At 43.0% G+C, this 144179-nt stretch overlaps 1 protein-coding gene and 1 long non-coding RNA gene across 6 annotated transcripts in view; both read left to right on the top strand.

Annotated features, from left to right (window-relative positions):
* Positions 1-27424: 27424 nt before the first annotated feature.
* On the top strand, positions 27425-121922 carry LOC103557270 (uncharacterized). Of its 2 annotated transcripts, XR_011529135.1 has the most exons (5): positions 28767-28874; positions 30282-30505; positions 56976-57059; positions 63067-63207; positions 121441-121922. It is a non-coding gene; the product is annotated as an uncharacterized lncRNA (long non-coding RNA). The 2 variants fall into 2 exon arrangements; XR_546431.2 differs by lacking the exons at positions 28767-28874; positions 121441-121922 and adding an exon at positions 27425-27564.
* A 6889-nt stretch (positions 121923-128811) lies between these two features.
* Positions 128812-144179, top strand: part of BCL6 (BCL6 transcription repressor) — a 23931-nt gene continuing 8563 nt past the window's right edge. Inside the window, exons 1-5 of one of the 4 annotated variants that reach the window (XM_070582514.1) lie at positions 128812-129167; positions 139580-139618; positions 140456-140627; positions 142164-142385; positions 144067-144179. The exon at positions 144067-144179 is cut by the window's right edge and continues 859 nt beyond it. In XM_070582514.1, coding sequence (XP_070438615.1) covers positions 140467-140627; positions 142164-142385; positions 144067-144179 — 496 coding nt within the window. In that variant the 5' untranslated portion in view covers positions 128812-129167; positions 139580-139618; positions 140456-140466. Of the gene's footprint in view, positions 129168-136634; positions 136946-137035; positions 138423-139579; positions 139619-140455; positions 140628-142163; positions 142386-144066 lie in introns of those variants that run through there. The other 3 variants (XM_070582517.1, XM_070582516.1, XM_070582515.1) reach the window with 3 other exon arrangements.

Below are 144179 nucleotides of genomic sequence, written 5' to 3'. Positions count from 1 at the left end.
ACAGTAGTATAAACTCGTCTGCACCTTGAGTCTCCTGGGGAGCTTAAGAAACTATTGATGGCCGTATCCCATTCCCCTGGAGATTCGGATTTAATTCATTTGGGGTGTGTCCTGGGCTCTGGAAGTTTTAAAAGGTCCCCAGGTGATTCTAATGTGCAAACCACTTTGGAGACCACTGGCATAATCAAAGGACTAGGAGACACACACACAAAAAAAGACATTTTAAGAGAGAGCTTTCATGGAAGAGTTTGGTAGAAAATTTTATGGGAGATTCAGTTTAACAGTGAGGGTTAAATTGCTGGCTTTGAGGTAACGCAGACTGGAATGTGAACCTCAGCTCTGTCGCTTAGTGGCTGTGGGTGAGTTGTGTTCTCTGAGAAACAGCCATGAGCAAGAGCAACAGAATCTGGAGGAAGGTAGGGCATGTGAAGGAAGTGGTGGGAGGTAAGGGGGAAGATAGGGGGGTCATAGTTTCTCCTGCTGAGAGGAGGTGGGGATTTGTAAGAGGGCAGGCTCAGAGGAGACGGAAAGGAAGTGGGGGATGACGTAGATGTTAAAGACGATAGTCTTTTCCTAATGTCCAAGATATCTTTCCTCTCCATCCCACCCAAATCAAAGCCAGGTCAGTTAAGTTCCTGTTATGACTTAGGATACAAACCAAGAAGTTATGGCTGAAGAGCCAGATCAGAATCGTGTTCTAAGCAATTGATTCTCATGAGCAGAGTATATACACTAGCCTCTTCATCAGCTGCTTCCTATGCTCTTTGTTACTCAGGCCCTTAGCCATTCCAGAGGAAATTATGAAAGAGTTTCATATCAAATATATAATGAATTAGAAATTGATAATGAAGAGAAAGTTGAGAATAAAATACATTAATTCTGAATAAACCCGGATCTGCCTAAGTTAGCATTAATTTCTTTTAATGGTTCCATTGTAAGGTTTAAATAACAAGTAGTTATCACACTGAGTATGTTAGTTCCCTAAGTTCTGTCATGAGGCCCAAGAAGGATTGAAAGGAAATAAATACACATTTCTAAACGAAGAACTAGTTTTGTTAGAGTATACTGATGAATTTCAACGAGAATGTCACACGAATAGCAAATGCTTGGAGGAGGAAGCTGTAGACGTTTTGTAGAATAGAATCAAGTCATTAAATGTAGGGGCTAGAAAGGATTTTGGAGTTCATCTCATCCAAGCTTCATGTGCATAGATGAGGAGGTAGGGGCCCAGACTGGTAATGCGATTTGTACAGGGTCACACAGTGAACTAACTGCTGAAAAAAGAAGGAAATTAGGTCTTTTGTTGCCTAACGCTCATTTGCCATAAGAAAAAAATATCTTTTTGATTTTTCAATCAGGAAGAGCTGGGCTTTTCTTGAGTGACAGGTTACCTTACAACTGCTGAAACTTGTCACACACCTGTATCACGGCCACAGGATTCTGTGTGCATTTTGCAAATCAACCTGATTTCTTGAGTCCAACTCTATCACCATTACTTTCCTTTGCCTCGTTTTTCTTTTTCTTTTTTGCATTAATTTCACTTTGGTATATTAGAAGCATCAGTACAAATTGTCTTAATTCCTTTGTGGAACAAGGTAAGGTAAAAAGATAAGTAGCTTCATTCCACTCGAACCGTGCTTTCATTGTAGAAGAGAACTTGTATTTATTGATATCCACTCTGTGCTTATATACATTCTTTCTTTCTTTTTTAAAAAATATTTTATTTTGTCCTTTTTCTCCTCAAAGCCCCCCGATACATAGTTGTGTATTTTCAGTTGTGGGTCCTTCTAGTTGTAGCATGTGGGATGCTGCCTCAGCATGGCTTGATGAGCGGTGCCATATCCGCACCCAGGATCCGAACCAGCGAAACCCTGGGCCGCCGAAGTAGAGTGCGCGAACTTAACCACTAGGCCATGGGGCCGGCACCTACATTATTTCTCTTAATTCTCTCAACATCCCCATGTGGTATGTATTATCATTATCTTCATTTTACATGGGGAAATTGAGCCTCATGGAATTGAAGAAATTGCCTGAATCCCACAACTGACAAGTGGGAGGGATGAGGTTAAATCCAGGTTTGATTGACCCCAATGCTCGTGTTTCTTCCCCTACACTGGGTGACTCTCTGGAGATATTTATTGCCCTGGACCGGGAAAGCTGCCCAAGGTCTGCTGAATGGCCTGAGTGTGCTGTTCTCCCACAATGCTTTGCTGCTTGATTCTTTAGAAGTCCCTAATTATTTCACTCAGCAAGACCTCAAATCTTACTCCAAACAACTGGCTTCCAAAGAATTGGCTCTTTTCCCTGTTTTTAATGTGGGAGAAAGAAACCCAACCAGCTATTTTTCTTTTTTACTCCATTAACTTACCAGAACAAAAATAATCATATTAAGATGTCAAAAATAAATTTTAAAAGTGCAAATGTGGGAAGAAGACACCTCCTGTCTGGGAGAATCCAAAAAAAATTTAAATAGACTCATGTGTGTTCTTTATGTGAAATGCAGTGGCCATAAGAATGAGCTGGGGATAAACACAGGACTGGGAAATAAGTTCCCAAAGTCATTTAAGTGAGGAGCACACTATGTGATTGGGAATCTGTACTACGCTGTTCCTACAATCAGTGTGACCCCGCAGAGATAGGCTTCTTGCTACTGCTGCTTCTACCCAGTAGATCGGAATAGCTTCTCTGTGCCCAGCCCTGAGCCAGATCCTACAGGAGAACAAAGGCGCTAGTTTGTTCCCTCAAAGAGCTCCAGTATGGGTGATGATTTTGACTTCAGTTACAGTGAGCAAAGCTTATGCCCAAGAAACTATTAGAGCTCCTCTTACCAGGCAGGATAAGTTTCAGGGCTGAGTGAAGCGATGCTGCAAAGCTGGACTTCTGTAAACTCTTACAGTGATGGAGCTTGAGGGAACCTCAGAGATACCAGCCTAAACCTTTGTTTTATACAAGGAGTTTCCCAGGAGGCCCAGAGAGAGAAAGAGGCTGACTTAGAGCAATACAGTTAGCTAATGGTAATAATAATGACTATTTGTTAGGTTCCAGATGCTGTTCTCCACACTGGACATATTCAGCTTCTCATATAATCCATGACAATGCTATGAGGTAGTTATTATCCCCATTTGGAGACGAGAAAACTGAAGGCAACAAGTTGCGAGTTGCTCTCCTGTGATCACACAGCTAGTAAGTTGTAGAGGTGAGATTTGAACATACGTCTGACTGCAAAGTCCATCTTTTTTTTTAAGCATTAACAACAAAACTGGAACTGGCATCCAGATACAATTCACTATGATGTAATGCTCCTTTTCGCACAGAGAACCATGGAGTATGTTGACTGATGTATTTGAAGTGTATTTTACTAAGGGCCCACTATGAGCAGATCTTGGGCTCGACTCTGGGGATATAAAAATTAATATGTGCAGGTTCTTAAAGAATAATGGAGTGACTGACACTTGAAAAGGAAAATTACAGTACAGTGTGGTAAGTGTTATTTGGAGATATAAACAAGTGCTGTGGGAGATCAGGACAGAGCAAATAGTTTTGCCTGGAAAGAATAGGGTGACCTCACAGAGATGGTGAAATGTGAACAAGGTCATGAAATTTGACTGAGTCTTCCAATCAGAGAAGGGAAGAAGTACATTCCAGAAAAGGGGAACAGCATGTGCAAAAGCCCAAAATTGTGAAAGACATCGGTATGTTGGGGTAAGAAGTTCAGGGTGACTATGTGGGATGAGAAGCCAGGAGACAAAGCTTGGGATCAGATTGTGAAGGGTGTTATGCACTCCTGCCAAGGAATTTTGTCTAGATTTTGTAGGCTACGGGTCATCAAGAGGGATTCCTAAGCAAGAGTGTGTCTTGGTTAGATTTGCTTTTTAAGAAGATATCCCAAGGAGACCTGGAGGACAGAGAGCAAGTGTTGCAGTGGTCCAGCTGAAAACTAATGAGTATTTGAGCCAGGGCATCATAGATGGAGAGGTAGGATGCATGAGAGATGTTAGTTTCTGAAGTTAAGCTCCTAGGGTTTGGTGACTGGCATGTGGAGGGTGAGGGAAGGAAGTGTCTGAGGGTGACCTGGTGATTTCCAGCTTTGGAGGTAGAGTGGATGTGAATGCTAGTAACCAGGGCTGACCACAAAGGACGTGGAGCAGGTTTAGTAAAGCTGGAGGGAGAGCTGGGGGAAAGTGAATTCTCTTTTGAGCATGCTGTTTGAGGCTTCTGCAAAAATACTCCACTGGAGATGTGGGATGGAGATTTGGGAAGACAAATGTGGTAATTGGAAGAGAAGTAGGGGCTGGAGATAGAGATTCGGGAGACCTCAGGTATTGATGGTGCTTAAAAGTCTAGAACTAAGTGAGTGTCCCCAGGGATGTCTGCGGAGTAGGGACAGATGAAGACCCAAGGTGAAACCTGAGTATACTCTGCGGGCCCTTCTCACACCCAGAGTCCTTATGAGTCAAGGACTCCTTAAGGCAGATTCTCACTGAGATGACCCTGGCTTCTTTGAGTGAGACAAGGACAAATAGGTCATTCCATGCTTACCTCAAAGGCTCTACTAACTTATGACTTTTTTCAAATAATTTTCTAAAATTATTGACCTAATAACTATTTATTGACAGCGTAGTGTCTAGTGGGGAATAGAGCGATGAGTCAGACACGGTCTCTGTCTTCAAGGAGTTTCTGTCTAATATTAGGGAGAGCTGAACAGCAAATTAAACAGCAAGTGTGAAAGTGCTTAGCAGAGTGCCTGAATTAATAGTGGAGAAATTATTTTCATTTAAAAAATGATATACATGAGGATCTGCGAGAAGGGACAGAGATGATTCTGAGGAAGAGGAGATTCCTAGATTTAGCTAGAGGCGTGAGGGAAGGCTTCTTAGGAGAGGTGGGATATAGGCTTGAAGTGTGAGTAGGGTTTGAGCAGGCTGAGGTGCGAGTTGTTGGGGATGGGGGCGCGTTTCAGATAGAGAGACTTGTCTGATAAGCAACTGTGTTCACAGGGAGAATCAACTGTTAAGAGCGATGTTAAGCAGTTTCTGGCCTCTTGTCCCATAGCAGTGGAGGGCCAGAGCTAAAACTCATGCCAAATGCTGTATTCTCAGAGCTGGACGACCGTAAGCAGGACTAGTTCCCAAGAAGGGTCAGAAGGCTCTGGGCACCCCTCCCTGCTCCCCTCCTGACTCATTGTGGGACCAAACTGTTTTAGTGCTTCGTTTCCCTTGGTCAAACCAGGACGATTTGAATGCACCTGTCTCTCTTCCGTGCTGGGCCCCCCCGACACAGCTCCCCCAGCCTGGTGAGGGTGGCCGTTGTGAAGGGCAGGGAGCACTTCCTAATTGTGGTCCTGTGGCCCAAGCCCCACGTGAAGGCTCTTGGCGGTCTCACTCAAATGAGGTGGCGGTCGGCTGACTGCGCAGCCACACTGGGAGGATGCCTTGGTTATTCCTTCTCAGTGCTTCGGTCTGGTTTTGAAGTTGCAAATTTCAGAAGCTTGATGCTGCTCTTTAAAAAGGTGAGGGGAGGAGGGGGGTGAAGTGGAGTTTCACCTGCCAGGCCTCAGGTCTCGCCAGCAGCGCCCTGCATCTCACTCTCCCTCGCTACAAATTACCTCCCAACCCCCTCCTCCCCACCAAATTAGACACAGTTGAAAAGCAGAGTAAATGGCCTCGTAGCAAAAAGAACGAAGACAGGGGGAAAAAAAACAACAGTAAAAGCTATAATATATCACCATGTACCTGGAAGGGTCAGTGTCTTTTCACACAAAGTGAATTTTTCTGGGAACTGCTTCATAGAGCGAGGCGCCACTTTTTTTTTATCTGCAAGGGCACGGGAACTTGGTTTATCCATTCTGGGCTCGGCTCCCACCAGCCACACCTGCACAGTGGCCAAGAAACCGCAGAACCCTGAGATGTGTTATTATGACACTGTCCCCAGGGACTATCAGACAGTGGGGTCAGTGTTTTAAACACAGCAATTAGAGGTGTTGACCTGTTTGAGTTCTCTGTGTCTCCAGGGCAGTTGATGATAATGGTGATGATGATGATGGTGATGATGATGATGGTGGTGATGATAATGCCATCAATAACTTTCTGTGGTAGTGAGTCATACTGTTACAAAGCACTTTCACCTTTATTGGCTGATTTTCTCTCAAAAATACACTGGAGATCCCAGTCACCTTTATAGTATTCCCAAAAGATAAACTACCACTTCTAGTAAAGTGGACTTAAGCATAGATTCATTATTTAGAGCTGTGCATGGTAAAACTTTTGGGATTTGCATTGTGGTCTTGCCCTTACCAGCTGGGTGACCTCGGACAAATCACTTCACCCCTCCTAGCCTTAGCTCCTTCATATGTAAAATGTGTTAATAATAACTGTCTCAGAGGGTTATTGTAGAGATTTAAATGACTTCATGTAAATAAAAAAGGACATTATAAACTCTGAAGCATTATGCAAATATTAATTACCATCTATACAAGGGTGAGCTATTTGCAAAACTGAACGTAAATATAGTGTTGAGATGGCGGGTGTGATGTGCCTGAAAGAGCACGTTACTTGGAATCAGACGATATGGGTTCTATTTTGTCCCCTACACATCAGGTGGCAGCGAGGAGTGTGGCTTTCAGACACAAACATAGCCACGCAAGTGATGCATTTACCAGCAAAAAAACGGCTGCCACCATCCACCTGTTACCTTGTCACCTGTAGTAGGCTTAGTAATGGCCCCAGAGGTACCCACATCCTAATCCCAGCAACCTCTGAATGTGTTTCCTTTAATGGGAAAGGGGCTTTGTAGGTGTGATTACGTTAAGGATCTTGAGATGGGGAGATTATCCAGGATTATCCGGATGGGCCCAATGTAACCACAAAGGTCTTTCTAGGAGGGTTGTGAGAGAATCAGAGTCAGAGAGATGGCTGTGTGACGATGGAAGCAGAGATTGGAGGGATCCTCTGTGAAGACGGAGGAGGAACCACAAAGCAAAGAATACAAATAGCTTCTAGAAACTGAAAAGGCAAGGAAACGAATTCTCCTTTAGAGCCTCCAGAAGGAGCCCTCCCTGAGGACAGCTTGACCTCAAAAGCCCCCAAAAACGAATTCTGGACTTCTGGCTTCCAAAACTGTAAAAGAATAGCTTTGTTGTTTTAAACCATCCAGTTTGTGGTGATTGGTTACAGCAGCGATAGGAAACTCACACCCCTACCTTGCGCTCCCCAGTCCCCACACACTAAGGTTCCTGTTTTCTTCCTCCCAACCTGTACCAACTTCTGAGTAGTCTAGTGGGCTGTGCCCAGGTCTCCCTCCACTCGCTCTCCATCGTTGGGCCAGCGAAGAGCTCACGGATTGCTGGGATTCATGACTGATAAACTCATCGGCTCCGTGTCTCCAGGTGGCCGGAGGTCTTGCTGGGGCACTCAGCTCAGGAAACACAGCTTTACCTAGGGCAGGTCACTTAAACCCCGGACTCTCTATTTTCCCAACTGTCTTTTGGTGATAAAATTTCTTTCAGTATCTACTTCACAGCGTGGTTGAGAGACTTAAGAGAAATGAGAGCAATGAAAGCTCTTTGCCACCTGTAGAATACTCTAAAAGTGTGAACTCCTGTTATCCTCATCCTCGTTATTTTAGAAATATAGAATTTTCCAGCTTAATCTCTGTTTTCACTCAACATATACATTGTGGCAAGTGACCAATGCTCTGATTCTAGACAAGGGAAAAAAGCTTTTGTAAGGAGAATATCCAAGTGGGCACTGGATTTGGGAAATCTGGATTATCCGTGAACTTGCACTTTCAATATGGACCTAAAGGTATTTAAGAAAACAGGTGTTGTGAGGACATTAAGTAATTGCTCAGTGATATTGCCCATTTGGAGATGGTGAGGCAGGGCAAATTTCACTTGCCTTTCTCTTTGTGGAACTAAAAATAGAAATGACACTTTGCTAATCAGTAACAGGGTCATCTGAAAACGGGGGCTTTTAAAACATCTTTCGGCCACAAGACTGCCAAGAACAGAGGAGCTCTGCATTACTGCAAACCCATGCTCGCTGCTTTTTGCCACCGAAAAATGGAAACCCCCACTAGTTATGGGCTCTTTCTCAAACATTAAAACCACAATTTACCTAAAACTCACCCTCGCCCCTCAGAATGGTTTATGCACCACGACCTCACTAACCTTCTCTGACTCGATTAGGATCAGAAAAAAATCAAGCAACCATCTGGTAAATTTGGTCAGAAGAGCTGAGAATATTAGAATGCAAGAGGAAGGAGTTAGTGGAAGGGAAATAACATTTATCAACCATTTAGTTCAAGATGCAAGGTTACACTTTTTCAAACATACCATCTAATTTAATTCTTACAACAACCTCGATATGTAGCTATTATTCCTGTTCTACAGATGCAGAAGCTGAGGCTCAGAAGGATTAAGTAACTTTCTAGAACATCACAGTAGAGCATGGTAGAACTGGCTGTCCAGACTACTTCTAGTTCATCGCTTTTTTTTTTTTTTGCAAGGAAAGATTTGCTCTGAGCTAACATCTGTTGCCAATCTTCCTCTTTTTTCTTCCTTTTTTTTTTCCTCCCCAGAGCCCCAGTGCATGGTTGTATATCATAGTTGTAAGTCCTTCTAGTCCTTCTGTGTGAGCCAGCACCACAGCGTGGCTACTGACAGATGAGTGCTGTGGTTCTGCAACAGGGAACTGAACCTGGACCGCTGAAGTGGGGAGAGCGCTAAACTTTAACCACTAGGCAATCAGGCCTGGCTCTAGTTCATCCCTTTACGAAAGAAGGAAGGTGAGAGGAATTTATTGTCCCCACATCACATACTTACTTAGTGCCTCTGTAACTGCTAAAATTTAGGTTCACTAAATAATTGATCTTAACTCTTCCCTTTGAAATTGCCTTAAAGCTCTTTAAGTCCTTGCAAACCTAAGAGAACTAAATAACACTCCAGGGCCTTCTTCCTTGGACCCAAGATTTGGTACTTCCCAGGCGTATTACCTGGGTTTCTGCTTGTGTTGAGGCCCACGGCTTTCCCAGGGTGATCTGAAGTCCCTTCTTTGACTCTTTGTCACGTTCTACTTCATAATGACCAGCACCCACTGGAAGTGGAGAGCAGAGCTTTTATAAAATTTTTCCCTGTACCCAAGGCAAGGAGTAAAACAAGTATTGGCTTTAAAGCCACAATACTGGAGGTCAAGACTCACCTTGGCTTTTATCTCACTCAGCAATTGTGGGCTAACCAGGAGTGGAACTAGATAACCTTCCACGTCTGGACTTTTCACTTCCAGAAGATCAGTTTGGTGGGGTTGGTTGAAATTCCAAATTTAGGAGGTTAGTGAAGGGAAGCTCTAAATGGATTCTGGCGTTGACTCTCTGAAATCTAAATTCTTATTCATCCATGGAGAGTTCAAAACAATCAAGTGCCCCTTTCCAAGAGGGTGCACCTCATATTCCTTTGAGAGTGACAACCCAAGGGATTCAGCAGCAGGATGGAGAAAGGTGCATGTTCTAGTTGTTATTGCTGCATGCAAAGCAGTGCAAAATTTCATGATCTCCCAAGACTATCTCCCAAGTTGGGAGAACTAAAGATGCAGAGAGGGTGGGTTGGGGGCAGCAGGCAAAATGGAGCAGATTCTTGGGGAAGAAAAATAAGATATAAGTGGAGAGAAACTAAAGCAGATTAGGACTCCTGATATTTCACGGGATTCTGCAGACCTAGGCTGGTTTCCAGAAAGCAGAAGATCTAGACTCTTTTTCCAACTGGACCAGGAGCTCCTTGGATTTACCTAAGTCATTCAGCCTCTCTGGATATCATTTTCCTCAATTGGACAAGAGGAATAATGACATCTTCCCAGCTGCCTCACCAAGTTGGTGTAAAGATTAAAAGGAGACAGTGTACATGAACGTTCTCAGGAAATTATGGAGGGTTGTACAAGGTCGTAAAAATCGTTATCTGTAGAGCCCTCACAGATTGTCCTGTTGAGCAACAATTCTTATTCTCCTTTTCTTGTTGAGGGAAACCAGGTCTGAAATGTCGTGATCTTCCTGAGAGCATCCATGTGGTAGGTGACAAAGCCGGGGTGCACTGCTTTTACCAAAGAGCGGAAGAAAGAAGCATGGATGAGGATTTTCCCTGATGTTCCGGCATGTGTCTATGCTGTTGTAACAGATTCAGCAGCAGGATGGAGAAAGGAGCATGTTCTAGTTGTTATTGCTGCATGCAAAGCAGTGCAAAATTTCTTGATTTAAACTGTGGCTTAGGAGTTTGGGAGGGGCTAGGCTGGATATTTCTAGCTCGGGGGCTCTCATGTTGTTGCAGACAGTGGCTGGAACTGGATGAGTTGGGGAGGGGGTACTGGAGCAGCTGAGAGCAGCCTAGGCATCTCTCAGGGCCACTCCACATCGTATGGACAACTTTGAGCTTCCTTACAGCTTGGCAGCCTTGGGGAAGTTGGACTGCTAACTTGGCAGCTCAGGGCTCCCCAGGAACAAGGAGGAAACAGCATCATTGCCTTTTATGATGTAGCTTCAGAAGTCATACAGCATCACTTACACTGTATTGAAATTATTGCAAGTGAATCACAACCCCACCCAGATTCAAAAGGAGACTTAGACCCCATCTTTCCATGTGAGGAGCGGCAAGTTTCTAGAAGAGCACACGGTGTGGGGGAGATTGTTGCAATCATCTTCAAAAAAGAAGAAATACCAGCAACGTCTTATCATTTAACAAAGGAATGTGCTAAACTAGCAGTGGGATGGGGCATATTAGCAAATGTCCTGAAATTATATCTGTGCAGATCAATCAGTTTAGAGAAAAGCTAACAGAGAAGACGTTTATGGGAGCAAACAGGAAAGAGCTCTTCACAAAGTGCCAGATTATATCTTATAGACTCAACTTCTTGTTTGAAAAGCTTTACAAGCTCGGGTTTTCTATATGGCTTTGTTGTCTTGGAACATCCCTATCTTGCTCCTGGCTTAGCTGCAACTTGATAGATTCTGGATAGAAATCAAAAACCCTTCCTCACTCAATTATCCCTCAGTGAAGCTATTTTTTAGAGAAGAAATATTAATTTATCTATCAGATTGCTCTTTATATTTATTTATTTATTGACTTTTAACTGACATTTGCCTTGTGCAAAGTACTGTGATATCTCCTTGGGCAAACAAACACAAAGGAGCCAAGAGCCACCCATTCAACGGAAAGGAAGTGCGTGAGAGACAGGGCAGCCAAGGGTGGCCTGGGAATGGAGCCCTGGGCCCAGGTTTCCGGATTGTAGAGCTGAAGGTTCTGCGTGAGAGATCGTGTTTAAATCCTGCTGTGCATATGACTTGGTTTAAACTCTGCTCCAAGAATGTGATTATTGGTGAGAGTCCTTCTTGGGTCTTTGCAGGATTTAAAAGAAATGAGGTACGTGAAGCATTTGTCATGAGGTGGGCATTCAGAAAAGTGCACTATCATTGTTATTAGGTTGTGTTTTATTATAATTTAATACTGACATTAAAGTATGAATAATGACTTCCTGTTTACAAATCACTTTGATATTTTTCATCTCCTTTAATTAGCATAAAAATCCTGTAATTTAGGCAATAAAATTATGGTTCCCTGCCCCCCCCCCCCCCATTTTATGGATTAGAACATTGATATTCAGGGAGGTCAAGTGACTTACCTGGGGTCTCTTGGCTAATAAGTGTCAGAGCTGGGATTTGGAACCAGATTACCACCCAAAGCTACCCCTTTCCACCCTACTATATTGTTTCCTAAATTGCTAAGTGACCTTATGCAAGTATGTCATGTCCCATCCCCCAGTCTGGCCTTTGATTTCTACATCTGCAAAGTGAGAGGAATTAAATCATGCCTAAGGTCCCATCCAGGTCCCAGTGCCTCTGATTAAAAGCGTATGTTCAGGAATGATCCCTGCTTGCTGCTGAGCTCCGTGTGCATATTGGAGCCGGGGCTCAGAGGGGGCTGGAGCCTGGAGTTGTGCCCAAATCACAGGCCTGGCTTGGCGTTCATCCCTGTATCTGACTGCCAAAAGGACAGAATTCTCTAGAGGACCTGAGTCCAATTTGGCCAACTTCTGATGGCCTTAAGTTATCCTCTGACCTCGAACTTCTGATTATCTGAAGCTTATTTTTAAAAAGGCTTAGGAAGTACCATTATATCTCTCTGGAGACCTGCTTCCTTTCTTAATTTCATTGTGTTCCTCCAACAGCAGGGAATGGGAACTGGAAGATTGGCAATCTGCATGTAACTTTTGCTTCTGCTTCTGCCTTTCTTGTGACTCTGGGCAAGTCACATCAAAAACAGGAATGCCAATAAGAGTTCTCCCGGCTTGAGGGTTTGTGAAGCCATGTGGCTTCCTCTTGAGGAAGAAATCAAAGACTTAGGTTATATGTGCCTTTAAGATAAGAAACTGATCAACTTTTCTAGTAACAATGTCTGATATTCAGGGCTGGTCCACTTCAATTGCTCTTTTTAAAACAGTTTTTCTACTGTATTGCAAAGGAAATAGGTAAGGAAAATGCTTTCTGTATCTGGCCCTAAGATAAGTTGTAAATCTCAAAGTTAATGTTAGGTTTAAAGTATAATGCTTTTTCCTTCTGCATACCTCCTTCTCCACTTCTAGACGGGATATGAAGTGACTCAAAGTCACTCAGGAAGTAAGTCTTCGAACCATGCTGGATAGAAGCTTTCTGCATCTTGACCCAGTGCTACTTCTCCTGGGTCAAGTGCCTTGTTCTGGTTCTCACTCAGCATCTGGCTTCATTCTGCAGAGACTCAGGCAGGAGATCCACTTGCCCCCATGAGAAGAGCCTTCATACTCAGAGATGAGTGGTGCTGGGACTCTGCATAAGTGGAGGCTGAGGGGCACCTCTCCTCTAGCCTCTCTGCCTCCTTATAAGTTAAGGAGTGTGGTTTTGGTTTCATTTTACCAGAGAGAAGAAAGAAAGAGTTGATTTGATCCTTGCTCCATTTCCAGGGTAGACATTGCTCAGATCCCTCTCTGGCACCCTCTGCATGCTGTCAGCAGTCCCAAGGGATAGAGAAGAGGACAATTGCAATAGCCTTGGGACAGCAGTTGCACAATTCACCACAAGGCCACAGGGCAGCTTGGAAGGGATGATTCTAGCCATGTGGGGCAGTACACAAAATGCTGACCTGGGCTTTGGTCACTACTGTGCCAGCAATGCACCGTGTGACCTTAGGCAAGTTACTGAACCTTTGTAAGCCTTCTTTTCCTCATCTATCAAACTAGAAAATGGGATGCTTTGTAGAACAGAAAAGTATCAGATTCGAAAAGTACCTTTGGTATCATTTAACCCAACCTGTTTATTTTATACACTTGGAACCTGAGGACTAGAGATGGAGAGTAACTTGCCTAATGTTACAAGGCAGGTAAATAACAGGGTTGTTTCTAGAAGATAAGACCCCTACCTCACGTTGAGGGGCTGCTTTCTCTTCTAGATTATCTCCAAGGTTCTCTCCAGCTCCAGGAATTGATCACTCTAAACACATAGTCCCATATGAGCTCTGGCTGCTGTCTTTGGCCTTAGTATTTGTGTTGTTCACCATGTACTTCCTTTGGGACTCTTGGTGACACATTGTGTCCAGTTACGTCCCTCATTACAGAGTTCTTCAGTTTCATGGAAGGCTGGGCAAGTGATCTGCTCAAGAAAGCTTCTGGCAGTCCTCTTGTAATGCTTGTAATGGTCTAGACTCATTTCAGGCAGAATCTTAAAACAGGCTGTGGGGCAATGGCAGGGTCAGTTTGTCAACTTGACCTTGTATATAGACAGAGACATTGCAGTAACCAATGAGAGACCCATGTTCTAGGTCTATTTTGGTCCCTGAATCACTTTGTGACCTTGGATAAGCCCCATCCCCTTCCAAGCCTCAGTTTCCCCATATTTAAAACAAATTGACAGAACTAAATAATCCCTAAGGTACCGTCCAGCTCTGACATTCCATAGCAGACTATTGCTCAATTTTTTTATTCTTTAGGGGAATTTGCTTAGAAACTAGGAGGACAATCTTTGCCACAGGAAGTCTGGGAATGTTTGCAGGCCTTAGGATTGTAGAACAGATACTAGAAAAGAAACATAAGAATATTATGTTGCCCTGTGCTTTTGGCTTATATTTTCTAAGATCCACATCAGATGTTCACAGCATAACCATATTTTAATTTTCATACATAGAGAGGAAGAAGGGGAGATAGGAGTAACACTTGCTATGGAAGTTAACCGTGTTATATCAAAACATTATTGCATTTGATTATCTTTGGTGGGACGAGATTGGATCCTCAGCTTCATAGGCATAGAGCTCACATCTACCAGGGAGCTCAGATGTGGATACAAATAACTCAAATACAAAGTATGACATTTTAAAGCCAATAGAAAGGACTTTAGAGGGGAGAGAGATCACTTACTGTTGGGATAGGTACCAGGAAAGTCTTCGTGGAGGAGTTTGCATTTGAACTTGGTTTCGGGAAAGGAATGGTCCTGAGAAGCAAGAGGAGGCCAATCAGAGGAAATACTGTAAACAAACGTAAAGGCAAGGAAACCATGTGAAGTTCGGTGACTAGTGAATGGGTAGTTTGTTTGGCTAGAGCACAAGGCTGGGAAGTGAAGTAGTGGGAAAAAAGACTAATTGTATTTGTATGTCATATCTCTCTGGCTAATACATAAGTTCTTTTAGAGTAAAAGTCTTTGTTCAATTCATCTTTGTATCTCTATCAATGGTGACACATAATCATCTCTCAAAACTTGTTTAATGAATAAATAAATTATATTATGTGGCGCTTTTCCCCCGAAACCATCAATGCACTGTGTGGACATAATTATATCTTAGAATCTCAGAAGTCAAGTTGAACATGATACTTATCCTGTTGACTGTCATGGATGTGAAGTGCCATTCCTTAGTCCTGTAAATGTAGATAGGTTATTTCACCTGGGGAAGGAGGTTGTGTCATGCTCATTAACTTCTAACAGTTAAAATGTGATGTGTATAAGACATGAAGAAGATGCTGAATTCAGCAACCCTGATGCAGAAATAAGCCCATCAACCATAGTCCCTTGCAATGGCCTATGGTGTCAGTTCTAAGGACAATCGAAGAGAAGAGAGCCTAGAAAACACCTACGAGTTGTAACAAATGAAATCTCTTAAGAAAATGTGTTGATAAATACTCACTGAGTTTCTGTCACTTTGTATTACAGTATCCAGACTATTGCAGAAAGGATAAAAAGAAATCTGAATTTCTTTGTGTCTTGACTGTGGTAATGGATAGCAAGCATACACATGTGATAAAATTGTATAGAACTAAATACACACACACACACACACAAAATGGGAATTATGAATAATATGGATGGAATCAATGTCAGTATCTTGATTGTGATATTGCACTAAATTATTGAAAGATGTTATCATTGGGGGAAACTGGGTAAAGGGCACATGGGATCTTTCTGTATTATTTCTTATGCCTGCATGAGAATCTATAAATATCTCAGTAAAATTTTCATTTAAAAAAATGGGGCCCAGAGAGATTTAATGATGAATTCTACAAAATATTTAAGGAATAAGTTATACAAATTTTCTACAATCTCTTCCAGAAGATAGAAGCAGAGGGAATACTTCCTAACTCACTATCTGAGGCCAGCATTACCTTAATATCAAAACCAGACAAAGACAAATATAGATCAATATCTCTCATGAACAGAGTTGTAAAGATCCTCAACAAATATTAGCAAATTGAATACAACTATGTATAAAAAGAATTATATACTATGGCCAAGTGGAATTTGTTCCGGGTATGCAAGACTTATTCCATCTTTGAAAGTCAGTTAATGTAATCCATCATATCAATGGGCTAAAGAAGAAATATCACATGATCATATCAACAGATGCAGAAAAGCATCTGTTGGATTTAAAAAAAATCCAACACCCATTCATGATAAAAACTCTCAGCAATCTAGGAATAGAGGGGAACTTCCTCAACTCGATAAAGAACATCTGTAAAAATCCTACAGCTAACAAACATCGTACTTAATGAAGAGAAACACAAAGCTTTCCTGCAAAGATCAGGAACAAGGCAAAGATGAATTCTTTCACCACTGCTTTTCAACATCATACTGAAAGTCCTTGCTAATGCAATAAGGCATGAAAAGTTAATAAAAAGCATACAGATTGGGAAGAAAAAAATAAAACTGTCTTTATTCTCAGTTGGCTTTATTGTCTACATAGCAAATCTGAAAGAATCAACAAAAAAAAACCCCTCTTGGAACTAATAAGTGATTATAGCAAAGCTGCAGGATACAGATTAATATGAAGAGTTAATCACTTCCCTATATACCAGGAATGAACAAGTAGAATTTGAAATTAAAAACACTACCACTTACATTGCTATTCAAAAGAAGAGAAATACTTAGGTATAAATTTGTATAAGATCTTTATGAGGAAAACCACAAAACTCTGATGAAAGATATCAAAGAAGAACTAAACAAATGAAGAGATAGTCCAAGTTTGTGGATAGGAAGACTCCACGTTGTCAAGATGCCAGATCTTCCCAACTTGATCTATAGATTCAATGCAATCCCAATCAAAATTCCAGAAGGTTATTTTATGGATATTAACAAACTAATTCTAAAGTTTTCTGGAGAGGCAAAAGATCCAGAATAGCCAACTCATATTGAAGAAGATCAAAGTCAGGGGATTGATACTACCCAACTTCAAGACTTACTCTAAACCTAACGTAATCAAGACAGTGTGGTATTGGTAAAAGAATAGACAAATAGATCAATGGAACAGAATAGAGAGCTTAGAACTAGATCCTCATAAATATAGTCAGCTGATCTTTGACAAAGGTACAAAGGCAATACAATGGCACAAACATGGTCTTTTCAACAAATGGTACTGGAACAAATGGATATCCACATGCAAAAAAATTAATCTAGACACAGACTTTACACTCTTCACAAAAATTAACTCAAAATGGATCATAGATGTAAATGTAAAATGTAAAACTATGAAATTCCTAGGAAATAACATAGAAGAAAATCTAGATGACCTTAGGTATGGCAATGACTTTTCAGATACAATACCAAAGACATGATCAATGAAAGAAATAACTGATAAACTGGACTTCATTAAAATTAAAAACTTCTGCTTTATGAAAGACAATGTCAAGAAAATGAGAAGACAAATTACAGATTGGAAGAAAATATTTGCAAAAGACACATCTGATAAAAAACTGTTATCCAAAATATATAAAGAACTCCTAAAACTCAATAACAAAGAAATGAACTAATAGATTAAAAAATAGGCAAAAGACTTGAACAGACATCTTGCCAAAGAAGATATACAGACGGCAAGTGAGCATATGAAAAGATGCTCTATATCATATATCATTAGGGAGTTGAAAATTAATACAACAATGAGATACCACTAAGTACCTATTTGAATGGCCAAAATCTGGAACACTGACAGCACCAAATGCTGACCAGGATATAGAGCAATAGGAACTCTTATTTATCGTTGGCGGAAATGCAAAAGGGTGCTATCACTTTGGAAGACAGTTGGCAGTTTTTTGCAAAACTAAACGTACTCTTACCATAAGAGCCAATGATCCTACTCTTTGGTATTTACCCAAATGAATTGAAAACTTATGTCCACACAAAAACTTGCCCACGGATGTTTACAGCAGCCTTATTCATAATTCTAAAACTTGGAAGCAACCAAGATGTCCTTCAGTATGTGAATAGATAAATAAACTGTGGAACATAGAGACAATGGAATATTTTTCAGCACTAGTAAGAAATAAACTATCAAGCCATGCAAAATACATGGAGGAAACTTTAAATGCATATTTCTAAGCGAAACCAGCCAATCTGAAAAAACTACATACTAAATGATTCCAACTATATGACATTCTGGAAAAGGCAAAGTTATGGAGACAGTAAAAAGATGAGTGGTTGCAGGAGTTAGGGGGCAAGGAGGGACCAATAGGCACATCACAGAGAATTTTGAGGGCAACTATATTTTTAGGGAAACTACTCTCTTTGATACTACAATGGCAGATACCGCCATTATATATTTGTCCAAACCCATAGAATGTACAACACCAAGAGTAAAACCTACTGTAAACTATGGACTCTGGGTGATAACAATGTGTCACTTCACTTGTAACAAATATACCACTCTCCTGCGGGATGTTGATAATGGGGGAGGCTATGCATGTGTGGAAGCAGGGAGTATATGAGAAATCTCTCTACCTTCCACTCACCTCTCTGTGAACCTAAAACTGCTCTAAAACATCAAGTAAGAAAGAAAGAGAGTAAGCGAGAGTGAGAGCGAGAGACAGAGAAGAGAGAGAGAGACAGAGAGAGACAGATCGAAACAAAGACAGAAAGAGAGAAACAAAAGAAAGAAAGAAGCAGAATTAGCTGGGTCAAAGGAAGATATATAGCTGAAAAAATTCTAAGATATGGACTACCATGAGAGCCATGACAAGAAGTATTCTTCCTGGTTCCCATATCCAAGATAAATGAATATTCATAACTGAGCAGTTAGCAGAGTTAAGGGATTATCTTTGGATGTGAAAAAGATATAGCCACACCCCTTGGCTTTCTCCAAGGATGAGCTTTATAATTGCTGTGTACTGGAGAGCAATCAACTTTCCTCCTTCAATGTCAGGGTGACATTTACAAATTCCCACAGGCTCTAAGTCTTCCTTACAAATCCCTTTATATCTCTTCCAACTTGGCACTGAAAGGGTATTTTCCTTTGTAGCTAGCATTCTGGACAGCCTGAACAGGTCATGAAAGTAGGATATAGCTGCCATGTGCTCTAAATGGACTCTGAGGGTCTGATACTGAGGACATTGTCTTCAGCAGATAATGTTACGTTTTTTTTTTAAATTCATTTTCTGTGATGTTTATTCAAGGTTCTTTGATGAAAATATTTTCAAACTTTCTGAGTTTTGCTTAGCAGAAGACCCTTAGAAGGAGCCTGTGGGAAGGGGTGAATGGCTCCAAGTCCAATTTCCACAAAAAAGGACTTGGTGTGAAACAGCTGACCATATTTCCATCCACCAGCTGTAGATGTTCCGTGATCCTATAACCTGAGAGAGATTTACACTTTCCTAGTATTCTGCATATACAATCCTAGAATTTTAGAGCTGATTGGAGATTTGGGCCAACTTATCCATTTATATAGGTGAGGCAAATGAGGCCTGAAGAGAGGAAATCAATTCTCCCATGTCTCAGAGTCAGGCAGAGGCATGGTCTTCAAAAAGGGCCTGTTTGGGGGTACAACAAACAATCCAGTGGGATGCCAAAAAGGTATTAGAACCTCTGTTTATGTATCTTTTGACATAATTATAGATTCATAGGAAGTTTCAAAAACATAATTAAAGGAGATCATATTGTACTCTTCACCTAGATTTCCCCAGGCATAGCATTTTGCACAACTATAGTCCAATGTCAAAAGAAGAAAATCAACATTGGTACAGTCCACGGAGCTTGTTCACATTTCCCCAATTTTTACTTACACTTATTTCTGTGTATGTATACGTATGTATGTAGTTCTATGTAATTTTTTCACATGTGTAGATGCGTGTAATCACCAACTTCTATTTTTATATTTTAAGTCTAAAAAAAGAAAAATTTTACCAATGTCTAATAAGTGATGGGTGCTGCTACCCATTTTTTTGTCCATACATACATGAGATAATCGCACTCTCGTAACAGACCTGAGATGTCTTCAAGGGAGAACAGATGTTGAAGGGTGTGGCAATCACTTTCATTCTTTCTTAAGCTCTCAGTGTATTGTGACATTCTTCAGTTTATGTGAGCCCCAGGACGTGGATCTATGGATTATATTACCTAATTTCAACTAAACTAACGTTTTCAAAATGGACCTAAATGAGTTAAAATTATTTCTGCCCTAAAAGATTTTGACAAGCAGTGGATGGACAAAAATACCTACGTTGCAAGCATAACTAGACAAGGAAATGACAGAGGTGACCCTTCTACTTCTGGTAAAAACTCTCTGCCACACATTTCAGAGAAAATTCAGTAATCATCTAAACTGAGCTGATAGGAAGTCAACCAAAAAATCATTGAAATTATCAAGAAGAATTTTGAAAATGAATTTATATCCACAGTTGTCCACAACGTACATGTATATTGTGTCATGAGATGTATATTTTGTCAATGATGGGATGAGCCATCATGATTTGTAAGACATCTTGAACATGATGAGAAGCCTTTATAAAATTTTAGCTATGTTTAAAATCATGTGATATACAATATGAGACAAAATACATACCATTAAGGAAATATTTAGTATTCCTCTTACAACGTAGTGACAAACTAAAGTACAATCCTTTGCTCACTCATTGTCTGTGAGAACTTGGGCATAACATTATGCCTCTCTCACAGGGCTGTTGAAGGACCAAGGAAGAAAAAGATACGAACGTGCTAAAGTTCTGTGCTAACATGACATTATTATTATTATTATTTTAACATGAAATTTCAGAAGAAAATTAATTGAACAAGAACATTATTATCTAATAGGTAAATATTTGAATCTCAGGTGAGGATATTTTTTGGTATTCTGGGTGGAGAAATAATTCTTTGAGGCAGGAAAATATACTCAAGGGTAGCAGCATAGTAGTCTCCAGAGCTGAAGTTCAATGCCGACTTACTACTGCTGTGACCTTGGGCCAGACATGTGACCTCCCCAAGCATCTGTTTCCTCATTTGTAAAGACATCTAATAAATAACCCATCTGATAAAGTCTTTGTGAGAACTGAGCAAGACAGTATATGTAGAGCTTCATGCAGTACCAGGCACGTTGCAGGTTCTCAAAACACAATAGTCATCCTCTTCCTCCCTCTCTTTTAGGAACCTCCTGAAAGATAACCATGCAGAAAGCCTCCATTCTACCAGCATTACATTTATTTCTTGGCCTCCTAACTGTCTAAAATTTTCTTAGGCAACTGGATTGAGTATCCAAATTTCTTCAGAAAACTCACAACATTTAACAGTTTCCTGCTTGCAGTAAGTACTTAATAAAAGCTTATTACATAAATGGTTGAAATTAATGATTTCTTTTCTTTTTTTTTTTTTTTAAGGATTGGCACCTGGGCTAACAACTGTTGCCAATCTTTTTTTTTTTTCTGCTTTATCTCCCCAACCCCCCCACCCCCATACACAGTTGTATATCTTAGTTGTAGGTCCTTCTAGTTGCGAGATGTGGGACGCCACCTCAACGTGGCCTGACGAGCGGCGCCATGTCCGCGCCCAGGATCCAAACCCTGGGCCGCCACAGTGGAGCGCGCGAACTTAACCACTCAGCCAGGGAGCTGGCCCCCAAATTAATGATTACTAACAGGGAGCAAACGTGAGACCTCAGGCCAAGGTCCTTTGATCTCAGCATTTCAGACACTGACTGCCCCTAGAGGGTTACTAGAGTGCCTCCCTATCTTAAGCCCTTAGTGGACGGATATAACATAAATATAAGAATTCCTTTGATTTGCACAGAGCATTACAGTTTCCAGAGCACGTTATTATCTGTCATCCTATTTGATCATCACAACAAACTTTTGACTGACTCAGGCAGGTATTCCTAAAGTGAAGTTTTAGGCCCAGAAAAATAGTGTGACTGATCTAATGCTGCTAGGCCAGGCATAGGACATAATACCGGTACCAGCTACCGCTTTCTGAACACATGCTTTATGCCAGGTATTTTATATAAATTATTTTATTCAGTCTTCAGAAAAATTTTTGATTCAGTTTTTATTGCTGCTTTAAGAACTACCCCGAAACTTAGAGGTATAAAACAACAATTTTAATATGAGCATGGATCCTGTGGACCAGGAATTCAGGAAGGTCACAAAAGAGGCAGCTTGTCTCTGCTCCACGATGTCTACGTCTTCAACTGAAAAAGGCAAAGGCTAAGGGGCTCAACAGCTGCAGACCGGAATCTTCTGGAGGCATTATCAATCACACGTCTGGCAGTTGCTACTGTCTGTCTACTGGGACGGGAGCACCTATGTGTGGCCTCTCTCTGTGGCCTGAGCTTCCTCACAGCATGGTGGCCTCAGGGTAATCAAATTTCTTACATGGGGTCTCTATACTCCAAAAACAAAGGTTCCAGAAAAAAATGGTGGAAGCTGGGTCACCTTTTGTGACCCAGTTCTGAAGTTACGTTGTATTCCTTTTGCTTTACAATGTTGGTTATAAGCAAGTTACCAGCCTACTCATATTCCAGGGGAAGGGACATAGATCCCACTCTTTGTGGGATGAGAGCTCGGGTTGGATGGCAGATGTTGCTGTGACCACTCTGGAAAATACAGCCTGCCACTCTCCTAAAAGAATTTAAGAATGAGGAAGTCAAAGCTCAGGGAGATTGAGAGATATGTACAAAGTCACCAAGCTCATATATTGGAATAACATCTCACCCCGGGGTTAGGATTTCAAAATCAGTGAGCTAAGTCAACATTGCTCATAGTCAAACTTACCTTGAAAATCCTTTAATTTGTCAGTAAAGTACAGGACAAGTGCTTTTGCATAAGCAGCAGATTCTTGTGTGTCATCTCTTGCTCGCTGGGGTGCATCTGCTAACTTAAGGAAATGATAGGTGGAATCATATGCAACTATTTAAATTGTTCTCTCATTTTTCAGCATGCTAATATTTAAATTCCCATAGATTTGATGTATTTTAAAGGGTAAATCCAGAATTGACTCAAGTCAGTCTGACGCCAAAACCCAAGTTTTTTCTGCACTGCTATCCAGAAACCACCTCTGGGAAACTGGGAAAGAGATGAGTTCCAGGCCCACCTACATTGACCCTAATGACACAGGTGGGTACCACCAGAATCAAGCCTCAGTTGCAACCTGGACATGATTTGCAGGCTCTGTCACTGGTTTAATTCTATATGTCTAAATTTTGTCCATCTTAAAGCTGCAGCTATTCCTGAGGACCTGGATAGTCCCACCCTCGCTACCCACTGCCCCCTCCCTCTAGGTCATCATAGAATAGGAAGAAGCGGACTGAGATTTGAAAATGAGTGAAATGTCAACAGATAAGGATGAGGGCTTTTCAGATAGACTGAACAGCGTGAGCAAAGGCAGGGTGGTGTGAACCTGCAGGAAGTATTCAAGGATTGGTGAGTAATGCAGGACTATTTTGCTGAGGAAAGATGACTGAGGTCCTAGAATACCCTGCCAAAGACTTGATTCTAGAGATAGTGATGTAGAAAAAGTAATCCCCAGCTTTGCGCTTAGTAGTAACACAGTGGAGGTACTATGGAGGAGAACTATAAGGGAGGGTAGGGCTTGAGGTAAGAAGACTGGTTAGGATACTACTGCTGCAGGAGAAGCAAACCTCTGCCACTGGTTAATGTCAGGATGTCCCAGCACGGAAATAAAGGGTCTTTGCCCATGATCTTTATCAGAGCTTTGGTACCAATATTTAAGGAACTAGGCAGACCTCCAGGGCTGATGGAGCAAATGGCCACAGAAATGCATGACTCAAACAGTTCTCCTGCTCTGAGAAATCTCCACCTCCAGGGCCTCAGTGCCTGAAGTCCCCCCATTTGAAATATTTCTTTTAGATCTCAGGGACTTAGAACTGGATTAATCACAATCTTTGTTTGATGTATTCCGCTATTGTATTTATTTACTTAATCTAATGTAATAAGCATTCATGAATGTCTCTTCAAGGTGAAAACTAGGACTTTCACAGTACCTTGACCACATCTTCCCCGTGGTCTTCCCCTACTCAACCCCTGCCACCCGCACCCAAAGTAACCACCATCCTGGATCTCGTGTTCATCATTCCTTTGCTTTCCTTTTTAGTTTTCACTCATTTATATGTATTCCTTTAAAAGTATATTTTATTAATGTTGTTAATATTGTGGAAAAGACATCATTCTTTGATATTTTTACTCTTTAATTAATATTATACTGTGAAGATTTGTCCATATTGTTACTTCTTGTTGTAGTTCACTTAATTTGAATATGCCATAGCCTATTCATCAATTCCCCTATTGATGGGAATTTTTTTGTTTGTTAACTTGTACGGTAGTGCTATGAACATTCTTATCTGCATTTTCTGGTATACATATGCAAAGGTTACTTTTAAGCATAGTCATAGGAGTAGAATTGCTGAGTTATAGGGCCCATAAAGTCCACTTTTATGAAACAGTCATGCGCTGCATAATGACGTTTCAGTCAATGACAGACCACATATACAGTGGTGATACTGTAAGATTACTACCATATAGCCTAGGTGTGTAGTAGGCTATACCACGTAGGTTTGTGTAAGTGCACTCTGGGACGTTCACAAACAACAAAATCACCTAACATCTTCCCCAGGCTGTATCTCTGTTGTTAAGCGAGGCGTGACTGTAATACAATCTGTTTTTCTAAGTGGTTTTACAAACTTCCAGTTCTAGCCATGATTAACTTTCTCAGCAAAAACAACTACGAAAGTCGGTCAAAAAAAATCACATCCTCTGAAAATAATGATAATTTTATTTCCTCCTTTTCAATCCTTAAGCTTCTAATTTCTTTTTGTTTTCTAATTGTACTAGCAATATTTAGCTGATATGGTGAATTATGTTTACAGATTGTCTAATGTTAAAACTATCTCCACATACTTGGGGGAAGCTCAGTGTGTTATAAGATAATTTTATTGCACTATTGGATTTGATTTACTAAAACCTTCTTTAGGATTTTTACATCTATAGCAATAAGTGGCACAGCTGTGTAATTGTTCTTTCTTATAGTTCTTTGATAGTTTTGGTATAAAGGTTGTGATCTTCATATTATCTGATCATATTATATTGACACCAGCTTTACTTTGTTCTTCTTGCCTGATTAATCGTTTTCCAACCTTTTATTTTTGTCTTTTGCACGTATGTTGCTTTAGAATGTGCCTAGTGTATAGCAAATATCTGGATTTGCTTTTTATTTGGAGAGTTAGTTCATTTTTGTTTATAGTACTTGCCCATATATTAGAACCTTATTTTACTCTATTAATTTATTATTTCAATTTGTCACACTTTTTTCTATGTTTTTTATTCTTTTGTTTATTATTTTAAAGCTGTCTATGTTTTCTTTCATATGAGACAAGGGCATTGATATGCTCAGATGTCCCTTGGCCTCCCCTTACTCCATTATATTGAGTTTATCTGGACTTTCAATTCTTGTTTTTTGTATATATGCTTTTGCTTTCTCTTTTCTTTGGTCTCAGTTATTTTTTAAGACAAGCACAAACTTTACAGATCTGTTTAATCACCTTTACTTCACATATTTCTTCCATCATCCCTTAGATTTGTTTCTATCTAAGTTCTCATCAAAAAATGTTTTACATATGGGTCTTTGTGTGGCAAACATTCTGAAACTCTGTGTGTCTTAGAGTATTTTTATCATGCCTTCACATTTGAATGAAAGTATAGCTGTAAATGAAATTCTGTACTTCCAAAATTTTGAAAACACTTCTGCATTGCCTTCTTGCATCCTTGCATACTGCTGAAAAACCTGATACCAGCATTATTCTTGTTCCTTTGTAAGTGATCCTTTTCTTTCTCTCTGAAAGTTTTTACAATTGTACCTTATTTTTGATATTCTTAAATTTCAACATAGTTTATGTCTAGGAGTATGATTTTCCTTCTCTCTCCTCTTGCTCTCTATGGATCCTTTCAATCTGAGGTCTTTTATTTTTCATTGATTCTTGGGGAATTATCTCCGTATTCATTCAAATATTTCCTCCTTTCCATTTATATCTATTTTTTTTTCTGGGACTACTTTTGCATCTTATACCTTAACTTTTATATTTTCTATTTTTTGAATAATTTTCTGCTAAGCAGAATTCCTCAATCTATCTTCCAGTTCACTAATTCCTTCCTCAGTGGAATCCATTCTACTTATTACCATCTATTGTGTTCATTATCTCAACTATTATATTTTTCATACTTAACATGCCTACTTGATTCTTTTTACAGTTTCTGGTTTTCACTATATATTGCCAATATCAACCCTTATTTTTTAAATATAAAAAATTAAACAAATTCTTTAAAATGTATGTAAATTCTTGATCTGCCAGTTCTAATATCTCTCGTTCCTATGAAATCTGAACATCAGCCTGTTGTTTTTCTTTGGAAATATTAGTGTTTGTCTTTTGGCCCATGAGCTTCCATTCCTCTGGGATTATAGGCCACTCCGTCCAGCGATGCTGATGGTGGAAGAGCTGAAGGCCAGACCTCCATCTGTGTCGGCACCAGTGTGTTCAAAGTGGGGGTTGAGGATGGAGGATGAATCCAGAGTGGAGGGTTCCAAGCATCAGACAACAAGAGCTAAACACTCCTCGCCCCACCAAACAGCGCCTCAGATGTGCTTACTTTAGGAAGAATTTCTATCTAGAAGAGGAGATTGTAATCTACCAGCCTTAGTGGTTTAGAAGGAGAGGGCAGTGACCACCTGAGACCAGTCAATCTTTGTATGTTTTCCTCACCGCTACTCGAGCACTTGGCTTCTGCACTGCCCTGGTTTTACACCTAAGGAGCACTTGCTCAGAGGTTTGCTCCAACCCTGTCTGTCCCAAGGCAATGGGGGTGAGGATGGAGGGGCGATGAAGACTCCAAGATGCAACAGCTCTTTTCTTGTTTTATCTCACCACAGCAGCCTAGATATCCTCTACCTTAGGTTGGGATCATTTCAGATACACATACATGCCAGTCAAAACAGCTTTTCTCTCTCCAGGGCATCTCACAGCTTTCTCTGCAACTTAATATTTTTCTTCAATAGTTCCTCAGAGTTGATCTTGGGGGAAGGAGCCAATAGTTCCGGCTAGGTCAGCATCTTCTTAGGAGCCCCTTGACTGTCTTTACAGGTAACCACCTTCCTTCCTATTCTACCTTCCTTTAACACATAGGTATCCCTGGGATGGCAGCATACAGAACACTGGTGTGAGTGGGTGCACTAGGTCAGTGCTTTCCCTGGACTGGAAGAAGGGGAAGCACATAGGGAGAGCGGAAGAAGCACTGAGCAGAAGTCAGGGCTGGGCTTGCATTCTCGTTCAGTCATTGACTTGCTGTGTGGCCTTAGATAAATCATTTCACTTCTCTGATTCTCAGAATCCTTCTGAAAGGTAAATAATAACACTGGCCTCACTGGGCTGATGCAAGAGTCAAATGAGAAATTGGATGTGAAAGGACTTTGTAAACTGTAACGTGAGTGATTTTATCGATCATCTGGAGACAAGGAAAGCAGGCTTTGGGCTAGGTGAAAATCCACTTTGCCAACTTCAATGTTTTACTAAGTGTTGGCTCTGCTAAAAAAGCCTCATGCAACTGAACATTCTATTATAGAAAATGACGAATCTGTGTTTGATGCCAGAGTTGTCACATTCTTCCAAGAGTGCAGACTTTTATGGGCCCCTGGAGCTTCTGCCGGGGACTATTTCTGAGGACGGGAACATTGTGCCTTGTTGGCAAGGCTTGTTAAACCAAGGCCACTTGTGGTCGTTGAAGAATCTGGATCTGCCTTTGCAACGGTGGCAGCGAGGTATGAGATCCTGCCCTCTGATGTTTGCCGTTTTGGATGCACGGCTTCTACTAAACTCGGTGCCTTTTGCTTCCTTGTTTGATGAGGGTCTTTTTCCAGTCTAGTTAGGAGGGTAAGAAGTGGAAGAAGAGGATGGGGCTGGTCCAAATCAAAGACAAGTAGCAGAGGCAGAAATGCATAAGAATAACGTGTTCTCTGGGAATTTATACAAGGACAAGGCTAATGAGTGGTTGTTTTCAATTACTTAAAATGTAGTCTGTCATTGAAAAGATGATGTAATGACTTTAAAACAGAAAACAAGCCAGGATCCTGCACCATATTCATCTATTTGTATTTTTGCACATTCTTGTCTATTGCTTGTAGTCATTATCATGCATGCATAATGGACATTTCATTTTATAGCCTGACTTTTTTCCCCACTTAACATTATATGATAAGCATTTTCTTTTTAAAGTTTGCATTTTAATTAGACAATATAATTTTTGATACTGTTTTATAATTAATAAAATCATTCCCCTAGACATTTGGATTGTCTTCAATTTTTTTGTTTGTTTTTTGCTGTTATAGTGAATGCTGTCACAGGCATCTTTGTGCATTTTGCATATTTTGCTTTTTGTTTTTGTTGCTGTTGAATAGTTCCCTTTGCATGAATTCTAAAATTCCTATGAATGGGATGACTGGGGAAGTTGTTATGACTTTTGTATACTGTTTTTAAAAGAATGTTAATTTAAAATGCCACTAGTCACTTTAACCACAACTCTTCTAAGCATTGCTTAAAGTTTTTTCTACTTTAATATACAGAAAACAGTGCTTCAAGTTTGTTTTCATTTTATTTCTCTGTTTAACAGTGAAGTTTAATGCTTTCCATGTGTTTTTGTCTAGATCATGTCATTAAAATTAAAAATAAGCTGCCATAAATTTTCGGAATTTTTTGAAAAGGAATTCAAATTTCCATATTAATCAGATATAAGTGCTTTGTGGCCAAAGCAAAGAGAAGTGTCGAATTAATTTGTCTTTCGTTTAGCTGGCTAAGTGCCTTTCATGTGTAATTCAACTCACGTCAGGAATGTTTTAAGGGATATTGAAAACAAGACATGACGTTACCCTCCAAAAGTTTACATTCCAGTAGCGCTATTATCATATGACTGACCAGGATTCAAAAATTGCTAAATGTTGTAAGAAAAGGACAGAACAAGAGCTAAGGGAATTCAGAGAACAGAGAGATTATTTCTAATTCGAGTGACAGCATGTGGAGTCAGAGAAGGCTTCTTGAAGGAAATTGCATCTGAGCTGAATGAACAGGATCTGAGGTAGGGGCCTGTTTCAGGACGGTGAGGGAAGTGTGCTGGTGAGAATGCTTTGCTCATTCTACTTGATGGAGCTCCTGAGATTTTAACTGTCTTCAGAGTTATAGCTGCTCTTCTCCAGACGTAAACGGAGTCAGGCAGGGATGACTAACCCATGGTCACTAAATTGCATGGAAGAGACAAGATCCACATAAGTATACTTTTTAAAAAAATATGAAGAAAACAAAAAGTGGCCAGTTTCAACTGTCTCCACAATATTAAAATTATATTGTGCATTTTGAAAGGTCTAAAATTTACAATGAAGCTCAGTGCTTCTCAACTCCTTTCATGACATGGCAACACAAAGAAACTGATAGTATTTCTTTGCTATACTGGGGTAAACAGACAAGCTACTTGCTACTGGAGGCAACTGGCCCAGAACCCTGGGTGCTCCAGGTACAGAAGTCTGATAGCATCAATTTCTGGCCACTCTGGGAACCCATTAGGCAAACACGATGTGTGAAGTTCTGCAGGTGGATAAAGATGATTAATAAAAATAGTTATCAGATTTATTCTGCCTGATAAATAATCAATGAATTAGACATTGAGACTGGTAAAGAAAAAAAAAGGGAAAGAAAAATTATTATGGTTTTTGATTGGTCCTACCATGACTAGGCTATTTACCATGAGATAGAGAAATTTTCAGTATCACACAGAAAATAACACAATAGAACCCTGGAATCATGGTCGTAGCAGTCTAAACTTGAAAAGCCTCCAGAGACAGGAAATTTACCTACGGAATAAGTATGGGACTGGCTGATAAGAATAATATTTTGCATTTATCTAGTGGTCTCATTCCAGTAAGTTCAAAACATGGGATCAAATAATGCTCATACGCCAAGCAGGTAGAAATGTAGCAAAGAGATTTCTTAGAATCTCCATTCAACAAATAAAGCAATTCAGTCTAACTATTTGTTTCTCTGTTTAAAACCTTGTCTTGTTCTAGAAATTGTTTTAACTAGACAGAGCACATTAGTCATTCAAGAATTCAATAGTTCAAAGGTGGAAAGGTTAGAAAACAATTTAAAAAGTCTTTGCATAATAGAAAAAAATACATTTGCATGGATATAAAAAAGTTACACAATTGGATGCAGTGCTCTTGTGGAAAAATTCCTGAAAATCTTTGGTGCACCACCATACTTATTATTATATTAAAAATTCTAGCAGCTGTGCTTTTCTTCTAAATTAAAAAAATAAAGCAGTATCATGAGCTAACGCCACATCAAAGTGGCATGTTTCAACACTTCAATGTCATGTGTTGCCAGAGTTGAGTTTTCCAGCAGCCCTGGCTCACCCTACTTTTCTTGGAGGCAGATGTTGGAGTGGTCACTCCAGGCCAGGGAAGTCAGCATTTCTTGGTTCTCCTTCCAGATTGTGGTGAGGCTCTGGATACGCTTTATCCCACCTCAGTTTCTCTGGTGAGGCCCTTTGCCATGTAAACTGGTTGTGGTCAAATGGAAATATTTGAAGGGTTGCCACGTGGAAGAGGGATTTAGGCCTATTCTGCATGGTCCCAGAGGATAGAACTCGGATGAAGAAGATGGTAACTGCTGCGGAGAGATGGATTTGGATGCTACATAAAGATCAACTATAAGGTACGTAAGTCTCCTTAACACTATCTCTTCCTAGGACAAATGCCTCAGCTGTTCTATTTAATTTAATTCCTGCAACAACTCATGAGGTAAGAATAATTAATTTTTACTGACTAGGAAACTGAGAGAAGATAAGTAACTTGACTAAGGTCACAACGCTACTGAGTGTGCCAGAATTCAGACCTGGATCAAGCCAAGACTTAAACCTGATCACTTGTATGAAATTAGCTCATGGGATTAACCAGAGTTACACTCCCTTAAAGAAAATGGAGTTGGAAGAAAGAGTCCCAAAAACAAACATTACTTAACATGCAACAAGTTACTATGGGATTTGTAAATGATGGAGATGGGCCTAACATGTAAAGGCTAAGACTTAGGATTGGAGAGGGGAACAGCTGCCGCGGCAACACATCTGCAACTATGACCTGTGTGGAACAATAATCCTCCTAGGGAAAACCTAGCTATTTTTCCAGATCCCAAGGAAATAGCTGGTGAGCTGATGCTCCGCTCAGCTGGTGAGCACTGAGGTTCATTTAGGTGAGGAAGCTGTCAACTTTCCTTTGAGAAACTTTCGAATAAATGGAACTATCCCAGACAGAACTGGGAGGTGGTGAGACCCTTGCTCCTGAGGATGTTCAGACAGAGTCTGGATGTGTATATGTTGAGATGGAAGAACATCAAGATATAAAGACCCTAAGGTCACTTCCAGCCAAGAGAGTCTGTAATTTCCTCTGTGGAGGCTGTCTAGCCGAAAATATTAACAAAAGGAAGGGAAAGAGAATATGTTTGAAGAAATTAGAAGAGATTAAGATCTATAACATACTCAGATTTCCACAAATTTCTGTACATGCAGAGTCGGAACTAAGGCCATGGCCTGCTCCAAAGAGTTCTCATGTAAAAATGAGCCATGTTAGCCTCGTGACCTGTGCCTTGAAGAAAGAATCCCAGGCAACAGGAAAAGAGATCTTCCTGCCCCACTCCTGTCAAGAGAGAGAAGATGTTCCTTTCATGATGTTGTAGAAGAACAGACATTTATGACTTAAAACCAACAAGGTCTAGAGAAAGGAAGTACTTTTCCCCGGGTCTCTCAAGCAAAACAAAGTCAGGCTGTGCCCAGGAGCCCAGGTCTCCTGACTCCCAAGCTTACGGAGGTTCTTTCCACTGAGCAGCCCTGCCTGTCTGTCTCCATTCTAGGTGAGGATGTCATTTTGCCCAAGGCTGTCAGCTCCATGAGGGCAGGGCTTATCTCTCCCTCAGTTTTAACCTCTACGTGTCCAATGATATGTCCTCCATCCATCCTTGGACCCCAACCTACTTTCCTAATCCAATTTCCACTATTCCCATTTACCAAGCTAAGGTACTCAGCTCACCTAAAAATACCAGTTAGAAATGGAATGTGTCTCAGATATCACCTAGTTTGACCCTGGCATTTTACAGATGAGAAAACAGGAGCTCCGAGAGAAGTAACTTAGCGTCTCAGTCATTGATCAACACTGTGTGAAGTACCTATCATGTACCATGCCTGGTGCTAGGAGGTGCTGAGGGCTACCAAGGCCTATGGAAACCCGGCTTCTGCTCCCCAGGAGGCCACAAAGCATGGAGTGGGAAGGGTCTGGTGGCTGAGTGTGAGAAGCCGGAGGTGGCCTTGGTTCTTGGGTTCCTGTGTTTTATAAGGCTGATTCACAGGCAGACGTTGAATCTTTTCTGGGCTTCAGCTTCTCCAGTGATACCATGAGGGGTGAATGTCTTGCACATTTCTCCTCTTGGGGCTGTTGCGGTGATAGCAGGATCGCACTGGGGAACTTTGGAGAGGGCGCCCCAGAGGAGCTGGAGGCATTGTGGTATGTCTGACAGGGCCCTGCGGAGTGTTCTGCCAGTGAGCTAACTTTTTGGATTCAGAGGAGAGGACCTGGGAGAAACCAGGGGGTGGGGTTTGGAGTCGGGTGGATGGGAAACAGGAGACCTGGGTTTCTGTGCAGGAGCCTGACTTTGTTTTTCTGGAAGGCCCTAGGAAATTTACGTCGTTTCTCTGGATGAATGGCTGTGAAGATCACATGAAATTGCTTTATTAATTTATTTATTGAAGCGTAATTAGCATACAATATTATGTTAGTTTCAGGTGTACGACATAGTGATTCGACATTTATACATGTTACAGAGTGATCGCCATATAAGTCTAGTAACCATCTGTCACCATACATAGTTATTGCAATATTAGTGAGTATATTCTCTATGCTGTACATTACATCCCCGGGACTTATTTATTTTATAACTGGAATTTTGTACCTCTTAACCCCCTTCACCTATTTTACCCATCCTCCTGCCTCCTTCTCCTCTGGCAACTACCAGTTTGTTCTCTGTATCTGTGAGTCTGTTTCTGTTTTGTTTTGTTTGTTCATTTATTTCTTTTTATATTCCACAAATGACTGAAATCATATGGTATATGTCTTTCTCTGTCTGACTTATTTCACTTAGCGTAATACCCTCTAGGTCCATCTATGTTGTCCCAAATGGTGGGACTTCCTTCTTTTTTATGGCTTAGTAATATCATAGTATATATACATATATATATATATATATATGTAATATATACCACATCTTCTTTATCAATTCATCGCTTAGGTGGCTTCCATATTTTGGCTATTGTAAATAATGCTGCAATGAACATAGGGGTGCATATTTCTTTTTGAATTAGTGTTTTCATTTTCTTTGAATAAATACCCAGAAGTGGAATTGCTGGAAACAAAAAGGCTATGTACCGAATGGTAGAAGATATTTACAAATTATATGTCCAATAAGGGGTTAATATCCATAATATGTAAAGAACTCATAGAAATCAATATCAAAAGAAAAAAATCCAATTAAAACATGGGCATAAGACCTAAATATACATTTTCCCAAAGAAGACATTCAGATGGCAAACAGACACATGAAAAGATGCTCAGTGTTACTGATCATCAGGGAAATGCAAATCAAAACCACAATGAGACATCACTTCACACCTGTGAGAATGGCTATTATCGAAAAGAAAACAATAAATATTGGTGAGGATGTGGAGAAAAGGGAACCCTTGCTCACTGTTGGTGGAAATATAATTGGTGCAACTGTTATGGAAAATAGTACGGAGGGGGGCAGGTCCGTTGGGGTAGTGGGTAAGTTCACGTGCTCTGCTTTGGGGGTCTGGGGTTCATGGGTTCAGATTCTGGGTGTGGACCTACACACTGTTCATCAAGCCATGCTGTGGCAGCATCCCACATACAAAGTAGAGGAAGATGGGCACAGATGTTAGCTCAGTGACAATCTTCTACAAGCAAAAAGAGAAGATTGGCAACAGGTATTAGCTCAGGGCCAATCTTCCTCACACACACACACACACACACACAAATGTATGGCAGTTCCTCAAAAAATTAAAAATAGAACTACCATATGATCCAGCAATTCCACATGATATTGCTTTAAAAAGACTGATGCACATATTACCTGCAGGCAAGTAGTGGCACTTGTTCAAAGTTAATTCCCTTTCCTTACTTTTGTCTGATGGAAATGAATATCCAGCCTATTGTCAGCAACAAAGATTTGCTTAATTTCAGGTGGTTGTGACGGTATACTCCGTATCTACAGGAAAGGGTTTAAGACCACTGGCACACCTATCCATGGGAGTGTACCCAGGGGTAAGGAGAACAAATATGTATTATTTGGTTGGAGGTGAGAGTGGATGGACACAACCAGCAGTGCCTCTGCATCTGAAAAATAATTTTAGGGACCCTGCTTACCTTAGATCATATAAATTATGCATATTGTTCTGTAATATATCCAGGTTTACTTTGATATTAAAACAGTGCTTAAAACAGTACCTGGCATGTAGTGAGGGCTCAATAAATATTGTCGAGCAACTGAATTAATTTTTGGATGACAAATAAGGTTTTAAAGTATTTGCCGCCATCAGGTAAAATTGATGTTCCAGAAAGATGCGTTATACTTAACTGTGGCCTCCTGTATCTTGCTGCAGAATCCCGCACCCCCACCCGAGGAACATGAAGCCCGCAGAGATTCCTCCTTCTATTCTACAGCTGAGAAATGTAGGTCCACATATATAAAGCAATAAATGCTGAGTTGGTCTAAAACCCAACTCTCCAGAGTCCCACCCCAGCCTTGTACTACTGAAATACACTGCTTTGCCCTCAAGTTTCAAGATCTTCAAGCTTTCACTTCTCTACAACATGTCTCCCTTAGGTTCCTCCACACACAGTACTTAGAGGCCAGAATTAAACTTTGCTGGGGCTGGGTTTCACGATTTGACAAATACTCTGTTTGACCATGTTTGTTTTCAGAATCCTCAATGTTCGCTGCTTGAATAGTACTCTCTGTGAAGGGCTTTACAACTGTTTTGATTGTTTCTTCCATTTTTGTCTCAAGAGTATTCAAGTAAGAAGCGTTTAGGGGCTTATAAGAAAAATTCCAAATCTGGCCTTGTTTCTAAGGAGAGGAGATTGAGGCCCAGAGGGAAGAAAACTTCTCAGCCAGATGTTGTCCCCACAACAGCAACTTAAACTCCCCAGTTTTGTTCCTTTCAGGAACAACTGTAGCAGACCAGTTTGCCTTCCTGGGCACGATCTCTCTGAAGCTCAATCTGGGATATCCAGATGGAGACATCCAGTCTTGCCAACCTTGCTGCCACCTCGCCCAAGATATTCTCTTCCCACTGTATCAAATATTTCCTCTTGCCTCCTGTCACCTCCCTCCCCTCCAACTCTTCCTCTGCCCAGCATTTGCCTGGCTGTCGGAACTTGTTTCCTGTCAGTCGCATCTCCCTAAGCCTAGATACACCCCAGCGCAGTATTCCTGACAGAACAATGTGATGTGGTGATGCAAGAGTCCGAGCTGTCAAATTGGGTAACTAAAGCAGGGGAAGGTTAGAATTTCTTCCGTCTGGAAGGACAAACATGTGCACAAAGAGAAAAGCTAAACAAGGAAGCCAATTTCCCATCCCTTGTCTTTCCCTTGCCTCTCGGCCCTGATCCCAAAGCCCCGTACCGTACCTACAACGGATCTTCTCTGGACTAAGAACCCACTTGACTTAGAAGGAGCAGCTAGTTTGAGCACCAAAGAATAGAACATTTTCAAGGTTTCAACACACTCCTTGTTTTGTCTTTCTTGTTTGTTTTTACATCAGCCCCACCCTAAGCTCCTGCTGGTGCAATGGCTTCAGCTAGTGGCTCAATGCCATGGAAGGGACATTGCTCAGAGGAGACTGTGGGTGCTCAGGGCAATCTCCTCCCAGGAAACCAAGCCCCCTGATCACCTTCCCCTGGCTCTTACTTGTTCATTTATTTGACACTCAACACTTGTTAAGATCCTGCTATATCTTAGAGATTGTGCTTGGAGCAGGGAATGGGAGTGGAGAGAATGCAGAGATCAACATGGAATGGCTCTGTCATCCAGGAGATCACCGTCTAGTGAGAAAGTTGGATATATAGGCCAATATCATGGTCTACTGTGATGATGGGGCTCTAACTGAGGTCTGAATGCAGTTCTAGAGGCCTCAGAAGAGGGTGTGACCAACCCCCTATAGGGATCTAGGAGCAAGTGACTGAGGAGGTGATATTTGAATGATAGCCTGAAGGATGAGTAAGCTTTTTCCAAACAGGTAGGAGAAGCAGGGCATTGTAGGCAGAGGAACAGCATATTCAAAGGTGGGAGGGGTAAAAGAACATATTGTTTTGCGAGAATATGGAGTTCATGGAGACTAAAATCCCGTCTATGCTGGGGGTAGGTGGAAATGGAGGAGATATCTCTGAATAAGTTGATTGGGGCAAGACTGGAGGTGTTCTTAACAAGATGCCAAGCAGTGTGGCCTGTCGTGTGGGCACCACAGTACCAATAAGATGTTTGGGCAGAGTAGAAATGTGAGTAGATCTCTGTGGCAGCGGCAGGAACTCTCTTCCCCAATCACCTTCCTGCTGGTGACCCACACTCTCTGGTTTCATCTCATTAACCTTCAGTCCTACTCTCCTCACCAGTAAAAAAGGGCAGCTTTCAGCGCCAACCTCTTTCCAGAAAGAGTTTCCCCTCAGATGACTGACTCCAGGGAGCTGGGGCTCTTCCACCCACGGCTCGGACGTCCAGACGTCCATATGAGGTGGGACAGTGAGTGGTGAGGCAAAGAGCTTTGGCTTCCAATAACCCTGGTTTTGAAAGTTGGCCCTCTGCCTTTTATGAGCTTTATTATCTTGAGCAAGTTACTTCTCTCTTCTAAAGCTTCAGTTTATTCTTTGAAAAATGGGCTTGAAGGATACTAATGCCTTCCTCATTGGATGTCCTCCAGGAGGCTTGATTTGTAGCACCTGGAAATGCTTTATCAGTTGGGCGTGCGATAGGCCTGTCCAATTGGTGTTTCTCAGCCCTGTTACTTAACACACCCACATGACTTTGACAGTGCTGCCCAAAGGCCCAGGCAAGAGGGCCCTGGCTTTCCTTTTGAGGACAGGTACCACCGCATAACCCAAACACAAAAACAAATAAATCTGAAGAAGAAGACATGGGCACTTCTGTCATTCCAGATCCAGTACTCAGAGCTGGCACAGCAAGACTCTTCACCAAAAACACCCCTTCTTGTTACAAACACCATTAGGCCCCCACATCTTCAGATCTTTTGCCCGATGTCCTTGAAACATAAGACAACTCTGTCTGGATGCTGTGAAAGTTTACACATTGTGCCATTACCGGCTTTGCAGAAGAATACTGCTTTGGAGAACAGAGAGGATTTGAATGGTTAAACACTTAGGTAAGAGAAATTCAACAATGAATTAACGTGTCAAATTCTTCTCCTCAGATAGCATAAATGTAATAGATCCTTGATCAGAAACTACTGCTGAGTGTCTATTTTCTTAGCTCTCTTTATGTTCTAATTCATGACTCTGGAGGTATTCCTGAATTAGCATGGATTTCCAACTGTTTCATGCGTCAGCTGAGGAATATTTTGCAAAATTAAATAATTCATATTACTCTTAAATTTGTAGAGATGTAGATTGTCATATAATCTATATGACAAGTGTGACACAGATTCATAACATTTTCAAGTAAGTAGGCATTAAAAGCCGGCATCGTAAATAGTTTACTTTTTTAAAGAAATAGAGAAGATTTAATTAAATTTTTAAAAAATTAAATCTAAAAAGTTAGCTTGACAAATAATTTTTATTTAAAATGTTGATATCTATTAATTTTAACTTATTTGTGGTTTCCTTTTTAGTTTTAATTACTAATTTTTGATATGTAAAATATTTTTGAAGAAATTTTTGAAAATGTAGATAGGAAGGAATTTTAATTTTTTACTATTTTACAGTTATTTTCATTTACATTTTTAATGAAAATATATTCAAATTTTGTACACTTTGAGTATAATTAACAGTTTGTTTTATAATCCTTTAGATCAGTGCTATCTAGTAGAACTTTCCGCTGTGATGGAAATGTCCCACATCTGTGCTGCCAAAGCATTAGTCACTGGCCGCACGTGGCTATTGAGCATATGAAATGTGGCCAGCGCAACTGAAGAACTTTTATTTTAGTTTTTATTAAATCATAGTTGATTTAAATTTAAATATCCACATGTGGCTATTGGCTATTACATTGGACAGCACATTTTTAAGGTCCTTGACAAGGAGAATAAGTCTAGATGATAATAGAAATAGAAAAAGCACAGGATGCAGTCCCGCTTGCTTTTGTTGACTGTGCTTTTGGTGTCCTATCCAAGAAATCATGCCAAGGCCAATGTCTTAGAAGCTTTTCCCCTATGTTTTCTTCTAGGAGTTTTGTAGGGTCAAATCTTATGTTTAAGTCTGTAATCCATTTTGACGTGATGCCACTTAGATAAGGAGTATAAAATAGTCAAACTCATAGAATCAGAGAGTAGAATGGTGGTGGCCAGGGGCTGGAGAGAGGGGGAAATGAGGAGATATTAGTCAAAGGGTACAAAGTTGCAGCTATACAAGATGAGCAAGTCCTAGACATCTACAGTACAGCACAGTGCCTGTAGTTAACAAGACTGCATGGTATACTAAAAAATTTGCAAAAAGTGTAGATCTTATGTTGTGTTCTTATCACACACAAGGATAATAATAATAATTATAATAAGTAAGCAAATAAATAAAAGTGCAGAAGGAAACTTTTGAAGGGGATAGATATGTTTGTGGCATAGACTGTACTGATGGTTTTGTGAGTGGATACTTATCTCCAAATTCATTAAGTTGTATACATTAAATATGTATAACTTTTTGTGTGTCAAATATATCTCAAAAAAGTGGTTTAAAAAGAAAGATTGCCAAAGGCAAGCCTATAGTGATAATGACACTAACACAGATGATAAGGAAAAAAGCATATAAACTGGGGTTTTACCCAAAAATCCAGAAGCATTCTGTGTGCTATATATGGTTCATAGTTTAAATTTGCTGCTACAAGATAAGCCTCTGTTGCTAATTGAAATCACATCCTTTGGAACAATTCAAAGATTATATTCCTTTTTTTTTTTGATCTGTCCAAAGACAGAGAAGCATAGATCTTATTTGACTTGACACACATTCTTGAACACGTGATGGGGAACGCTATTAAAGCAATTTGATTTAGTAGAAATAAAGTATAAAATGCACTAGAAGAAATAAACAAAACAGTAGAAGATCTTCAAAGAAACATTGAATTATGGCCTCTGGAGGAAAATAAATTTAATTTTGAATTTATCCTATCCTCTGTTATCTGACATGAATTGTTGCTTGCTGGTTATACCATTTGCAAACTATTACAACCAAACAGATCAAAGTTTGACTTTGTCATTTTTAAAGTTTATTCATTTATTCAAAGAAAATGATTTTTCCAAATTGAAAATTACTATGTCAAATATGCAATGTAAGTGACTTTCCAATAAAATCAGAAGAAAAATTATGAGAAAGAGGATTCACATATAAACAATCCCCAAACTAGCTGTAGAATCTAGTTTCTGGCTATTATAGATCAAAGTATGGTCTCCATTAAAGAGAAATTTGAATAAATTGAGCAATATACTGCTATATTCAGTTTTTTGTTATAACATTCCAGCGTTGAAAAAAATTGGAAAAAACTTACGAAATATTGTGAGTACTAGAACTCTAAAGGCCTGTGAAAATTGCGACATACGTAATGGAGACATAACTACTTTCTGTGACAGTAATACTTTATAATACATGATTCATCACAATGCTTACAAGTGATACATAAAATGTATTGGTTCATTTTTTAAATCTAAGTACTGCTTTAATAATTTTATTAACAATTCCTGTTGCTGTTGTCTGAGACAAGTGGATGAATGGGATAATCTAGTTCTGAGCCCTCCAGGAAAGGCCTGGAATTTTTTTCTGAGAGCTAGAGAAATAGGATTCCTGAAAGACAGACATCCAGGTCTGTAAGATTGGGGAAGGAGTGTTTCTGGTTTTGTTGTGATGATTTCCTTCTTATCGTTGACTTTGATACTTGTTGAGAACACAGACTGCTAATCTTCTGTGAGCTCAAAGATGTCTGGGTTTTCCAATTGTTAGATGTTTGGCAAGGCTAACTCCCAGGACCAAGTGACAAGGAGACCTGGGAAAGACAGGTGGTGTCCGGGTGTCTGGGAAACATTTGAAAACAAGATCAGAACTTTTTCCCACTTGGATCCCTTAAACACAGTCTCCCTTGATTTGTAAGATCTCATACATTCTGAAGGGCATTTAAATCTGCACATTCATAATCTTTCCATTCTTCTTATACAGGCCTCATTTTGCATGAGGCGTTTGATACAGGAAAGAACTCATGAGGTGTATATTTTAAGGGAAATTATATCTATATCCGTATCTGTATCCACATCCGTATCTGCAACTATATCTATAGCTATGTGTCCAAAGTCTTTCTGACTTTCAAGTATGCAATTTCCAACTTGTTACCAGTGAAAGAAATCTAGCCTGGACCTGCCTTTGAAGATGAAGGTATGAAAAGGAGCATGTTTAATGCTTAGATTCTTTGAAATGATTGCTGTGTGCAATACACCTTTTGTTAGGTGTTTTTCTTTTAAATATCTGATTAACATAAAATTTTTTATATTATACAAAAACATAATACCATGATTATGGAAATAAAAAGCCACCCACAAACTTACTATCTTTATAAATCATCTATTTTCATTCTTTCCTGTCTTTTCCAAAAAAGCATATTTTCTCACAGTGTTGGACATGCAGCACAAATATAATTCTGCATTCTAATCTTTTTCATAAGCATCACACAATGAGCAATTCCAATGTGGTCTTTATAATGACCTATTTGAATGGCTTCAAAATATTACTTTAGTGAATATATTGTCATCTGTAATAGCATTCCAAAATTATCGTGAGACATTTACATTATCTCCAATTCACTTCTATTATCAGTAATACCTCTTTGGCCACTTTTCTGTCATGCCTTTCCCTAGGCTTGAATTATTTTCGTAGAATAAATCTCCAACAGTGGAATCATTGGATCAAAAGAGATGGGAACCTGATGAAATTGTTGGTTGCTACTTCTTTTAATTTATTTATTTTTAATCACAGTCTTCCTCCCTCATTGAAGCAAACTAACTTACTAGTTTACCAGCTCACTAATTAACTAGCTCAGTGTCCCAGTTTTCTGGTATGTTCCTGTTCACGGAGTCCTTTACGTTTGTTCCTTCCTGAAAATGAACTCTGGCTTACATATCTTCTTTACACAAATAAGTTGCAGTGATAATTTTCGCCCTGAAGCTTCATCACTTCAGAGAGCTATTGTCTGGCTTCAGAGAATTCCCCATCTGCAAAAGTGTCCATGAGACACAGTTTCAGTGATTGTGAAAGGAGCATACTGATAAGACAGGTAAAGACTGGGCTCCTGGCCATCCGTTCTGTCTCTGGCCAATTAAGTCTTTGCCATAGCACCTTGGGATCTGCCACCAACCTGTTCCACCAGCTCTTGTGAAAGTGCAGGCGACGATGTGAATGCGGGCATAGGCAATCACCATACACACACTCTGCCTAGGACTGGCCTAGATCCCGAGAGGGACTCATTGGACTCTCAGATGTAATCTTTACCCTCAAGAACGCTGTAGACTGAAGAGATAAGATATATATGCTCTAAGAATGTGGCTGAGAGTCTGTGATTCTATAGAGGTTCACGAGAGCTGGGCCCTAAACTAGAGGGACAGATAGGAAAAGAAGAGGCAGAAAGGAGTATGGAGGACATTCAGTTTGGAGGTATTAATTAATTCATCATTCAGTCGATAAGAATATCAAGCTCTGAGCTAGGTGCTGGGCACACACACACCTGAGTTAGAGAGTATCTCAGTTTTTCAGGAGATCACAGTCTCACGGGAGAGACACTCATAAGAATATCATTACCATATGGTGTAACGCACGCTCTTACAGAGCAATTGATCCAGCCATCTTAGAGGCATGGCCAGATCTGCCTGGGGAAAACAAGAGACCTAACAGAGAAGGAAGCTTCCCTCCAGACTAAAGGGATCTGGAGTATTTCATGGAGAATACATGAACAAAATGGGGAGGCAGCCATAGTAGAGGGGAAATAAGACATTGCTTTTAGCCTGAAGACCTGGGTTTTCACCTGACTACTGCTTTCCAGGTGTGTTATTGCAATTAGGTTCCTCAAAGTCTCTGGGCCTCAGTTTTGTCACATGTAAAATGAGGATCGTAGTACTTCCACAGGAACTGCTGAGAGCTTGAAAGAGAAAGGAGGTGATAAAGGGCCAAGTAAAAGAATTTATCATCATCATCATCATCATCGATATCATTCCATACGAAAACGCTTTGGAAATTCTGTAGCTCAGTATAAATGAACAGAGTTACGGTGTGATGACTTAATTATTACCGCGCTTACCTGTCCTCATCCTCCAGGCTGTTGCTTACATGTGGAAACGAAAGGGTGTGGCTCTGAGTGAGCAGAGTTGACTCCTGCCACCCACCACATCTTTTCTTCTTTCGGTAAATCCCGGCCTGTAAGGCCTCAGAATGTTAACTTTGCATTTGTAGTCCTGAACAGGATTAGTAGCATTTTTTTTTCTTTAAGGAAATTAAATCATGTAGAGTCTACTAAAGCAAAGGATGTTTAAAGTGCATGGAGAGTTGGCCACATGCCCAGGGTTCACCTATTCACCCAGGCATTACTGCACAGGCCATTTATTTCATAATTTCTCACGAGAAACCGTGGCAATAGCCAGAGATGACAGAGGTGACAGATGAGTCAAGGAGAGAGGGTGACTCAGAGGCAACCATCTCAGCCCCCTCTAACTGGCATCCTTGAGCTTTCCAGCTTCCATAGAGAGCTATACTTTTGTTTGGCTATTGCTTTAAGGAGATTATAGGATCTGTATTCCTGGAAGCCTCCTTCCCGTTTCTTCCCTGGGGCTCTTCAGATCATGCTCCAGTTCATTCCTTTGTAATGACAAGAATTCACGTTCCTTAGGAATTTATTCTATGCCAGGAATTGTGCTCTGCCTTTTACACTTATTATCTTATTTACTTCTCACCACTAAGGCACAGGTATGATGGTCATCACCATTTTACAGACGAGGAAACTGGCACAAAGAAAGTAAGTCATTAGCCAAAGTAAGTCCAGGAATGCCCAGCAGAGCTGGACACAGGTTGTCGACCACCAGAGCCCAGGCCTCTGACCGTTTTGGAATTCTGCCTCCTTCAGGTAGGAAAGCCTGGGACCCTCATGTCAGATGACAAGTTCAGTCACCTCAATGGTGAGTCAAAGCTGAGGACTGTCTTAGAATTGGCTTCTCGTAAAGCAAGAATGACGGAGGAGAGGAAATTAGCTGAAGGATGTTCTAGGCAGTCTTCTCCCTGTGCAGGCAGCCAGAGAAAGCCTGGCTCAGGGAACCTGTCCTACATGGCTTCTGCTGGTGGTTCGAGGAGGTCTGTGGTTTACCTTAGTAGGGAAGAGGACAACAATTTTGGAAGAGGAAGAGCCAAGCTGTTGAATGACTCTCTTCCAGACTCCACCTTCCTGTATTCGTTGTGCAATATCGTTGTGAAATCTGTTTTTTCTCTTGAGAAAATGTGATGAAGTTTATAACTCCAAACTCAGCTCTGATCAAGTCTCCTGCTGCTCGAGAGCCTCCAATAGTGATTTCCCATGGCCCCAGTCAGCAGCCTCCAAACTTTTCTGAATATGTAGCCCCACCGGTAAAAAGATTTGCCTGTACTTCAAATAGATGTATAAGTGTGTGTGCATGTGTGTAAAGTCATGCCAATAAATTATGCCCATTATAAAAATAAAAAATGGAAATTATAAGAGAAGAGATAAATATGAAATAAAGAATACTTTAAAATGTATGGTAATGTTCATAACATCATACTGTCTTTCCTACCATCTCAAAGTATAAGCAACACTCCAGGTGGAGTTCATCATTAATAATAGTGAATGTAAACCCATATTTCAAGCATTTTTCCTGAGAATTTTGAACTTTTTTTTGGCCGACTGCTTGCCAGATCTGATTAGGTCATCATTGGCTTTAACCCCTGAAACGTGGCCAGTGGAAAGCCAGGAATAGGAGAAAACAGCTCTGCCATTTTCTTGTTGTTTGCTAGTGTTTGCTTTAATCATTATTCTCAATGTACGGGTTCTTTGCAGGAATCTTTTAAGAAGATTTGTCCATTTTTTGTCAGGGGTTATTTAGTAAAATCTGGGTAAAGACTCTCTAAATCCAAGAAACTAGCTAAAGAGAAAGGTAGTATGGGTACCTAATGGGCTCTCTGGGGCATAGAATCCCCAACTTTCCCTCAGAATAACCTTAGTTGGAGATGTGACACAAAGCCACTTGGCACAGGGATTCAACAAGGGTTCCATAGTCAATCTATATAGGAAGCAATAGGAATTTTTACCTTCTTTTGTGTCAATAAAATTAAATATAAATAAAGATTCCAGTATGATTTACACACCCTCCTGGGAGCATGACTCTTCTTTGGAAACCTCTTATCTACCAAGATCAGATTTCTTAGCCTTCCAAGATCAGTGACCTACTTTTTTAGACATACCTCCAACCATAAGCAACGCTACCTGTTCCCATGATCACCCACACACTGCTCTGTACAAACACACTGCGCTGCTCATCTTTCTCTGAAAACTTTCTTTCTCTGGGCCTTTGCCTAGACTGTTCCCTCTGCTTGGAACACCCTTGCTCTCCATTGCTATCCTTCAAATTTTTACTCAGCCTCCGCCTCCTATGTAAAATAATAACATATCAGCTAACATCCATTGACCTCTTGCTACATGCCGGACTCTGTATTATCTCATTTAACCTTCACAACAATCCCAGGAGACAGGTACTACTATGAGAAAGCTGAGGGACAGAGACCTGCCCAAAGCCACACAGCTAGGAAATGGGGAAGCCAGGAACCAAACCCATGAGGACTCCAAATTCCCACACTCTATCACTGTATGTGTGTTTTAGTTTAAATTTACTTGTTTGAACAGGTAAAGCCTTCACCAAACCCTCCCTTTCTTCCTACCAGCGGGGAGATGGAATTAGTTGCTCCCTCCTTGAATTTCCACAAGAGCTTGTTTGTAAATATCATGTAGTACTTACTCCATCTTGCCATATCTTGCTGTTATGTGTGTGCATCTCTCATATCCCCACCTACACTATAAGCTCTTTAGACATAGCAAAGACTTAGTAAATGTGGTCGTTGAATGAATGAATGGATGGATGGAAAAAAGCCAAGGTCTTAGGTTGGGTATGATTTCTTTAGAATGTAACTTGATATTTTCCTGATGGCCTGAGGTACAAACTACAAAGATATATGAGTCTGGGTCTGTGATATATTACAAAAATGTCAACTAAAACGGAAGACAAGAGTTTCATTTCCCAATATTTATAAAAGCACTTAAGAGTTATACTCTTTAATATATGTTGACTGGTTAATAAAGACTCAAACTTATATTTATATAATCTAATTTTCCAAAAAACTGAGTGCAACAAAAAGCTCTCACCTTGCAAACTTGCGCTTGATACCTTGGACGACTGGGGAAGGACTTTTGGGCAGAGCATTCTAAAGTTGACAGTAGTTAATGCAGTTTACAGAAGAAACTTTAGCTCATTTAATCCTGAAAATAACACACATACAACAACCCCCCACACTCACAGTTGAGGAATTTTTCTTTCTGCACTTTGCTGGTTGAGAAACTGAGACTTACGGTGTTGAAGTGACTTACCCGATAATCATATAGCCAAGAAGAGAGAATACATACCCAAACCCAGGCTTTTGGACTTAAATCCCTTAATCTTTCCCCACTCTGCTCCTCAAATACAAAATGAATCCTAGAATGTCAGACGTTTGTGCTATCAGAAACTCTTTACCACGGGCATAGAATAAATAGCCTCCCTTTTGGTGTTTTGAAGTGCTGTTCTGTATAAGCCTGCAGTCTTGAGGATGGCGTATGGCAGGGGGGAACTAGTGGCTTCTAATCCCTAGATGACTAAACAGAAGCCCAGTCCATCTGTGATAAATATCCCTTCCAAGGGCCACAGGTGTGCACGGCAGAGTGAGCGTCTTTCTTTTCCGCCTCAGTGCCGAAACCATCATAGAAGCATTACATTCTCCACTCAGCCAATTAATCCTTCCTTCCTTTTTAAGTTTTCATATTAGTGTTTGACTGTGTCCTTATGCAGAGGGACAATAAATAGCACTCTGATTGATTGATAAGCTGCATAGTAAATGGACTGGCTGCCATGCACCTACTGGAGTCAGGGACATGAGGATGTATAGGGAAGGCGTCAACCCTAGTCCTTGAGGGCTGGAAGAGACAAAGGCAGGACCCAGCGTCTCAATGCCACCTTTCCCACCTTCTCTGAACATATCATCCACACCTCGTCAGATGGCAACCATGGGCTCCCTTGAAGGAAAGGCCATTGAAGCCACCTTCAAGTGCATCCTACATAAAAAGGGTGGAAGTAGGGGTAGAAGCCAGATTACTTTGAGGAGTCCCTAGAAGACAGAACTAGAGGAAAGAGGTGAAAATTAAAAGCAGCCACCTTCCTATTCATTACAAGGCAGAGCTTCCTGACAGAGATGTACAACAGAGAAATGGGCAGCCTTCTGAAATAGTGAGCTTACTGTCATTGGAAGCATTCAAGCAGAGGCTGGAACATCCCTCCTTGAGAGTGGCATATAGAGCATATGTTTAAATAGTAGATGGTTTGACTAGTTAATAGCCAAAATATCCCTTCCAGTAATGGCATTTTGTGTTCCTCCAAATATTCCACACTTGAATGCCTTGGGAGATGGGTTCAGACAAAGCTCATCTGTTCAGTAATACTTGGCCACAGTACAATGCCTGCTGCCTGGTCATAAAGCATTTCACAGACAGCTGTTACAACCTCTATTTCAGAAATGTAGTGAAAAGGGAATTCAGAGACAGGTGAGGGGCCTGACACCACGTGAGCATGTGGGAAGAGGCCCCCAGCTCCAGAGCTGCCCAGAGCCTGAGCCTACACACTTCTCATCTAGATCTTAACTCAGTGATTTCCAACCACATGCAATGATTCCACCACCCCTGGGAACGCCTTTGAGTTTTTCCCTTCTAGGTTATAAAGTCACACAATCTCAGTGTTAGAAAAGTCTTTGAAGTCGTGGAGTCAAGTTCTCTGGAATCCACAAGAAAGCAATGTTTCCCACTGACTCCAATTAAGATATAGAAAATAGAATGAGCCCCATGGAATTCTAAGGAATTCTGTCTGGGCTCTGGGATAAACAGGGCAAAAGTCATGGCCAGGTCTGCTGCTAGCCTGTCCCAAGGAGGCACAGAGCCCATCTTTACAGAGGGAAGAGTCTGAGTTCCAGGAACAGGGGAAGCATAATATAGTTTGTTAAGGTTGCAAGCACTTGGAGCAACAAGCAACAATAATGGCCCAATTAAGAGTAATCTTTCTCTTGAAAGATCTTTGTGTTTCACGGATGAGGAAGCAGCAGGATCTAGGAGAAAGCAATGAACTGGGAATCAGGAAACCTGTGCCACCACTGACGTGCTGTGTGCTCTCCGAGCACTTAACTTCTCTGAGTCTCAGTTTCCTCACAAGGATGACCATGGGAGCCCAGGCTTGATTGGAGGATCCGATGAGATCATGGATGTGAAGCACTTTGTAACATTAGACAAATAGGAGGTGCTAATATGATGATGCCTGCTTTAAGTGCTTTTTCTGAAGCGAATCAAGGTCATTATTCTCTGTTTCGAGATGCTGAAATCAAGGCAGAGAGATGTGAAGGGACATGGATCCCGCTTCATAGTGCCTGGACCAAGAGGTCTCCCTACATTGGGAGGACTTCAGTGGCTGCCCATGGCCTGGTACTTCCTCTCCTTCTGAGAATGGCACCATTACATAACTGTCTGGGGCGGTGCCCCAGACCACAGAGATTTCCTTCTGCCCAGCTGCATGAGGTACACCTATTTTGGGATGGAATCAGGAAGATGGCCACTTTCACACCAACTGGGGTGCCCTAGCACCTACCTCTCTTCTTCCCACACTCCCACTGCCCACCCTCCACTCCCCACCCCCTGCTGTTGGTATGGGCTCTGCTCTAGGGCAAAGGGCTCATCCTCTTATGCTCCCTCAGATCAGGGAAGTATCTCTGGCCTCTCTCTGGTTCTCTGTCCCTAAAGAATCTCCCAGCTGTCATCTACCCTTTATAACTGTCTCCAGAGCATTCTCTCTTCTGCTTCTCCAACACTGTGGCCTCTTCTGTGAAGTTCTCTAACCATGGGTTTCCCCAACACCTCCCTGCCCCTTGCAAGCTCCCCCTCATCATCATCTTCATCTCAGAGAAAGAAATGAAAAAGAAATTCAAGTGACTCATCGGTGCACGTAGCAGGAGGGGAGAAGCAGAGAGAGTGAGTTTGTGGGTCCAGATGAGTATGTCTGCAGGCCTCTTCACTGCTTCACACGATCTGCTGAGCTTCATGAAAGAGAAGATATAAAAATCTGAGCGGTGCCATATTGTCTCCAAAAGCAGCCGGCGTGAAAATGAAGTGAGACTGCCACCTCCTCATAACGCAAGGCAGCTCCTGCCTCACATGCTCAAATGTGGCTCAGAGGCTGGCTGGGCAGCCTCAGGAAAGATGCCTATTGATCAGCCACTGAACCTCAGCCACCCTCCTGGCCTGGGGCTCCCCCAGGCCTCAAGGCTGCCCTCTCCAAGGGCTGGGGCTCCACTCTTTGTCAGGCCCCCTGGATCACAGCAGTGTCTGCTGGGGGCACTAAGCAGGGAGCCAGCAAGGGGTGCCTTCTCTGGAGGCACAGTCCACCAGCAGCCCTGGGCTTGGCAAGTCCTGAATTCTATGCTCTTTGGCTGGCTGGAGGGCTGCTAGACCAGGATTCGTACTGAGCTGAGTGCGCACGATGAGGGGGAGTCAGAGTAGGTGGGCCTGGCACCTCCATCAACCAGAGAGGTTCTGCTTTAATCCACTTTACATACTGGGCATCTGCCTGAGATTTCATTGGGAGAAACAAAACAAAAACCAGAGTCCAGTGCAATTACAAACAAAAAGAGCAAACAATCTTGGAAGCCCCCATCCATCTAACCCCGTGTTTCTCGAACTTGAGCATGGCTCAGATCTCCTGGAGGGCTAGATAAAACACAGATGGCTGGGCCCCTCCCCAGAGTTGCTGAGTCAGTATGTCCGGGTGGGGCTGATATTCTGTATTTCTAACAAGCTCCCAGGGGTCCCCAATGTTGTTGTTCTGGGGATGCACTGTAAGAACCACTGATCCAGCCCAAATTTTCCCTTCAAAGCCAGGAGAGGAGACTCCTTCAAGGTACCTTGGCAAGTTAGAGACAAGATAGAATAGAGGCCCACTCTCTGATGGCCCCTCCTCCTACCACCCACCCAACCCCACCTGGTCCAGGGCTTGTCCGTCACACCCTGCACCTGCTCCAGCACAACAGGACCCTGGACAGAGAAGGCCACTCAGACCTGGGCTCTGGGGTGACTTTATCCCTGGGTCAGTGATTAAAGGGGAGCAATTCTAACCCAGAGCCCGTGCTCAGCCAGCCTGTGTGCCCCGTATGGGGAAGCTGCATCAGACCCTCAGGCCATCAGGATGCTTGCTTCTCCAGACTTCACTTCTGCATGGCTTTATTTATCATCGAGCCTTCTACGATCTCCTTTCTTTATTCTTTCACCCAACACATCCTTATTGAGATCTTCTAGATGCTGGGTGCTGTCCCAGATCCTGAGATAAAGAGAACTCTGAAACTCAGGTCCTTCCCTGCCCTCCAGGACTTCACAATCAGGGAGGAAAATGAACCTGATCAAGTCACTGCCTTGTGAAAGGAAAAGAAGGCAGTGCCTCGAGAGGTGAGAGGAAGAGAGGAATGGGGAGGGTTTCATCTGGCAGGCAGGAAGACGTTAACAGATGAGAGGCATGGGGTGGGGAGGACATCTTCAGTGTAAGGATTAAATAAAGAGAAGCATTAATGGAGTATGCACTGTCCATCAGTGGCTTTCCATACTTGTTTTATCCTCACAACCATCCCTGTAGGAGGTACGTTATTAAATCCTCGTTTACAGGTGAGAAAACTAAAGCTCAGAGAGGTTATGCAACTCACCTGAGGCCACACAGCTACTGAAACTCAGGTTTTCTGACCCCAGAAGCCCATCTCTTAACTACAACACCATCTTATCACTCTTAGCACGGGACGGACAGCTAGTGCCTGTCTGGAAGGTAGGGAGGAGGAGGTTGACTGAAGCTCTGGAGAGGTGTGGGGGACTTGTTGGAATGTAGAGGGAAAGACAGGTTGGGGCTTTGTTTGTTGAGGAGCTAGACTGCCAGGATGAGTCATTTGAGCCTAACTCAGGAGGCTACAGGGGCCACTGAAGGGTTTTGAGCAGGAGAGGGATGCACGGCACGACAGTGTTTTAAGGGAAGTCCTCGGGCAGCAGTGGGCAGATTAGGTTGGAAAGGGAGACACTGGTGACCAGAAGACTACACTGGAGGCTACTGAAGAGGTTCAGAAGCTAGAAAATGAGGGCCTGGCTTCGGCAGGTGGCAGGCACGGAGGGAGACGCAAGCGCAGATGGTCTCTTATCATTGTTATTGCAAACATTTTTTGACCACTGATCACATGCCTTGCTATAGTTAACTCATTTAATCCTGACAGTAGCTTCTACATCAGATCCCTCTCCTTTGGACATTTCTTGCCCCTCCTTTGTCTCTACTGATGGGTCCCCATGCCTGGCAGTTTTTCCGTTTGGGGATCAAGACCTGCAGCTTCTTCTTTGAACATAGGAATCACAGACTGAGACAACTCAGGATCCAGAAATCATGATCAATCTCAGAACAATTTCTTCTATTATATAGCTGAGGAAGCTGAGGTCTGGAGAGAATCTTTAACTTGTCCCATCGAGGAAGCCACAGAGCCTGGTCCAGAGGTGGGAAGTCTCTCTCCTACCTACGCCAGGCTCTGGCTTCCTACACCATCTCCCTGCTTCCCAGGGCCAGGCTGGAGGCCCTGCAGCTGTGGTGGTGCCAGATGGCATCTCAGTCACCAGGCTGGAGGGCGCCTGAGGACCCTGCGGTCAGCGCCAGGCTGGCAGCCCTTCACCCACACTGGCATTGCGGGCACAGGGCGGAGGCACTGAGTGAAGGGAGCACATGCAGGGAGAAGACAAGAATGTGGGTGACTCACACCCTTTGCAGTGTTGTCACAGCTGTTCAGGGAGCATCCCAGCCTGGATGAGGCAGCTGCCATCTTGACTTTGTCAGAGAGTCACTCTTGGCCCAGGCAGCCACCACTCTAAGAGGAGAGGAGATGGAGGTAGGCTATAAATGGGCAGCACTGTCCAGAAGAGATGGTGCCTTCCAGTGAGTTAGAAAACTTCAGCTCCACTTCCAGCTCTGCTCTTGCTCTTTCCAGTGGTGTGACTTTGGGCATGTTGCCACCTGACGTTGATGAGCCTCATTCTTCTTATCTGTTCATGGGTACAATAGTCTTTGCTTGCCCTATCTTGGAGATGTGGAGAGTGGCCAGTAGGCTAATGCATGGAAAAAGAAGGCTTTTGCAAACCTAGAAGTTTCCACGCATGTGTTTTGGTCTGTTCAGGCTGCTATGACAAAATATCACACATTGGGTGGCTTGTAAGGAACAGAAATTTGTTTCTTACATTTCTGGCAGCTGGGAAGTCCAAGATGAAAGCACCAGCATGGCAGTATTCTGGGCAGGGCCCATGTCCTGGTTCACAGCTGTCGTCTTGTCTCTGTGTCTTCACATGGTGGAAGGGCGATGGCTCTGTGTGGAACCTTGTTTATAAGGATGCTAATCCCATTCACGAGAGCTTCTCCCTCATGACCTAATCACCTCCCAGAGGCCCAGCTCCTAATACCGTCACCTGGGGAGCTAGGATTTCAACATGTGAATTTTCATTCTGTATCATTGTTAATGCGTACAATATCATTAAACCTTCTCAAAGGAAATGTGCTAAAATGTAAACATATCTCTGTAAGGGGTATACTTGAACCCTCCACACTGTTTTGCAATCCTTCTGTATGTTTGAAATTACTTCAAAATAAAATGTTAAAAAAAGTTACCTTCTCTTTCATTCAGCCAGGCTCACCATGAGACAGGCATACTTCAGTGAACAAGAAAGATCTCTGCCCTTGGAGCTTACGTGCTAGCAGGCAGAGAGGAACATTAATCCACACAAGAAATATGAAACGCGTCTGTTAATACAACCTAATACAGAAAGTGTTCAGATTTAGGGGGAAAAAGTAGAACAGCATAAGGGGGAGCAGAAGTCCCAGGTTTGGGGTGATGGCGAGGGACATGCAGGCTGCCATATCAATGTTCACGGTGGGCCTAATTACCAGGATGGGATTCGAGCACACTTGAAGGACAGGAGGGAGTTAACCAAGCAGACATCTGAGGAAGAGTATGCCGGGAGGGCAGAGGCCTGGACAGGAGCAGCCTCTAGAACAATGAGGAGGCCGGCGTGGCGGGGACAGCGTGAGGGAGCTGGGCTGGGGAGGGCAGAAGGAGGTGAGGTCAGAGAGGCTCTGCAGAGCCCATCCTGGAGGGCCCTGGAGGCTATTTTGAGGACTTGGGATTCTCTTGGAGAGAAATGGGACACCAAGGCAGGGATTTCAGCAGAGGAGTGGAACGACTCGATGCACACTTTGAAAGGATTATTCTGACCTCTGAGCTGAGACTACGCTGAGGAGCACAAGGGTAGACGCAGGAAAACCAAGCAGGAGGCAATTGCAACAATCCAGGGAGGGACAGCTGCAGGGTGAAAAGTGAGTACATTCTGCAGGTGTACTTTAAAGGTGGAGCCAACACAACTTCCTCAACCCAAGTTCAATGGCTATGGCCCCTTCTAGCCCTTAAACTCGACTGCACTAGAATCCCATCAGCGCCTCCACAAACTCTTCTGCCCCAGTGTGCAGAGAGATGCTGTGCTACTTTTTTTTAATAGATCCAAATTCTCTCAGGGGTCCTGCTTCTTGACGTGAATATTAAGCCCGCGTGGAAGTCGTGACTCCCATTCCACAGCCTGAGGTTCCTGGGAGGACGTTTACTCAGTCCTGTTTCGTGCCCAAGTATAAACATGGCATGAAAGAAATGCAAAAGAAAAGGCTGTCTTTCCCTCAGTCGGAGGAACTGCCAAGCCCAGAGGCCAACCCAGAAGGACAATGGAGAAGCCCAAGTGTCCGCAAAAGGGAGGTCCGAGCAAGAAGGTGTAATCCCTGTGAAATGCCTCGTTCCCTGAGAACGAACCCTGTCTTTGTCACTGTTCCTGACTGAGGCAACAGTGTATGATCTGTCACCTAGACAGTCACTGTAGTGATCCCTTCTCAACCCATCCTCCACATTGCCACCAGAGAGGGTCCCCAAGCAGAGTGAGGATGGTGTCCTCTGTGCTGGCATTCTCTTGCCCTTGCCCTGTCCTTGCACACCAGGATCTACACAGGCCACAGCTTTAGGAAGGCCTGTCCTCGATAGAAATCCACCCCCTGTTCCCCGAGATGCCCCAGTCAGCGGTAGAGGACGTCCAGTTGGGGCAGGGGGCTGAATTCAATTTGGAGGCACTGCCTTCTCTTGACCTCAATTCCACCTTGGCAGTTTCAGCGTGATGCAGTCTTCTTCACTTCTTGCCCTAATTGCTGCGCAGTGTTACCGTGGGCTGTTAAACAGCTCCCACCTTCCACCCCAGACCTGGATGCCATCCAAGGGTGGGTAAAGATATTCCTTCCTTCACAGAAATTGTTGGAGGAGTCTTCTGGAAGAAACATGTTCAGGAGATGTCAGCATCACTGGGGCCCATCCAGTGGTTTTGGCCTGTCCCCCCTCCCATTCCCTCCTTTCTTTGGAAGTGGCTGTTGGCTCCTCTTCCCTCAACCATGCCCTTACATGCTTCCTTCTTAGAAGCTGTGGATGGGCCTGAGAGTTCTGACCTAGAATCGTGGAGGAGCACAAAGCATTTCAGCCAGAGGAAACTCAGAAGTCACCCCTTTTTTCCTAAGCAGTGGCACCTCCTCCCTTCCTTCCCCTAAACAAACCTGCTCTAGATCCCCAACTAATAAAGTATTTAAAGGCAAAATACCTTTGGTGGAAGAGCGGTTAGGGAGCCTAGCTTACTTGACCCCCTCCCCTTCTCAGCAGCGTGGATGCCAAGCTACCAAATCTATAAGTCTCTAATTTGTTTAAACTTTTTCATTTTAGAAATGAAATGGTCATTGAGGCCTAGAGGCTAACTCACTCAGTGAGTCAAGAGAAGAGGTGGGACTAGGACCCTGGTTTCCTGGTGTTCAGCTCAGGCGATTGAAAGAGCCCAGGCATTGAGACATCAGGTGCAGAGAACTCTGTGCCTGACTGCAGAGCACTGGAAGGCTGTGGCAGGAGTGTGCTGGAGTCACTCCCACCAGCTCCCAGAGCCCATGGCACACATCCCTTCCCATCTCCTCTTTCAATGAGTTCATGTCAAAAGCTTGAAATTGGCCAAGGTGGGAAATTGGCAAATACTACAAATCAGGGCTTCCCCTCTCCCTCCCCGTCAAGAGCTAAGTATTAAACAGTTACCAGCACACCACTGGCTGGGGTGTGTGTGTTCAGTCTGGTCTACCAAGTCCTGAAATAGACCTTCTTGTGGAATGCGACCCTTCCTTCTTAGTCTTTAAAGACTTGCATGGGATAGTCCCAAAATCTGAGCACTCAAGGAGCCCTTGGATGGTCTCATCCAGGAAGACAGACTTAAATTCCTGGAGCTGACAGAGCAAATGGATCAACAGCTGGGTGGAAGAAAACAGAGAATGGTGAGGAATGTGGAGAAAACCCCAAAGCGTTTAAATTAAAAACCAAAACACATAAAAACCCCCAGTGTATTAGTTTGCTAGGGCTGCCATAACAAAGTATTATAGACTGGGTGGCTTGTTTAAGCCAGGAATTGATTCTCTCACAGTTCTGGAGGCTGGAAGTCTGAAGTCAAGGTGTTGATGGATCACTTCCTTCTGAGGGCGCTGAGGGAAGGATCTGCTCCAGGCCACTCTCCTTGGCTTGTAGACAGCCATCTCCAAGTTCACATGGCATTCTCTCTGGATGCACATCTGTTTAATGAGGACACCAGTCCTATCGGATTAGAGCCCACCCTAATGACCTCATTTTAACTTGATTCTCTCTGTAAAGACCTCTTCTTCAAATAGGGTCACATTCTGAGATACTAAGGGTTAGGACTTCAATACATGAATTTTGAGGAGATACCATTCAGCCCAAAACGTATGAGCAGGGCAAAAACAAATCTGAGGGTCAGATCTGGCCTGATGACTGCCCTGATTCTCGTCGATTTGCTAAATTTTGCAGGTGTGGAAACTCCAACTCTAAGAGGGAAGTAAGTGGTTCTCCAAAGGTCATGGGTAGAGAAAGGCAGAGACGGGCCTTCTGACTCTGGCCAGGGGCCTTTCTCTTTCACTTATCTGCCTCTTCTGATTTGGACTATTTCACCCACGTGCGTGTCATCTTGGAGAGCCTGTAAGCAGCCTGAGGGCCAGGATGTATCTGGTGCCCATCTCCACATTAGTGAGATAAAACCCTCCACAGCTTACAGCACAGGTGAAGTACACAGTAGACTCAGAAAATCTGTGCTGAAATTTCATCAACCTCAGTTCTCTGTCCTCAGCAGGGGTTCTGCGTGCTCCTGCGCTCCAGGTGAATTGCTAGCCCCTGGACCCTAGAGCATCCTTAGATGCTTTGAGGCCTTTGTTTTTCAGTAATGCTTTCTTACTATAGATCAACAAAGTGAGGAGAGAGAGGACTGGCAGCAGGACTTCAGGATTCTCCCGTTCTTACTGGTAGGAACTGAGAGAACAAGTCAAACTATTTGGTTCAAATCCTAGACCTACTAGATCAAACACATCTACTATGGTGTAATCACTTGCCACCTCTCTCTGTCTCATTCTTCTTATCTGAAAATTGGGGTGTAATATTACTTAGCTCACTCAATAACTCATTCACTTGTTCCTTCAACCAACATCATGGGAGGGATTCTGTGTGCTAAGAATGCACATATGCACTGGGCTCATCACAATGAAAAGAGACACGTCCTTTGTTCTCGTGCAACTCACCCTTTAATGAGGAAAACAGATTTCAGTCTAAAGTTACCCTCTGATAACGCATGACAGAGGAGATTCTGGATATTGGATTTGGGCCCAGGCTGAATCTTGAAGAAGAAGAGTTATCCAGGTGAGGAGTGGACTGACAAGGGGCAGATGCTGTTGAGGGAGCAGAAGGATCCAGGAAGTGTTCTGAGCATTTGGATTCCCTCGTCCAAAGGTCTAGACAGGAGAGAGCATGGTGCCGAGGATCAGTGAGGCAATGAGACAGTGTATGAAGGAAATGTATCACAGAGTGCCTGATGCATAGTGGGTGCTCGTGAAACGCTACTTGCCTTTTTTTTTTTTTAAAGATTGGCACCTGAGCTAACAACTGTTGCCAATCTTCTTTTTTTCGTCTTCTCCCCAAATCCCCCCAGTACATAGTTGTATATTCCAGTTGTGAGTGCCTCTAGTTGTGATGCCCTTTTCTTTTAACAAAATACCTATAGATTTCATTTTCTCAAATCCTAAACCAGAGATGTAAGCATAAGATTGAGAATTATACTTTAGTAGTATGGCTCTAAGATTACTGAAATCCATGTTCTCCTTTATGATATTCTAAGCCAGGCATAGTTATCTATTGGAAAAACATGGATTTCATTTTTTAGATACGTGGAAGAAAATTATTGAAAATATATTGATATGTGTGTATTTTAAAAAGTATTTTTGCATGAAGCAACCACTCTTCCTTGTCCACATGAAGAATTTACTCCCTTCCGACTTCAGATATGAGTGAACACAAATGTTATTGTTTGTTCCGTAGCCACTAATTATCTCCACACATCTTTCACTCTTTGATCATTGCAGGCTTTTCACGTCAAAATTCTCGGCTCAGCTGGAGACTGGACTGCAGAAGCTTTATGAAGCCTCAGACTGCGGGGACCCACTCAGGTATTCTGTTAATAAAAACAAGAATGAGAGAAACAAGTCCAATGCATGTGTGTTTTTATTTTTCTTGGAGTGTTTTTATAATATATGTGTCAACAGAAAATAGATCCCCTCTTTTTTGGGAGGAATGTTGGCTCATATTGTACAAATTAATATTACCATCTTGACTGATCCTTTGGTAACAGGATACCAGTGTGAATAGACAAGAGGGGATAGAAAAATTAGGAGAGAATTTAATAGGCATTTATTATGTTATCAAAATATGCATCAGCAATGAGTATATTTCTTCCTTCCTTTTCTTTTTGGAAATAAAATATCTCACTGATAATAAACTCCTCTTTGTCCGGTATTTTGCCAACTAAAATGTGAATCCTAGTTTTTCTCTTCACACTATACCATATGGAGAATGGTTCTTAGGTTTATCATCATTCTCATTTAGCAGCGACATAAACTTGTCCAAGGTGATATAGGTTGTAAGTGACCGATTCTGAATCATTACTCCAAATTTTGGCTTTAACTTGTTATGCCATGTTTCTTTTCCCATTATGTTCACCAAGACAGTCTCTAAGAAGTCTTTCAGCTCTGAAATTTGGTAGAGTGACAGCTTCCTGAGGGCAGAGGCCTGGCTTGTTTGGTTCAGTGTTCTATCTTGATTGTTGAGCATAGCGTCTAAAAAGTCCAAGGAGATTGTTTTTTTGTTAAATTGAAGTCCATGCTCCATAACCCTTTTATAGCCTCAAGAGTTGGTGATGAAGCGATTACTTGTTGAATGATACTAAGCAGCTGGTACCAAAGAAGATGACAAGCTAAACCCTATATGAGACCCAGGGATATACGGAATGACATAGAGCTGTGCCACAGCAGCAAACACAGCAACCGCGAGAGTATACCGCTTTATATCACATGCAGACATCACCACTGCCGGTGCTGATCTGGGGGCGGGGTGAAGAGGCTGGTGGGACAACCCCTGACTTCCATTCTTGCATCTTCTTTTCCCTAAAGACGTTGCTACAGGATACTGGAGCTCTGAGGGTTTCCTATAATTTGGTCTGAAAATTTCACAGGGTTTTTCCAATCTGTTAGTACTTCCTCCTTAAAGCTTTAGCTTCTCAAATTGGTAAGCATTTAATTTCAGTTACAAAATTAGTGGCTTATTGGTATGACATATTAAACTGACAATTTACTGAACAATCTGTTATAATTTACACAGCATGTTCATAAGACAGCCATTTCACAGAGAGGGAAGGAAGATCAGGAGAGCTAAGTGTTTTGCCCCAGATCACACAGCTAATAATTTACAATGCCAAATTCAGGCCTTCTAACTTGAGATGCTCAAGTCATTCCATTATGACACTTCCAATGTGACCTTGGTACTGTCTACCAAACAATCCACCAAAATAATAGGCTGTAAGGGAATTGGGAAGCCTACTTGCTCCTGATCCGGATCCTTCTTTTGTTCACCATGAGTTCCATAAACAGAGCCACTCTTTCCCAATCTCACTTCCTAAATCCCACCTTATTAGGTCTGTAGTGGTGATGAGGCAAGGTCCATGAATACTTAGAGTGAGTCAGAGGACCTCTCTTCTGAGCACTTTGCCTTCTTGTCACCTTCATGAGAATGTTCTCCAGATATGTACCCTCAGCAAATAAAAAATTAAGCTCATCATACTCTCCCCAAACTTTCTCTTTCCTCTGTGGTCCTTGGCTCTATTCCTGGCACGGTCACCCACCTGGATGCCTAAGTTAGCAACCCAGAAGTCATCCTAAGCTCCTCTCCATCACTTTCCTTCTCTCCACCATCTGATTCCTAATACTGGCTGATTCTTCCTCTAAGTCTTTCTTTAGTCTGTGTCCACTTCCTGAGCCTAACGCCACTTTTAAGTCCTCATTATATCCCATTTGGGTTTCTGCAATAGTTTCCTATCTGATCTCCCACTGTTACCTTCCACTGGTGTCTCTATAAAAGGAGGAGTGTGACATGTGACTCCACTCTATACAAGTGAAAGCAACAGGCTAGGGCCAGTGTCAAATGCTCTACAAGCCTTTCCAAGAACAGGCAGTAGACAACGCCAGTGGGTGCATTTGTTCTCCCTTGCCAACTTCCTCCCTGCCTTGCTCTGTTCACAGTTGTCTTCAAAGAAACCACACAGTTGAACCACAGTTGGACATTCTAAGATAGGACTCTATACCTGGTCAGTAGAAAGTGGCCTCCTGGCTTAGACCAGAGGGAGGTTCACAGGCAACAACATCTAAGAGGAAGCAGACATGACCTCAAAACATACATTAAACTCACGTGCTGGACAGGGACTGGGGTTCCCCCAGAAGCATCCAAAACATTGGCTATGGCCCTCTTAGGGAGCTCACCATCTGCTCTGAATCTTGGTCACTCTTGCTGTGCTCACAATCTCCTGCTTTCTGGGGAGCTATTCCACAGCAAGGACCAGGTGAAGAGGAAGGAGCACCAGACGTGAAGCCAGAAGATCCCTGGTGACTGTGGCTGTCTTTGCTTCTTAGAGCCTGTTTCCCCACCAGTCAAATGAAGATAGTGAGTCTCACCAAACTCACCTCCTGGGTCACAGTGAGAAATGAGAATCATAACATACTGATGTCGATGTTGGAGGGAGTGTGGGACATAGGTTTTGGAATCAAAAGAACTGGAATTTAGGTCCAAGCTGTGCTACTCACTGTCTAATCTAGACCCAGCCAGTAAGCTTCTTTGAACCTCAATATCTTCGTCTGCTAAATGTAATTAATAATGCATCCTTCATGCAGGGCTCCCGCAGGTGAGACTATGCCTGTGAATCATATAGCACAATCCATATATAGTGTGATAATATCATTCTAGTGTATATAGAGTGCTGTCTGGAATTTTATATCATCCCAATCTTCACAATCTAGCCCTGCATCTTGCTCTTCAGAGATGCTCAGTGGGAGTCTGTTGTCTAGGACTCATCACACTGAGCCTCTTGACCCCACCTGCCTGGGGACAGCATGCCTCTGGGGTGTGTGTGATGAAAAGCTGGAAACTCCCAGTGGAAGGGTTTCTGGCTTGCCTAGAAATAGTCTCTTGCTGTGGGTGGTCTGGACCAAATGATAGTTAAGTATGAATCAGCCTCCAGCAAGAGTGAAAGGACCACAAGACGAGGCAGATCCTTCCAGGGGTGGAGCCCTTACAGAATTCCTGGGAATATTTTGGTTGGGATTACCTGTTTTTATGTGAGTGTGCTCCCATGCGTGTTTAAAGGTTGTATGTGTGTGTGTGTCTGTGCACGTTTGAGAAGAGCAGATAGTAGTGGGCTGCCTTTGATCTGTTCAGGTTCTTTAGCCATGTCAGCCATGCCTTCAGTGGAGGTCAGGAAGAGTAGAAAGAGCCCTGTGCTGGGATCACAAGGCCGGGCTTCATGCTGGCCCTGCTCTGTGTCTACTAGGCTGGGCCTCAGTCACATCACTCCCTGTCTCTGTGCCTCAGCTTCCCCTTCTGAAGAGCTTGACCCAACTCACAGGAGTCTGCCTGGGTCAGACCCATGCTTCAGTTCTGCTGCGGCCACACATGACTACTCCCAGATCTTTGTGAACACCTTGGATTTTCCAGTCTTTTTGCTTTGGCTCATGGTGTTCCCTGCCTGAAATGGCCCCTGATCCAATGTTGGCTGATTGAAATCCTGCCTCAGTGCTTCATGGTAGGTGTTAAGAAGCACAAAATCCTCTGTGAAGTGGCAAGAGTCCTTCCCTTGCCAGAGGGATGCTGCAGGAACAAGAAGGGCCTGTATTCCCCCAAGCCAGGATCATTTTTACTTGTCGTACTGCTGGCAGCACCTGCTATAGGCAAGATTTGCTTCTACAACTTCCGGGAACTGTGCTCTGCCATGTCATATAGGGGCTCCCTGAACATAAAAGGCACTATGATTTAAAAGTCTGGATTACTGACGGATCAAAGGACACTGTGACCTGAAGACAAGTTTAAGAAAACTGATTTACAACTACTGAGATTGTGAAAAAAAAGTAAAAAAAATAAAAGAATGCTAGGATGTCAAGATTTACCTAGTAATGAGAATAAACCAGGAGAAAGGGCACTAGACCAGGGCTCAGAAAGCCTGTGTTCTTTCCTTCTCTTCCAATTTGGTCTGTAAGCTCCCTGAGGACTGGGTCATGCTTTGCTCACAATTGCGTCTCACTGTGCCTCACACACACTAGAAGCTGTTTGAAAGCATGTACTTGTTGCATAGCGGCATGATAATAAATTCACAATATATCATAGTGGGTTACAACAGTGCTATGGACAATGTGTATATATGTCCATAGGGAAAAGACTGGAAGGATATTAACACCATCATATTACCTTTGCATGATGTGATTACAAGTTAATTTTCTTCTTCTTGGTTTTTTTTTTTTTTTTTTTTGCTTTTCTCCCCAAATCCCCCCAGTACATAGTTGTATATTTTAGTTGTGGGTCCTTCTAGTTGTGGCATGTAGGATGCCGCTTCAACATGGCCTGATGAGCCATGCCATGTCCGCGCCCAGGACCCGAACCGGCGAAACCCTGGGCCACCAAAGCAGTAACCACATTTTTAACTTACATTTTTTTCCTACATATTTTAATTCCTTTTCTACTTTTTGCTTCTGTTTTAAAAACATTTTTGGTGTGTCAAACACAGGGTAGAGGCCATGAATTTCCCTGTCTCCCTTCTGGGTAGGGGGTAGGGAAGGCCCAATTTCATATGGAGCAGCAGACTCTACTGCCCAAGATACTTCAGTCTGAAATCGAAACTTGACTCTTTATTCTAGTTTGATACCTAGAAATCGACAACCACATTGCAAATTAAATATGTGTCCCAGTCCATGTTTACTACATACAAAAAGATAGTTTTGAGGTCATATTTCATCGGTACATATAAAAAGCGAACTGTTAAACACTAATTGTATGCCTGGCACCTGGGTAGGAATGCTTCCCTCCAGCCAGGCTCAGACCTCCACTCAGGGACAATCACAGGGCAGAGAGGGCTCCACCCAGGGTGGGGCGTCTGCCCAGGCTGGGGAGAAGAGCAGGCTCCTCTGGTGCCACGCTGCCCTGTCAGTATTTACTGCTCCCAGAGAGCATGCTGATGGCTTCCAGGCAATGCACACTTGGTGTGTAAGCAGCTCTCTTGTCCACTAACAAAACTCTGACTACTATGGGCCATTTATAATCTTACCTTCCAGTCTGGTACAATAGGTACAAAATTTGGTACAATAGTATCCTAGGCCCTAGAACTTCCATTTTCATCAACTCTCTGTCAACTTTGTAGAAATGTTATTTTCTCCCCAGATGAAGTAGATGGATCATTCATTCACTCACTCATTTGAGTGTCAGGGTGTAGTGATGGATGAAACTTGCTCCTTGAAGAGCTCCCCGCAGGGAGGGTCAGGGTGCTGGCTCTGGACCAGGATGCCTGGTTTTGAATCCTGGGTCTTCCCCTTCCTAGCTGTGAAAGCATGGGCAGATCACTTAACTTTTCTGGTCCCGGTTGGCTCATCTATAAAATGGAGATAATAATAACAACATTTACCTCACTAAGTTGTTGTAGGGATTGAATGAGCGCTCAAAATAGTGCCTGGCACAAAGTAAGCACGCAATTCCTGTCAGCTATCTGCGTTAATGGGAGCGAGAGCCTTGTCAATCATTAAAGGGCAGCTTGGTGTGTTGCGTACTTTAATAGGAGTGCACAGCCAGGAAATGATTGATTCTGAGGGATTCACAGAAGACTCCTGATCAGTTAGAGTTCCATCAGAGAAGCAGAACCAGTACACATGATATAGAATCAGAGATTCGTTATGGGGGCTCATTCCTCCTAGCTGTAGGAATGGGCTCATCAGCCAACGTGAGGCTGTTGCTTCAGAGTCTGGTGCTGGACTTAGAGTCAGAAGGACAGGCAGTTGCGGAAGAGAAACGGGCGCGAAGTGGGGAAAGCAGGGATAGACTGCAACCTGCAAGGACAAACTGGAGCCCGTTTCTGCCTCTCACTTCCTCCAGGGGATGATGTTAACGATTGGCAAGACAAGCTGGCTTCCCCACAGAGTTCTCCATGCTGATCCAGGATTCAGAGGAGCTGCAAGAGGAGATCTGGTGGGAACTGGAGGAGCTGAGGGCTCAGCTGCTGCCCGACTCCAACAGGTGAGCCAGCAGATCAGGGATAACCTGCGTAAGACATTGCAGCCCACGGCGCCTCACACCGACCTTCTAAATATTAAAACATAGTAGCTTCACTTCTATGTTCCAAATACTGTGCAAAATGTCTCCTGTGGCCAACATTACAATGGAACCACATTACTATGGAAGAGGAGTCTGGGAAATGCAGTTCCAGCTTACCTAACTTGACCCAGAACCAATCCACCACAGTTCCACAAAGGAAGTGATGGAATTGGGTCTGAAAGAGTAAGTGTTTGCCATGACGAAAAAGGGGGAGGATAGTCCAGACCCAGGGCATAATGAGCGGAGTATGGAAAAGTCTGATGTATTCAGGATGTTCATAGCAGCTGCAGCATTAGGTGTTTTTGTTACGAGGCCACAGAATCAGCCCAACATAACCATGAGCCACTGTAGTTTGAGGAAGTGCAGATCCATCTATCCATTGGGTCATAATTTTTCTTTAAACAAAGATTGACTTCTTTTCCTTCCAGGCTTATGCCTTTCCCATTATCAAGGGAATTAGACAACAGCGGTGAAAGCTGCGTTGAGCCTGGAGCCAGAGCTCTGAGTGTTAATCCCAGCCTTGCCTCACCCTCGATAGGAGACTTTGGACAACCTTTCCACCCTCTGAACCTCAGTAACCTCATCCCTAAAAGGAGGGCTTTGAACTGAAGTGATAGCCAACTCTCTACAGTCGTTTCAAACTTTAACATTCTTTCTGGCAATTACCGGGAGACCAAATGGGCAGAGCAATTTTCACTCTGGTGAAAGCTGGAACAGAAAATGCAGGGCGCTTTGCCACAACTCTCAACTTTATCTCTAAATTCTGGAAGCGGGCACAGCACAATGCAGCCTCCCATGGCTGTTCCTGGGGTCTGGGCCTGGCCTGGGTTAGGTGTCCAAGACCAGGTCAAGGCAATCGTATTTGTCTTGGTAGCATGGGCCTTGCACTATGCCGAAAGGATCTGAGGCCGTCAATAAATGTTGGATGAATGAACGTGTGGGATCTGGTCCCAGTTACTTCGTAGATTTGGGGACTGGTGTACGGGCCACTTTGAGGAGAAATTATAGACTCCCTCTTTGGGGAGACTCTGAACCAGAAACAGGTTCTTCAAGTCCAATGTAGTCTTGCCCTATTCCCCGGGAGGATTACAGGATTGAATAATAAGGGAGGGCGTCAGAACAAAAGCCTGGTGCATGTTTGAAGTAACATGAATTCTATACAAAGAAACAGCCACCTGGTCTTTAATATGGATATATTAATAAACATTTCTCATTGGACCATGTTGAGACATAAGTATCCCCTCTCTTCAGAATTATTGCGGAAAGTCAAGTTAATTCCTCACATTCTTGGCGTGTTTTCAAAGATGGTCAGATGTTGCAGCCCAGCAAAGCCATGATGCTGTTCTTCATGGAACCCAATGAAACGTTGATATATTTGACTCCTCTCTCTTATGGAAAAGCAATTTTGCTAACAAACAATATGGCTAGGTTTTATGTATGCAACTTGGGACTGTGGAATATGTGGACTTTAGAGTGAGGAAAGCTGGCTTCCTATCTGGGCTTTACTGCCTAACAGTTGTGTGTGTGTACTAGGCACCTTATTTCATCTCTGAGCCTCAGTGACTTCTTCTGTAAGAGGGGCATGATAACAATGATTGTTTAAACATCTTAAACAATGTGGTGTATATAAACTGCGGTAAGTGTTCAATAAATATTATTTATTTTCACTATACCTCAAAAAGTAAAAATGATAAAGATATCATTTTTGTGAATTTCCCATTGCTATTTTTTTGTTATTAGTTTATTGGTTGAGTTATATGCTGTCCTTGCAGGCAGACAAGTGATAACAGGCACAAAGAGCTTGAGAAAAAAAGTCATAAAAAAATAAAACCAAACATTATTTTTTTGCATACAAATTGCTAAAGGACACTCTTATTCCATTTAGGAGGCAGAACCTGTTTATCCCTTACAGTTTGAAAACGCTGGTGTGTTATTGTGGCAGTCAATTTCTGGCTTCATACCATCATGTTCTAGGAAAAAAATAGCTCTGAGCCTTGTTTTACAGACCCACAGGCCATCAGAGCTGAAAAGTTCTTAGAGGTCATCCAGCAAAGCCCTTCCATGGACGGGGAAACTGAGACTCAGAAACGGAAGCCAGTTGCTTGAGATCCCACATGGTTAACGATAATGTGAGGACTGGAATTTATGTCTTCTGATTCCTCATCCAGTAAGAGCATGTTACCTCAGGGCCTTCATTGATTCATCACATAATCTTAGAAAATTCCCTTGTTTGCACGAAACAAAAAATGGCAAGGACAACTCATGATCCATACATACCTCATGGAGATGCCTATGGATTAGTCAGACCCAGGCAAGTATTCAGCTGCCTGGAATTTGATGTGTAAATTCATTATTTATGCATGACACCTGAGTATTACAAAAAGGGAGTTGTTTCATAACTGTCAGCTGGAAGGACCCTCCTTCTACATGGCTTGGAGTATTAACGGTTGTAGTCCATTGGTGTGATAGGTAACCCCAGATAAGCCACTTACCCTCTCTCAGCTCCATTATACTCATCTATAAACTGAGGAATATGGTCCAGAGTATCACTAAGTTTCCTTTTAGCACTAATAGTCTAAGGTTCTATCAGTTCTTTCAATTTAGGACCCAATCATAGGCTGATTAACTGCATTTCCCAATGACAGAGACCCATAGCAACTTACGTCACAAAGATGAAAATCAAAAAAGCTAATGAGAATGAAATTGAAAGTAGGAAAAGAATATGGATTTCTTTTTAAGCGTTGCTTATCTGGTCTATAATCATAACCATGTAAAGACACAGTAAGACCTCTTAACCTTGGATAAGATTTCCAATCAAGGTTTCGGAAGTATTCCAGACTTCCCATCTCTCTTCTTTCTCAGAGTAAACATCTTTCCATGTACTCACTCTATGCACATGTATTGACAAATAGTGATGAGAAACTAGGATAAGTGGATCCAGGCTAGAATTTAGGACCAGGTTTTTGTCTTTATTTAATTTCACTTTTTCCCAGTATGAAAGACAGCAGAGGGAGAGCTATGAGCCCCGGCCCGGGAGTCGGGGAGGCCTGTCACTGGCTGGCTATGTAAGCCTCAGCCTGGCTTCTTCCACTCTGAGGCTGTTTCTTCCTCTGTGAGAGAAAGGGGTTGGGTTAGAGGCGCTTTAAAGTTCGCTTAAGGGATAATATTCCGCTATTTGGCTTGCCTGGGTTTTCAGAGCAGAGTCCTCAAAGTAAGCATCCTCACAGCCCAGAGATCCCCATTTCTTTTCCCTCAAGGGCTCCAGTACAGGGCTTGTGTTTAATCCATTTACAACTGAAATCTGTTTTCTTGCAACGAGAATATGTGTTCCAATAATTTTTTAAGAGCTTGCAATAAATAAAGCCAAAGGCCTACCTCGAGGAGCTGCAATTAAGGATGCCTTCATGGCAGGGGCCGAGGTGGAAGGGGAGTTGGACGAGGGAGCCTGGGCTTTCCTTTGAAATCCTGCTAAGCACAGGCGGCCACAGCTCTGGTGCCCTGAAACTGCTGAGTTGACAATGCCTTAATGACATCACCTCTCTCCAGCCTCAGTTTAATATGTTCCCGCAAGGAATCTTTCAATTGTGAAGACAGGCACAAGTTGATACATTTATATAGACTTCTTTAAAAAATAAGCCTAAGGGGGCCGGCCTGGTAGCTTAGTGGTTCAGTTCATGTGCTCTGCTTTGGCGGCCGGGGGTTCATGGGTTTGGATCCCAGGCACAGACTTACACACTGCTCATCAAACAATGCTGTGGAGACATCCTGCATACGAAATAGAGGAAGACTCGCACAGATGTTAGCTCAGCAACAATCTTCCTCAAGCAAAAACAGGAAGATTAGCAACGGATGTTAGCTTAGGGCCAATCTTCCTTCACAAAAAAATAAAATAAAATAAAATAAAAATAAACCTAATGGAATCACTCTCATTTTAGATGGCTTGAGAATTAATCTGTAGATGAAATAGTTAAAATTTCACTGGTTTGAGCTACACAACAGGCAAGGCCCTGCTGAACGTTTGAGAAGAGAATACGCAAACAGAGATGGGCAAAGTTCTTCAGGTTCAAAGGCTTATTTGGGAAAAGAACCCAAAAAGTTCAGATGCTTTTGCTGAAGCTTATCTGATTTACTCAAGCTGGGGATGGGAGAGCACAGAGGTAATTGCGGAGCCAACTACACACGAGATGAGTTCTCGCTTCCCCGTTGCTCCCTTTGCTTTTAAGCTTATGTGTGTTTTGAGGGGGAAATCTAATCCACGTGTTTCAAATCCTTTGTACTTGAATACATGGAGGTGCTGGTTGGTGAGAGAGTGGCCCAGTTGGCCAGGTGTCTGTTTAAGAGTTTGGAAATCCTCTCAGCAGAAATGCATCCAAGAATGGAGATCAGTCATCTCCTCAAGTGCAGGCAGAGAATGAGGGCGGACAAGCTAAGAGACAGGATAGGGCATAGTCTGTGACTCTGTATGGAGGGTGGAGGACAGTACCCAAAACCCTAAATTTGGAATTAGAAAATGGTGCCGATAAATAAGTACTAGGGATGTAATTTGCAACATGATGACCACAGCTAACACTGCTGTATGATATACAGGAAAGTTGTTAAGAGAGTAGATCCTAACAGTTCTCATCACAAGGAGAATTTTTTTCCCTTTCTCTTTCTTTTCTTTTTATTGTAGCTATATGAGAAGATGGATGTTAGCTGAACCTATTGTAGTACCATTTCACAATATGCATAAAGCACACCATCATGCTGTACACCTTAAACTTACACAGGGATGTGTGTCAATTATTTCTCAATAAAACTAGAGAAAAAAAGGAAAACTGGGGCTTGAATCTCTTCAGTAACCATAACCTTAGTTTCCTCACATGTAAAATGGACGTGTTGGCCAATAATTCCTACTCCATGTGGTTGTGAAGACTAAATGAAATAATGTTTATGAAAGTTCATGGTTCTGCCCTTGGCACAAAATACGCACTGAATAAATATTTATTATTTTTTTAGTGTTTAAGTTCAATGCAAATCTTGACTCCTTTCTGTGTTCCCCAAACTGGTTTACCCTGTCTCCCACCCATGAACCCTAATTATCACCCTGAGAGCAGCAAGAAATAAGCTGTCTCTGGAAAGTACTCTCTCTCTCTAGAAAACAATATAAATTGGCTCACATATTTTTTCACACCAAACAGCATGATTTCAAAACACTTGAAAAAATCAGAGCCAAAGCAAATTCTCTCTCTGCCCTCACCTGCCCCCCACCCTCCCACGAACTTTTAAACCTTGGAAATCAAACAAGAGCCAGAGCGAGAGAGAGAGAGAGGGAGAAAAGAAAGAAAGAAAGAAAGAAAGAAAGAAAGAAAGAAAGAAAGAAAGAAAGAAAGAAAGAAAGAAAGAAAGAAAGAAAGAAAGGAAGGAAGGAAGGAAGGAAGGAAGGAAGGAAGGAAGGAAGGAAGGAAAGAAAGAAAGAAAGAAAAAGCCCAGCCTTCCATTGCTTCCCATCGTATACATATCGAGTTCACTTCACAAACACAAGGTGCACTGTCAGAAGTGCCTTGGGCAAAGTTTGTACTTTGCTTGAATTCTGACTTTTGTTTACCAAGGTAATAAACCTGTCCTCTGCTGCTCCAGGTGTAAAGCTATTATGAAAAGGCATATTTGTATTTCACCCCACCTCAGCTGTACGGTATGTGGGACATCCTGCACTGTAAGAGCGGCCTGGATTTATTTACAGAGAGAGGCACCCAAGTGTGAAGAGAAGTGCATCAGGCTGGGAAAGGCTGAGTCCTGGCAAAGACCCGGCCATCTAACCTTCCTCTTTCTCTTCATCCACCTGCTGCTTCAGACATCAGCGCTTGTCTTCTTCACATGGATAAATAACCCATGCTGCAGGGGACATCCACTGGCCTTTGCCATCTCTGTTGAGGCAAGTTACGTCCTCTTCAGCTTTTTGTCCTAAGTTTTCCAACCAACCCATTACTGACACATTTTGTCCAGCCAGAATAGAGTGGGTAAATGTGGCAGATGCAGAAACTTGTGCTCCAATCCTGTGCGTGAACATCCCCAAGGCGTTTCTCCCCCCTGCTTCATGCAGGCTGTCACACCCCAGTGGGTTCTCTGAGGCCTGGGATGGGTGGAGAAAAACTTTCACCCAAATTTCTGACTGAGCTAAATGGCCTGGAACCTCCTCTTAAATCATCGACTGAAATCTTGGCACTGGAAGGTGGAAAGAATGTATGGAAAAGGGTAGACTTAGAACACCAGGGCCGTTAGCTTGGGCAAGTGGGAGAGCTGCTGAGGGGTTCTTGTGATGTTGGTGCCTCCAGGCAAGCCTGACAGACCACCCAGAAGCCTGCACTAAGGCACACAGCAGCAGCAGCAGCAGCGTCCCAGCTAAACACATAAGCTGCACGACACAGGCAATTCTCCTGGTCCTTGGTCCCTGGCTGGAATCGGGGGCCTCACTTTCATCTCCTGAGAAGTAATTCTAATTTCTTTGAACTTTGGGTTCCCATATTTCCTGAGCCCCTACTAGGTACAGAAGCTTCAGCCAGGGGCTAGCACATGGTAAACACTGCATAAACATTTGGACCAAGGAACTAATTCCAGCTTCCTCTCTTGAAAAAGTAAGACCTTGAGTAAGTTGATTAACCCCTGTGAGCTCAGACACATCATCTGTAAAAGAGGAGTCATAATAGTAATTTCCTTTCAGAGTTGTTATAAGGATCAAGTGAAGAGCCCTCTGTAAATTCTAAAGATCTGCACAAACGTTGGTATTTCCAGCAATGTGGAGCTTCTCCGTCACCTCGTGCTTCTGGATCATGCTTTGTCATTCGTTGTCTCTTTCCTACTGCCTAGAAACTCAGTGCAACACATACCCCTTGAACATCTGTTAAGGTTTTGGTTCAATGGAAGTCACCAAGAGTACAGAGATTAATATAACACTTCCCTTTCCCCCAGGAGCTTGATGGGTAAGGAATGAGGGCAAAAAAGAGACATTCCATTACTGAATGCATAATTCTTGAGTGCCTAATATTCATTTGTTCAGTAGCAATTGAAGGTCCATTACTGTCCAGGCATTAGGAATTCTAGGCATTGGGAATTGTTTTAGTTAGGGTAGGCTAATGTCATGACTCAACACAAAACACATTTATTTCTTGTTCACATAATAGTCCTAGATGGGTGTGTAGGTTGCTAGGGCAACTCTCCTTCACTTAGTCACTCACGAGCCCAGGTTTCTTGCATCTTGTGCCTCTACTATCCCCTAGGGCCCTGTCATCACCTGGCAGAAGGGGGAAAACATGCAGGAGTGTGCATCAGAGGTCTTCATGGCCAGGCTGGAAGCAGCACTGTATATTTCCACTTATGTTCCATTAGCTAGAACTCTGTCACATCTAATCACAAAGGAATATGAAATGACCTTTGCACTGTTTCCAGTAAGAAGGAACAGATTTTGGTGAAAATCCAGCCAACTCTGATGCAAGGAAATAGCAACTAACAAGAAAGGAGCTCTACCCTTAAGGAGCTTACAGTTTGGGGAAGGTTATGATAAACAGGTAAACATATAACCAAGATAATTTCAGGTAATAATGGGCAAGGGTGCCTATTTTAGATGGGGGAGGGGGTTATCTGAGCTGAGTGGCAAATGATGAAAAAGGATCAGTTGGGGAAGAGACAGGGGCAGGGAGTCCAGCGTCCCAAGTTTGCATGTCAGCTGGCTTCCAGCTGGGAACAGCCAATGGGAGGCTTTGGCAGGAGACTGGAGGTCAGGAGAGAGGGAGAACCCAGGGTATCTCTCTCTCTCCCTTTCTGCCTCAGGCAGCATCCACAGCAGGACTCTGTCCCCTCCATGGCCCCAGCTCCTTTTGGATTGACCCACCTTGGTCAATCTGCCGCCAGGTGACCCTGGCCTCTGGGCTCCTGTATTATGACCTCTTCTCTTGGTCCTTCTAGCCCAACCTAGTAGCAACATCTTCTATTGCTAATGGCTGGATTGGCTTCTCAACTTCTTCTATGACCTGGACAGCCAATGATCTGTATTAGATTACTTGTGTTTAGACATTAAGAGTGACTCCAGTTTCCCCAGTTGGACCCTGATGACTGATAGAAGGTACAAACCACATGCTGTGGGATGTTCCCTGGGCACCTGGTACCAGCCCTGGCACGTGGCAAATCCACGGTGATTGTCTTGGTTTCCTATTGCTGCTGTAATAACACAAATATTGCAGTTCTGGAGAGCAGAAGTCCGAACGGGTCTCACTGGGCTAAAATGAAGGAAGCTCTAGGAGAAAATCTATTTTCTTGTCTTTTCTAGATTGTAGAGATTGCCCACATTCCTTGGTTCAGGGCCCCTTCCTACACATTCAAAGCCAGAAATAGCGAGTCGAGTCTTTCTCATGATGTCATCACTCTGGCCTGAGCCTTCTGCCTCCATCTTCCCTATTTAAGGATCTTTGTGATTACATTGTGGCCACATGGATAATCCTGGATAATCTCCCTTCTTTTTAGGGTCTGCTGGTTAGCAAGCTTAATTCTATCTGACAGCTTAATTCCTGCTTGCCATGTAATATAACATATTCACAGGTTCTGGGTGTTACAACGTGGACATCTTTGGGGAGTCATTATTCTCTGCCTGCCACAGTGACTAACTGAGCAACATCAGACTCAGGGGAGGGAGGTTTCAGAGGCTTGCTAAAGGAGACAGTAGCTTGGTGCCTCATACTGCACACAATAAGAACTCAATGCCCATGAGCTGAAATGAACATAGAGGCTACAGTACTCTGGAGGGAGCATTCATATCCTCTGGTTCAGAGGCTCTCCCAGCAATGCTTGAAGCATGGCTTGCTGTTGGAAACCCGTCAGAATGTGCTCTTGCCTGCCATGCCTGGGATGTGATGCTGGGACACAGCTCCTGTTCGTCTCTCACCCAGGATGGCATGTAGGTTTCTTGTTTTCCCAGAGAAAGTTTCATCTCAGAGAGGGGAGTGGGTGAAGGCAAACTGTCGGCTGCAACACGTGAGGCCCATTGGTTCCAATTCAGGGACAACTGGAGTTGACGCAGGCGTTCCCTCCAAATGTAATCAAACGCCTCCTGTTGCCAGACAATGTGTTATTCAGTGAGGGGCTGGGGCGGGGGGTGGGGGGGGGCGGGTGCGGGGCGGGGGTTGTGAATCTAAGATGCCTTCTGTAACTTTATCAGATGGGTGCTGGGAAGAGAGGAAGGAGAGCAGAGAGGGAAATTCACTTCACTGGTAAATAAACTTCCAAACTGTAGCAGATTCCTGAAAAACCCTTGAAACTGCCTACTGGAGAGATCCACAGTGAAGTGGTGGGCTATGCATACTCAGCGTGGGGGGATTTGTGACAATGTGAGCCTGTGGGGCAGAGCATGGCGCCAGATCTCAAGGCAAATTCTGGGTTCCACTCCTCCAGTTCTTTGTGTGTGGGGTGGGGAGGTGAGTTTGAATAGGACAGACTTCGGGTAAACATAGAATGACTTTCTCTATTTTGAGCTAGATTTTATGGAAATGGATTTCTTTAAACTGCTTCATTGGAACTGGAATTCCCGCACTTACTCTTCCCACACTTCCTAGCTCAGCACCTTAGGGCAGAACAAAGTGAAGAAATCCTTGCCAAGTCTAAGCTTGGGAGAAGGAGAGTCCTACCATTAGGGACGTAAGCCTGGAGTCAATCTCTCAACTACTGTGACCTAGACACGTGCAGACTTTGATTTCAAGTTCTGAGCTTTCTTAGCCATCGTGGAGGTACTGGGAACATCTCAGGGAAATCTTTGGGACAGAGGCCTGGGAAGGGTTGTATCATGACTGAGTATCTCTAGCTACCTTTATCAGTTGAGGAAGTCATTTAGAAAGAGTTGCACTGTATAATCCTGGTTGTGGAACTGGCATAAAGGTAGCATAACTGTATCTTTTATCAGCACAAATACATTACATTGGGGACTTATTTTGTTATTATAGAAAATTTTTGGTTCCTGGAAACCTTGAAGGATTAAGGACTATTAACTCAAAAAATGTACAGTGGTAGGCATAGGACTCCTGTCAAAGGTTAGTTATAGGAGAGACTTGGGAGAAAGATGAGTGGTAGGAGCCAGGAGTGGGAGAGAGACTGACTTTTTGCTGCCTGCCCTTTGGTGCCTGTTAAACTTTATATCTTACACGTGTATCATTAATTCAAAAAGAAATAAAATACATTTTGTAATATGCAGAATCAGTACAATCTCAACTACAAAAGACAGGAAGAACAAGGGAACTCCAATGAAATTCAATGATACCCAACTTGCTATGATGAGATTGTTTCTCTTATCTATACCTTTGGATATTTTTTATATCTTCCTCAATGAACAACAATAATAAATAGAGTTTTTTCAATGATTTCAATAGCTATGTTTTTTAAACAGTCAGGGGAAACAGTATTTCCATATGCCACTGCTATATTAATCTATAGATCAGGCTCAAGCTAAGATAGTCCCCGCCCATATGACTTTTCCATTTTCCAGTTTCTTTTCAATTTGCCAATGAGTAGGCTGCGTTTCTAGGTCTGATTCGTGGATCTCTTGTTGATCACTCAGTCATAGTGAAATGTCGTACGTACATCACCCTTCGTGACGGCTGGGTTTCGGTTCAGTTAACCTCCCTGTTATCGCTTCATCTCCGCCGTCATCCAGCACCATCACCCACTGTCAGCAAGGTTTTCTCAGTTCAGTGCCACATGCATTTTTAAGACCTTGCAACCTTTGGCCATGTGCTATGGAGGATGCGGAGGTGAATCTGAACTGTTCCACCCCTAAGATTCTCCCTCTCAGAAGACAGAGAACATATATGGAGTTAGCTTTGATTGGAACCAGAAAGTGGTGAGAACTTTCAAAGATACCATGACATATTGTGACTGTCAGACGAGAGAAATGAGGAATGGATGCTTTAGGGAGGAAACTTTCCTTCCTTTGATCCTATTGAGTTCTTCATCTCTGCATCTCTCTCTGGTCATAGTCTGCAGTGACTTATGTCCTTATCTTGGTGCTTTTTATTGCCTACTATGGCCCAAGTGAGTGCCATAGTGTAGTAGAGATACCAACAAAATGCTATGGAGCTTGGAGGGGGCTGAGATTAATTCTAATCTGGAGGCAGAATTTGTTGAGGAGCTAGCATTTGAACAGATGGCATTTAGACAGCAGAGATAGAAGGAAGCGTGACTTAAGAGGAAGAGCAGGGCTAAGCGATGTGGGGATACACTTGTCTGAACTTTCGAGACTGCATCTGCAACGTGAAGCTGATTACACCACTGACCTCAGAGGTTGCTGTGAGCATCAAGCAGCACATCGAATAGTACAGCTAACATTTACATAGCACCCACTGGGTGCCCACGACCACGCAGCTAACAAGGAGCAGAGCCACGATACACACTCGGGGCTCAGAAGTGAATGCCCTGAGCCACTTTTCTATACTTCCCTCAAAGGACGAACAAGTGATCCACAAACAAAAGCATTTACTAGTGTGAATTATATTATTCCTTCTAACTTGAACCTGTCCCTTGAGCCCTAGAGGTTTCTGATCTGAAATTCTAGATTGTTTCTGAGCTAATTAAGCTCTCTGCACAGTCACTAGCCTCTTGACCTGGTACCTAGACTACCTGCTAGGATGTTACTCTAGATGTGAACTTTCTCACAACTGGAGTGGGCGGTTCAGACCCTAGGCCCAGCCTGACCTAGTTTGGCCTGAGGCGTTGTGAGGGCTGGCCTTGTAAGAGCTCCTTGACTCCCCATCTGAGGAACCAGCCAGCAATCAGAAGCCTCTCTTAGTTTTGAAGTTCTCAGTTGCTAAAGACATGAGTCACCTAGCATCTTCTAGGTTGATAGCCTTGTTGAAGAGTGAGCATACGGCCAAGTAACTAGCAGGTACATGAACAGCCTAATGGCACATTCTTGCCTTTGCCTAATACCATGATTCCTTCTTTGAGGAGGCCTTTCATTTTTGCTGGAAACATGCTAACTCATGACCCAATGGAAATTAAATCTTGGAGCTGGCACTGTGGCAGCATTCCCTGATTATGTTCTCCATTATTTCTCTTCACTACTGCTTTGGTGGTACCTGCAATGTCGCCATCACTGCTCTTGACAGAAAAATTATCCAGGAATAAAGTTCCTTTTCTGTGGTCTCTCAGGAAAAGAAATCTTTGGAGTAAGACATATTTGACTTATGCTTTTCAGCTCACAGTGTCTTTCACATACATTACTTTTAGTCCTCCTAACAACCCTTCAGTGGTGTGTGTGGAAGTAGGGAAGATGGAAGGAAGACTCATGGAGGGAAGATACTATACACTCTTTGGATCCATGGGGACGCTGAGGCTCAGAGATGTTAAGCAGCATGATGAAAGTCACACAGCCAATCGGTGACAATGCAGGGACTCAAATGCTGATTTCCTCCAGAATCCATGCGCTTCTTACTTTCCCAAGCTTCCTGGGATTCCCTATCCCCAGGTCCTGAATAGTGAAGGGAGCTTCTGTATCTGGTTTCCAAGCCCTCCCTAATCCATCCTCAGCTACATTATTCTAAGAAATCTATCAGTTTCAGTTGGGAATGCAATTCAGGCACTATGATTCTTAACTGGATCTGCCAAAGATGTTAGAGCTGAAGGAAACTGAGGCCCAGAAAAAATTGGTGACGGTTCGGGGTCCCCTAGCTAATATGTGGTTGAGAAGGAACAGGCTCATTCAGAGGCCCCAAGCTGAACGCACTTTCTACTTCATTGTGCTAAATTCCCTCTCACTCGCTCTGCTCTGAGCTATTTTCTGACTCACTAATTCAACAAGTGTTGTGATCTGAATATGCTCGCTGACGCAGACCTGCTCACAGCTTATTCTAATACAAACCGAGCAGAGGTGAAACAGCCCAGTGCACCATGAGAAGAACTTGATCAATTCTGCCTCAGTTCCCTTTGTGTCTTCAGACCCAGGCCCCCGGCACAGCTGCTGGGCGGAGGGGCTTTTCCTCAGTCCTTAGGAGACAGAAGGTCAAAGCTCTCTACTGGAAATGAAACTGACACCACCTAAGACCTCTGGTTTCCTTTCAGGAGGCACATTACTGAAAATACCTTAGTTTCTTGGAACTGAAAGATTTTTTTTCTTATTTGATTTTTCATAGCTTGCTCTGATCGTTGAATGTTTGTTTTTCACTCAGTCAGTCAGTGAAACTGGGTTGGTCAGTGAAACTTTCTAGGGACTAGAGGTTTCACTTTCGGGGTCTGAAAGTTTTGCTTTGGGTGCTTAAAGCCTCCAAAAGGCATTTAGGGGGTTCAGCATTCTAGGCCAAGAGTGAGTCTAAAATTACAGAAACACAAAAGGTGCTTCAATAGTGTTTATTAGTAGATTAATTCATACAAAATATCTATTCAACGTGTGCTCTGTGTTAGACTCTGCTGTGAGCAAGAGAGATACAGCCCAGAGCAAGACCAAGACGTTCCTTTCCTTCAGCCGCTTACTGTCTGGCTGGGAAAGCTAGTCAGTAAACAGTTGCCATCTTCTCTCCAAAAACACCCTTTATTCACTTTACTGGGAATTTAGCTCAAGTTTTATTCTCTTTCTAGACTACTCTTATCTTTTTTTCTTTATCAAATTCCTGTTCAGTCTTCAAGGACAAGATCAGATGCAAATTATTCAAAAAACCTTTAGAAATCTCCGTAAATAATCAGGAAATGTTTCTTCAGTGTATCTTCAACCTCTTCTCCAAATGGCTACAAAACCATTCTGCGTTGATTGCGGCCCCTTGTAGAGAAGCAGTGTAGCCTGTGTTCAAATCTAAATCATACCATGAACCTCCTGGTGCCTTGGGCAGGCTGCTTAGCCTTGCTCTGAGCCCAGTTTCCTGGTCTGCTGTGAGGACAAAACGTCACAAAAACTGTACAGTACCCAGGATATGGTGCCAAGCACTAAGTTCTGTCCTACAGAGGATCCAAAACCCCAAGTAACACAGGCACTTCTCCCCAGGAGCTCACAATGTAAGAAGTAGACAGAAAGGTTCACAAAGTCTCTGCAGAAGATTGACCACACAGGAGTTAGAACATTAGCTATGAGAAGTATTTGGGAGCAGGTGAAAATTAATTCTGAATGGGTGGATCTGATCCCTTCAAAGATTCTTGGAAAGAATAGAATTTAAACTAGACCTTGAAGAGAGAGTAGGATCCTTCAGGCAAATCCTTGTGAGCAGGGGCGTAGGGGAAAAAAGTGTGTTGGTATTCTCAGAAGAAGGAATGACTTACCCAAAGGCAGTGAGTTTGAGAGTACTGGATGTGATCAAGCGTACCTAAAGAGAGATTCTAGAAGCTAAGTCAGGTGAGAAGAAGAGGATTTGGGATTGGGACGGGATTGAATATGGGCTGATTAGCAGAGTTAATTGGAAAGATAGTTAGACTCAAACTCTTAAGGGCTTTAAATGCCCAATATAAAGGTTTGGACTCCCCCCTGAGGGTAAAAGGGAGCCATCTAAGTTTTCTGACTTGGAAGGATGGCTTCAGTTTGCCAGATCCCTGCCATCAAAGAGCTCACAGGCTGGTCAAGGAGAGAAACAAGTGGAGAAAGAATGATAAAAGGAGGTGATGAGTGAGATGCTAGAAGGATGGAAACAGTGCTATGAGGCACATGGAGGAAGCATGCTCAGAAAGCAACTAAGGAGGAAGCCTTTGTGAGAGAAAAGGAAGAAATCTAATATTCTGAGTGTTGTTCCACCATCAAAGTCACACATCGTATTGTACTTATCCTTTAGTTTTGTCTGCCTTCCTCTCTGGACTGTGAGAGCCTTAAGGGTCCAGGCACAGTGTCTACATTCAACAAACCTTAAAAAAATATTGATTAAAATGAAAGCTGGAGCTAACTCTGGGCATAGCATGTATAGCGGATCAGGAAGGAAGATAATTGAGGCAGAGAGGCCTCTTGGGATGGTTAGGCTGGAAGAAGAGTGATGGATTGGGCATGGAAGGGATAGGTTGGACCAGAGAGAGACACAGAGAAAGGAGAAATATCGGGGACTGGTTGGAGGTGAAGTGGATGAGAGAAGAGGAGGGGGTCAGAATTTACCCAAGATGTTAAGTCTGAGTACTCAGAAGGGTGACAATGCCATCAACCTATCAACCTATCAACCCGAAGCAGAAGGGATCAAATCACGTGGACACAGCACAAGTAGGAATTCAGTAAATAATTATGGAAAAGATGGATGAATGGACGGATGGGTCTTCAACACTAGTCAGGGAATTATGGGCTCTTTTATTATTGGGGCTGAAGTGGGGCCTGCATGTCATCAATCCTCCCATTCTATTTGTGAGTGAAATGAGGTAAGATGGAGGAGTTGACTGCTTTTGATCACATAACTACTAGGTGATAAATTTAGGGCATGAAATTAAATCTCTGGATGCCTAGGCTAGTGTTCTTTCCAGTATGTTATATGGTTATTTTCTTCAATTCTTAAAAAGAATTTCAGAGGAAATGGTATGCATGAATATCATATACCACTTGTAATTTGTTTTTTTTAACTAAAAGCTACATTGGAATTTCATTTCCGTTTCGCTGATTAAAATAGGAATTCTGAAAGTCATGCATATTGATTGAGGAGTCCTTGGCTTTGGGGCCAAATTCTTCCAGTGGCTGTTACCTTCCACAATCCCATTTCCCCAGACATTCCTCTCTGGCCCACTCAGATCCACAATTTGCAGCTGAAGAATGTGAGGCATGCCCGGGTGAATGTGTGCGGCAGAGAGTCTAGCGCCATTCTGAGGGTAGTTGAGGGTACGTTCATCACTTTACAAGCTGAAATTGACTTTTAGATAAATAGCCACATGGTGATTTAATCAATCAACATCTACACGGTACAACTCTATAGCAAGGAGACTGGTTTCCTTAAATCACACCAAAACCCAGTCCCATTACTTTCCCTCAATTTGTATGTATTCAGTGCCAACTGTGGGCTCCTCAACACACTAGTTGTCATGGTGGAAGAGATGATAAAAGAAGTTTAAGATACGACCCCTCCTTTAAGAAGTTTGCATCCTGAGGAGAGGAGACTCACATGAAAAAGAAATCACACAGTAATTTATGACGTACTAACTGTCTCTTTCTCCTTGGTAACTTTCGGGGCATTAAACAACCAATAGAGTGAGAGAATCTCAAACTCAGAACTTTATCACTTCAAATTCCTTTTGGGTATTTGAGGGTGACAACAGCATCCTAGCCGATAGGTCATCAGTCTCTGATGTTGGAGAACATACCTTCTCACTTTCTTGTCCTCCAGGGACAGCATTATGGTGGACAATGAACCAACTAATTAAATTTAATGTTGGGAAGAGGCAGGCACAGAGTTCTAGGAGGACAGGAGAAGGAGCATTACACCCAGCCCAGGAGGAACTCCCTGGAGCCTCCTTGCCTCTGTTCTCTCTCCTCTCCAGTCCATCTTCCATACCGAGCCAGCTGTTAAAAGCCTCTGATAGGTCCTGTGGCAGTGTGCTTTACTAATAGCAACAACCCACATTTATTGAGCACTTACATAGTGCCAGGCATGGTCCTTAATATTTTACATGCATTACCTTATTGTATAGTGACAAGAGATCTGAAATCTTGGTGCCAGCCTTGCCAAAACCTAGGTGTGTGTTATTACACAACTGCTAATTTTCTCTATGCCATTTCTTCATCTGTCAAATTATGAGGCAGTTCCAGTGTTGGCGGGCAAGTATGGAAGAGGCATTCCCATTCCATTGCCTGTTGGAGTGTACACTTTAGTCCAACATTTTTGAAAGGAATGATGTGCTTCCTAGTAAGATGTAAAATGTGCGTCTTCTTTGATTTAACAAACTAACCTCTAGGAACTCATCCTACAGAGATCATAGCAAAAGGACATAAGGATTCATGTGCAAGGGTGTTTGTAAGATCATCATTTGTAAAATAAAACAAGTGGAAGCATCATAAATGTCTACAACAGAAAAGTAATTGAAATTTATGGTACATCTAGGCTATGGACTAGACTGCATATGAGGTATGGAGTTGCAAAATTTTTCACAATATATTTTTAAATAAAAAATAAGATCAATATGTAAGGCATAATTTCTTCTCTATAAATACATGTACGTGAGTGTACATGTATATATATGTAGAGAAAGATATATTTGATTTAACTTAGCAAAATATCTTGACTGATAAATGCTAACAGACAGAAGGAGGAAACTTTCGTTTCGTTATGCAATTTTTTTAAAGAACTGCATAAGAGTAATTTTTACTTTTTTGGGCTTTTAGAACTTTTCAAATATAAACTAACACCTGCCTTCTGAGGAAGTAGGATCTGGGTAAACAGGAGGTTCTTTTGTTCTCTGATTATCTACCATTACCTAGAGGAGATCCAACAGAGAGCATTTCCTGTGCCTGGGTGCAGACTAGAGGGATGGATGAGGACTTGAGATGGGAGGGAAGACAGAGAAAAACCACCGAGAAAGCATGAGGCTGGGGGCCACCACAGAGGGTAAAGCAGTTCCTGAAAAAATCCTAGTAGGTCTCTTAAGAGAGGAGGAATAAAACCTTTAGTCCAAAGTTATTTGAGTTGTTCTCACATCCCCTTCCTCTGTGTCCAACCTCAGGCGCTCTCCCGTAAAGTCTGCTTCACTCACATACATCACATGCAAAATTTCTTTAAAAATACAATGACAAAGATGGCTTCCATCATCTCTAAGCTCCCTTCTGACTAAAATTTTGGGTGTCTCTGTGCCTTTGTATTTGCCTATCCTTATCTAGACCCACCTCCATCCCCCTTATCTCCTGCCAGGTCTGGTGTCCACGACCATTCATCCTCCCAATGAGCCACCTGAGCTGCCACACCTTCAGGCGTTCGCCTGGGCTTCTCTTGGTCCAGGAACCCTCCCCTTTCTCTGCCTGGTGGATCCTAGTCAACGTTTAAGGCTGTGCTCAGGTGTGCCGTTCCTGGAAACCTTATCAGTCACTTTCCTTTCCGGGCTCCCAACACACTCGGTGCACAACTTCTGTTACGCTGGTAGAGGAAGCACTGTCACCATCGCCTTCCCCAGAGGGTAGTGAATATGTTTACTTATCTCTTCCACCTTTAGCACAGTGCCCCATGCATAGTAGATGCTCAAAAATTGTTGGAAAAATAATGAATGTATGAGTCAACGAATCTGGCTTTTGTCTAGCTTTGATTTTAAAGTCATTCCCGGTGCTGAAATCTTTCTTCCTATAATGTGCATCCAGTTGTCCAAGATCTATGGGAACATTCTGCTGCAGATCCCTTCTGCTCCACCCAAAAATATGCCCCAGGATTATTCCATTAATTGGATGTACCAGGCTGTGCTGGCCCCTGGTGGGTCCTTGAATCCTGTTCAGATCCCCAGTGGCCAGTTTCCCAAAGCCAAGAGGCATGGTCTAACGGAGTCCAGGGCTGGGCCTGGCAGAGAGATGGTGGCAGGGCCAGCAGAGGTGATGTCAGCACAGGAAGATGGTTTTTCTCAGGGTAAAAGGCTGATTCTGCCCTGCAGCTGATGGCCCTTTAATAGTTTAATGATCATATGAGAGTCCTTGGCCTGGCCTGGCCGAGTGCTGAGAACTGGCAGTGCCAGGCCTGGCACAGAAGAGCTCCACCCAGGTTAATTGATCTGTTTCTGTCCTCCGACAGGCCCCAGGCAGGAGTCAGCACATTTTCTTCTGTGTACAAATCTTCCCCGTGCCAGGCTCACAAAAGAAAGTTTCCCGAGCTGAGCAGATCAAGTAGGCGTTAAGTTGTCGCTGTCTTGTGCATGTACCCATACTCCTTCATTACTTCCCCACTTCTTTTCTCTCCCCAAATTTTCCTTTCATTCTCAACCTAGTTCTGATTTTCTCTCTGGATGTTTGTGCCTTTCTCTTTTTCTCATTTTAACTTCCCTTCTTTCCTTCTTGCCTTTCTTTATTCCCTCTTCCTCCCTCCTTCCTTGCCTTCTCATGTTTATTTCTTCTCCATCTTTCTTATCTCTGCCTCTCATTCCTACACCCTCAGTCCAGACTCTTCCTCTCTCTCCCGTCCATAAGGACTTCCCCTCACTCCCCATCCCCATGCCACTCATCTTTCACTAACATTTGAGAAGCCTCCTCTTTGCTCTCCTGCCTGCACTGTTGGACAGGAGTCAGATGGCTTTTTGTATTATCTCCCCCTCCTTCTCCTCCTCTAAGCTTCTGAGCAAAGAGGCCATACGGTCTCATACTCTACCCAAAATTGTTTCAGGTACCACCCCTGGTGCCTCACCCTTGCCAAGATTCCCTCCCAATGGCCAAGTTGACCAATGCTGATGCACAGAGAACAGACCCAGGCCCCCGGCCAAAGCCAGTGGGGGATTGGCTCTGGGATGCCCTCATGCTGAGACTGGCAACCCGAAGTTTAGGAGTTGGCTTCTTGCTCTTTTCTCCCATCTCCTAAGCCTGGACAGCGTCCCTCTGTGTACTCCAGCCACCAATGGGTGATCATGGAGGAGCACTATGATTTTATAGCCATAAAGACATAAGACAGGCCGTCTGATGCAGCCAAGACAGATCCGCTCGTTCTCTGAGCTCTCCTGGTCCTCACGAAAGATGCAATGGAGGCCACCGCTGCATTTATCATCCCTCTGAGGGGCTTCTAGGGCACAATCTGGATACAGAAGAAGAGTCTCTTTCTTCCATTAACTTAGTCAATAAACATAACTGAGCAGCATTTCTGGGATTGGAAACAGGGATATAAAGATGTTCCAAGCTCTCCAGGAGCTTACACCTTAATAGAGGAAATGGACCTGTACACAGGGAAATTAGAAAAGCTTGAAGTAATTGCTAAGGAAAGAATGGATGAGGTGTTGGAATATAGACTGACTGGCAGATGAGAAGGTACACAAGAATGAGATATTTGAGCTATTAGTTTTTGCAAAAGAAGAAAAAAACATTCGTGTATATGCAAGGCCACCAGGGGGGCTAGTATTAATTACAAGGGAAAAAACCCGAAAAAACTTGGAGAAAAAAGCATGAAAAAATGAGTGAAGCCTAAAAGACTAACATCCAAGATTTAATCCACTTTGTTACCGATATTTTTATTTAAAGTGGACTTATGTTCGTCCATCTCTAAACCCTGATTTCAGGTTAGACATCCTAAAGCAAAGGAAGAAAGGCATGGTGGAAAGAGGATTTAGAACCAAGAGGTTAGATCATAGCTGTCCTTAACATGCCATGCTGAGCAATTCCCTTCTCCTTTTGTCCTTAATTATTCCAAGGTCCCACCAACTTTAAATGTGACGTTTCTTTTCTCAGACTGATAGTGATGTAGTGGGTTCTGCCATGACACTGCCAAGTGGAACTTCTGTGTCCTCCATGCCAGTCTTGTATTCCTAAAGCCACAATCTTTCAGGGAAGGAAACGTGGAGTATATTTTCCTACATTTTACAAGTGATGAATAGAAAAATAGATAAGTCTTACAACCCACCCCATGACATCTTTCAGGCGAGCAGATTCACCACATTCACCATATCTTTTCAGACAAGTAGATGGAAAAAGGTAAAAGGGTAAAAAAAATATACGGAATAAAGCAAGAAGATAATCCAGTTCAGCCCCTGATTTTAAGGATAGGGAAAGTGAGGCCCAGAAAGAGCTAGTGGCTTGGCCAAGTTTACACGGCAAATTAGTGACACAGCTAAGACTCAGAGTCCTGTTGAGCCTGCTGCCAGTGCTCTTCTTCATTACACCAAACATTCCCACAACTCCGCCTCAGTTCCTTAAGTGCTCCATGGCCAGTTTGCCTCCCATTCTCACACCTAATGCCAGCAGTGAGGCGCCATCCTTGACCAATACATAGCACGTTCTAGAGAGCATGTCAATGGCCACTCCAAAGTGTGCACTGGTGAGTTCGTGGGAATTGCCACCCTTCTCTTGGTAGGCCATTGAAACAGGGGTCTCATTGGCAAAGGCCAACACTGCTTCATGCAAGTGGGTTCTGGGGTCAGATCTGCTGACAATCTTGAGACATAGCAAATCCTCTTCTCATCCATGCAGAGGATGGCGTTGGGCACAATGAAGAGGTAGGGCAGAGGAGATGGAGCCTTACCTGTCTGTTTGCTAGAGGACACACACCTCTCAGTTCCTCTCAGTTCCAACCAGGACAACATGCACAGAATCACATTTCTCCCTCCTAACCCTCAGGAAAGAAAACTGATCATTTAGCCATTGAAATAACGTGACTGAGATCAGGAGGGGCAAGTGGAAGTCATCATTGTGGATATTTATATAAATAATAATTTTCCAGTGGGAGCTGTGAACTCTCCTTGTCTCTTCTATTTTTAAATGCTAATTGCTTCTGATTTTGTTTACATAAGGCGGAGCTAATAAGAACGTTTGCTTCGTAACCATTGAACTTAATGTATCTGTTTTTGGACACTTGTGATTTATTTTTGCACACATGCTCCAAATTGGTGCTAATTACTTTAAAGGATCAGGATTTCTATTCCAAGAGGGATGACGACAGAATGTCAATTTGCAGTCTCTGAGCATAATGTCCCAATTATCAATGCATTCCAGACCAGAATGGACTTGGCACCTTCTTGAAGGGATTTGGCTGCACTTTTATCAGTCAGTCCCTGGACGTAGCTTCATTAAAACTTGCTTTCTAGCAACTGGTGGGTGTGCCTATACTTTCCTCTGTCTTAGAGGCCCTTTAGTGCCATATCAGTATCCCAAATATCTACCTTTCCGTGTCCCAATTGAATACTTCTCCCTTAAAGCCTTCTTTGATCTCTTTGGCTGAAGATAAATTTTACTTCCTCTGAAAGTCCCACAGCACTTTGCTGATCCCTTCCTCAAAGGATTTAGAACTTTCTACATTGTATTGGAATTATTTATTCACCTGCTTATTTCCTTTCTTCGCTATAAGCCCCTAGTGACAATACTTCACCTGAGTTAGCTTTCTCCCACTCCATGCTGAAACTTCTCCTAGTGCCCGATGCATAGGTGCTTTGTACATTGATTTAACTGAAGGGTTTTTTTGCTAATGTTCTACCTGCTCCAGAAAGGTTTTAAGGTGAGTTTAAATAAATATTTATGAAACAAAGGAATGAATACATCCATACACACACGAATAAAATGACTAAAGTCTATAATGTATTATATGAAATTCATCTGGATAATCCAATATTTAACTCTCATGCCCCCCCACAAATAAAACATTATGCTGGGGATAGTAGGAAGGGTGGTCACAAAGGATTTTTTTTTTAGATTGGCACCTAAGCTAACATCTATTGCCAATCTTCTTTTTTTCTTCTTCTTCTTCTTCTTCTTCTCCCCAAAGCCCCCCAGTACATAGTTGTATATTCTAGTTGTAGGTCCTTCTGGCTCCGCCATGTAGGATGCCGCCTCAGCATGGCTTGATGAGCGGCGCTAGGTCCGCACCCAGGATCTGGACTGGTGAAACCCTGGGCCACTGAAGTGCAGTGCGTGGACTTGACCACTCGGTCACAGGGCAGCCCCAGGATTTAAAACTTGACCGCTCCCACCAAATGAACCAAAACTTTTGATATAGTATTTGCTCAATGCAAATATTTAGATGAGCACAACAGATGAAAACCATCCCACCGGCAGTTGACTAACTCCCTAGGATGAATGTAGAGTATATTGTGACCAAGGAGATATGGCCACAGAGGAAAAGAGAAAATAGATCCATCCTAATCTGGTCTCTTATCATTCATTCATTCATCCAACAAACTTTAATGGAGAAGCCTCTTTGCCGAGCACTGTGTTCACAGTGTGGATACAAAGATGAATAAGAACATCCTAGTTTAGCTGTTTAGATGAGGGGTCAATCAACTATGCCCAATGGGCCAAATCTGGCCCATCATATGTTTTTATGAATAAAGTTTTATTGGAACACCGCCAAGGCTATTCATTTATATATTGTCTGTGGCTGTTTTCCTCTACAACTGCAGAGTTGAGTAGGCCTGACGGAGACTGTATGTCTTGCAAAAACAAAGATATTTATTTATCTGTCATCTGTCCCTTTACAGAAAAAGTTTGTTGACCTGGTTTATACCCTGGTTTAAAAGTCACTAAAATACACTGGAGACAGTGCCATGTGGGGTAAGGACGGGGTCCATGGGAGACCTAGCACAGTCTTGGAAAGTTAAGGGAGGCCTCTGAGACTAACACATGTATGAGGCCATGTATGTCTTGCTCATTGTTGTATTACAAGTGCTTATATGGTGCTTGGCACAGACTAGGTTGTTCAGTAAATATTTATTGAATGAAGGAAAGAATGAAGTTACTTCTAAGGTGAGCATGAAAGGATGATTGGGGTAATCCAGAAGGGTGGAGGGATGAGTAGAGAAGGAGTACAGAACATGCGATGATCCTGAGGCAAGAGAGAGCCAAGTGCCATGGAGAACAGATGCAGTCCAGCTAGTGGGATGTGGAGTTTAGGAAAGGGATGTGGGAGCTAGAAGGAGATAAGACTGGAAGGTAAGAAGGAGTCAGACGAGGCAAGGCCGCTTAAGCCTCATTATGGAGTTAGGACTTTATCCTGAAGGCCATTGATAAGTTTTGAGCAGGACAAGTTCAAATTCAGAGTGTTGATTCAGAAAGACCACTTTGGCTGCTTTGTGGAAAATCAATTAGAAGGAGGGCGAGCCCAGGGCATAGCTAATTAAGAACTGTGGCAGAAATCCAGGGGCCTACACCAAGGTAGTAACATTGGTGATAGAGGTGATAGAGGACTAATTTGAGAGATATTTAGGAAATAGAGTTGATAGAACTTGATGGTTGAGTGTTGACGGATGAGGAATCAGAGAGAGGGAGGAGTTAAAGATGATGATTTCTATTTTGAGAAACTAGGTGGAAAGTAGGTGGAAGCGGCCTTCACTGAGATGGGAAACATATGAGGAATAAAAGATCAAGAGGGAAGGAAAATTATTGGCTCAATTTGGGGCATGCTGAATTTAAGGTGCATATGAGATATCCACAAGGAAGTTAAATATGTGGATTTGAAAGTCAGGTGGGTAATCCACTCTAAAGATCTAAAATTGGGAGGCATTAGAATCTAGAGAGTAACAGTCATCAAAAGAACATGGTACTGGTACAAAAACAGGTGCACAGATCAATGGAACAGAATTGAAAGCCCAGAAATAAAACAACACATCTATGGACAGCTTATCTTCGACAAAGGAGCTGAGGGCATACAATGGAGAAAAGAAAGTCTTTTCAACAAATGGTGCTGGGAAAACTGGAAAGCCACATGTAAAAGAATGAAAATTGACCATTCTTTTTCACCATTCACCAAAATAAACTCAAAATGGATCAAAGACCTAAAGGTGAGACCTGAAACCATAAGGCTTCTAGAAGAAAACGTAGGCAGTACACTCTTTGATATCAGTATTAAAAAGATCTTTTCATACACCATGCCTTCTCAGAGAAGGGAACCAATAGAAAGAATAAACAAATGGGACTTCATCAGACCAAAGAGCTTCTTCAAGGCAAATGAAAACAGGATTGAAACAAAAAACAACCCACTAGCTGGGAAAAAATATTTGCAAGTCATATATCTGACAAAGGCTTAATATCCATAATATATAAAGAATTCACACAACTCAACAACAAAAAATCAAACAACCCAATCAAAAAATGGGCTGGAGACATGAACAGACATTTCTCCAAAGAAGATATACGGATGGCCAATAGGCACATGAAAAGATGCTCATCATCGCTGATCATCAGGGAAATGCAAATCAAAACTACACTAAGATATCACCTTACACCCATTAGAATGACAAAAATATCTAAAACTAATAGTAACAAATGTTGGAGAGGTTGTGGAGAAAAAGGAACCCTCATACACCACTGGTGGGAATGCAAACTGGTGCAGCCACTATGGAAAACAGTATGGAGATTCCTCAAAAAATTAAAAATAGAACTACCATACGATCCAGCCATCCCACTACTGGGTATTTATCCAAAGAGCTTGAAGTCAGCAATCCCAAAAGTCCTATGTACCCCAATGTTCATTTCAGCATTATTTACAATAGCCAAGACATGGAAGCAACCTAAGTGCCCATCAACAGACGAATGGATAAAGAAGATGTGGTATATATATACAATGGAATACTACTCAGCTGCAAAACAGAACAAAATCATTCCATTTGCAATAACATGGATGGACCTTGAGGGAATTATGTTAAGTTAAATAAGCCAGCTAGAGAAGGATAATCTGTGTATGACTCCACTCATATGAGGAATTTAAAAATGTGGACTAAGAGAACAGTTTAGTGGATACCAGGGGAAAGGTGGGGTGGGGGGTGGGCACAAAGTGTGAAGTGGTGCACCTACAACACGAATGACAAACATTAATGTACAACTGAAATTTCACAAGATTGTAACCTATCATTAACTCAATTAAAAAAAACCAAAAAGAATCTAGAGAGTAATTAAAGCCACTAGAGCAGATAAAATTTCCTAGGCAGAGTACCTAGAGTGAGAAAAGAAAAGGGTCAAAGAAAAAATGTTAAAACCCAAGGAATGCCAACATTTAATAGAGGAACAGAGTTCAAGTAGTCCTTAGAAGAAACTGAGACAGAGCATCAAGGAAGATGGAAGAAAATCAGTAGAGTTAGGTGTCACAGAACCAAGGAACGTGATTTAGCAAGGGCAAGAGTTTCAACTAATTAGGAAAAGTCTACTGCAACAAAAATGGAAGCAGAGATAGAGCCAGGACAAATTTCCTATTGCCCTACATGACAGCAGCTCCAGCAGAATAGTGAGAGCAGAAGCAAGACTCCAGTGAGCTGAACTATGAATAGGAGATGAGGAAGTGTGAGGAGATGAGACAGTGTGGACCGTGTATGAAGGAATTCAGAGAGATAGGACTGAGGAAGTTTTCTTTTTTTATCTTTCTTCATCTTTTTTTTAAGTTAGGAGAGATTTGATTATGCTTAAACATTAACTGGGAGGAAATAATAATCTCACTTTAATAAATCACTAGGAAAACTTGGCTGCTGCAGATGACTTCACAAATTCTGCCCCATTAGAAAAAGAAAATTCGGTAACCCAACATGTTCTCTTTTTGTACTTAATTTCCAGGAAGCTTAGAATCAAATTCAGTTCCCCATACATGTCTGGTAATATTTACTGCCACTTCCTTCACCTGCTTTCTGTTCTGTTTTATATCTAAATATCTTATTTTTTAAGCATGGTTATTGTGAGTGGCTTACATGGCACATCACACACGATATCTAGCAGCATTGGTCCTCCATTCAGCTGTAATTTCTTGAGTCCCCACTGTGGCCATGCACCTTACTCCGTGCCGCAGACACAATTGGGAGGACAACAGCACAGTTGCTGCTGTTACATTCTAGTTGAAGAGACCGACATTAACTAAATTATTATACTATTAATTGCAACTGTGCTAAGTGGAACAAAGGAAAGTAGTGGAAGCCGTAAGAATCTGAGGGGTCAGGAAAAGTGTTCTTGAGCCTGAAGGATGAACAGACTTGGATTCATTCAGAATAAATCTCCTCTTTGGAAACATAAGTGATCATTCAGCTCCTGCCTGGACACTTGCAGTTATGGGAACCAGTGCCGCATTATGGACAGTGCTAATAGTCAAAATGGAGCAGAATTTGGCTCATGTAACCTCCGCCCAGACGTCTATACCTCGAGCTCACACAAATAAGCTTAACTTCTCTCTAGCACAGCCCTTCATAACTGGAAGATGGCAGCCATAAACCTCCATATATACCAACTTATAGATAGACCTGTTCTCTCACAGTTAAAAATAGGTTTCCCAGTTTCCTTTTTTCTGTTTCCAGATGATGTCACGTTTATAGAGACTTTGAATTGTTTTCAAATACCCATTTGTAGCTTCTTGAGAAATACAATTCCTTGTTTCCATATACAGAATGGTTAGCTGTAAATCTGGCTGTCCAGAAAAAAAAGGGATACATTTTCCAGCTTCTCTTGCAGCTAGATGCAGCAGATTACAGGTAAATGTGTAACAATTAGCTCTCATGGAAGAAAAAAAAAAGTCCTGATTTGTATCATTTGCTAAGACATGTGGTGTTAATTCTCTCATGGCCTATTTTAAGCTGCCAAGATGACTCATTGAACGTGTAGTTGGGAGGAAATGAACACAATGGTTTCTCACATGCCCTAGGAGTGGGCTCCAGCATACCGCTGGCTAGGTGGGACCATAAGACAAATTTCTCAATGGGATGTGTGTGGAAGCAATGCGTACAATGGCCCGTTTGTGCCTTAAATGGAAGTGAGGACTTCCCTTTCCTCTTTTCCTCCTTCCAATGGTCTGGAATACACACATGATGAAGAATCCATTTTAAACCATGTAGATAAGGTCAACATTCTAGAGATGGCAGAGCAACAAGATAGGAGGAGCTTGGCTTCCAAATGTTTTAGTGCTACCTGGCTAACCCTAGTTTCCTTGTGTGTGATTTTTATGCAAACAAGTGAGACATTTCTAATTGGTTTCAGCTATTATAATTTTGGGTCTGTGTTAGAACAGCTGTACCTGTATCTTCACTGGTGGACTCATCCATCACAGAATGGCAACCAGACTATTGCTTTAATATTATGAAAAACCTACTACTTACAAGGCACAGTGTGAGCAGATGAATTAGACATGCTCTCTGATTCAGGGATCCCAGCCCAGGACAAAAGATGGCATGTACTCAAATTGCTATGAGGCAAGGTGGAGGTCAATAAGTGCACTAAGGTAGTGCAGACAGTCAACCACATAAATTTAAAGGAGGGAATAATAATAATTATTATTACTATTATTAATGAGGCAATGTTTTAACTCAGGCTTCAAAGATGGTTAGAATTTTGACAAGTAGAAATGAGCAACAAAACATTTCAGGCAGAAGGATTGTACTTTTCATTCAGATTTTAGATTCCAATCATTCTGAAAATGTGATCCTTCAGAAAATCCCTTGACTGTTATTTTTTCCCTCTGCAATAGAACAAATTAATATTGTAAAACTATGACAAAAATGTTTAAAATATTTAAGAGAATGAATTGTTTTTCAAGTCTCTGATCCCCCCGTTTACAAAGAAGCCCTTGATTTGTTCATTTCCAAGCATTTTGGTGGATTAATCACAGCATTCCTCTAAGTGCTTTCCTAAGCAGCACTTTCTGGGATTATTTTGAATTACTAAAGGTGCGTAAAGATGCTACAACTTCATTCCCTTTTTCAAAAATCTATAATGAAAACCTTTCATCAATGCAAACAGGCCTCTCTTCCAATTAGTTTTCCTCGAGGGAAGAAATGACGTCTTACGTTTCTTTTTTTATTGCTTCCCAGTGCCCGATACAGCAGTGAGCACAAGAGAAGTTTTCGGCAAATATTCATTAGTCTGAATGGGAGTCACAGGATCTGAGACTAGGAAGGAGGATGTTGGAATTATGGGGTGGGAGGGACGGCATAAATGGCCGGAGAGGTGAGGGAAAAGTCTGCCACGCACATGGTAGTTTAGGAATGAGCTTTTGAGACCTCCCGGCAGATCCTGGCAGCAAGGCCCCGACCTCCTCTTTCCTTCATTTCACAGGCCAGAAAGTCGAGGCCCTGAAGACAAATGGCCTTGATGAAAGTGACGAAGCTCCTGAGTCCAGAGCTGGGTCTAGCTTTCTAATGCCTTTCCAAGTTAGCTGATCTTTGCCTTGATCTTTTTTCAAAATTGTATTACCATAAACATAATAAAAAGAATCCTATGCATTTTGGAGATTCAAATTCACACTGTGTTCCTTCCTCAGAAAATGAATGCACAAGTAGACATAAAGTAGTGAGAATAAAGTCACATTTTGAAATTCCAAGGCTTGAAAATACAAATCCTTTCTGGGAAGGAACAAAAACATTAAAGTTTGGGGGTTCTCCCCACCCATCAGAACATCTAGGTATTATCTGCTTAGCTTCTTGCTCTCTGTAACGGGAGAGGATACAAGCCAGGCAGGGAGCTTCCCCAAGGGAAACAGTCAGAGCAGAAGAACTATAATTCCCATGGGCTGTGTGAGGCTAGAGTGTGAGACAGAGAGAGAGGAGATCAAAGGAGCAAGATGGTGTGACCAGGACGGCATGGGTGGGAGCCAGTTCATGTCAGGCGCTGAAGAAACACAGAAGACTGGCGTTCTTAATAGGATCAGCCGTAAATGATCAACTTGAACCCTTCTAACATATTAGCAACAAAGTATATTTATAAAGACAATTGTTGCAAAGGAGGCAACATGCTGGACTGAGAATCAGGTTCTGGTCTAAAACTGGTAACTTTTGCATAACTGGGACAGTTTCTCTCCCTTCTGAGTCTCAGTTTCTTCATCTATAAAGTAGGATCTCTTCCACGTCTAGAGACCTGTGCCTCTTTCATATGTTAAGATAACAATATTTGCATTCTGGGAGAATTTCAACTTCCCTGATTGCAGTCTACTCTACTTTACCGTTAACTTCTGTAAAGTCCTGTGAATTATTTTCTTTTGCTTCTTTTATCATTTAACAGTTGGCTGAATTATGCAGCTAACAACCCATTTAATAATTCAAGTCATATAAGAACCATGAGAAGTGATATGGAATGTTGCTTTATTTTCCATAGTCGGAAGGAAAAATTATATATACTTATCAAAGATAATATCTATTTGCATTACTCTAGAGAGGTAGAAACAGTCACATAATTTTAAATTGAGTTTAAATTTTCCTGAACTCTCTCCCATAGTTCAAGCCTTTAAAGATAAGTTATCCCTAAATTTCCCTCAGAGATTTACTTTGGGTCAACAGTATAGACTGTTACGGTGCAAACCACAATCATTTTAGGCCTAAACTCTTGGAACAGCCTATTTATCCATCTCTCTTCTCCTCACCATACTCATCTCCCTTCTCTGCCCACTCTCCCAAGTCTATGCCCCACATAGCAGCCAAAGTGATCCATCTGAAATCTAAGTCAGATCATGTGATACCTCTGCTCAAAATATGCCAGTGGCTTCCTGTCTCATTCAGAGTCAGAGCCATAATCCAAGTCAGGCCCTGACAGGCTTAACATGCTCCCCTGCTGCATCTCAGATCTCGTCTCCTACTCCTTTCCCCTCATGAATTCTGCTCCAGCCACGCTGGCCTCCTTGCTATTCCCAGGCCACACAAGCATACTCCTACCACAAGAGCTTTTCAAATGATGTGCCCTCCATCTGGAACACTGTTCTCCCAGAAGGCAACAGGGTGTGCTCCTTCCTTCAGACCTTGGTTCAAATCTCACCTGTACTAAATAGTGACCCTCTTTCCCACCTCCCTTGCTCTTTATCTCCCTTCCTCTAATGTATTCTTTTGCATAGCATTTAGCACCTTCTAGCCATGTCTTTGTTTCCTATCTGTGTCTTTCTTGTCTGTTTCTTCCTGCTGGAATATAAACTCTATGAGTTCACAGATTTTGTCTATTGCATTCGTTCATCTTGTATCACTAGTGCTTAGAAGTGTGTGTGGTATATAGCAGGCATTCAATAAATATTTATCAAGGGAATATTCAGAGTGAGCTACTTTTTTTGTATATTGACTCTTTTATTTTATTTTATTTTATTGGGCAATATGTACTCTCTCTGACAGAATAATTCGAATTAGGAAAAATTTATTTTTTCTCGGATACAAAAACAGTGCCCACAGAGAATATTAAAAGTCCCTCTGAGATCATTACCAAGCATGGCAAATTTCAGGGCACTGTGGAAGGGCCAAGTGAGCAGTAAACTCAACAAAGTTCAGAAGACTTGAAGACTCAGAAGTCCTACCCCATCACTCATCATGGGGCCATTTCTACCAAGCTGTAGAGTGAGTACAAATGACCAAAGTTTTCCTCCTCTTGGAAACTTAAACAACTTTACAGACAGAGGTGCTACATGTAACTATGTCATCCATGACTGTGACTATACTACGTGAAGATCTTTCTTTAGATTGTAAGGCCATCATATTATCTTGATTCTACGAGTGTTAACATTATCAGAGGGCTTGGGCTCGGGGAGGCAGTATTCCTGTTTAGCCGGCTAACATGTTGGGAGGTGTCAGAGATACACAGAGATACACACAAAGAAAGAGCACTGAGAACAGGGCCCCGAGCCTTGGTGGAAGATTTCAAATCCGGGCTCAGCCACTCCACACTGAGTGAGCCAAAGCAAGCCACTTAACTTCCCCATATGACAGTCATCTCTTCTGCAAAATATGAGTCACAAACAATTCCTGCTATACCTCCTCATGGCATGAAATAACCAGTGTGAGAACTTCTTAAAGTATATAGGACTCCAAGATAAATGCTCAATTAATGACTAAATGCCATTACCTGGGTCCGTAGACTGATTCCTGAAAGGATGAGTGGGCATGTCTAGATAAACAGTGTCACCTGAGCCCTGCTCATCACCAAGAGAGTGAAACTAGGGAAGGGAGAAGTCTAGTTTTATGGCATCTGATTTATTGCTATACTTGGGGATTTGCTCATTCACCCAACAACATATCTACTGAGCAACCACTGTGTGCAAGGTGTTGAACCTCAGATTATGTGGAGGTAAATAGACTTATATGCAATCTGGGTCTTGTCCTTAGAGGCTCACACAGAATAATGGGGAAGACCACAAACACATACCCAAAAAACCTCTAAAGTGACATAGAAAGGGATTTGTCAAAAGAAAGACCCCTGGAATGAAGTCAATTCCCATGGCCTTAAGCAGTCACTTCAGTTCTCTGGGCTTTAGTTTCCTCTTCTGCAAAAGTGTAGTAATCACAGAGTGATTATGAGGATAGGATGAGATACTATTTTGTTTAGGTGCTTTGCAAACTATGAATTGCCATCCAAGAGTCAGTTCCTTCTTCCTTCTCTCCCTTCCCTTTCTTTACCTTCCCTCTACCCCTCCTCTTGTCTGCCTCTTGCTCCTTCTCCTTTTCTCTGTTCACTCTTTGCTTTGATAGGAGCCCCACTGCTCGTCACTGAGATAGTCTCACAATTAGCTGGATCTAGTTTGATCATTAAAGTGACAGCCCAGTTGGAAACCTTTTGATCCAATGCATTTCCTTATTGTATTACACGATGGCCAAGAGTTGCTAACAGATCTAACCCTTACCTGACTTAGATGACATTTTTTTCCAGTTTGTTGCTTTACATAGGCTATCAAGGTGAATACTGACCTTTATTTCCTAAGGGATTGAATTTAACTCGGTGGGGGAGTGGGGGGTGCTGTTCAGACACAAAATGTAGAGTCCTCAATATTTAAAATCAATCAGCATTTAGGAACCAAATGGGCACATCCACAACTTCTGGGTTTAACCTTTTCATGTTCTCTTTCTCCAGCCAAATCGTGCTTGCCTGGAATTTATGATAGAATATCAAGGCTGAAAGAACGTTAGAGATCAGATTACTTGATGTCCATTTTTTTCACGTGGTAAATTGAGGCCCAGAAAGAAGAGGGATCTGACGACCAAGGTTATACAGTCGAATTAGCAACAAAAATTCTAGAACTCATATCTTCAGGTTTTTGGTTCATTCTTTTCCCCTACCCCTTGGGCTAGCCTCCAGGTCCAATGGACTGGGTGGGCACAGGCTCTTATTCTTTCTATAAGCCCTCCCCCTTTCTCTTTACTCTGGTTTGGACATCCCCCCACCTCTCGCACCCCAACCCCACACACACCTTTTTCAGAGTCACACCTTCTGGCATCCAAGACTCTCAAGTCTTCAGGGCCATCAAAGCCATAGTCAGACTTGTGTATAGCCAGGCACCATGTGCCCTGTGCTCCATGCTTCTGTCTCCACAGTAATCACTGTCTCACTTAATCTTCATGAAAATCGGTGAGTTGTCTTTATTCCAATCCTATAGACTAGCAAACTGAAGCTCAGAGAAAAGTAGCAGGGCCAGGGTTTACATCAAGTCTAGTGCCAGAGCTGATTATTGCCTTATTGTCCCTCCGGCACAGCCTAACTTTGGAAAAGGGAGCCCAGGGGTTTAAGTGAATACAAGGGGCAAAGGATAATTGACTCCTACCTATTCTACTGGACTCTCTGATCCTGGGCTCCTGACTATTTCTGAATCCCTTAACCACATACTGAGCAGTGAGAACCAGGACAATTCACTTTACTCTTCCTCAGATACTTATCTCTCAGGATAAGTAATAATGCTTCCCTAATAAGAGTTGTGAAGATTAGGGTTAGAATAGATCATGTTTGAGAAAGCACCGGGTAGTCTGTATAACTATTTGGTTTCGTAAATGACTCAGACATTTCTTAATCCAAATGTTAATGATAATAATGTTTACACTATATTATTGTAAGCCTTCTCAAATACTTTGATTAAATGAGTAGTCTATAGATAATGGGTACATGAATAATTAAAATATTTTATTAGATTGTTTAATCTGATATCCTATGAAAAAAGAAGTTGGTTTATAGCTTATAATGCATAAAAATCTTTGTGCCAATCCTTTCACCCAGACAAAAATATCATTATTGTCACCATAACAAACATTTATTGAGCACATGCTTTGTGCCAGAGACTGGGCTAAATACTCTATTCTCCACTATTTCATTTAATTATCAAGAGGTAGGTATCATTGCTATCTCCATTTTATAGATGAAGAAACTGAAGCCCAAAGCATCAAAGTAACTTGACTAATGTCACACAACTGTTAAGTGAAAAAGACTAGTTTTTAGATATACAAGATGTACTTGATATTACTTTACACCAGCTCTATCAAAATAAAACTTTTCAAAAGCCCGGAGTAGCTTACAATCAAGGTATCCAGCACAATAAAACATAGGCAAAATGGTAAAAGCTAACTAATGAATTTGTGTGTGTGTGTGTAGGTTAGAAGGGATGGGAAACAGGCAGAAAAGCATAAGAAAATTTAAGCTAAAGAAAACAACTATAATTGACCACAGATTGCAGCTCTGTACTTCTTCACGTAGACAGACACTTGCATGCTTACTAACTGATTCATTAACTAACAAATGATTAAGCACTTCCTACGTGCAAGGACAAGTGTTCAAGTCTGGAGAACACACAGTCACAGAGCCTCCTCTGATCTCACAAACTCCTGGATAAATTGTCAGATAAATGCACTTAAATTATTTTGTGTGTGTGTGTATATCTCTGAAGTAAATTGCCTCTAGGGTATGCTCAAAAGTTGGTTCTTATCCAAACTGCCCTTTTATACAACTGCTTAAGGAAAGGAATAAGGGAGAAAGTCTGACTTTGGGAAACATGAGACTAGGATTTGGAGAAGAAGAAGGTGAGTTACTTAAATTGGTCAAGACATTGGGACATAGGATACTTTTATCTTCAGTGGAACTTCGAGGTCTTTGCAAAAAAATCCAATGTCCTGAAAGCTAAATAAAGCAAACTGGGCCTCTGATTCCCCAAGGTTCAGAGTAAGAGCCCAGGTCTTCCGTGGAGGATGGGAGGAACCAGAGACTGGATTTGCATTATAAATAACCCCAGGGTTCAGTCAATAACAATTTCTTTTGAAACCCTTTAAGAAACTTGGGATGAGGCCAGAGGAGAGGTACCCACTAGGCCAAGCCAGGAGAGCAGGGAAATATCTATAGCTGATTTCATTTTGCATAGTACTTACTCCTGCAAATCACAGCAGAAGAAAGCAGCCAGTTCTGGCAGAAGTAACCCCAGCTGGAGGGCCCTGTTATCAAAATTTCTCTCCTCCGCCACTCAAGCCATATGACTTTGGCTTCCTGCTTGCAGAATCTTTCATTTCCCCTGCTCAGAAAACAGAAAGTCTTGGAATTAGAAGCCATGACATTCATATCCCAGTCCATCCAAGTAACAAGTCTTGCCACAGGCAGGTTGTCTCACCTGTCCGTATGAGTTTCTTCCTCTGTCCATGTGGCCTACTTGACAGGGCTGGTGAGTCACTTGGGTGATATGATGGATGTTAAAGTACATTTGGAGGTGATCAAATTTCCCAACATGAAGGAATAAATAACTTAAAATCTAAAAGGTTTGAATACAGATGTCCATGCCCATCCACAGTTGAAAACAAAAATGAAATTATTGAATGATGCACGTAAATTCACAGATACACACCTGGTCTATATGGAATGAAACCCAAACTCCTTGACTGGTTTTCAAGATCCTTGCTAAGACATTCCCAACTGTTTTATCTAGGTTCATCTTTCTCCATCCTCTTTACACCTTTTGTATTCTTATCAAATTAATTGCCCAGTGACTCAGAGCCCAGAATATGGGCTTGCTGTTTAATATCTCCATGTATTGTGGGGTTATTTCCACTTCCTGGAAGGCCTTTCCCCCACCTGTCAACATGTCCAAACCGGCTTAAATGCAGCCTCCTTCAGGAAGGATGCCATCTCTGATTTCCCTGTTGTAAATCATCTCTACTTAATCTGAGTATCCCTCTCATTTTTATTTGTACCTCATATTCTAATAGCTTATATTCTCATTAGTTTGTTTGTCCCTTGAGGAGAAGGATTATGTCTACTTCCTCTTTGTTTCACTTACCAAGGGACTGATAATAGCTAATGGCTAAGATTTACTGAGCACTTAACATGTATGATCTCCTTTAAACCCCAAAGCTAACTGAGGATGTTGATACTGGTATTTTCCTCAATGTGCAAATGAGAAAATAGAGGCCCAGAGAGGTTAAGAAGGTTGCCCAAGTACACAGCTATTAAGTGGTGAAGTCAAGTTGGAAACCAGGGATTTCCACTCTAAATCCATGGCTTGTATAACATCCATGCCTCTGTTTACTGCATGCTCTTAGCATAGGAAGTACTCAATAAATGCTTATTAATTGGGTGACTGAATAAATGGGTGAATGAAGAAAGGGTGAATCTTCAAGCATGAATATTCTCATTCTATGCACAGGACTTTACATTACTTCTCAGTCAGTGGCCACTCAATGGATATTTTCTGAGTTAATGACTGAAGGAATCGGCACGAGAACAGATGTTAGGGAGCTGCTGATTCTAGAAAGACCCCAAAGGGGTGTCACTCATTCTTTCAACATTTGTCAAAAGGCTGCTATGTACTGGGCAGATGGTATAGGAATAAAGAATAAATCAGACGTGAGTCTTGGCCTTTGGGTGCTTACATTTTGGTAAGATGAGAACTGGCTAATGTTTTTCAAGTCTAAGAAGGAGCAGCCACTGGCAGAGTAACGATAATTCAAGCTACGGAAATGACCAACAAAAATTCAGAGGTGACCATCAAAGTAAACCTAATGCTGACCATGAAGATTCCTCCCCTTAAAGAGGAAATTCGGTTGAAGATCACGAAGAATAACTGGATGACTCACCCATCAAAATAGGAAGCTCTGTCTGGTAAGGAAGATGGTGGCATCGAGGTGGCAGAATCCACGAAGACTCTGCTCAAACACTTACCACAGTAGACTCACCCTTGCAACTTGGGCTACTGTCTGTGGAGCAGGGGACCTGCTCACTGGGTAGGGCTCCGTGGAGGCAGCGTAGCATTGTGATAGAAGATCCCAGGCTCTTGGAGTCACTGCCTCACTCTGAGCAAAGTCTCCCTCATGGAACAGCTCTGCAAACTGGGGCACATGTAATAGTGGAGATAGTAAGAATCTCTGTTTCACTGAGTTGTTGTGCTGACCAAAGAGTTAATATCTGTAAGGTGCGTGGAACAGTGCCTGGCTTCTAGGAAGCACTTATGGAAGCTTAGCTATTTTTATTGTGCTTCTATCATTGACTCTGTTTGTGTATTTGAACTGAAGAATCCCCAGTGAGTTTTAGAAGGAATAGAGGATTCTTACATCTCACTTCTGTGTGAAATAGGAGTATACATACATCTTGCATCTCATAACAACTTCATTCATAAGTTCTCTTGGGCTGGCTTCTCTAAACTGCCATATAATTGTCCTCTGCAGTAGAATTCCAAGTGGATCATGCATGATATTCCATGCTTGTGGACTTCAACTCAAGACTTTAAGAGGATTTTTGAGTAATTCTGCTAAAGTCACACAGTTACATTTTCTTTCACTTTACCAGACCATTGCACCTATCAGAATCCATTTTTGGCATATAAACATTACTCTAACCTAGAAAGTAAATGTTTCTTTATTAAGCCAATGCTGATTTAAACCATGTATTTCTTTCTATCTAAAACATCAAAATGTTTATTCTTAAAGTATATACATTAAAGAAAAAACTTTTCTTTATGCAAAGAATTTATAACCACATGCTGGACCTAGCTCAACTGCAAAAAATGTTCTGATTTTAAATTTTGAAGATAGTCTTTTAATATAAACATGTTTTAGTACAAATAGCAGCTTTAAAGATTATGACTAATGAATAAATATTTTCAGAATGTTATTATTTCTGTTTATTTATGTTTACATATCAAACATGGCAACTTACCACCAGATGCCAGAGTCTTACTTTGCTCTATCTTCTTTAAGATACATTAAATATGAAGAACACACCCAATAAATGGGGGAGATACTTCCCAAATTGACTAATGGGATAGCTAAGTTAAATAGTCAAGGAATTCCAAAAAATATCTCAAGTTTATTCTGCACCAGCGCCAGTCATATAAAATGTTTGGGGTTTGTCATTGGATGGGACACAGGAGTAGGTCTGAGATAATCTAGAGAAGATGGTGGCTATGGTGAAAATGACACAGGCTTTGGAGCCAGGAAGACGGGGCCCCAAATCTTGACTCTGCTACATTGGTCATCTGTCTTCTGAGCCTCTGTTAATTTGCCTGAAAAACAACCATAGTAACACCAAACTCACAGATTCATTGGGAAGAGTAGAGCTAACAAGGTATGCAAAGTGCCTGGAACATAGCAGATAGATGCTCAATAACCAGCACTTCTTATGATGGGGATGATTTTGATATATTCACATGCAGATACAATTAGATGGTGTTTGCACTGTATTTATTGGTCATGTATTGATATTTTAAAATGCGTGTTAACAATCCTTACTCCACGAGGTTGCTACCTCTCCTGGAGCCCGGAGAGGCTGGCTTATTCCTCTATTCCGTAAAATTCTCTATAGCGCCTTTTTCAAAGCATCCTGGAGAGACCATCATTCTCTGTACATATTATTGTTAATAATGAAGAGTAGAGCCCTCTCTAGGAGTAGGGAGACCTGTGATTTAGTCCTGATTCTATCTCAAAAGGGCTCTGTGACCTTGGGTCAGTTGCCTCCTCAATCCGGGCCTCAGCTTCCTAGTTTTAAGATGAGGAAACCAGATAAGATTTCTTCTGGGAATCTTTCAGTTCTAAAACTGTATTAGGTACCTGAACCTATGATTTTCTGACTTAGGCATAGGTTTACAAGGAAGAGAACCTGTAGAAATGATCGAGATGGTGGGAGAGATTAACTCTCATGAGTTTGTGAGATGACGTCTCATGTCTGAAAGGGTGTAACATTTTCCTGATTTTCACATGTTCTTTTAAAAATTAAAATCAAAGTAGATCAGATCAAGTTCCTTTCCCTGTGACCAAGGAAGCATTTCTACAGAAGCCTCATCATCAATACTAAGACCGTTCTTTGTAAATATTTCTCTAGTCCTGGTAAGAGATGTGCACTATGTGTAGCATACAATTTTGTCTGTTCACTCCGCTTTCCAAGGACTTAAATATGGGTTGAGATTTGGGGTACAGTCTGTGGTCGTGGATCCTATTTGCATCCATTGAGATCACCAACCGCATACAGCCCCAAATGTCTTTGGTTAGTGCTATCTTGCTGTGATGAGTTCTTTCCTACAATTGAACCAATAAATAAGTCCAAGTTTAAACTTCCAAACTTCTGAATCTCACCAACCATGGAATAGGTCACCTTGGGAGGCGGAAAGTTCCCAGCCTGCAGACATCTAAGAAGGAGTTCAATAGACACTTTGTCAGGGGTGTTATGTTGGAGATTCAGATACAGAGTGATCTCGAAAGCCCTTCTGAACCTAAAAATTTTATGATTTTCTGCTTCTACCCACTTTTACAGGGCTAATTCTGGGAGGATGGCAGATGAATTTTATCTTTATATTAAGAAAAATAAATGAATTGTTCAAACTTGTTGAGGAAGAGACAGAAGCCAACTTTGCACATGGGCTAAGTGAGCCCTTTAATATTAAAGACACCAATATTCCAGGGTTCTGAGCCATGGAATTCTGGGTAATGAATTTCGATAAAAATAAAGATGGCAGCATTGTGAAAAAAAGTTCAGTATAGGTAGCTGGCATGCCCAAACCAGGACTTGGCAAACAAGAGGAGACAAAATCACCTTGGTGGTATTTACTACCTGACAATTACCTGTCTGCCCACTTCTCCCTGTATCTGCTGAGAATCCCTGGACCTGGCTTAGTTTGTTTCAGCTGAGTGCCCGTGGTTCAAAGGATTGTTCTATAGTTTAAGCCAATTCTTCTCCTCTTGGCATGCTGCTTATTCAACTCAGAAGTTAAAAGGTTGCACTTCCTTAAAATGTAGCATTTCCCAGCTGAACCTGCATCAGACAACTGATTCCTACAACTTCACATGCACTGCTCAAGGCTCAACACTGGCTGATGATCTCTGGCTTATACCAGGCTGGTCTTTCCTTGATCCAGCTGAGAATTAACCACTTGGAAGAAGGTGCACAGGAAGATGTGAAATGCAACAGGGAGAACATCGTGTAAAATTGCCATCATCGCACAAGAGGTAGCGTTTGCAGCATCTATCCAGATCTGGTAAGGGATTGAGTCCTGGTTTGAACTGTGGGGTGTGAAGAGTAACTCAGGAGTTAAAGAATGGCATCGTAAAGGAGCTACTGAAGAGGTTTCCTGCCCTAACTCTCTTCTTGGGCTCTTTAGAAGGCCCTATGCTCCCCTCATTTTTTCTGATTCCGATGACACACCTTGGGTTTGTGTTGATTTGCTGGCCGAATAAAGTAGTAGTGTGGTCCAGTGCTGTACGCCTGGCGGCTTGGTCTGCATGGATCAAGAAGGGTTCAGAATCTTTACAGGACTCATCCTCGCTTCAGGCAGAACCCAAGCCTAGGAGAGAGGCCCATCCCTAGAAGGACTGTGCCTGAAAGGCCAGGTCCATGCTTATTAATGCAGGGCAGGGCGTTAAGGCCTGGCTGGCTCCAGTGTTCTCTCTCAGAAACAGCTAATGGGTGGTAACCCCACTAGTTGGAGAGCAGGGCTCATGTCTCTGCTCCTGCCTGCTCCAGTCTAGGGTTGCTGTGACCTTCTCTGTTGAAGAACAATATTTGTCTCTAAACTGAAACATATGTTTCATTAACCATCCTCCTTCCAGAGAATACAGCTGTATCTCTCTTTCTGGCCTCTCTCCTCCTCCTTAGCCTCTGTCTTTCTTTTGATTGTTTAGATTGTGGTATATGTTAAAGCAGGGTACTTAAGTGTTTAACGTGGTCATCAGAGAAGCCCAGACATAAGGGTTTTGAATCTGTTGGTGAAAAAAGGGAAGTGATACTGGCCATTGAGTGAGTGGTGACATCAAAGAGAAGCCCTACATGTTCTGTTCCCTACAGTATGGCTGGGATTTTTTTACTCCAAGAAGGAGATTAAACAACATAGCTTTCCAGGAAAAGAATGACTTTTATTTTTTTGCTCCTTTTACCTTCTTTTCCAAGTCCTTTCAGAAATATGAGCATCTGACACCTGAGACCAAGTTCATTTTATGGAGAGGGCTAGTGCTATTGAAAACTAATACTAAAACTATAATGAATGAAAATAAAAAATATCCCAATGTTTTCATACTCACTGTGTTGATCCTCTGAACAACACAGCAGTGTTTGCAAGGACAAATGTGAATATTATCCCCATTTTTCATGGAGGAAACAAGGGCCAAAAAGGGAAGTGCCTTGCCCAGGATCATCCACCTTCTAGAAAGAAGCTTCAAAACACAGTCACTTTCCTGACTTTAGGCTCAGCAGGGTTTTTTTCTACACCTTGCTGCCTCTTCCCACACAATAATCTCTTAAGATTAAGTCTTTATACTCTAGAGTTGGATTCACGGGGTTACTAAAAGGACTAAGAAAAATGGAGCTTTGAAAATGTTATGTTTTCATCCTCCTTTCTCTGCACTGTGTGTAAGTATCAAGGGACAGGATTATTTTTTAAGACTGCTTTGAACATTCACTGGCTCAAGATTTCTTGATGAATGCCAGTAATAAAATGTTGTATATTAAAACCACACTTTTTTTGGTTTTTCTTGGCTCATCACTTGTCTTAGCTGAGTGGCCATCTATGTGCAAGTTTACTGGTAGGAAGGTTGTCTGGGAGCAATGACTGATGATCAGGTTTCTGTTGAGATCCAGGGAGCAACTTTAGGCAGGTGTATACTTGTTCTGAGTGCAAGGGATGTGGTAAAGAGCACAAGTCAAGCTAGTCGGCACCGCCCGAGAGCTTTTTCCAGCAGCACCTAGACTGGTTTGATCACCACCTGGATCTCTTCTGGAATACTGGGAAGACAAGTGAGGATTGTTGGATTAGAAACTGGGTCTGCTGCTGAAGGCAGTCCAGGATCTTGAAGAAAACTAACCAATTTATTGTGCTTACCCACGGGAGACATTTTCCAGTTCCTACCAAATAAGGCTAAGATTAAAGGATGTTTCCTCCTCTCCCTCTTCTGTCTATCATTATCAGCATCATAACACCTACCATGGGTGGGACCTTGGAGAGCTCAAGGTATAATGGAGAGTGCTCTCAGCTAGGAGTGTGAAGTCTCCGCTTCTCTCCAGGCTTTGTGTGGTCTTAGACAAACGATTTGATTTTGTGGGTTTCAGCGTCCTCATCTATCAAATGAGGAGTTGGACTTCATGACCTTTGACACTTCCAGGACTGCAATTCTTTGATTCTATCTAGAATATCAGATTCTGAACATGCTTAACCAAGAATGCCAAAGATCCCCAAGCATCTTGTCTTTGGTTTGTGTCTCTCTTACCAGGGTTGCCAGGGTGACAGTGGGCAGGAAGAGCAGCCTCTCTTTTCCCAAGGTAGGTAGAGGTTTCACTGTGATCACCCAGCATCCCCCTGCCCTGCCCCCACCCATCCCAGTCGTTTCCTTTGCCATTGACCTTAGATGCTGGCAAATGAAACACACAGTCACACCAGGAAATCCCTTATGTGGAGGTCTCTCTTTAGTGTGAGACCCAGACAGCTCCTGCGAGGGGCCTGGACTCTGGCCCAGAGGCCCCGACACCCCAGTTGAGATGCCCTACCACCAATACGCTGGATATTTCTTTTTTTAAGCTCACACTTGCATAATATCTTCTGTTTATGACTCTCAGGATCCAGAAGATTAAATTTACTAACTTAAATCAAGTGATCACCTACCCTGAATTCCTATGCTATATCCATTCTATCTCCTTCTTCCACCTCGTCTCTTCCCCATAATTAGCTTTATAATTGTAAGTGCTTCCAATACATTAAGCTTTTTTTAGAGCAAAAAAGTGTTAGATAAAGTAAGAAATGAGTGGACAATAAATGTTAGCAATTAAATAATTTCTGATTTGAATACTTGTTTAGTGTACAAAATTAGAAGGCAAGTAAGTGAAAGTAAAAATACAACTTCTCGTTATACCCATCTCTCAGAAATATCCTCTGTGAACATTTTGGTGAGCTTCCTTCCAGTAATCTTTCTATACACACACATATGTATTTACTATTAATACTTTTTCATTGGTATTTCAAAGAAGTTTTTAATATGTATCATCACTACGAACCTTCAGTCTTGTATCAGTTGGAAAGATCTAGTTCCTATAATTCCATATCACTTACGGAGCCTCTCTTTCCTAGTTGGACCTTGATTGACACAGAACATGTTGCTGAAACTCCTAAAACATGTCAGGTCTGGATTTTGGTATTGGTCTCCCCACCTGGACACAGTCCAGAAAAAAATTTTGGAGCATTGGACAGTATGTTTCAAAACAGCTCCAGGGTTTTTAAAAAGTCAACCATTGACTATTGCATTTAACATTTCTTGAACATCTGCTCTGCATGTGAGACATCGTGCTAAGCGGTTTACATGTATTATGTTACCTAATCCTAACTCCCCAGGGTTAAGCACATCATTGCTTCCATTTTATAGATGAGGAAACTGGGGCAAAGGGAAGTTACATGGCCCAGCGTTGCATAGCTAATAAGTGGTAGGGTCGTGATTCAAACCCGAGCAGTTTGGTTCCAGAGTCCAAGCTCTGGACTCAAAGTTAAGTCACTTGCTAACACACCAGGCTGGAGAGGCCTCACCTCTTGGTAGGAGGGCAGGGTCCTGGGGCAGTTGCTTGCACTATGGGAATAAAGAACGCTGTAAGAGGAGTCCTGCCGAGGAAGGCAGCAGGTGTGCTTCAATGAACGGTGGACTTGGAGCCACATAGACATGGGTTCCAATCCCGCTCTTCAACATGTGAGCCATGTGACCCTGGCCATGTCACTTTCCTGTCTGAGCATCAGTGTCCTCATCTGTAAAAGGAGGATAATAGTATCAGTCTTGGAGTTTGTGGTGAAGATTAAGAATGATCAATGTAAAAGCACCTGGCATGTTTCCAGGCATATAGGACACGCTAGTAGAGTTTAGTTGAACCTGAACCTGAGTAGAAAGTTTCAAGTTGAAATCTGGTTTTCAGTCTTGGATTGAACACTCTTGGTATAGTGATTTTGAACAAGATATTGGGGACTTTCTAGGCCCAAGTTCCTCATTTCTAGGAGGTGGTTGGACTAGCTGATCTCTACCAGCCTGTCTAGGATTCCAGGATTTCAGTGGTCTTAAGAGGAAGGAATGTGGCAGATGGTGTCTTCCCCTCTCAAATCAGCCTGAAATGAGGCCAGAGTTCTCAGAGTATGGTGTCTTTCTCCTTGGTCCCTCTGCCTTGTAGATGTTCTTGACTAGACTCAAGCACTTGGAGTTTTCTGGAATGTCTGCGTTTTGCTGAAAATCGCAAATACTTCTTAGAAGGGAGGGGTGAAGCCTTTGACTGCCAGGGCCCTGGTGTTTTATTAGCCCTTCTAGGAAAGGAGGGGTCACAGCTTTATAAGCTTCCCAATAATGAAAAAAAAATAACTCCTTGACTTGCTCCAAAGAATGTTGGGAAATCACAAAGCCAGATGATTTCTTGGGTCCCTTATACTCAATCATTTTGTGATTCAGCTGTAAGACAACTAGTTGAGTTTTAACTAAAAGGCTCCTAGATGCTAAACACTGCAGAGAGTGGAGAAATGACATGGGTCTCATTCTAAAGGTGACTCTAATCGGCCTCCATCAAGGAAACATAAACCGAGAGTTGAAGAGAAGAGACAAGTTTTGTTAGGAGTTTGCAGAAAGGTTAATCAAGGTTTTCTCCTATCTCCCTGGCCACTCCTTGAACGAAGAAGGCTAGTGTCTTCTCCTCACCCAAACCTGTAGCTGGGGAGTGTCCCAGGCTCAGCCTTTGGACCTCTTCTTGTTCTGTCCTCACTTCCCTGGGGATCTTGCTCAGTTTCAATAAAATCTTAATGCTGACAATTCCTAAATTTCTATCTCCAGCTTAGATTTCTCCCTGGAACTCCAGACTCAGAAATCCAGCTGCCTGCTCAGCCATCTCCCTTTGAGTGTCTCTTTGGCTCCTTTAACTGAACCCATCCAAATTAGAGTTCCTAATGTGTTCCTAACTCCTTCAAATCTGCTCCACCTACAGCCTGTCCATTTTGACAAAGAACAATTCCATTTGTTACAGTTGCTCAAGCCAAAGAACTTGGAGCCGTGCTTGACTCCTGTTTCTCCACAACTCACGTCCAAACTACCAGTAACTCTTTAGGCTCTGCCTTAAATATGTGTATAGAATTTGAACACTCCTCCCCATGTCCTAGTCCAAGTGCCCATCATCTCTCTCCAGTATTATTATAATAGATTCCTAAATGGCCTCTTTGCTCCCACCTTGCCCATCTCAATAGAGCAGCCGGAGAGAGTCTGTGAAAATAAACTTGAGATCCCGTCCAAACCCTCAATGGCTTTCCATCTCATCCAGAGTAATAGAAAGTTCTTCCAGTGTCCCACGAGGTGTATACAAAGTACTTCCTTTTCCTCTCCATCCTCCTCTCCCACTGATCCGCCCTCTACTCTGCTTTAGCTGTTCTCTGTTCTCTGTTCCTCCAACATGCGAGCCATGTGAGGCTCAGGGCCTCGGTGCGTCCGCCTCCCTCTGTCTGGTGCTCTTACTTCAGATACCCAGTGGTTCTGTCTTTCACCTATTCTCACCCTTCAATGTAACCTGCTCAGTGGTGCTTTCCCAGGACCCTACCTCACATTGCATCCTTCTCCCTCACACATGTTCTGTAGCTCTTCCCTGCCTTTTTCCCTTTTTTAGCCTTTATTACCATAAAAACTACTGTGCATATTTACTATCAAGTTTATTGTTTGTTTCTCCCCACTAGAAGGAAACTCCAAAGGACAGAGGAGCACAGTGCCTGGCATTCAGTAATTATTAGTTGAAGAAATGGGCGAGGTGGCTGGCCAAGAGCTTCATGGTGGAGCCTGGGTTTGAGCAACACTCTGAACCATGGGGAGGATCAGAGGGACCAGAGGCTGAGAAAAAAGTGCTTGGGAAAGAGAGACACTGGGCAAAGGCTGAGTGGAGCCCCGTGGGGATGGGAAGGGCCGGGCTAACTGACCCATTCTCCACCAGCCTCTACCTCCTTGGTGTTACTTCTTCCAGAATACCTATTGTCTGTCTTTTAGTATGGAGCAAAAATCTCTTGGCTGTGTGGGATAATAGAAAGCTCATGGATGGAATTCAGAGTCATAGACTGAATCTAGAAGTGTGACCCTGGACCAGCCACTTAACCTCTCTAACCCTCTGCTTGCTCATCTGTCAAAGAAGGATAACAACACCGGCTTGTGTTCTCATGGGGCCGTTGTGAAGATCAAATGAGGTAACGGATGGGAAAGTGCTTCACACTCAGAAAGCTGGACAGTTGCGGTGGGGATTAGTGAAATGCATAAGTGTGTCGTTGAAATAATTGCTCAGACTCACATGCAGATTATCCACCTCAGTGGCAAGGAAAGGGGCTGGGGCAGTCCGAATTGGTGAGTAATTCGGAAATCTTGCGTCTGGGCTTTCTAATATGGGAGGGATGCAGGAGGAGGGACTGGAAATTTTCCTTCCTGAGGACGTGGCTAGTGCCCAAATGAGGTGCTTATTTGGACAACAGCTTCTGGGGATTACTTCCTCTCCTTTCCTTCTTACATACACTTGAGAGTTGAGTATCATTACTCCTTTCTTTAAAGATAAGAAAGCTGAGGCTCAGAGAGGTTAAGTAACTTGCCCATGGTCACACAGGTATTTGTTGTCAGAGTCAGAAGAAACCAGCTTTGTCTCAAGAGCCTGTGTTCTTTCCACAGGCTGCCTTTTCAGAGACCTTAACGCAAAAAGTTCAACAGCGACCGTCGCCTGAATACGGGCAAGTGAATAATACATGAGGGGTCTAGGCAGGGGTCCAGGCAGAGAACAGACTCCGAGCTCTTAAATGTAATTCTAAGAGTGAAAAGGAGGGTTGATGTGCCACCGGTGAATCCCAACCCTTCTCTAGGCCACTGCCGTGGGCTATGAATGGTTTCTCACAGCAGGACTTGGTAACAATTTAGAAGAAAGCGGAATTTTGAGCTAAAGTTTAAGTAAGAATGTAAGAATAATCAAGCTGGGAACAGTGCCCATTGGTCTTTCTAAGTATAAGAAAAATTGTTTTAAAAAGCAGTGGTGTAAGAAATGACACAACTTTTTGGATGATTAGCAATCCCAGTCTCGATTTTAACTGGTGACACTTCTGCAGCAACTCGCCTGTTGCCTGCCACGTACTGGGGCTTAACCCATGTCATAAATATATGCAGCGATCTCTATGTATATGTATAATATGTATCGTAACGAGTATGGGTTTTAGTAATTATGTATGTAAAATCATTTGGATGGTTGATGGACGTACAGATGGATGGATTCTGGGCCCATAGGTTGGAGAAATGCCAAAAAAAAAAAAGCAGCTTGTAACAATGTCAAGGATGCTGACAGAATACTTGCTTTAAAAATGTATGCACCAGGGCCAGCCCTGTGGCCCAGTGGTTAAGTTTCACGCGCTCTGCTTCAGTGGCCCAGGGTTTCACCTGTTTGGATCCTGAGCACAGAGGTGGCACCGCTCGTCAAGCCATGCTGAGGCAGCATCCCACATAGCACAACCAGAGGCACTCATAACTAGAATCTACAACAATGTACTGGGGGGCTTTGGGGAGAAAAAAAAAAAAAAAGATTGGCAACAGATGTTAGCTCAGGTGCCAATCTTTAAAAAAAAAAAAATGTATGCACCAGAAAATTTATTGAGCACTACTGGGTACTGGTGGAAAGAAATGGGAGGCATATCTCTTTGCATTGGCTTCAGATAACATGAGAAATACATATAGACGATTTTAAATAAGTGATGTTTGCAGGTAAGAACCACTTGGATTTAGAGGCAAAGGAGAACCATTTTCCCTTTGGTGTGAAGCACCAATTACAGAGTGTTAGGGGCGAAACAGGCCTGGGTCATGGGGTGAACTTAGCCATTTTAGATTGCAAAACTGAGCTGCACAAAGGAGGGTTACACAATGATTCATAGACTTTAAAAAAATAAATAAAAAACAACCCTATCCCTAGGCGCCACTCTTTTCTGTAGATGCGCTAGAAATCCTGAAAAATGGGTCTTTGCAAGGAAGCAGAAAACTTGGTGAGACGGTGTGAGGTCAAGAGCACGGCCTTTGCATTTAACTCAACCACAGTTTGAATCCTTGTCATCTGCTTATTATCTCTTGATCTCATGGAGGCTATTTCCAAGACCCTCTGGCCCTTGTATTATGAAATGAAGACACCTGCCTTTGCCGCCTGTCAGTATGAAATAAGATTGTGTCGTAAGAGGCTCAGCGGAGTAGCTGGCTCACAGCATTTCTCGGGGTCTCACCCATCCCCACGCCCACGTACACTTCCTCAGCCTTGAACTTCCTTGGCCCCCTTGGGCAAGGCCCCTACGGCCTTCTCCCTTCTCATCTACCACATCGGAACTTGCAGCAGATGGTCTCTAAGGTTCTGTTAAATGAGTCTAAAGATCTAGTCCTATTTCTTACTAGATGGCTGGGATAGCTGGACAGCATATCAGTCTACTTTCTACATATTTTTGTTAACGAGCCATTCACTGTGCTTTACCGCATTTAATCCTCAAAAGAAGACCTGTAAAGTAGCCATTGCTTTTGCCTTTTACAAATGAGAAAACCAAGGCAAAAGGCATCATCCTAGATCACAGGTTTGGCCTCCAGCTTGCAGGGAAGAATCTTTTGAAAGGCTTGACAACTGCATGAGAAAACGAGGCCCTTCATTATACCCCTGGCCTTGAAAATCAAGTGGAAACTGCCCAATTTTCACTCTATCCATTCTCCCTCCTTTTGCACTAAAAGTTTTAGTCATCTTCTCTCCTTTGTTGTTTCCTGTAAATGTTGCCATTCCAGGCTGAGGTCATGACTCTCCTAAGAGCCTTAATCAAATCCAGAAGGCAGCAGGACTGAACACAGAGTCTTCCGTACCTGGTTCCTGCACCGAACATTCACAGAGCTGCTCTCCGGAATGCAGCCCTAGCTGCTTGAGGCTGTGGGCTGGTTGTGGATTTTTACCTGCTCTTGTCTGATTTTTTTCTTTGGCCTTTGACATGCATGTCGTTGCAACCATGGTAGAGCCAGCCTCTTTCTCTAGCCATGGACTTCTATTCCCCGCAGAGGGCCTAGAACTATGCTCTACACAGCCGGTGCTCACTGAGCTGGAGCTGCTCCCGCCAACCAGTGCAGTCCCAGATTACATCAAGTATTTCAGCAATTGTGCCGAATTGTTGGCCGGCCTTGAATGTCTAGTCAGCCTTATTCTCAGCCTTTCCCTCACAGATTCACAAAGCCCAGTTTCAACCAATTCCTAATAATGCAATTACAGTTTTGGAAACTGAAGTTGAGTTTCATATTTAAATGTTGTCTTTCACCACACAGGAAAGGTTGGCCAAAAGCAGGAGTGACTGGAAGATTTTGGCAAAAAGATTAATTAGGATTTTCCATTCTTGAGAAGCTGCATGTGCTAACGCACACATGATACTCCATCCTCAGGGGTTCCCAGGAACCAAAGAGTGGACAAAGCATGAAACTGAAAACCAACATGCCTCATAGGAAATTGCTAGTATTTAAAAAAAAAAATCAGGTAGAGGCAGATTTGAACTGTTTCCTTTTTTTTTTTTTTTTTTTGTGAGGAAGATTAGGCCTGAGTTAACATCTGCACCAATCTTCCTCTACTTTTTGTATGTGGGATGCCTCCACAGCATGGCTGATGAGTGGAGTAGGTCCACACTTGGGATTCAAACCCGTGAACCTGGCCGCCCAAGTGGGGCATAGGGAAGTTTAACAAATCAGCTACTGGGCTGGCCCCTCTTCTTTGGAAATGTAGCAACACCTACCTCTCAGGGCTATTGTGGGGATGAAATGGGAATATGTATGGAAAAGCTAGCACAGGGCCTTGATCAGAGCAGGGAGCAATGAATGCTTAGTTGTTAAAACTGCAACGTGGGAAAGGCACTTGTCTGAAGCCAAATGACCAGGTTTTTGAACCTCACAGGGCAGTTAACTAGCCTGCTGGTATCTCCTCATTCTGGGTCCCAATTTCCTCATTTTTCTAATTGTAATAATAACATGGCGTACTTCACAGGGTCACAATGAGGAGCACATTAAAGAACGGCAGAGAAACTTCTTTGCAAACTAATCAGCTTTCTAGACAAAATAAAACATTATGAGGTGTATCAATCTCTAACCTCTGTGCCATTGTTTCAGCTTTTTGGTCTGAAATGTCCTCCTTCCCCATACTCCTTCTCCTTAATCTGCCTGAAGGAGTCCGACCCTTCATTTAGAAGGCAGTGGAGCATAATGGCTAAGAGCAAAGACTTAAATTGCTGGAGTTCAAATCCAAACTCTGCTGTTTGCCCTTAGGTAAGTTGCTTAACCTTTCTGTGCTTCAGCTTTCCATCGGTAAAGTGAGGATAACAGCATCGCCCATTTTATAAAGTTGCTGTAAGGATTAAATAAATTCACAAGTGTAAAGTACTTAGAACAGTACATCCTAAGTACCATATAAATGTTAACACATTATTTCAAGGCTATGCTTGCCATTTTGATGTTTATTATTTCAAGGATATGCTCATTATCTTATTAGTTTACTCAAACTCCACCCCTCCAAGAAATTTTCCTAGATGTCTTAGTTTAGAGCAGTCATGTTCCTGTATTCAAACAAAATACATTGGTTCCAACTCAGTGATAGCCCTCACCACTGCTCGTGTGTGTGTTGCTATCTCTCCCACACTGGCCTTTAGGCCCAAGTGACAGAGGATTCCTGTTTCACCTCTGTGCACATAGTTGATACACATTAAGTATTCGTTGAGTTGGATGGAAGGTAAACAAATGTATACACACGAATAAATCTGAATATACTGGACAATAGCTAATAACGACCTCTACATGATAACTGCATTTTAAAGACTGAACAAAATTACACTCTTTAGCACCACACCTGACACACAGTATGTGCTCAGTGAATGTGTTTACTTAGAAGGATGAAAAGATAACCAAAGGTGCATAAACTCCAACAAAAGGTTTCAGTTTATTGGGTCCCTCTCATTCAAAACATGTGTTAGATTGGTAAATTACTTATCTCAGGTGCCAGGGCTGGATTAAGATACCACGGAGAAGAAAAAATAGCTTCTGACACTCACGTCAAAGAGACGAGACAGCCCACTTACTAAATAATGATAGGGGGACACAGGTGCTAAGCAGAGTAAGATGGAGCTGCACAGGAATGCGCCTCCAGCAGCTCAGTTCCCACTCTACGTCCTGGACCTGTTTGACATCAAATGCCCAGGTATGTTCATTTGGGACGACTGAAACTTCTGTTTCAATAAGTAAGAAACCAGAGAAGAAGGTTCCAAGTTGACTAAAGAGGAGAGCAAGGTAGTTATGAGGATGTGGTGGCTTATATACAGCAGATGAGAATATAAAATAAGGGGGGTGGGGTAACACAAAAAAACTACTGGTCCAGAAGGGAGACTACTCTCCCACCAACTCCACTTTCACCAATGGCTTCATTTCTTTAGGTCTCAATTTTGCTATCAGTTGAGAAAGGAGTTTGGACTGAACTGGATTTCTAAGGATCATTCCACCTTTACCCTTTATCATTCTGTTTTTTAATACCTGGTCTGATATGAAAATCAGTTCTTTCTCCTAGCTTCAAATACTACTTTTACTTTGATGAATCTCAAATTTGTATCTCCAAACCAGACGTCTTTTTGAATTCAGGTCTTGAATATCCAAGTGCCTACACTGACATCTACCCCAGAGGCATCTCAAACACACCATGTTCAAAAGTGAGCTCTTGAGTGCCAGCAATTGCCTCCCTCTGCAAGCTTTTCCTTCACAGTGCTTCTAACTCAGTAAATGGAAACACATCCCCCAGATTGCCCAAACCAAAAACTTGGGATTCATTCTCAACAGCCCTCTCTCCTTCACCATCAACTCTTGCTCAATCCAATCTTTCTTTCAATCTTGTCAATTCTATCTTCAAAGTATGTGTCAAATCTTTCCACATCTCACCACCTAGACTGCCCCCTCCCTAGTCCAAGCTACCTTCATCTCTCACCACGACTTCTACAATAGCCCGGTAAAGAGTCTATTCTTGCCTCTTTCTAATTCGTCTTCCACACCATAGCTGGGGTGCTTTTCTTAAAATATAAATCAAATCCTGTCATCACCTTGCCTAAAAACCTTAAATGACTTCTCAATACACTTAGAATAAACTCTAAATTCCTGACCATGGTCTACAAAGGCCTACATGGACTAGCTCCTCATTCTCCCTCCAAATTCCTCATCTACCACTCTTTCTGCTGTGCCATGCTGGCCTCGTGCAGGTCTCTGAACATGCCATGGTTTTACCCCCTTTAGGGTTCTTTGACCTCTATTCCCTCTGCCCATTACTCTTTCTCCTTCACTCTTGACCTAACTCACCCATCCTCTTTTCTCCCATATCTCAGCCTACTTTAATAGAGAGGCTTGTACACTAGGTAAATTATGTCCTTACCCCATCTCACAGCACTGTACTTATTTCCTATATCTCAGGTATCATAATTTATAATAAATACTCATCTGTGGATTTACTCATGTAATACTTGTCTTCTCAACGGGGCTATAGGCTCCTCTAGGAACAGGTCTGCAATTGTTCTTTGTATATGCAAAGTCCAGCCCAGTGCTTAGCACATAGTAGGTATTCAATTCACAACATGCATGGCTGCATATGGGTAAGGCCTGAAAATATCAACATATGTTTATTTCATGCTGAAAAAAAGCCAAACAAATGGGTGATACAATAAGGAAATAGAGTTGAACATGTCCTGTTTCTCCAACATTTTCAGTTCCTAACCCCTAGGATCCTACAGCACTTGTCCGCTTTCTTACCGAGCCTGCCTAGTTTTCAGAGTTGAGAAGGTATTGAGAAAGTATTGAGTTGAGAAAGTATCTTGGTGTTATGTTTCTTTGCTTTGCTCCCCCCAGACATATTTAGCTTTGAGCAGGGAGGTGGCTTCCACAGGTAGGGTTGCCCCAGAGGTGCTGGGAACAGGTGGGGTGGAAAAGCAAAAAACAAAAGAAGAATCCATATGTCCTTGCACAGCTTGGACATTGTCCCAGCTCATCCACATTGGGTTTTGTTTTGTTTTTTTTTTTAATGCCATATACATCCAGTACTCTCTTCTTTCCACCTCTAGGAATCCCAAAATAAATGAGCTGTTGATCATGGTCTTGGTGCTGGCAAAACTGGCAAGAACAGGCAGACAGGCTCCCAATTCTAGGAGTTTTCTCTTGTAGCGCCCACCCACTGCCCCGACCCCTCTGGAGACTGTGCACCTCTTCCTGCTGAATCCACTGGGTATTTCATTCCATTTAGGCACCTACTGTTACGGATCGAAGAAAGTAGGATATGGGCTTCTGAGTAGTTTTTTAACTCTAACAAACGTCTGATGCTTCCTCTGATTATCGCCTCGCTGTGTTACTAGAGTGAAGCCCTCATTTCTTCTCTCCAGCACCCAGGCTCATATTTTCTTTCCTCCTCCTTATCAAGACCAACTCGTTCCTAATCCTTCATACTCACCTCCACATTCGCAGGATCCGCTCTGCATTGGCTGCAGGTTCACTTAGCAGAGCTGGCCCAGGGCTCTTCCTGTCACTCAGGTTAGGCCTTGGGTGGAAAGCTCTCCTATCTCCTTGGTTTAGTAACTCATCCATCCACTCAACTGCTTAAAAAATGTATAGAAATTTTGTTGATCCTAGAAGACAGCCCTGATAAGTTCGGACTTGGTTTATACCTTTTTCTAAGACTGAAGTTAGCTCACAACAAATGATTTTTTCCATCTGCGTGCAGGGCAGGGTTGGGAGGGACTAAGGTAGAAAGTGGAGGAAGAAAGAGGAAGAAGGTACCAAAAAGGAGGATCTAACACTGGATTTCAGTTCCCACTACTGGGAAATGGTTCATTTCCAATTCTGCATTTCAAGAACGAAAAGACTTTCCGATGGTCTTTTTCATTCTCTTTGAATCAGTACGAATCCTCAGCAGTAATTTATGTCTTCCTGTATTTAAAGGGTTAAAATATTTTGAGAAGTGAAATAACTGTATTTAAGGATGGTTACAAAGTCAAGGCAGGGCACTTCACAAACATTGTTCCCCAGATGTATTCTGAGTCACAGAATGTTACGGAATAGCCTGTTGGCTTAGCTTAACCGTGATAGTTCACATATTAGTTTGTTCGCTCATTCAACATTCAGCAACCACTTCGAACCGTGCATTATAATTTTCAAAGTACTTTCCCCTCCATTGTACTTGATTCTCATGAGAATCCTGTGATGTAGTCGCTTAACAGAAATTACCATTTTAGAGAACAAGAAACTGAGACCCACAGAAGTTAGTCAGTTGTGGAACTTTAACTGGAACCCAGATCATCAGATTTCACATCAAATTCTCTTTCAGTTCTACCTACTTTAATCTAAACAACATTTTCTAAGTGAGTACCATGGGTTGGGCACAAGTCTAAAAAAAACAAAAATGAAGTACTCTTGTCCTGGGGGAGCTTCTAGCCTATCAAAGAAAGACAGAGATCAAGGCATGGGTGCGGAGTGGGGGGTAAGTGCCTGGGTCCTCAGAGAATGCTGAGTCTGGTGTAGAATATTGTTGCAGGAGACGAGACTAGAAAGAAGTTTGAGGCCCTAAAGTGATTGATTTATTGATGCTCCATCACCATCATCAAGTCTTCTCAATACACCTTCCCAAATTATGGCCTTTATTAACATCATTATTAATCTGTTTCTGTCCCATTTTCTTTCGAGCATTTTGCTGGTATTTTTGTGCCAGTGCCTCCAAAGGATATGGCTGTTCTTAGCAACTCGATGTTTACGTGTTGAAAGCTGCTGGACTTCCAACTAATTGTGAGATTGCTGAAATCTCATCTGATGGTGTTATGCATGTGCCGTTATATCCAACTGATCCTCGCCTGCCACAGAAAGAAAATGGTTACAACTCCTGGCACATAGCTCCAATCCTGAGAAAGGCTGAGCCTTGGGGACTAGGGTGCTGTGGGAACTGGTCTGAATTCAAGGTTGGCACCTGAAGATATCACCTTTATTACCCAAAGGTCTGGAATGCCCAGAGGTTTGAGGTGACCTTGGGCTTAGTTGAGTAGGCATCAGGATCTATTAAGGGTCCAATTCCTATTAGTTGTGGTGTTGGGTTCCAGAATCCAGGCTGTAGATGTCACCTGAGGCTGTGTGCTTTGGAATAGTGTGATGCTGGGTGATCTGTCTGTTCATGGTACAACCTGTAAGGTACGAAAAGATGTAAAAAACAGGGACCAGGCATAGCTCTGGCCTGCAGGCTGAGCCAGCCTGCTGGTGGTCGTGGTGGAGATAGTTGAGGCTGAGTGTGTACTCCAGGCTCTTGTGGATCTTCCTGCATTGGGTATCGGGTATGACTGGATGGTACATTGAGGTGGCTGGGTTATTCCTTTTCTAATCAATCCTGGATGAAAAACTCAGAGGCTGAATCTGCCTAGGGAGAGAGTCAATGCCTCACATTGATGTTGGAGTGGGAGGTAGGATACAGTATCTGAGAGGAAGCCAAAGGGCTCAGAATCAGGACATTTGGGGCCCAGTCCTGGCTCAGAGACTTTGTTTTGCATGATCTAAAGCAAGTCTTAGCACCTTTCTGGGCCTTTCCTCAGTAGACTGTGTGCCCCCTGGGTTCAGGGTCCCCTCTTGTATTCATATTTGTTTCCCCATTATCTAGCACAGTGTCTACCCCATAAGACTGCCAATTATCCGTTTATTGTTTGAATGAGTGAATGAGTGAGGAAATAGAATGAGCTGAGCATGAAGAATTCCACCAGTGGTTTAAGGGAAGAGGGGCTTATCGGAACCATGGTCCTTAGCCTCGCTCCCTGGATCCTGATCTCTACTCTCCTGCCCTTTTTCGAGAACCAGTGATTTAAATAATAGTATACCCAAAGTTCCTAACAACCATATGATTCTCTGAAGAAAAAACATTGATATAGTTTATTTTAAAATTATTTTCCTCACCATTCACTAGCTAACCATGTTAGAAGAATCAAAAACAAATCTCCTGGAGCCCCAGAAGGGTCCCAAAGAAGTTCTGCCTACCAGGAGAGCTCCTGCGCAGACTCACAGAGATAGCAAAGTAACCAGGAAACTCTTTGACATTTGCAAATGCTGTGAAATACCAACAAACAGGCGCACAAAGACCAAGGGGGCGGAGACAGATCAAAGATTTACAGGATCTACTTAATTTCACCATGGTCAATGTGCTCAGAAAGGGTGCTGCTTTGTTGGTGTGGAGGCAAGTGTCTCCCAGGGTGAAAGGTCTTCTCCAAGAGTGAGTGGGCACTTCTCACTTTTACTCTAGGCTCTAAAGATGTGGGCAGCTTCCATTTTAGGTCAAACATTCTAAACTGTGAATTAAGTGACTAATTGTTTGCATTGAAAAGGCTTTTCAGTGTCTTGAGTACGTGCTTGGGAGATAGATATCAAACATATACAACCATTGCACAATTTGGAAGATAAAGAAAAGAATAAAGGAGGTAAAAAGCATTCATAATCCTAGTAGCCTAAAATAGCCACTATAAATATTTTCTGTTATGCACTCTTATTTATGTCCAGTCTATTTTCTATGATGATTATTTTGAAACATAGTTATGAATATATGATATACATATATTATATATGTGTATCTCTCTTCTTTTCACCTTACCTGGAAAATACCATAAGTATTTTCCAACTCTAATTTTTAAAAATGAGTTGTATTATATTTACTAATTTACTTAACCACCCTCCATCCAACACCCTTTTCCCTCACCCCGTCATGATGGGACATGTGGGTTGTGCAGATTTTTGTCAATACAATGCTTGGATGTATATATTCATACAAAGATTTTTTTCCCTTCTACCTTGAATTGTGCCTTGAAAATAGTTTCCTAGATGGGCCGGCCCTGTGGCTGAGTGGTTAAGTTCGCGCGCTCCGCTTTGGGGCCCCAGGGTTTTGCTGGTTTGGATCCTGGGCACGGACATGGCACTACTCATCAGGCCACACTGAGGTGGCATCCCACATGCCGCAACTAGAAGGACCCACAACTAAAATATACAACTATGTACTGGGGGGGATTTGTGGAGAAAAAACAGAAAAAAAAAAGAAGATTGGCAACAGTTGTTAGCTTGGGTGCCAATCTTTAAAAAAAAACAAGAAAAAAGAAAATAGTTTTCTAGAAGTAGAATTACTGGGTTACAGGGCATAATTACATTTAGAATTCTTGATACATGTGACCAAATAAATCGCTGAAGAGTCATGCTAACCAAAATGGAACATGATAGCATTCAGTCTTACTGCATTTTCACCAAGAATTATTTAAATATCAGCCCCCATAGTAAATACAAGCATTGGTTCAAAGATCTTATAACTACCTGTCAGTGAGGCTGATAAATATGAGAAAAAGTGAAGGGAAAGAAGGAAGAGACACTTAAAACTCAAGAGCAGCAGTGGAATTAGACACCATTGATAATTGACAATTGCTTATAAATTAATGAGGCATTTCTGAAACAATGTACATCAATGTAACAGGAGTCCTCGGTTTACCAATGCGGAGACTGCAGCAAAATAAATGATTCAGGGTGGAATCTGGTTGATGGGAATCAACTGTGCCAGTAATTTGCAGGGTGGTCTTTGCAAACCATTTCCCTCTCTGACCCTTTCTCAGCTGTAGAACTTGTAGGTTGAAAGATGAAGAGAGTTTAGATTACAGGGTCATATCCAGAGAATGAAGACAAACTCATAGAGTTATGGGGTCCAGTCAGCTGTTCTTCCCCAGACACCTAGAGTTACAACTCTGATGAGATTCATGGTCTACTGACGTTCCGCAATGAAAAAGCAGATATTCTAGGAAACCCTCCGTGATGAATCCCCAAGTTCCATATGTCCCCTATGGACTGACAGTAAGATTTTTCACGTTCTTGTTTCCATGGAGGGTTTCCACAGAGAAATGTTGAATAAGTGGATTGATGAGGTGGCTTGAATCATCTACCATCACGATGACATTTGACCTTTGGTGCCTCCCTGGTGTTCTCCTGACAGTTCTCTATCCAGACTGTAGCATACAGAAATTAGCCGAACTGCTTCCAATTTAGTAAACTGAAAGAATAAATGCAGGTTCCCTCATTTCCCTGACTCTATTTTGGGGACATGGTTGAGTGGGAAGCAAGACCTCTCAGATTTTAAGAGACGCCTAGGTCACTTTTAGAGGTTTCTGGAATTGAAAAAAAAAATGAGAAGTACAAAAAAGTACACATATATATAGAGAGAAAAACATATATATACAGAAAAAATATATATATACAGAAAAATTGAGAACATTGCATGGAGAACTACTCTGCACCCAGTTTCTCCTATTATGAACATCTACATTAGTATGCCACATTTGTAACAATTAACAAAATAATATTGATACAATATTAACTAAAGTCCATGATTTATTATAATTTGTTTTGGTTTACCTTAGGTCTTTTTCTGTCATCTCTCCTAAGGCTACTTTCGGCTGTGGCAGTTTCTCAGACTTTCCATGTTTTTGATGACCTTGATGATTTTGAGGAGGTCAACTATTTTGTAGGATGCCCCTCTACTGGAATTTGTCTGACGCTTTTCTCATAAATAGACTGGGGTATGGAGTGAAGACCGGAGAAGTGAAGAACCGTTTTTATCACCTTGTATCAACGGTACATACAATCAACATGGTTTATCGTCGTTGATGTTGACCTTGATGACCTGGCTGATGTAGTGTTTGTCAGGTTTCTCCACATAAAATTGCCTCCTCCTTCCCCTTTCCCATACTGTACTCTTTGCAAGGAAGTCATTGTGCGTAGCTCACACTTAAGGATGGAGGAGCTATACTCCGTCTCCTTGAAGGCAATGTATCTACATAAGTTATTTGGAATTCTTCTGCAAGAGAAATTTGTCTCTTCTCTCCCATTTATTAATTTTTTCAATAATTTACTTATATCTGTGTGAACTCATGGATATTTATTTTATACTTTAGGTTATAATCTAATATTACTCTATTTACTTTGTCGCTCAAATTTTCCAGTTTTGGTCATTGGGAGCTCTTCAGGTGGCTTCAGTGTTTCTTTGAAATATACACCATCAATGTGGGTTTGGGTTCTTTTTTTTTTTCCTGCTGAGGAAGATTTGCCCTGAGCTAACATCTGTTGCCAATCTTCCTCTATTTTGTATGTGAATTGCAGCCACAGCATGGCCACCAACAAGGGGTATAGGTCCACATCTGGGAACGGAACCTGGGCAGCTGAAGGAGAGTGCTCCAAACTTAACCACTAGGCCATGGGCCCGGCTCCCAATGTAGGGTTTTTTTTTTTTTTTAAGCAAATCCTTACTTTATGGTGCTACAAGATGTTCCATTCTAATTTTGTATATTTCCTGCCACAGTCCTAGAATCAACCATTTCTCCGAGAAGCCTTGCTTCCCATTACTGGGGACCAATATCAGAAACCAAAATCTGTCACTACTGTGCTCATTGCTACTGGGGCGTCATTGCTTCTAGGCCAAACGTATTTTAAATTTTACATTTTTAACACTAACATGCATACGATTACAATATAATTGCATTATTCATAAGACAATTATAGATTTATTAGCAGTATTAAATCACTACCATAGGAATCTGGGGGGGCTCCTATATTGGGACCCTCAGGCAGGATTTGTGTATGACGGTCTTCTCCTTTCCCTCCTGTCAGTGTAGCACTAAGACCGATATACAACCTCAGGGGAGATCATGTCAAAAGCCCAAATGTGAGAACTTCTCTGAATCTAAGGGCACAGCAAATGACTCTTTTGCAGGGCTTCCCATCCCATATCCTCTTTCCATGATAAGCTGTGGAAAAAACAGTGGATTTAGAACCAGGGCATCAAAGTCCTGGATCCACTCTGTCAGTGATTCAGTATATGTGGCAGATGCATTCTGTCTGGGCCTCAATTTCCAATGAGAAAAAAATCAGTAGTGTTGGGTCGGATAATTGCTAAGGACCCTTCCAGTTCTAGCATACTATAAGTCTCAATAGTTTTCCATTGAGGGAAGGAAGGTAATTGGCCCCACCTCTCCTGGTATGTGGGCATCAATATTCCAGAAGGTCTGAGCCAGCAGAGGGATGGTGGAGGTCACTGCTAATAAGTAAGAGCTACTTTATCATTTTTCTGAGGATGTCGAGGTCTGTTAAAGGCCTTATTTAGTCTACACGATCAGGCCTGAGAAATATCAGACCTTTCTTTTCAAACAATGGAGATCAAAAAAGCATAGGAAATATTGATGGAAAGTGTCTCTTTCATTGCCTTCAAGTTTTTTCGGGTAGATCAAGGCTTTCTTTTTTTTATTATTGGTAACAGCAAACTCCTCATCTGTTATTTCCTCTGACTTCAAATAATCATCTTTAATTCAGTGATAGCTGACCTACCTCTAAGCTTCTTACCAGGAATCTCTCTCTAGGTTTTTTTTTTTCTTTTTCTCTCCTTCTTTCTTTCTTGTGTGTGTGTGTGTGTGTGTGTGTGTGTGAACATTATGACATATTTCTCACATCCACATGGGGCCCAGTGGCCTAAAGACTGCCTGGTTTACAAGTGTCATCTCCTTCCTATCATTGACTGGGACAGTTTCCAAAAACAAACAGAAGAGGAAAAAAAAAAAAGAACTATAGTGCGGAAAAGACACTGGGAACTGTCACATCTGATTATGAATGCTGGAGATCAAAGGTACAAGGTCTTAAGAACTTGCCTCCTCCAACTCTTAACGTTTAAAATCTTCAGTTGGCTTTTGGACACACTCAGCATAATCCTAGACTTTGGTCTACAATAGGTTAAAAATTGATAGAGGTGAGGATTCTGCGACTGCCTTCTTTACTTAGAAGTTTAAATTTTAACCCCTTCTCCCACCCCAGGTACACACATACACACATACTCCTTTCCACCTCCCTGCCCCAAAGTTATGTAAATATGTATTTAGATATAAAGGTATGGAATCTAGAACAGACAGACATCACGCAAACCATCTGGGTTATTCTTTCATACAGTTGAGGAAACTGAGTCCTGACTAGCGGTCTTGTTCCAGGTCCCGTAAGGAGTTCCAGGCAGAACTGTAATTAGAAACCAAGGTTTTTTTGGCAACAAATCCAGTTGTTTTTTTTTTTTTTCCTCTCCCTCATACTGTGCCCCAGTGGAGTTACACGTTTGTGTGTGTGTCTCTGTACGTACATGCGTTACATAGACACCGATGTGTAGGAAGCAGGCACCAAGCATCTGTAGTCTGACCTCAGGGAACAGTTTAATGACTCGAATTTCAGGCAGCTGAAAGGTTTCTGCGGGTGGAGGTTGAAATAAACAAGAAAAGCCACTGTGGAGATGTGAATGGAAAAGTACCGAGAACTCCCTCCCTGCACACATTCTTCCGCTCTCCAGCTCTCCCTGACATCAAGCCGGCTTCAGATAGGCTTGGGCACGGTCAGGTGTACAGAGGGCGGTGTGGAGAAGAAAGAAAAAACAAGCAGGCACAACACGGAAATCAGGTTTTTCCACTTCTTGCCTTAGGTAGTGGAGACAGCTAAGTGTGGCAGTCTGGGGAAGGTGGGCCAGCCACCCTGAGTTTACAAACACTCAAGGGCTCTCCTCCCTTCATCCCCCTCGAAGTCCAGCTGCTGCTTTCCCTCATTGCTAAGGTTTCATAGGAAGTGAAAACCCTGCTATTCAAAACAGTGATCGAATGCAAAAACAAATGATTATGCGCCCCCCATCACTTCTCTATTTTAAGCTCCCGAGAGATATTTATTTCCATTCTAAATAAGTGAGAAAAGTGTGGAATATCAGTGTTTTGGGGGAAAACTCTGAGCTAGGCTGCAAAGGTTTCTTGAGAAAAAAAAAATCTCGAAATAATACAGGCTGAAAGCAGGCAGCATATGGATCAAAATTAAACACTTCTTCTTGACACTTCTTTTTCAGAAGGTAGTGGCTGGAAATCATCTTTTTTTTTAATGTCTCAAAACTTTCTGCTCAATTTCTCTAAAACATACTAAGAAAACTCCTTTCTTTCTCCAAGGATAATACAACGAGCTTGTTTAGAATAGCCCTAAATGATTTGAAATAAAATGAACGGGTAAAACTTACATGACAGGTAGATAACATCTCCCATGCCCACTGAAAGTAGTGTCAAGTGCCCCAGCACGGGGGACGAGCACAACAAAACCCAAACGACCAGCAAACTCAATACTCATCGTGACCTGGAGTTTGTTCCGAGAACAAGTTTTCAGTTTACGTAGAGCCCAAAGTAGCCTTGCTTTCCTCAATCTGCCAGCAAACAAGGCACCCACCTCCAAACCCAGGTGTCAGATCAATCTGATTCTCTAACACGACACAGGACCACCAAACCACACAGATCCATTTCAGTTGTGTCCTGGGGTCACGTACGCCTCTAGTGAGGGCCAGCCTGTCCTCCTGAAAGAAGGAAGCCTGGAGGAGTTGAGTGATTATCTGCAAGGTTCCTTCCCATTCTAAAATCTATAATTCTGAGATGTGATCGTTTAAAGATCCACCAAGGTCCCAGAAGTTCCTGACAAGTGAAACAATTTTCCTTTTTGGAGCCCCCATAGAAAAAGAATAAGACAGTGTTTATTTCAAGGATAGGTTCCTTTTCAGCTATAACTGAATCGTGGCGAAGTTTTTGTGAGCAGAACTGGATGCAAAATCTGTTCCTTTCCTTAAATAGATGTATTATTAAGACCGGGCTATTTTATTTTGTAGCCCAGCAGCTGCGATTAGGAACTTATTACAATACGCGGTCCATGGGGCAAAGGGGCTGGCCTGGTCCTCTCTTGTGAGTATTAACAGCCAGTAACCATTAAATCATAGGACTGGTTGAAACATAATCCCTCCAAGTTTTCCGGAATCACACAAGACCCCAGACATGGAATCTCTCTTTAGAGCTTCTTAAGGCTTGTTTAAAAGAATTTGAATATATTCAAGTCAATTCTTTAATCCTATAACAGGCATGAGGGAGGTCCACATAGTGATACCAACTGGCCACTACTAGGGAGAGATCAAGAATGAGAGAAGGAAGGACATTCTAGAAAAAATTCAGTTGGTATCAAATTTGATAAAGTTACTTTCCTAGGAATTGAAAAGAGATTGAGAAGTGGGTGCACATTTTTCCTCACCATTCATTCAGTAGAGAGAAAGGGACCTACCTAAAAGTCAGTCTCTATCTTTAGAATATTTTCAATAATTTTGTTTTTCTTTTAACGGTTTCCTTCTGTTCCGATCGATATCTTTCAATGTAAACACTTTGATTTGGCAAAACAAAAACAAAAACAAAAAAAACCCCAGTAGTAGAAATGTAGGACTCTGGCACTTGGTCCCAGACATAATGGGCTGAGAAGGTCTGAGGTCCCTGGTGGTGGGGTTAATTATCTATAAACCAGGCGTGGTGGGTTCTCCAAGGGTTCCCATAGAGAGTTAAAGAGAGCTGAGGTGTAAGAAGGGTGAATTCCTTCCCAGCCCCCACTCTGGTTCTACTGCCGGAGGGAACACATTTCCCTTTGCTCTGCAGCGCCCCCATGGGGCTAAAACTGGAGTGGCAAAGAGAATGCAGGAGGGACCAACAAGGCAGATGGCAACTTTGACAAGAAAACTGACCAAAAATCATAAAAGTAATCTCATTATAGGATCAAGGATAGGGAAGAGCCATACAGTTCACCTTCTAAAGCATCCAGATACACTTGAGAAACCCTAGAGTTTTTATTGTTCATAAAAGATAGAACAAAAATAACACACTTATACATACACAAAGAAAATCATTTCAGCCAAAATCAGGGTGTCATTTTGAATCCAGTGGGATTCATTTAAAACTCTTTGAAAATGAGGAGGAAGGAGACAATAAAAAAGCAGATAGTCTGCCTTCTGGCAGAATGAATCTGCACTTGACAACATCATGTGTCTTTGGGAGTAAAATGTTCATTTCAACAATAGTGACAGGATTAGGCCTATGTATATTTTCCAAAAATCCTTCATAAGACAGGCTTTTCTGCAGAGGCTGCAGTAATCCGTCAGTAAGTATTAAAATATTCAGATTTCACAGGGACAGACACTTATGCATATTTCCTAAGCTCTGGCCCTTGTGAGAAATAATCAACCCCTTCGGACCTTTCCTGGTTCTCAGAGCCCCAACACAGCTTTTTAGAAAAGCGGGCCTCCACTGACCACCGCATTTTCAGCAATAGATCTGAACTTCTTACGGACTTCTTCTGCGAAAGAAAGACCACATATCGCAGGAAACAGCCAGCAATCTTTCATAGCTCTATTCGCTTCTCCATTATAAAAGCAAATTTGGGGGTGGGAGAGGTAGATTATTTGGGGAGTATCTTTATTGGAAATTAACATGTGCAGAAATTTTGCAGAACCTTTAAGAACTCATCTGTAATTTAATGAGTCGCCTGAAGGACTCTCATAGCCAAGGCTCAGAACAGCCTGACCTTTGAAAGCTGCTTCTGATCCAAACATTTTGGGTTAATTCTTGAGGAATCTGAAATATTATTTTCCCCTCACACCCTTCTTTTAAGAGAGACATAAAAGAAACAAGAGTCTCCCTCATTCAGGGATGAGTAGGAGGGGAAAAAACCCCAACCAACATTTAAATAGGGAAACTGGCAGTTCTGAATAAACAAACCGAGGCCCACAGTGAAATGATTCTGAACTGCATTTGCCTTTAAAAAGAAAGGAAGAAAGAAAGAAAGATTTCCCCCTTCTCCTCCTCCTCCCAACTCTGCTCCACAGCGGAGAGGACAGTGCTGCGTGCAGCGCGCTGTAGTTGTAGCACAGTCTGTTCTAAATACACGCAGTATCTGTGATACTGGCACCGCAGGCCTTTAGAATTCCCTCCGCTGATCTCTCAAACACAGACAGAAGAGATTTTTTACAACGACCTTGAAACGAGGGAAGCGAGGGAGGGGGATCAAGACCTTAAGAAAAAGCAAAACACCAACACGTATTTGGCTCACAGAATTCTGTAGAACACTCGCGTACACATACCCCAATACACACACGTTTCTTGCAGCAAGAAATTTCCTAAGAGTCAACAATCACAGAAAGAGTAAACCCACCACTTGCTGTCCTGGAAAGAAACAAACCAAAACAAAACAAATCCTTTGAACATGTCTCTCATGTGCAGGAGGGCCTCCTCTCTGTAAAAGTCCAAGAAGAAAAAGAAAATTGCACCCCAAAAAAACCAAAACAAAAAAAAAGTGGGGGTTGGGATTGTCATATACGACCAAAAATTTAAGCTTCTTTCAATAGTATCAGTATGAAAATAGCACATCTTCTTTAAAACGCTTGAGAGATTAGGCAGGGAGAAAAACCACTCAAAACAAAATCCAACCGACGCGGGATCCTACGATTTACGTAACATCACAAACTTGGAAAAGGCAAAAATCAGAAGCAAAAATCCGAAAATCATCAAAATACAACCACCAAAAATCCCAAGCCACCACCACAACAAGGAAAAAAAAAACTGTCCCAAATAAAAATAAAGCAAATGAACCCACCGAAAACTGCTTGGCAAATATTTTTCTCGTGGTGCCTAATATTCTAGCTGGAAAGAGCTGTGGTGTTTATTGTTTTTTTCTCTTAACTCGCCTCTAAACCTACTATATATAACAGACTTTTTCCAACAGATCGGACCTCTCTCCCTTTTGTGTATATAGCTTGAGGAGCTGAGTTTATGGGTAAGAGAGGAGGAATTAGCCCCAGACCCCGGGAAAGCAAAGCGCACTCCCCCTCTTATGTCACCGAATAGCAAATTAGTTCTCAGAATTCCAGAGGCCGAGCTTTGCTACAGCGAAGACGCCGACGTCACAGAGGGGGCGCCCACGTGATGGTGGCGGAGCAGGCCGTACCATCGTCCCGGGCCCGGGGAGGGAGGGCCGCCGTCTGGCCCCTCGAACCTCGAGCCCGAACCTCCAAATCCGAGAGGCCCATCCCGTGAGGGCCACGAAATATGCCGGACAGTGGGAAAATCTTGTGGCTCTGAGGGCTTTTTATGGGCCAGGGGAGGCAAAAGCCCCGGAGAGCTGACACCGAGTCCTCCCCTGCCATGTAGCAGTGGTAAAGTCTTCAGCTCAAATTCCGAGAATTGAGCTCTGTTGATTCTTAGAACTGGGGTTCTTAGAAGTGGTGATGCAAGAAGTTTCTAGGAAAGGCCGGACACCAGGTGATTATTGCTGTTGCTGCCGCCGCTGCTGCTGCTGCCGCCGCCGCCGCTGTTGCCGCTGGTGCCGCTGCCGCCGCCGCTGCTCATGATCATTATTTTACCTTTTAATTCTTTTTTTTTTCCGCTCTTGCCAAATGCTTTGGCTCCAAGTTTCCTATGTGTATCTATTGTTATAAATGTATATATTTATTTATTCTAGCTGTCAGGTGTTAAAATAAATGCCGAAGATTAGTCCCACGTCTCTCCCACTCTAGGATATAGATTTTTTTATATTTATTATTTTTTTCTTGTTGTCTTTGAGTGAATCGGCCGGTTTGGAGAGGCTTTTGCCACCCTCCCTTGTGTTGTTTTGGTTTTGGAAAAGGAGGTGGAGGAGAGGAAGGAGGGGAATTAGGGGGCGGCCGGAGCAGAGAGGACGAGACAGTGTTTGGGGGGTGACTCGGGCCAGTCTGGGGGCTGTCTGGCCCCAGACGGCGGAGAGGACGCGCGCTCGCGCTCTCGCTCTTTCTGCTGCTGCTTGCGTACGGCTTGTGATCTCGCTGGATTCGTGCGGCTGTGTTTTCTCCCCTCTTTTCTCGCTGGCAAACTGCTTTCCTTGCTCCCTCGCTCCTGCCTCCCCTTTTCTCCCTCCCTCCTCCTTTCCCTCGCCTCTCCTTCCTTCCCCTCTCCCGTCCTTCTTGGTAACTCCGGGAGGCGAGGAGGGAGGCTGCCCGCTCGCTCGCCCCGCTGGCTCCCTTCCACCGGCCTCGGTCCTCTAGATTCCCTGCCTCCGAGGAGAGATTTGGGAGGAAAAAATGCAAGCGAACTCCTCGGGGTTTTTTTTTTGTTTTTGTTTTTTTCATAAACCCAGATGAAGTATCGTTTCTACTATTTCCTTTCAGAGCTGTGATCTTCCTAAGCAGATCGGAGTGTTTTGGTGTCCCCTTCTCCTGTGTTTCGGGGGAGGTTTAGCTTGCCTGGGGGCGGGGATGTTGAATACTTTGAAAATTATTCTTTCTTGGTTGCAGTCGAGGGAGCCGGGAACCCCCGCGCGCTCCCTCTCCCCATCCTGAGGAGAGAGGCTGATGGCGGGACAGGGATTTGGGGGGTGGGTGAGAAAGGGGTGCGCGTTTGCACCTGCGGTACCGTTCAGCGTGCGGGGACTCCGGGAACCTTAACAGGACAGCCCAACCGAGAGGGAAGGTGGCGGGATTTCTGGCGGTCGCGGTGTTTGTATTTTGGACGCTGCGTGACTCGGTGTTAGCTCCCAATGGCTGTTCCCCTCTTTCCTAAATTTTATTTTTCCCATGGTGCAAGCTTTGTAAAAAGATAACTGCCGGCCGGAGAGTAGCCGACGTCAGCGTTCAGATTCCCGAGGTACTTGCACTGGGCGAGGGGAAAAACAAACAGCCCCAGCCCGCGTTCCTATGTGCAAGACCCGGGAGGAGAGAAGGGCACTTTGTGGCCCTGGCTGGGGCACCCGGTGCGGGAGGAGGGGGCGCGGGCGCGAAAGGGAGATCTTTGTGAGTGATTTTGCAAAAATGGATTGCGAGGTTGGTTGGATTTGCAACCTGTGGCTCTCCTCGAGGGAGTAGGAATGGGGGAAGGCGGCGGCGGCGGCGGCGGCCCGGGGCGGGATCGGGTAGGGAGTTGGAGCCTCGGAAATCGGCTGCGCTCGCGGGCAGCGGGAGCGAGGGGCCACCCCGCTGCCGGATGTAGTGACCGTGGTAAATGTCTTGAGAACTGTGGATTGCGTTGCCTTTGTGATACCGTCTTATTGGAACTCTGGCGAAAAATGGAACTAGTGTTGCAATAATGAGTTTTAAAGCTCCCTAAAGGAAAACAAGAACACAACCCAACAGATTAAAAAAAGAATGAAAACGACCCCTTTTATGTTGTGCCCCTTGTCGCAATGCTTAAGAGTTGGTGGTGGGGGTCCTGACAGCTGAGCAGGAGAAATGACCCTAAACAGAGTGCTAAAAGTCCGGAGCTGTTACTGGGTCCCTGACCATCTTAGCTGGTCATCCCCCTCAGGAAACAGATTTAATCGTTTATGGATTTTTCCCCCAATCAGTTTGTAGTTTCCAGGAGGAAAATCTTGTAACGCTTTACTCTCTCTCCCTCTCTCTTTTTTACAGTGAGTGTCAGTAGATGCATTTTTGACTGTCCCGGAGAAAAAAAAGTGGGGCAGGAGAGAGGGAACCAGGGAAAGGGCTGTTTAGAAATACAGTTTGTGGCTCTGAGCGATGCCACTGGCTTCCTCTACAGAGACTGCCAGTTTCCCTTTTTCTTTGCAAGGTGTGTGTGGTTTTAATAAATAACTTAGAAAAATGAGGGGGGCCGGCAAGATCCGTCAGGAGACAGGTATCTATTTTGCTCACTATTTACTACCAAGAGCCCTTGGCACTGGAACAGAACCTCGTAAATCTGCAGCCCAAGTTGAAGTTCATCTGGCCCTAGTCCACACGCTATTCCTGGAGGTAGCAAACATGAGCTCAAAGGAACGAGGTGAAATCACATTCTCGCTTTAAAATATATACTTTTTTTTCAAGGAGAAAAGATATTTGTCTCTAGGGGAGGAGGAAATGGGAGGAGAGCACCAGGACATGGGCATTCCCGTGCTAAAATGATTGCATTTGAGTTTTCAGGCCAAAATAGAAACCGGGAGGTGGGAAATATCTCCCCCTCCCCCCGTTTATAAATAGAAGTTTCCAATATCCTATTTGAAAGACTTTCCAATTCTGCAGGCCCAAGCATTGGCTGATTTTAAGGGTCTGTTGATAGTGACAATAAGGCTAGAAGCTGTTTGTAGAAACTGGGCAAACTGAAGGAGAAGGCAGCCAGAAGAAGCAGGAATTCTCCAAATGGACTTTTCCTCTGCTGTGTTGAAGGGTTTCATCTCGCGTTTTCTTGAAAAGACTGTCCAATTTATTCTGGGTTTGGTGGACACGGATGGGACTCTAAACTCTTAAGCTGTCGTTTGTTGAGCCTTGAAGAGTTCCAGTTATTGGTTGAGTAAATGGTAGCCATGACTAGATGTCAAAATCCTTCCTTCCCTCTCTCCCCTGCCGGGTAGCCACACTCTCGACCCACTTTGTTGTGAAAAACTTAGGAGATTCAGAGGAGGTGCGGCAGCGCCACCCCTCGGTGGGTGAAACTCTAGTATTTGCAAAAGTCAAGTATTTGAAAAAGATTGTGAAATGACCTTATGAGTTTTTTTTTCTTTAGGAAGGAGAGAGAAAACTAACTTTAAAAAAAAGGACTTTACAGTTGATCTCTCAAATGGGTAGGAAAAAAAGTTCCTTTCTAGCTAGGATGGTGTCATAGGCGCAGTAGTTCGAATAAGTGTGTGTGTGAGCGCGCGCGAGCCCTAGGGAGCGTTGACTGGTTGGCTTTAAGTAAAGCGAGGTCTCCAGGCTGAGGTAGCCCTCCGTCCCCCTTGGATTTGACTTCTCAGGGCAACTGAATTCTGCTGCCTGTCTGACATTGAGATATGGAAGAATGTTTTGGTGTAAAAAACCATAGTGTCTGGAAGTCCTGCAGTTTTGCTGGCGGCGATGGTGGTGAATGTAGGGGCGTAGATTGGGGAGGGAGGTTTGTAGATGGCGTGGGGCACTGGTAAGCCGGTCTCTTGCTGAGTTTGGAGCCCTCTGGGAGGCAAAGTAATGTGGCGCGCACCGGTTTCCTGCACTGCGCAACAAGTGGGAACGCCGCCGCAGTGATCCGAGCGAGGATGCGGTGTTGTGGCAAAGCTGGCACGTTTCTCTTCTCTCCGCTGGAAGCCAGGAACGGCTCCTCCCAACCCTCCCCGCCTCCCTGTCTGAGTCGAGCAGCCCCTCCAAAGACCATACTCGTCCTCCTGCCCCCACCCCCAGCTTGCCGAGCGCTGTAAACCTGGGTGGGACCCTGCCCTTGGCCTCTAGGGCCCCTTTTCTCCGTGGGGATCGAGTTTATTCCTGTGCTGTTCTACCAGTATTTGGCAGGAACCGTCGAGTGCCATTCTGCTTTTTGAAGACAAGTGCTCCCTTTCTTTCTCTTCCCAGTACATCCAACCTTTCTGGCTGGAAAAATCAACGTATAATATGTGAACGCAACTCTAGATACCGTGTTGTGGTTGCTAGAGGCGTGAGCATCGTGAAGAACGGAATTACATCCAGTGAATTAAACCTTTTTCAGCTTTGCCTGTGGAGGCAACCCTCACCCCCTAACAGGAAGAAAAAAAAAAAGTGGGGGGCAGTCGGATGTGGAAGGCTCTGGCCGCGTGGTGATTTTCGGATGGACTGAGTCTGCCACCTAGTGGTAGGTCGTGGCCGAGTTCCCCGCCTTGGGCGGTGGGTCCACCGTGTCACTTTCGGGTCCCTAAGTATTCCGACCAGGTGCTAGGACTGACAGAGAAAGGGCACCCTCCAATGAGGATGATTTCCAACCTTCAAAGTTTTGGTAACATGGATGAAAATTAGAAAGCCTCCGGATGCTTGCCCCCTCCACGGTGGCTCTGCGACGGGCGTCTGCCTCCACTAATAGAACCACAACATAACCAGTTTTGAATACACTATCGCCCTGTCGCTGTGGCCTCTCCCCTGGGGAAGTCGGTGGTGGAACGATGCCACGGGTCTCTAGAACATACAGCTCTTTACAGTTGAGGAAATAGGCCTGATGAGAGGGGACCTGTGAATGGTGTTAGTGACCTAACCAGAACCAGATTTTAAGCTTCTGAATTCTGAGTCAGTTTAAGTCAAAGGCAAGTTTATCTCCGCTCTTTTGAGGTATCTAAGAGAAAGGAGCTGCACTCATAGAGAGCCATGATTTTAGCCTGTTAGGTCGTCTCAGTTGGAAACAGGCACTTAGCTGTCTTGGAGGAATTTGTTTATAAAGTATGGCGTAAGATTTTCAGTAACAGACATGAAAAGTCTACTGTCGTGCTGAGGGGTGGGAGTCTCATCGTGGGTGGTGTGAGTGTATTAGGAGGTGATTAAGGCCTGGTCCCTAGACTTGTGCGGATGCACCTCTCTGCGCCCGTGGCTCACAATTGGATCCTGAAATCACTCTCTTCGTCTTCCATCCAAACTTTGTTCGGTGGCTTGGCGAGCAGTCAGTTGTGTGTGTGGGGGGGGGGGGGAGGGGGGGTGTCATATGGACAGGCAGAGTGTAATCCTCATAGAATTTGTGCCACAACAACTTCTTAGCAAAGTTTTCTTTATCGGAGCTGAAAACTTTAAGATGGCAAACTCGCGTCCGCGTGCTGGCGGCCCCTAGCGACCGCCGGCGCGCACACCCGCGGGAGACGCCGCCGTCTCCACCGCCCTGGTCTGCCGGAATCGAGTTCAGCCTCTCCCACTGCGGGAACTGTTGGAGGCCGCGTCGGAGAAACGCGCCTCTGTTCGGGTTGGAAACGAATCTGGGGACGTGTTTGAAGAGCGGTCAAGTTTGACTCATCGCTTTCCAAGGACAGTTAGTGCCTTCCATCTTCATTAACGTGAATAAAGACCTTGGCTGACTTCTGTCCAGATCGGATTTTTAAAGGCATTGTTTGCTTGGGGAGATCATGCCGTTCCCCTCCCCTGCCAGCCTTTTTGCAAAGGCTGAACCCAGTCCGGCCAGGATGGCCGAGATATCTTTGCTTGGGGACGTGGTTTGCTGGCATTGTCTTCCGGCCCTTTCTGGAAGGCTGTCGCGAGCCGGGCGCATGGGGAGCGTCCCTTCTGCAGCTCCTCTTCAGATCTTGATGATAAAACACATCCCTCTATTTTATTGCATTTCCTAGAAGCTTGCAGGCTTGCAAGAACGCTGTTGGCAGGAAACGTGACAGAAATGAAAGTCCGGACATAATGTCCCCCAACACCTCGGTCACTCAAAGCGACTGCCGAGGCCACCGCGTTATCAAATTCGCTTTCATCTACTGTCGTCTCCCCACCCTCCCGCCCCCCAGCCAAGAGCGCTAAGAGTGTTTCCCCTCTAGAACAAAAACAACTCCGCGGGTTGACCCTACTCTCTGCTGCCGGACCACTGTGTCTAGACCTGAGCAGCTAGTTAGCAGAGACGCTGCGGAGAAAGGGAGCGCTCCGGCAGGAGCCCTGATGTGGGTTTCACTGCGACAGCTCCAGCCTTATTAAAATTCCTTCTCCTTGCCCCTAAACATGCTTTGCACTTTCAGATTCTCCTTTGGATTTCTCAGCGAGTTATTGGAGTTATTAGATTACCAATAATCCAAAAGCTGGCCAGGAGAGCGAAGAGAGGGGAAGGGCGGGAGGCGTTCTCCAAATCTGGAGACTGTGTCTAAACTAGGTCAATGGGAAGGAGGGGCGGGGCGACAAGGGGGTTGTCTGTTTCAAGCCTAGGTGGAGGGCTCTCTCTAGTGTTAGGCAGCGGTAAGACATGATCAGGTTTGAGCTCCCGGAACCATGGGACTCCTAATTTCCAATAAGAGCATTTACTTAATTTTAACTTCCCTTCCTAGATTCTCACTCCTTCCCATATTAAGTTTCAGCCTCTGCTTTCACATTTATCCTACGTGGTAAAGGGATGGGAAAGCCTCAAAGGATTTTATGAGGCGGAAGAGGCCCAGTCTTTATGGACCGGCCCTGACCCCGCCTCCGCCACTAATAGGATGCGCGACTCAGCGTGACGCCACACGCCAGTTTTAGGACCGGACTGCGGCCTGAGACGCTGCCCGTTTCTCGCCCCTTAACGCCTATTCTTTGGCCCCCGAAAGCGCCTGTCGTACCCGGCTACTGAGACCCATTAGGAGATGGCGCCCAGGGCTTATAATTCCAAGGAAGGCCACGGGAAGACGAGGCAACCTTGGAGCGCGCCCGTGCGCGCGCTGGGGTCGGCGCCCGGGCCTCTGCCAAATCCTAATCGTGTCTCTACGGTTTCGGAGAAATCAGATTCTCAAATCCCGAAACCTGGCCAGGTTCGGCCTGGCAGCTCCTTATTCTAAAGTCTTTGGGCGGAAACCCAGCCGAGCTGGGTTCCCCTTCGTGCCAACGTAGGCGGAAGGGGCTTTCGGTTTAGTTTTCCTCTAACCCGGCTGGGACGCGCTGGGTGGAGACCCCAGCCTTAGGGACTCCGTATTTTCGACCTTGACGCCTCGCCTAATCACTCCTTTAAAAAGAGGGGATGAGGGCCAAACAAAAAGAGAGAAAAAGGAAAAAAGACACGGTATGCACCAGGCAAACAAACGCTGGAATTGGGCAACTTGAAGTCATGAAATAAACCTCGGATTGGCCCCGAAATCCTGGGTTCTAGGCCGGCTCTGCTACTAATTTGACTTCTCCCATTTATAAAATTATTGTGGGGCAAGGGTTGGACTAAGTGAAGTGTAAGAGTCCCGGACCCGGCGCAGACGAGGTTTTTAGGGGAAAGTGTGCCATATTCCCCGCGAGCCTCCCCGGGCGGCCCCCCCCTTCTCGGGTGAATCCCCGGAGGCCCGCGCGGCGCAGGCAGCGATCCCGGCGGCCGTCGGGGCCGGCAGCTTCCTGGAAAGTTACTTCTCGTTGGAGCCGGCGATAGGCAAAGAGTGTTCTGTGAAATCCGCTGAGCTGAGATTGACTACGTTCCGGGAATGAGAGGGCTGTGCCGTTCCCCTCACTGCCCCCCGCCTTGACGGCGTAACAGGAAAAAGAAAGGCACACACAATGTTAGCTACTGAGGTGCACGAAAAGTTTTACTTGAATGTAACCAAATTAAGGGCTGCCACGGTCATACCACGGGGCCTCTGCCGCGCCTGCGGAGCCTTCGAGGCGGATGGGCAGCGGTGCCCGCAGAGCGCCCGGGGGTGGGCGGTCTCTGGCAGACAGGTACGGTGTGATGGGGTGGGCGAAGCTGCGGGGGCGTGCTCCCGGGCGCACAGGGCTCAGGTTTGTGCCCGTGTGTGTGAGCGAGAGAATGGGGCTGCCTAGTGCCCGCCGATTGGAGGAGGGAGGGAAAGCATGGGGTCTTCGTATTGGCTTGTTCTCACTCTTAACCTCGCCTCTCGCTGTTCTGTGACCTCCACACTTGTCTCTCTCCCTCTCGTTTCTGCTATCTTCTCTTCTTTCTCTTTGCCTTTTTTTTTTTCTTTTGAGGGAGAGGTCCCTCTTTTTCCTTTTCTAAATCCTTTAAAGGATTTGCCTTCTCCTCAAGGTGCTTAAATGAAAACACATACGGAAAGCACCAAAGGAGAGAAAGTGTGTAGGGTGGAGAAGACAACGTTTAACTCTCACTTGGTGGTTGCTGCGGATGGGGTGGGGTTGGGGTCGGGGGGTTTGGGATCGGGGGAGTCCGGGTCTGGGCCTTTGAGTTGTCAGTTTCTCCTTGACAGCTCTGCTTTTTTGGTTGTTTTTGTGGAATGAGTCTTGTGTGTGGCATGGGTGGGATGGGTGAAGCTAGTGGACAGGATTTGTCCAGGGTTTTGCTGGGGATTAGTTTTGAGATCCTGGGCAAGGCTTGTCGGCTGGAGCCTCAGTGTCCTACCCGGTAAATCAGGGCTGAGGATCAGATGCAATAACGGACGAGAAAGAGCTGAGTGGTCTATAAAAAACAACCCAAAGGCTTCCACACCTGCAGCACCTAGAAGGAGGCTCCATTGCTCACATTCACCATAACCCACATACTCACTAGTTGTGGGGCCTCCGAAGACAGATCTAGCTTAGGAAGGAGTGGACCTAGTAAGGAGAGGGGCCTTAGTGTATGTGCATTTGTTTCTGGCCAAGCCAGGCAGAATTTAGGGTGATAAGTGCCTAACCCAGGGCCTGGCTGACAGTGGACCCAGGGGAATTGTTTTGTTTGTTTGTTTCATTCCGCATCTGGAGTGAGTCATTGCCACTTGTCAAGGTGAAATGGCAAATCTGAGCTCCCTGTGGTTGCACAAGTCTGTGACTGGAAATCCACAAGTGAGCGGGTGGTTGACGCTGGTTAAAGGGCAGCCTTAGGTATTCCAGAAGTGTTTAGGGATCTCTTCTATGGGGGAAGAGGAGAAAGTTTATAAATAAACCCACGTGTGTCTTCAGCATTCTTTTACAAAGGAGATAATCATCGAACTTCGGTTAGGACCATTTGAGTGTATCTCTCTGCCCATCTTGAGTTAGGATGGGGAGAGGAGGAAATAGGTTCTTTTGTCTTTTTCTGTCCTCTCCCTTCCCCCATTTCCCCCACTCCCCCATCCCCACTCACTTACATGCACACACTAACCTTGAAGCCCATGAGATTGAGTGACTTGCACTTGGGACCACAGAGAAATGTCAGAGTGTTTGGTTACAGACTCAAGGAAACTTCTCATTTTAGAGTGCTCATTTGGTAAGACTCAGCAGCCTGGAATGGGGGCAAAGTGTTTGTGTGGGGGAAGGAACTTAAAAATGAGATTCACCCACATCAGGGTGTTATCTTGCATGTTCGACAGCACGTAGGCTGATTTGGAAAAGGGACAGGAATTTGAGCCAGAAGATCTAGGGCCGGGCCACTGACCATCTATGTGGCCCAACATGACCTCCCTGGCCTCAGGCCCCTTTACCCGGAAGATAGCTCTGAAGGGCTATGCTTTTTTTAAAAAAGAGGGAAGACGGTTCAAATAGTGTTTTGTTGTGCCTCCCACATATGATCATAAATAAGAGTCTTACACTTGTATTTTAAATTATTTTGCTTTAGAGAAACAGATTTGGCGAGGTATGTACTTCATGAATGCTCCCTGGCCAGTTCTCAGCTAAATCACACATTTAAATCTTTCACCAGCAGGGGGAAGCACAAACTTGGAAGTTGGCAGCACTATATCTGGTCTTAGACTCAGGAGGGAGGGGAGAGGAAACTTTTTGAAAAAGAAGGCAAAGATTCTCAAGAAAAGCATAGAGATGCCATCTGAGGTTGTATTCTGCACATTCCGTATTCAGGCTTAAGTGTTTCAGATGGTCAGGAAATCCTGCCTGGCTGTTTGTCCTGAGTAAGCCACTTGAACCCCTGAGTCTCAGTTTTGTCACCAGTGAAATAGGAATAAAGATATTGACCCCGTCTGCCTTGCAGACTCATTCTAAGACTTGACAGATAATATTTTAGTAGGTTATGAAAAACTTCCAGAGTTTTTAGGCCCCTGAAGGATCATACTCGTTAATATTGAAAGAATTACTTTTCTTATTTTTTTCTTTCCCATAAACTCAAGGGCCTTTGAGTGGCATACATTTTTTTACCTTGAGAAGGGAAATATATGTGTAGATGTATATGTGATTAATGTATGTAATTCCCAGTATTCAGGGCAAAATCATTATTATCGCATAACTTTGGGTGCCTGTTGTTTCTGCAAAAGCTGAGCTGGAAAAACGTTTGCTAGCATGTGGTAAAACTACACCAGCTAGCAGGCTGCAGCTTTCAAAGTAAAACTAAATATGTGTCCTAAAATAAAACTATGGTGGACCATCTTACATTCATTAAATCAATTTCCGTTTGCTTTTTTCTCTTCCGTGCAGGTTTTAAGTGAAATTTTGGACTGTGAATCAAGGCATTGGGTAAGTAAATTGAAGAATATGCTTTAAAATATTGTGGACAAACTATTTCTTTTGAATTTACCAATGCACGTGTTTCTGTGAACTTTGCCACTTTTTATTAGAGGAGATAAAGGATAGCCGATTCGCTCTCCATCACACCCAGCCCTCACCCCTGGCCTCTGCATTAGACTATCTTAATACTGCATTCCCTTACTCATTTCTTAGTTCAGATTAATTGAGCCACCTACTCTGCACCAGCAATGTGCTAGGTGCTCCAGGTACGTTCAAATGATTAATTCTAAAGCCTAATAGAGGAGAGACAGCTGGTGGCTGGGATAATGAAATGAGATACTGATGAGAATAGCTGCGATTTTTAAGAACCTAGTACGCACCAGGCACGTATCTTTAATTTTTACAACCACATAGGTATTTCTAATCCCATTTTGGGAAACCGAAGCCCAGAAACAGTGAACAGCCCTCTCCAACTCACACAGCTAGAAAAAGGTAAAGCTCACATGCTCACCTTCAAAGGATGGATTCTCTCCCCATCATGCTCACTGGCTCTCAGGGCTGGCAGAGTATTTGGTACATGGGAAAAACGCTCCACAAATACTCATTCCCGTCCCTTTCCCCTAAAGAGCTTTCTATTCCAACTTGTTGGATAAAAATCATTCTCCCTATTTTTCAGTTGTAAAGAGTAGTGGCCCAGAGATGGGCCCTGAATTGTTCAAAGACCAAACGCAAGGGACCTCAGTTTGCATTCTGTACATTAGCAGACTAGGTCACCTGCTCTCACTCTCTTGGTAAGCAGGAAGCAAGTTCTGGAGAACTAACAGGATTGTGACTCTTTTCTTTCAGGTGAAGACAAAATGACCTCGCCAGCTGACAGCTGTATCCAGTTCACCCGCCATGCCAGTGACGTTCTTCTCAATCTCAATCGCCTCCGGAGCCGTGACATCTTGACTGATGTTGTCATAGTGGTGAGCCGTGAGCAGTTTAGAGCCCATAAGACAGTCCTCATGGCCTGCAGGTGAGGGTTGTAGAAGGGAAAGATGGATGACTACAAGGGGATGGTGCTGGCTGCGAGCGAGGCAGGACATGTGGGCCTTTTGCTGTGTTTGGGATCACATCTCATTTGTCTCCAGCACATGGCCTGGCAGACTAGGTTCCCAGGAAGCGAATGAGTGAACACACTTTTAGAAAAGAAAGAGTTTCTGTCCTGTGGGAATAGAGGGAGAAGAAATCAAATACTGACTCAAGAAAGGGTGTGTTTGGGGCAAACCTGGAGAATAACTTCAGTTAACCAGGGAAAAAATATGAGAGTTTTAAAATATTTTAAGCAAGTTAACTTGAAATCTTTTGCTCTTTTATTCTGTAACCTTATTTATTTTATACTGTACGGTATTTTCATGGGTGTTTCAGAGTAGACATAAGTTAGTGGAAGTGAGCCAGCTGATTCTTCGTGTTTGTCAAGTATTTCAGTTGTTTGGAGCAATTTTATATTACGTCATCTCGCTGGATCTTCATAGTGGGCCTTGTTACAGATGGCATGATTACCTCCATTTTACAGATGATAAAATGAAGATACTTGTAGGTGAACTGATGGAGGGAGAGTCAGGGATCTTGATTGCCGGTAGAGGACTTATGCAACATCTACAACAAGCCACCTGTTTTTCAATAGTGGAGGGAACAGAGGTTTATAGAGAGATAAAAATAAAAGATTATGCTAACCAAGTGCTTACTATGTGGCAGGCATCATTCCATACTCTTTACATTTTCATTCTTGCCACACCCTGTAAGGTAGACACTGTTGTTCCTGCTTTGCAGATAAGGAAACCGAGGTGCAGAGAAGTTAAGCATCTTACCCAAGGTTGCACAGCTACTTACTGGTTGAAGTTCACTTTTAGCAACATGCTCACAAAGAGTAGAATTGAGATGACAGCCCAGAGTTCTGGCTTCTCACTGAAAGTTCTTTTCTCTACCAGACCATGTGGTACCCGGAGGCATGGCTTGAAGTTTGACTTGGACCTTCTAGAAATATTGACCTTATGGTAGTCTATGGATGTTTAGGAAATCAGGAGACTGTAGATGTAGGCATCACTTTATTTATTTGTCATCAATACCCAACTTGCTTCTAAAAAAATACAATAGGATTTCTAAAATGAGGATAATGTGATGGAACAAGAAGGGAAATGCTTATCCCAAAGTTAGAGACTAAAAATAGTTACTGCAAATGAGTGCTAAATTTAACTCTGGTAATCTTTGCGGTTAAGACTAAAAGGAAAACAGATCCTGTGACTTTGAGAAAATCACTTAGCCTCTCTGATCTTGGTTTCCCATCTGTAAAGGGGGAGAATGATGGTGTCTACCCTGCAAGGTTGTGAGGAGCACAGGATAATGTACGTAAAGTGCTTAATGACTTTCTGGAATTAGTAAGCTCTCCATAAGTGGCAGCTATTATCAATTGCCATGGAAGCTCTGGAGCTAGGCCCAGGGGAGAGGGGCTGAGCATAATCGATGACAGATTCTTTGTGTCTGTTTAGTGAGACATTTGTTTGTTTTACAGTGGCTTGTTCTACAGCATCTTCACAGACCAGTTGAAATGCAACCTTAGTGTAATCAATCTGGATCCAGAGATCAACCCCGAGGGGTTCTGCATCCTCCTGGACTTCATGTACACCTCTCGGCTCAACCTGCGGGAGGGCAACATCATGGCTGTGATGGCCACAGCCATGTACCTGCAGATGGAGCATGTCGTGGACACCTGCCGGAAGTTTATCAAGGCCAGGTGAGCTACCACACAGATGGAAGCCTTGGAGATGGAAGGGCTTAGAAGGGATCAGAAACCCTTGATGATACATGCATACAGAAAAAATAATCTTCTCTGATATGCCACAACCTACATTTCCACTATTTTTGCACACTTCTGCCCTTATTAACTCTTGGGCTTTAGACTTGACTCCTTACTGCTGTCCAGATGTGTCTTGTGCATCCCCACTTCTTGCTTTCTTCCATTCACTTGATATGCCCTTACCTCCAACCCATCCTGCAAGGCCAAGCTTTGATGCCAGGTCCTCTGTACACATTCTTAGAGTTATCACTCAGCTGTTTCCTCGGCCCTGCCTCTGGGTTCCAAAGCCTTTTGCTTGTCCTTTAGACCTTCCTTCTATCTTAACTATTTGCATGTATGTTTTAGTTCTCCTTTAGACTTCTATTATAACTATTTACATATGCGCCTTAGTTCCCCTACCAGACTGTGGGCTGCTTTACTCATCGTTCATGTCACCCTGCTCCTACTAGAAAGGATGTTTATTGAATTAAATTGAGTTCACTGGGTCTAACCCCCTACCCGAGGGCTGGTAAGACATGACCATCGTTTAAAGGTGAGGAACCTGAGAGCTAAAGTGAAGAGATTAGCTAAGTGGAACAGAGACTCAGGGCTTGACTTCTTTAGAACCATTTGATTCAGCTACTCTGTGGTGATTGCATCCCTTCTCAAACAGAAAGGTTTCTAGCCTCTGTCTGAACCCCTCCAGGAGCCAGGAACTCAGTGTTCCCAGAACCACGCTGTCCGCCTTGGATAGTTAGAGAGCTCTTCTCGACAGCAAGCTGAAATCTGGCTCCCTTAACCTTCAAGACTCATTGGTTCTAGCTCTGTTAACTGTGATGATGTTGAGCTGGCCTATTTTTCGCCCACATAATGTCCCTTCAAGTGTGCGCAGCTAGAGCTCTTTGTCTCCTGTGGGTGATAATGGTGGCAAGCTCATCATTGCTCCCATTTGTGAGTACTTTGTCTGGGTCAGGCCTTGTACTTGGAGCGGTTAAGTAACTTGCTCCAGGTCACATAGCTGCTAAATGGCACAAGCTGGGATTGGAAAGCAGGTCTGGCTGCTTCAGAGCCAGGCTTCCTACACTGGCAGATGCTGCCTGTTCTCCAAAGTCAACTTCCCAGCGACTCCAGTCAGCCTATAGGGCAAGTCCTTTCTTTGACAGTTTGTCTGTGACCCTCCGAGTACTGGTGTGGCACCAGTATTGTATAAATTCTTCCCTCCCTGAGCCTCAGTTTCTATTTGTATAAAATGGACACAATAATACCTGCCTTTCCTTCCTTGTAGGATTTTGCATGGGTGAAATAAGGGCTCTGAAGCTTTACATTCTATAGCATCCAAAGAAGTACCGATTCACACACATACATGTGACTCAAAGATGCAAGACCATGTCTGAATAGACACAGATTGTGTGGGTAACTCACTTGCCTTCTCTGGGCCTCGTTTCTCCGACTGTGGGCTTTCACTTGACTTCTAGCATAAACACCTTGTAACTGCAAGTATTTCCCAACTCCAGAGCCCAGCCCCGATGTCAAGCTGACCCAAGCACAATGTGGTTACACAGAGCCGTGTCATTTGGAAGGTCATCTTTCAACAGTTCTGATTTAGAGGCCCGTGTCTTCTCTCTTTTTTCTCCTACAGTGAAGCAGAGATGGTTCCTGCCATCAAACCTCCCCGTGAAGAGTTCCTGAACAGCCGGATGCTGATGCCCCAAGACATCATGGCCTATCGGGGTCGTGAGGTGATGGAGAACA

The sequence above is a fragment of the Equus przewalskii genome, chromosome 18, assembly GCF_037783145.1.
Source record: "Equus przewalskii isolate Varuska chromosome 18, EquPr2, whole genome shotgun sequence".
In the NCBI taxonomy this organism is placed as follows: domain Eukaryota; kingdom Metazoa; phylum Chordata; class Mammalia; order Perissodactyla; family Equidae; genus Equus; species Equus przewalskii.
This window is presented reverse-complemented; position numbering and strand designations above follow the sequence as displayed.